The sequence below is a fragment of the Hevea brasiliensis genome, chromosome 14 (genome assembly GCF_030052815.1).
Source record: "Hevea brasiliensis isolate MT/VB/25A 57/8 chromosome 14, ASM3005281v1, whole genome shotgun sequence".
NCBI lineage: Eukaryota > Viridiplantae > Streptophyta > Magnoliopsida > Malpighiales > Euphorbiaceae > Hevea > Hevea brasiliensis.
This window is the reverse complement of record NC_079506.1, coordinates 10475480-10619658: the sequence shown is the minus strand read 5'-3', so window position 1 is coordinate 10619658 and position 144179 is coordinate 10475480. Positions and strand designations below refer to the sequence as shown.

General features: G+C 30.3%; 13 protein-coding genes and 4 long non-coding RNA genes across 31 annotated transcripts in view; 12 read left to right on the top strand and 5 right to left on the bottom strand.

Moving 5' to 3' along the window:
* Window positions 1-9186: 9186 nt before the first annotated feature.
* LOC110671000 (TMV resistance protein N) lies at window positions 9187-16001 on the top strand. 3 transcript variants are annotated; one of them, XR_009143556.1, is made up of 3 exons: window positions 9190-9778; window positions 14318-15565; window positions 15646-16001. XR_009143556.1 is itself a non-coding variant. In XM_058135435.1 (2 exons), exons 1-2 carry the CDS (start codon window positions 9297-9299, stop codon window positions 10208-10210), a joined length of 654 nt encoding a protein of 217 aa, XP_057991418.1. In that variant the 5' UTR covers window positions 9187-9296; the 3' UTR covers window positions 10211-10792. The 3 variants fall into 3 exon arrangements, 2 of the variants coding, with proteins under 2 accessions (XP_057991418.1, XP_057991419.1); XM_058135435.1 differs by lacking the exons at window positions 14318-15565; window positions 15646-16001 and adding an exon at window positions 10039-10792 and having other exon boundaries at window positions 9187-9778; XM_058135436.1 differs by lacking the exons at window positions 14318-15565; window positions 15646-16001 and adding an exon at window positions 11218-11523 and having other exon boundaries at window positions 9188-9778.
* Window positions 16002-20375: 4374 nt separating this feature from the next.
* On the top strand, window positions 20376-25937 carry LOC110670992 (disease resistance protein RML1A). The gene is made up of 4 exons (XM_058133624.1): window positions 20376-21119; window positions 22606-23659; window positions 23773-24072; window positions 24588-25937. Exons 1-4 carry the CDS (start codon window positions 20461-20463, stop codon window positions 25782-25784), a joined length of 3210 nt encoding a protein of 1069 aa, XP_057989607.1. The 5' UTR covers window positions 20376-20460; the 3' UTR covers window positions 25785-25937.
* Window positions 25938-26436: 499 nt separating this feature from the next.
* LOC131172558 (probable ion channel POLLUX) lies at window positions 26437-28048 on the top strand. The gene is made up of 2 exons (XM_058133640.1): window positions 26437-27131; window positions 27654-28048. The coding sequence occupies exons 1-2, from the start codon at window positions 26871-26873 to the stop codon at window positions 27834-27836; spliced, it is 444 nt and encodes a 147-aa protein (XP_057989623.1). The 5' UTR covers window positions 26437-26870; the 3' UTR covers window positions 27837-28048.
* Window positions 28049-29640: 1592 nt separating this feature from the next.
* LOC131172560 (uncharacterized) lies at window positions 29641-33221 on the top strand. The gene is made up of 2 exons (XR_009143087.1): window positions 29641-29775; window positions 31433-33221. It is a non-coding gene; the product is annotated as an uncharacterized LOC131172560 (long non-coding RNA).
* LOC110671001 (glyoxylase I 4) lies at window positions 32636-36918 on the bottom strand. The gene is made up of 3 exons (XM_058133637.1): window positions 36661-36918; window positions 33002-33333; window positions 32636-32919 (listed from the first exon to the last, which is right to left on the bottom strand). Exons 1-3 carry the CDS (start codon window positions 36855-36857, stop codon window positions 32828-32830), a joined length of 621 nt encoding a protein of 206 aa, XP_057989620.1. The 5' UTR covers window positions 36858-36918; the 3' UTR covers window positions 32636-32827.
* Window positions 36919-47133: 10215 nt separating this feature from the next.
* Window positions 47134-50895, bottom strand: LOC110654309 (protein WHAT'S THIS FACTOR 9, mitochondrial). 3 transcript variants are annotated; one of them, XM_021810264.2, is made up of 3 exons: window positions 49259-50895; window positions 47666-47767; window positions 47134-47492 (listed from the first exon to the last, which is right to left on the bottom strand). In XM_021810264.2, the coding sequence occupies exon 1, from the start codon at window positions 50793-50795 to the stop codon at window positions 49488-49490; it is 1308 nt and encodes a 435-aa protein (XP_021665956.2). In that variant the 5' UTR covers window positions 50796-50895; the 3' UTR covers window positions 47134-47492; window positions 47666-47767; window positions 49259-49487. The 3 variants fall into 3 exon arrangements, with proteins under 3 accessions (XP_021665956.2, XP_021665939.2, XP_021665965.2); XM_021810247.2 differs by having other exon boundaries at window positions 47666-50895; XM_021810273.2 differs by lacking the exon at window positions 47666-47767.
* Window positions 48125-121324, bottom strand: LOC131168840 (protein WHAT'S THIS FACTOR 9, mitochondrial-like). 9 transcript variants are annotated; one of them, XM_058133630.1, is made up of 3 exons: window positions 118801-121324; window positions 118114-118215; window positions 117504-117940 (listed from the first exon to the last, which is right to left on the bottom strand). In XM_058133630.1, the coding sequence occupies exon 1, from the start codon at window positions 121238-121240 to the stop codon at window positions 119933-119935; it is 1308 nt and encodes a 435-aa protein (XP_057989613.1). In that variant the 5' UTR covers window positions 121241-121324; the 3' UTR covers window positions 117504-117940; window positions 118114-118215; window positions 118801-119932. The 9 variants fall into 9 exon arrangements, with proteins under 9 accessions (XP_057989610.1, XP_057989613.1, XP_057989617.1 ...); XM_058133634.1 differs by having other exon boundaries at window positions 119703-121324; XM_058133627.1 differs by lacking the exons at window positions 117504-117940; window positions 118114-118215 and adding an exon at window positions 48125-48546 and having other exon boundaries at window positions 118976-121324.
* LOC110654359 (uncharacterized) lies at window positions 51288-64592 on the top strand. Its single transcript, XM_058133639.1, has 4 exons — window positions 51288-51650; window positions 51760-51849; window positions 51950-52011; window positions 64280-64592. Exons 1-4 carry the CDS (start codon window positions 51385-51387, stop codon window positions 64366-64368), a joined length of 507 nt encoding a protein of 168 aa, XP_057989622.1. The 5' UTR covers window positions 51288-51384; the 3' UTR covers window positions 64369-64592.
* On the top strand, window positions 67524-73669 carry LOC131169092 (disease resistance protein RPV1-like). Its single transcript, XM_058133623.1, has 6 exons — window positions 67524-68314; window positions 69802-70867; window positions 70981-71280; window positions 71796-72805; window positions 72839-73488; window positions 73601-73669. The coding sequence occupies exons 1-5, from the start codon at window positions 67734-67736 to the stop codon at window positions 73254-73256; spliced, it is 3375 nt and encodes a 1124-aa protein (XP_057989606.1). The 5' UTR covers window positions 67524-67733; the 3' UTR covers window positions 73257-73488; window positions 73601-73669.
* Window positions 77865-78949, bottom strand: LOC131172557 (uncharacterized). Its single transcript, XM_058133638.1, has 2 exons — window positions 78228-78949; window positions 77865-78145 (listed from the first exon to the last, which is right to left on the bottom strand). Exons 1-2 carry the CDS (start codon window positions 78682-78684, stop codon window positions 78054-78056), a joined length of 549 nt encoding a protein of 182 aa, XP_057989621.1. The 5' UTR covers window positions 78685-78949; the 3' UTR covers window positions 77865-78053.
* Window positions 93919-99454, top strand: LOC110670998 (TMV resistance protein N). Of its 2 annotated transcripts, none has more exons than XM_058133625.1 (4): window positions 93919-94644; window positions 96080-97155; window positions 97269-97565; window positions 98081-99419. In XM_058133625.1, the coding sequence occupies exons 2-4, from the start codon at window positions 96694-96696 to the stop codon at window positions 99272-99274; spliced, it is 1953 nt and encodes a 650-aa protein (XP_057989608.1). In that variant the 5' UTR covers window positions 93919-94644; window positions 96080-96693; the 3' UTR covers window positions 99275-99419. The 2 variants fall into 2 exon arrangements, with proteins under 2 accessions (XP_057989608.1, XP_057989609.1); XM_058133626.1 differs by lacking the exon at window positions 93919-94644 and having other exon boundaries at window positions 95024-97155; window positions 98081-98586; window positions 99317-99454.
* LOC110670993 (uncharacterized) lies at window positions 99514-100473 on the top strand. Its single transcript, XR_009143085.1, has 3 exons — window positions 99514-99737; window positions 99837-99905; window positions 100401-100473. It is a non-coding gene; the product is annotated as an uncharacterized LOC110670993 (long non-coding RNA).
* LOC131172559 (uncharacterized) lies at window positions 101955-103582 on the top strand. Its single transcript, XR_009143086.1, has 2 exons — window positions 101955-103166; window positions 103307-103582. It is a non-coding gene; the product is annotated as an uncharacterized LOC131172559 (long non-coding RNA).
* Window positions 104528-108151, bottom strand: LOC131172556 (glyoxylase I 4-like). Its single transcript, XM_058133636.1, has 3 exons — window positions 107895-108151; window positions 104891-105222; window positions 104528-104808 (listed from the first exon to the last, which is right to left on the bottom strand). The coding sequence occupies exons 1-3, from the start codon at window positions 108089-108091 to the stop codon at window positions 104717-104719; spliced, it is 621 nt and encodes a 206-aa protein (XP_057989619.1). The 5' UTR covers window positions 108092-108151; the 3' UTR covers window positions 104528-104716.
* Window positions 121325-121713: 389 nt separating the features above from the next.
* LOC110673372 (embryogenesis-associated protein EMB8-like) lies at window positions 121714-129986 on the top strand. Its single transcript, XM_058133621.1, has 13 exons — window positions 121714-122038; window positions 122148-122237; window positions 122335-122396; window positions 123081-123181; window positions 123698-123787; window positions 124335-124457; window positions 124969-125046; window positions 126282-126367; window positions 126534-126582; window positions 127354-127410; window positions 127498-127628; window positions 128584-128667; window positions 129817-129986. The coding sequence occupies exons 1-13, from the start codon at window positions 121773-121775 to the stop codon at window positions 129920-129922; spliced, it is 1323 nt and encodes a 440-aa protein (XP_057989604.1). The 5' UTR covers window positions 121714-121772; the 3' UTR covers window positions 129923-129986.
* Window positions 129987-137330: 7344 nt separating this feature from the next.
* Window positions 137331-143394, top strand: LOC110639790 (disease resistance protein RML1A). The gene is made up of 5 exons (XM_058133620.1): window positions 137331-138093; window positions 139585-140659; window positions 140773-141072; window positions 141569-143213; window positions 143326-143394. The coding sequence occupies exons 1-4, from the start codon at window positions 137513-137515 to the stop codon at window positions 142979-142981; spliced, it is 3369 nt and encodes a 1122-aa protein (XP_057989603.1). The 5' UTR covers window positions 137331-137512; the 3' UTR covers window positions 142982-143213; window positions 143326-143394.
* A 547-nt stretch (window positions 143395-143941) lies between these two features.
* LOC131169095 (uncharacterized) overlaps window positions 143942-144179 on the top strand; it is a 3440-nt gene continuing 3202 nt past the window's right edge. For both annotated transcript variants that reach the window (XR_009143084.1, XR_009143083.1), the window contains exon 1: window positions 143942-144090. This is a non-coding gene — a long non-coding RNA (uncharacterized LOC131169095). The remainder of the gene's footprint in view (window positions 144091-144179) is intronic.

The window sequence follows — 144179 nt, the reverse complement described above, 5'->3', positions numbered from 1 at the left end:
CCATGAGACTGGGTAGGAATCTTACAACTTTAAAATGCCCATTGTCTATAGCTACCCCACTTAGTGACAACATTGATGTGGCTATGGTTCTTCCGGGTAGCCCAGTAGTAGTGAATGGAAGAATCCTCCCAGCAGACTTGGTTCCTTTACTGGTAATGGATTTTGATGTGATTTTGGGAATGGATTAGCTGGCAACTCATTATGCCACTTTAGACTGCAGGAACAAAAAGGTTTATTTTCACATACCTGGTGTGGAAGAGTTTAGCTTTGATGGTGATAGGAGCGTGGCTCCGTATAACTTGGTGTCAACAATTAGTGCTAGAAAAATATTGAGACGTGGATGTCAATGGTATTTGGCATTGGTGAGAGATACATCTGTAGAAGGTGTTAACATAGAAAATATTCCTGTTGTCAGAGAATTTATGGATGTTTTCCCTGAGGAGCTTTCAGGGTTGCCACTCGGAAGAGAAATAGAGTTCTGCATTGATATTGTGCCGGGTACAAACCCCCTATCAATGCGACCTTACAGGATGGCACCAACAGAATTGAAAGAGCTAAAGGAGCAACCACAGGAGCTTTTGGACAAGGGTTTCATACGTTTGAGCACTTCACCTTGGGGCGCTCCTGTTCTATTTGTGAGAAAGAAAGATGGGTCCTTGAAGTTGTGTATTGATTATGGACAGCTAAACAAGGTGACTGTGAAGAACAAGTATCCACTTCCTCGGATCGATGATCTGTTTGATTAGCTCCAAGGGGCTAGACTCTTTTCCAAAATAGATCTACGATCAGGCTATCATCAGTTGAGAATCAGGAATGAAGATGTGTCCAAGACGACATTCAGAATAAGATATGGTCATTATGAGTTCTTGGTAATGTTTTTTGGACTTACTAATGCATCAGCGGCCTTCATAGACTTGATGAATAGGGTGTTCAAGCCATTCTTGGACTGTTTTGTCATCATATTCATAGATGACATTTTGGTATACTCTCGGACCAAGGAAGAACATGTGTGGCATTTGAGGATGGTGTTGCAAACTTTGAGGGAGCACCAGCTATATGCCAAATTTTCAAAATGTGAATTTTGGCTAGAAAGCATCTCATTCTTGGGACACATGGTTTCTAGTAAAGGCATTCAAGTGGATCCCAAGAAAATTGAGGCTGTAACTGATTGGCTTAGGCCTACAATAGTCACTGACGTGCGAAGTTTTCTAGGCCTAGCTGGCTACTATAGACACTTTGTATAAGATTTCTCCAGGATAACAGCTCCCCTAACTAAGTTAACTCGAAAGAATGTTTCGTTCATTTGGACAGATGATTGTGAGGAGAGCATCCAGAAGCTTAAGGAATGTCTAACTACCGCCCCTGTGTTGACATTACCGATGAGTGGTGAAGGATATACCATGTACTGTGATGCCTCCAGAGTTAGCTTAGGGTGTGTTTTGATGCAGAATGGAAAAGTAGTGGCTTATGCTTCAAGGCAGCTAAAGAGGTATGAGCAAAACTACCCCACCCATGATTTGGAAATAGCGGTTGTAGTCTTTGCACTAAAGATCTGGAAACACTACCTGTATGGTGAAATGTGTGAGATATACACTGACCACAAGAGTTTGAAGTACATCTTCCAACAGAGAGATTTAAATTTGAGACAGAGGAGATAGATAGAGCTTCTAAAGGACTATGATTGTACCATCTAGTACCACCCTGGGAAGGCCAATGTAGTAGTAGAATTGAGCAGAAAATCTTCTGGTAGCTTGGCGCACATATCAGCGGAAAAGAGACCATTAATTCAGGAAGTACATGAGTTGATGGATCAAGGTTTGATCTTAGATCTTTCAAATGAGGGAGTATTATTGGCCCATTTTTCGGTGAGACCAGACCTGCGAGACAAAATCAGAGTTTCCCAGCACAGAGACCCGCAATTGATGAAAATCATAGAAAGAGTACAGCAGGGTGAAGGTGGTGAGTTTGGATTTGCCAATGATGGCGCTCTTATGCAAGGTTCCAGAATATGTGTGCCCAACGTGGACAATCTCAGAAATGAAATCATACGAGAGGCACACTATACACTGTACAATGTCCACCCAGGCTCCACCAAGATGTACCATGATGTGAAAGATAGCTACTGGTGGAATAGCATGAAGAGAGACATAGCAGACTTTGTGTCCAAGTGCTTGACTTGTCAGAAGGTGAAGTTTGAACACCAGAGGCCATCAGGGAAGCTGCAAGAGCTCCCTATCCCAGAATGGAAGTGGGAAATGATCATTATGGATTTTGTAACTGGGTTGCCTCGTACCACGCAGGGATATGATTCGATATGGGTAATTGTAGATCGTCTGACTAAATTAGCTCATTTCTTGCTTGTGAAAACCACATATTCTATTGCACAGTACGCTTGACTCTATGTTCGAGAAATAGTCAGATTGCATGGAGTTTCTGCTTCCATAATATCTAATAGAGGGCCCCAGTTCACTTTTAGGTTTTGGAGAAAGCTGCAAGAGGCACTTGGCACGCAATTAAACTTTAGTACTGCCTTCCACCCTCAGACAGACGGGCAGTCCGAAAGGACAATCCAAACACTGGAAGACATGCTTCGCATGTGTGTTTTGGATTTTGGAGGCCAATGGGATGATCAGCTACCCTTGGTAGAGTTTGCCTACAACAACAGTTATCATTCCAGCATCGGGATGGCACCCTATGAGGCGCTATATGGCAGAAAGTGTAGGTCTCCTCTGTGTTGGACGGAAATGGGAGAAGCGAAGGTGCATGATGTAGACTTAGTACAGTACACTTCAGAGATAGTTCCTTTAATCAGGAAATGATTGAAAACAGCTTTCAGTAGGCAGAAGAGTTATATAGATCCCAAACGGAGGGATGTAGAGTTTGCAGTAGGCGATTACGTATTCCTGAAGGTTTCTCCGATGAAGGGAGTCATGAGATTTGGAAATAAGGGCAAGTTGGCACCTCGGTATATTAGAACTTTTAAGGTTACTGATAGAGTTGGAGCAGTTGCCTACCGGTTGGAGTTACCACCCAACCTTTCTCATGTTCATCCTGTATTTCACATCTCCATGCTCAGGAAATACATACCTAATCCTTCTCATATGTTACAGCTAGATGTAGTAGAGCTGAAAGAAGACTTGATGTTTGAGGAGTAAACTGTAACCATAGTGGACTACCAAGTGAGGCAGCTAAGATCAAAACAGATCCCTATGGTTAAGATTATGTGGAGGAGCCAGTCAGTGGAAGAATGCACCTGGGAGTCAGAGCGGAACATGCATAGCAAGTACCCTTTATTTATTCAATATGTAACTCTGTTCTTTTATTCTGCCTTGTGTAAAAATTAGAGGATGAATTTTTTGTAAGGGGGGAAGAATGTAACACTCTTAATTTTTAAATTAATTATTTTATGGGTAGATATTAATATTTTATTTTATTTGAATTTTGGAAAATTATTTGAAATTTTTTAGATTTTAGAAATCGGGTCCAATTTTCCAAAAATATAAAACTTTGATGATTTTTAAAAATTAATTTAAAGACCACGTGGCAAAACTAAAAATATATTTGGACTCTACGAATTTTTTTAAGTTTTTTAGAATTTTTTTCAAAATTTTTGGGCCTCGTTTTTTGTCCCAGGACAGAGTAAAAATTCAAATTTTGGTATCTTGAATCGAACTGGACCAGAATGGACCGGTCGAATCGGACTGTCCCATTTTCTTTTTTCCTTCTTCTCCTTCGCACGCCCCCGACACCCTCCCTCTCTCTCACGTTTTCTCTCTCCACCCTCCGCCTCTCGCCTCCCCAGCCTTCCCAGCTCACCGGCGCACCATCTTAGCCCTTCCCCCTCGCTAACCGATGCCTGTAGCACCAGAAAAATGCGCCAAAAGGCGCTTACCCGCGTAGCGCTCCGCTTCGTCTTCCCAGCCAAAATCTGGCCGATCCAGCCACCGATTGGATCGGGTCTTGTGCCAAAACCCATCTACACCTCGAGAGCTTTCCATAGACACCAAGAACACCAAAATCCATCTAACGGTTTGTCTAATTTTTGTCTGGGAAGTTTTAGCACATTTTGACTTTCGGGCTAGATTTCTTGAAAATCGTAAACCCCATAAAAAATCTAAGAGTACTGTAGTGCTCCACTCGTCGAGAGCTTCGCGGTAATACGCATTTCAAATTTTTTCGATACCATTTTTCGGTGGGTCCCGCAAGACTTTATAGTATTTTTCTGAGCATTAAATGAGCTTAGAAAATTTCGTAAAAATTATATACTAATCCTCGTGTTGTGGGCTTCGCGTAGGTAACTTCAATTCACAGAAATTCAACAGTTGCTCGGATTTACAATTTTGGGCTGGGCAGACAGGCTACTAAAAAAGTCTTCGAATTGGGTCGAGGTTATAGGCTACCCACCATTTTCAGATGTCCTGAACACATTTTCAGGGTCAGAATTGGCATAGGTAAACTCGAACCCTCATTTTTCTTAATTTACTAGTGCCTGATTTCGATTGAAAATCTATAAAATATTCGTGGTGGGTTAGAAAAATATAATTCCTTTTGCATTAGCTCTATAATATTGCTAAGAACCGCGGGGCAAAGTTTTAGAATTTTTAGAGCTCATTTGGATAGTTTTTGCAAAAGGAGTAAATGTAGGGACTAAATTATAATTTTTCAAATTGTGGTTGTTAACTGTTTGGATGGGCCCAGGAGGGGCCATGTGATGTGATTGAGTTATGGATGTGTGGCTTATGAATATAGAAGTGCAATTTAAACCCTTTTTAAGGTTGGGTAGGTCCTAGGTATAAGGGAGACTCTGCTGGATTTTCGACACAACCTAGGGTGTCTTTGATCTTTTCCAAGCTTGTATCGAGTCAATATATTAAATAATTGTAATCAAATTTGTCAGGTGAGCCAAGATAGCCTTCCTCCTCCGCTCAGCCACCGCAGTGACTTTGGTTTAAGTCTGTGAGTAAAATATTAATTTTAATTATAATTTCGATATTATTATATGTTCAAGCATGCCCATGCATCATTTATAAATATATATCTATGTAGTTAAACACTAGGCACATTTTATATTGCATTCATAATTGATGAAGTGCCATGGATGTTGTTTGTGGTAATTTGGAGTAGTGTGCGTGCGTTGGCGTGCGTATGGTATGGTATTGGATATGGACAGGACGGGTAGACATGGTTTGAGAGATACTCGCTGGGACCCGATATTTTATGGATAAGTCGGGGTAGACACGGCTTGAGAGACACTTGCTGGGACCCCGCACTTGGTTTATTAAGCGAAAGTTCGGCTTGAGAGACACTTGCTGGCAGAGGTTGGATTAAGAGAGCTGTATAGGGGATCAGCTCTCATATATGTACAGTTTGTGCAGTGTTGGGTGGGTGAGTGCTCCAAATTGCTTTTTTACTGCTATGATGTAGTTTGTATCAAAATTAATGATGATATTGCATTTCCATTCCTTAGGATGCATTAGCTTTAGTTAGCTATAGAAATTATAGTTAAAATTAGTATTTTATTCTCTAAGTAGAACGCTTACTCTTGTTCATCTATTTTTCCAGGCTACAAGATGATTATTTGCTGTGGCTAACTTACTCTTCTTCTTCGTAAGTCTATTAATAGTATTTAATGTATTTTGTTCAATTGAGTTAAATTTTAGATTCCGCATGTCTTAGAAGTACTTATTTTTATTTTGGGCCTGCATTATAAAAGTCATGTCGGAACTATGAAATTGTTAACTGTATGTATGACTTGATTGGATGAGGGAGCTGAGCTCCCATTGGATTTTTGATATTATGAGCATGTGGAGGGTGAGCTGAGCTTTCTAATTTATTTTATATTGTGTTTATAGGACAGGCGAGTTAAAAACTCTCCGTTGAATGATCCATTTTATAGCCGGACTCTGTCCAGTTGAATTTTTGAAATTGGGGCCAAATGGGCCTTAGGATTGAGTTGAGGAATAGTTAGACTTACTACGGGCCTCGGGGGCTTTAGGCTGGCCTAGGTTCTAGTGCCTGTCCAGCCCATAGGTTGGATCGTGACAATTTAGTTCCTCATGTTCGACAACTGGGTTTTGGAAGAATTGCAGTCTAGTTATTGATATTTAATAAAATCTATGATTTAGTCCCTATAATTGTAAAACTAAGTGATTTAGTCCTTGAGATTTGACAAAATAATTTAGTCTCTCTGTCTAATTGACTATTAATTATAGTAAAAATGACCAAAATGCCCTTAACTCTATATTTTCTAATTGAAACGATTTATTTGATAAAGTTTTATATTATAAACAAAAATTTCATTGATTTAAATTTTATAAATAAAATAGTACCTTGATTTAAACTATTTTGTTTGCAATACAAAATCTCAAAGGCTACACTGTTTAAATTAGAAAATAAATAGAGTTAAAGGTATATTTAGTCATTTTTTATATAATTAATAGTAAATTAGACAAAAGAGTTAAATTTTAGATTTTATTAAATTTTAAAAATTAAATTACTTAATTTTAAAAATACATAGATAAATAAGTTTTGTCAAACCTCAAATATTAAATTATAATTTATATTCTTTATAATCAGAGCAAATCACATTTACATATGGTGAGGTAGGATTGGTCATGCAAAGAAGAAACAAGCTGGAAGAAGTTGCACTTGCAATCATTTTTCCTACAAGGAAAGATCATATAGTAGAAAACCCTTTTTTAGATTCCATGATTATATGTTGCCTTCCACATTCAGTTTGGAATTGAAATTATATTTCTGATGACTTTTTAGCTTTAAATTTTTGCTTTTATTTTGCTAAATAAATCCTTTTTTTTAATAAGAGGATTAGAGGAATGGATGAGGATTGAACTTAATCTGTTAAGAGAGTAATATACTTTCATCAATTAAATCAACTCAGGTTAAGCTTGGTAAATAAATGTTAATCGTCCTTTTTTTAGTATAATTGGTTTTGACTGAAATTTTAATTCAAATCTTACAACTCTAAAAATAATTATACTACCACTCAACTAAAACTCATTGATAAATACTAATTATTGATTTAATTGTTCATTAGTAATTAATATGTTCCTTCCTACTTAAAAGCTCCTAAATTTTCCTTAAAATTATGTTCAAGTCAAGTCATCAACCGTCTTTTTTTCATTACGTAAGTGGGGAGGAAAGTTGAATTCAGGTCGCGCAGAATCAACATATATACAGTTATCACTAAATTATAATTGACGTTGTAGTCGTCAACTATATTTAATACAAAGTTTACAAAGTTAATTATATGAGAAATTATATATTAAAGTAATCTAGTAATAAGTAAACATATATGCATAAGTAGATCTCAAACAATTATAATAACTATGCAGTTTCTTTTCTTTTTCTTAAAAAAAAATAATTGAATTGTATTTATATATGTATTCAATTTTTATTAGCTAAATATTTCTTACAATATGCCTATATGGAATCACATAATTACTTTACTTTTCCATTCTTTAATATGCATTTTCTAATTATTTAAAATTTTTTTTGATAATTTACTTCATTAGTTATATATCTTACATATTAAAAATTAATTATTAGATTTTATCCTATATTTTGTGTATATTATATATCTATATATATGTATACCAATTTAATTAAATCAATAATTTGATAAAAAATAATTAGTTGAATAAAAGAAAAATGAAAGCGTAATTACGTACATATGTAAATATTAGAATAGATTAATGTCTTCCGAAAAAAAAAAAAAAGATTAATGTCTGCCATAAAGAGCAAAAGATTGGAAAGAGACCATTGACATGAAGAGCAAAAGATTTGATCTTTTGCTTTATCTCTACACAAATGGTTTCGTTCACGTCTTGGCGTGGCCTGTTTAAGGTCGGTAACTGAGTTGGACCTGCATAGGAGCTGATTCTCTAATATTTTATATCGAATATAAAAATCATTCACATCATGTCTACTGTTTTGCTTTTACTTTTGTTGACTAAACAGGGCTCTGCCTTCCTTCCAAGAAGACACATATGGTGTCGGCGAAGCTAGAATTTTTAAATAAAGGAGATAAAAATAATTTTTAAAATAATATATATATATATATATATATATATAATGATTAAAATACAATATTTATCATATTTAATATAGTATAATTAAATCTTAGATAATTTTTTTTCTTGAATTTTTGGTAATTTCCTTATAAAATATTGCCATTCATAAAAGTAATCAGAAAACCGAAATTGAGCATATTTAAGTATTCAATTTTTTTAAAAATAATTAATATTTAAATTATGTATAATGATGTCAATATGAGACGATAACAATTACTTAAGTTTTTATAAACAATATTTTTACATAATAATTTATAAATTATCAAAGGTAATTCATATATTAAATTAAAATTTTTTGTATTGACAATTAAATTTAGCAATCTCGACAATCTAAAACCATGCTAAGAGAATAAAATTATTCAAAAATTTAAATTAAGGTTTATAGTTATTTATGATTTCAATTAATATTTTAAATAATAATATTTAAATCTCAATTAACTTATAGTTTATGATTTTTTTTTATAATTAAGGATTATAAATTATTATCAAGATGAACAAACTAATTTTAGAAAATTGTAAAGAAAAATTCTTACTAATGTTTTTAAAACTAAATTGCATGTTTACCTTTTTTTTTTTTTTTTAGTTTCGAATAAAATTTAAATTTGAGACCTTATAAATTTAAATACGTCTTCAACTCCACATATTAAAATTTATTAATTTCACATATTTATCCATAATTTTATTAAAATCAAACTTGTATATTATGAAAATTTGATTTGATCATATGATATGGACCCACAATAATTAATATTCTTTATCAAATAACATTAGCTATAAAAATTTTATTGGGGCTAAAAATAACTAAAAAATTAGAAAAAAATGATGTAAATTTAGATTAAAGGTAAATAAGTGAGTTAATGATATGATTCGCATAATAAATGTTGCTTCCCAACAAAATGAATTTTTTTCTGTTTTTTAGTTTTATCATTTAAATTTTTATTGAAAGTAATAATAATAAAGGGGTGAACTTTTTTTATTGGAGGGCGCAATTGCCCTCCATTTCTTCAACGTGGCTTCGCCCCTGCATGGTGTTTTCCTCTTCTTTTTTGCTTTCTTCGTGTCCTTGTTCATTTCTAAATCTGGTTGTTCGTAAATTTCATGACGCAGAATAGTTTACACACGCTCACGAAATATTCATCTTTAGTAATTTGCTCTCTCTAACTTCTTCAAACTCAATTGCACAATATCCTTCTTTTATCACTTATCATGGCTTCTACTTCTTCATCAGCCCCTCCCCGCAAGTATGATGTTTTTATTAGTTTTAGAGGCAAAGAAATCCGCAAGCGTTTTCTATCCCATCTCTTTCATTCTTTGGTTCGAAAACAAATCAAAACCTTCTTGGATGAAAGCCTTGATAAAGGAGAAGAGATTTCACCCGCTCTCTTGAAAATAATCCAAGAATCAAGTCTCTCAATAGTCATTTTCTCTGAAAATTACGCAGATTCTCCATGGTATTTGGATGAGCTTGTGAAGATACTTGAATGCAAGGAAACTTTAGGACAAATAGTCCCACCAGTTTTTTATGAAGTAGATCCAACTGACGTTCAAGAGCCGAGAGGAAAATTTAAGGAGGCATTTGATATTGCTAAGCATGAAGAACAAGTTAAAGGCAGTCTACAAAAGGTGGATAAATGGAAGCATGCTTTGATAGAAGTAAGCAACTTTTCTGGATGGGATTCACGAGATAAGTAAGTTAATTACTCTTTTTAATTACTCTTTACTGTAGTTTCTCATCAATTTAAGGAAAGAGAATCAAAATATAGACACTTTTAATAGAGTACAATGATCTTGATAGACAACACTAATCCAAATATGGGCACTGCAATGTGGAAATCAATATTTGTTATGCCTTATTCTAAAATCAGAACGTATTAATTTTATATTATTATTTACATAGAAGTGTGAGTCTATCATTACTTACTAGTGTTTGTTGCTCATGTGTGATTAGGGATGAGTCCAAATTAGTTGAAGAAATCGTCAATGATGCTTTGAAGAAATTGAGTCATATGTCATCGAGTGATGATTATCACGATGACAACTTGATTGGAATTGAATCACGTGTAGAAAAAATGGAAAAGTTGTTAAATGATAAGCGAGTTGTAGGAATTTGGGGGATGTGAGGTATTAGTAAAACAACTATTGCACAATAAGTATTTTGTCGGAATATGACAAAATTCGATGATCATTGCTTTGTTGACCGGGAGACAATGACAAAGCAACAATCAATTCGTCAATTACTAAGGGAAAAAATATTGCCTAAAGACAACGCTTTTATTAGGAGAAGTCTCCAAAGTAAGAAGATATTTATTGTTTTTGATGATGCAGATGATTCAAACAATTTAAAAAGATTAGTAAGAGAGTGTGATTTGTATCATGAGGGAAGTAGAATTATTGTAACTAGCAAAGATCGGCAAGTACTTAAAAATGTTTGTTCAAATGAATGCATATATGAAGTTGAGAAATTAGATTATCATGAAGAACTTCAAGTCTTTGGATTGCATGCTTTCAAACAAGATTATCCCAAGAAAGGATATATGGAGCTATCGTTGAAGGCGATAACCTATGCCGGAGGCAATCCATTAGCTCTTACAGTTTTGGGATCTCGTTTATTTGAAATGGGGAAAGAAGAATGGAAAAGTGAATTGGAAAATTTGAAAGGGCAATCTCTTAGAAAAATTCAAGACATTTTGAGAATAAGGTATGATTGGCTAGAGAGAAAAAAAAAAGGAAATATTTCTTGATATTGCATGTTTCTTAAAAGGGGAATACATAGGTTGTGTCGAGAGAAAATTAGAAGCATGTGGTTTCTCACCAAAAAAGTGCAATACCTCGTCTAATTAATAAATGTCTCATAAATATTTTAGATGGTGTGGATGTGGTAAGTATGCATGATTTGCTGCAACAAATGGGCAAGGATATTGTTATTGAGGAATGCAAACAATTAGGAGGATGCAGTAGGTTGTGGAATCATGAAGATGTTCGTCATACACTGACAACAAATACGGTAAGGACCAAATTAATCAATGAAGTTTTTTCCATTTTCATATTTGAATTTTATAGGAACTGTAGCTCTCATGATGAATTAAGTACTAACAATTAATAATCCTTTTTACTGTTATTTTATTAGGGAACTGAAAATATTGAAGTCATATTACTTCACATGTATGGGAAGGATAATTTAGAGCTAAGCTCCACGGCCTTCAGGAAGATGTGTAATCTTAGATTCCTCGAAGTCAAAAATGGTTGGGCCTTCTATGAGATGCACAATATTAGATTCATCGGAGCCGAATATAATATGGGGAGAGAACGAGTTCTCCTTCCTAACAACCTTGAATTTCTTCCAGAACAGCTAAGGTACCTTTATTGGGAAGGTTTCCCTTTGACATCTTTGCCATTAAATTTTTGCCCAAGGAATCTTGTAGAACTTCATATGCCTTGTGTCATGACCCAACCTATGGGCCGGACCGGCACTAGGACCTGGGCCAGTCTAAAGCCCCCGAGGCCCGTAGTAAGTCTAACTATTGCTCAACCCAACTCTAAGGCCCATTTGGGCTCAATTTCAAGAAATCAACCGGACAGAGTCCGACCATAAAATGGACCTTTTAACGAAGAGTTTTTGACTCACTTGACCTGTAAACACAATATATAATCAATTGGAGAGCTCAGCTCACCCTCCACATACTCATAATAACATTAAGTCAAATGGGAGCTCAGCTCCCTCATCCAGTCCAACATACAAGCATATAATAAGTTTACAGGTCCAACATGGCAAATTATATTACAGAACCAAATCAAATAAATATTTCAAACACATGCGAAAATTCTAGGAGTTAGCAGAATTATACAAACATTAATAAACGATATGCGAAGAAGAAAAGTATGTTAACCACAACAATAATCCTCCTGTAGCCTGGAAAAATAATGAACAGGAGTGAGCGTTTGACTCAGAGAGTAAAATATCAATTTTAACCATAATCTCTATAGCTATCTAAAGCTAATGCACCCTGTAGAGTGAAATGCAATATCGTCAATATTTTCACATAATAACAGCAAAAAGGTAATTTGGAGCACTCACACACCCGGTAATGTCAAACCATAAATATATGAGAGCTGATCCCCTATACAGCTCTCATAATCAAACCTGTGCTAGCGAAGAACTCAAGCCGGACTTTCGCTTAATAAACCAAATCGGGGTCCCAGGGAAGAACTCAAGCCATGTCTACCCCGAAGGACCGAGTCCTAGCGAAGATCTCATGCCGTGTCTACCCGTCCTGTCCATAGCCAACACCATATCACACGCACGCCAACTCACGCACACTGCTCCAAATTACCACAACAACATCCATGGCACTTTAACAGTTGTGAATGCAATATAAAACGTGCCTAGAGTTTAACTACATAGATACATATTTATAAGTGATGCATGGGCATGCTTGAACATATAATAATATCGAAATTACAATTAAAATTAATATTTTACTCACAGACTTAACCGTAGTCACTGTAGCGGCTGGGCGGAGGAGGAAGGCTGTCTCGACTCACCTGATAATTTTATTACAATTATTCAGTACATTTGACTCAATACAAATTAAGAAAAAGACTAAAGATGTCCTAAGTCGTGCCGAAAATCCAGTAGAGTCTCCCCTATACTTAGGACCTACCCAACCTGCAAAAGGGCTTAAAACGCACTTCTATATTCACAAGTCATACACCCACAACTCAATCACATCACACAGCCCCTTCTGAGCCCATCCAAACAGTCATCAATCACAACATGTAAAATTACAGTTTAGTCCTTATAATTTAACCCTCTTGCAAAAACTACTCAAATGAGTTCTAAAAATTCTAAAACTTTGCCCTGCGGTCCTTAGCAACATTACTAAGCTAATGCAAAAGGAATCATAATTTTCTGAGCTACCACGAATATTTTATGGATTTTTAATCCTATTCAAGCACTAGAAAATTATGAAAAAGTAAGGTTCGGCTTTACCTATGCTGATTCCGACTCTGGGGATGCGCTCGGGACATTTGACAACGGTGGGGTAGCCAAAATCTTGATCCAATTCTAAGACTTTTTTGGTAGCCAGTCTGTCTGACCGGAAATTCACAAACCTGGGCAATTGTCGAATTTCCACGAATTGAAGGTACCTACACGAAGCCCACAACATGAGGGTTAGTATACAATTTTTACGAAATTTTCTAAGTTCGTTTAATGCTCAGAAAAACACTATGAAGTTTCGTGGGACCCACCGAAAAACGGTGTCAGAAAATTTTGAAATTTATATTGCCGTGAAGCTCTCGACTAGTGGAGCGCTCGGGTACCCTCTGTTTTCTCGTGGGGTTCACGGTTTGCGAGAAATCTAGCCCAAAAGTCGAAATGGGCTAAAACTTCCCAGACAAAAATTGGGCAAACCGCTCGATAGATTTTGGCGTTCTTGGTGTCTATGGAAAGCTCTTGAGGTGTAGATAGTGTTTGTCACAAGACTTGGCCCAATCGGTGGCCGGATCAGCCGGATTTCGACCGGGAAGCTGAAAAGGCACGCTGCGTGTCGCGCCTCTTTGCGCGTTGTTTTCGGCCGCCTGGAAGGCCGGTCGGCGGTGGGGGAAGGCTAGGCCGGCGCGCCGACGAGGTGGGGAGGGCTGGGTGGCGGCGGCCCGACTTGGGGAGAAGGGAGGAGAGAGAAAACGGGAAAGAGAGGAAGAGAGGTCGGGAACACGAGCGGACGAAGAAGAAGAAAAGAAAAGGCCTGTCCGATTTGACCGGTCCGATTCGATTCGGCCGGTCCGATTCGATTCGGCCAGTTCGATTCAAGATACAAAATTTTAAGTTTTTATTCTGTCTTGGGACCGAAAACGAGGCCCAAAAATTCTGAAAAAATTCTAGAAAACTCAGAAAAATTCGTAGAGTCCAAATATATTTTTAGTTTTGCCATGTGGTCTTTAAATTAATTTTTAAAAATCATCAAAGTTTCATAATTTCGGAAAATCAAACCGATTTCTAAAATCCGAAAAATTTCAAATAATTTCCTAAAATTTAAAATAAAATATTAATATTTACCCACAAAATAATAAATTTAAAAATTTGGGTGTTACACCTTTTAGCAAACTCATACAACTATGGCATGTAGATAAGGTACAATTCATTGTTCTACTTTATAAATTATAGTTACTGTTTGTGAAGTTAATTTGTATTGCCTAATTTATTGATATTTTCTATTTTATTACAGCCCCTTGGAAATTTGAAATTAATGGATCTTAGCTGCTCTGAGGACCTGATCAGGATTTCTGACTTGTCTAGTACTGCCCCAAATCTTGAGTTTTTATATTTGTGTAGATGTAGAAGTTTGGTTGAGATTCCATCATCTCTTCAATATCTAAGCAAGCTTACTGAGCTATATCTACATAGGTGTTATAAAATCACAGACTGTCCAAAGATTCCCTGTGATGTAAGGATTCTAATTTTAGATGAAACTGGAAAAGAACAACTGCCCTCTATTGGGTATTTGTCTAAACTTGTCAAATTGTCCTTGCGTGGGTGTACAAGACTAGCGAGTCTTCCAAGAAGCATTGGCAATTTGAAACATCTTGAAGAACTTGATCTCCGTGAATGCTTACCAAGTCTTCCAGAAAGCATCAAACAACTTTCGGAATTAAAACTGCTTTATTTAAATGGTTGCAAGAGACTTAAATGTTTACCAGAGCTTCCATCATGCTTAGAAGACTTAAATGCATCAGATTGCAGCTCTTTGGAATCTGCATCATCATTCCTTTTCCAAGATGATAATAAGTTTTACAATCTTGTGTTTGATAATTGCGTCAATCTTGAAAAGAATAAAGTCATGGAGGATGTTTTCGAAGCGCATCTGTTGGGTCAGACAGTTTTTTTACATATGGCAGGAGGTGAAGTACCAGAAAGGATGAGATATAAGAATCAAAGTGGATCCTTGCTTACATTCATACTTGACCTTCGTCACTTAATTGCCTTCTCTTTCTGCGCTGTTCTTCGTCCCACAAATTATTCTTATCGTCTTCCGAACGACATTATAAGTAGTGAGTTGTATTACAGAGATAAATCTGGACATTTGCATAGTCATAGATTCTTTTTCTTTGATTATCGGCAGGATTTTCAGTATTCATCAGAACACTTGTGGCTTTGGTTCAGTCATAATAATTTCAACTATTTTGATGAAGATGGTTTCGTTCTGGTCGCATTTCACTTCCACATTCAGGCCTTGGCATTATCTAGTGACGAGTGGATAATTAAGTGCGGGGTCCATCCTATATACGAACATGAGGATGGCGAAGAAGGCAAACCTCCTCTTGAAAGATTGGAACAAAATGACTTTCTGAATCATAGGAGGAGGACAAGGAAGAGGAACCAAACCTCCTCTATCAAATTCTAAATCTCTGTCTTATACCTCTTCCTCTTCATGGTTGCCTAAGCCTGACCAAAGCAAACGCAAAACCAAAAACAGGTAAAATTAATTTCTTATTTGCTGTTTTAGCTTGCATTCGTAATTGCTTTACTCTTACAAATACTTGCAATCTTTTGCAGCTCCACCAACACATTCTTCGGTTCTCCAGTACTCAAAAGCTCAGACAATATACAATTTGCTGCTCCATATTCTATTTGTTAAAGCTTAAATCTTCCAATTACACATTTATGGGTTTTATTACTTCACTTTCTCATTTCATGTATGCCATTATTACGTGACACGTAGGAATTGTTGTACATAAAACAATTATAATATAACCATTGACCATGGTGAATCCCATCATAATTTATTGTCAAAATCTATCCATTATATATACAACAATTGTATGGAATAATTTCTCATTGTGATATATATAGGGAAGAAAGTTCTGATAATGTCATAATGATTTGTATATATATTATGCAAGTGATGCCTGCTGTTTGTTGCCATATATCATTACAGCAATTCTTTCTCCTGGAAAAAATTTTGAATGAAAGATCGTTTTTTCCCCTTTCCTCTCCTTCCTGTCACCTGATGAGAATTGAAATTGGGGAACTGAGTGTCTGATTATTCATTGATGAGTCTTTATAACAAGTCTATGCAAGGCAGGAAAGGAAAGCGGGAAGGCTAACAAACTGAACAAACTAAAACAACCAAGGAGAAACATGTGTCTAAGAAGCTAGTGCTGAAACTAGCTAATTAAGTTAAGAAACTAGCTAGCTAATTTTAGAATAAATAGAATCAGCGATTGCTCTGTTTGCTAACTTCAGCTCAGTTCATCTCTCCTTCACAACCTTACTTGTATATGGTAATTTTGAGGGACAAATTATAAAATATCAAGTGCTTTTTTTCAGTCTTTGCAGTGCATATTTTACACAAAGTTAAATTTAAGATAAACTGACCTAATTTATTAAAATTTATATTTAATTGACTCAATTTTACAATTTTTGAGTTCAATTATTCCTAAACATAAATTTCAAGAAGCAAATTAACTTTCATCTCAAGCACAATTGCACTTGGCACTTCCTAAAAACATTTCTGTCTTATAATAACTCTTAAGTACATAGAATATGCTAGTCTCTAACTTCAACATAAATGCAGGGAGAGTGCAACAATGTTTCTCTTTTGCAATGTCCAACAACCTATTCATCAGGGAAATTCTTATAAGCATTTGAGCTATACATCCAGTCAATATGAAATTAATACATTATCTAAAATTATTGTAGACTCTATCTAAAAGTATGATAAGACGTACCTATAAATATAGGATTCTAATTTCTAATAAGTTGAACATATAAATTAATTTACACATTTTGGTGTGAGTAAAAAATTTTCTATTCAGCATCTCTAGGTACCATAGAGATGGAAATACTAATATGTAGAGAAGTAAAAATAGATAAAGAAAATAGCAATTCATAAAAAGATAGGAAATTGAAACGTGAGGAAACATGTAAATATTAAAAATATAAGGGTATGTTAATTAATTTTTACAAACGTAAGCAACACAATTATAGCTCTAGTTCTTTGTTTTTGGAAAGCAAGGAAATTAGGTAGTTAAATTCTCCTTAATCATGCCTTTGCAATTTCATGGGTTTGTGTAATTTTGCAGGATAGCAAGCAAATCTCCATATTCCAGTCCTAGTCCTAGGGCAGGACATAATAAGGAAACTAAGCCAACAGCAGATGATGAAAGCTCATCATAGCAGCATTTCTAGTCTTTCGCCTCTCCTTTTGCCTTTAGGCTACTTCTTCCATTTGTCGGCTAACAAAGAATGTTAATTAGGGAGATAATATTATATATTTTGTATTTATAATTAAGTATTTTTGGGTCATTTAGTTTTTGATAATTTACATCATTAGTTCTCTGATTTATATTTAGAGTTAATTATTGTAATAATGAAATTTTTTATCTAATGTAGATTTTATAATGTATATTATAGATAAATATAGATTTTATATGTCAATTTAATTATTAATTAAGTCAACAATTTGATAATAAAAAATTATAGTTAGATGAATAAACTTAATTACGTGCACTGTTTTTACCTGAAACTGAATGTAAATTTATTTTATATTCATTACTATATTGTTTGTCGGTTTATATATTTGTTAACTATTATAAATTTATAAGTTATAATATTTCTTTAAAAAATTTTATAAAAAAATTATGATATTTTAATTTTATTTTTTAGGGTAGTTTAAGAAATATGAACAAATGAATTTTAATTATAGAATTATAACAAACTTAAATTTTATGGAATTCAATTAAATTTTATATTTTAAATTGTATCATATCAATTAAATTCTATATTTGAAATTCATTTCCAATGAATTCTAATTAGATTTCCACAAAATTTTAAAGAAAGGAATTGAACCAAACTGATGGAAGCTTCATAGGCAAAAGTTTTCTGGGTTTCCTTGGAGCATCTAGTGGGCCGGATCCTTCAATCTGGGCTTAAAGTGTTTTTTGTTTCCATTGTTTTCTTATGAATGGATTTGGGCCTCCAGCCACCTCCTGTAATGTTTAAAATTTAATGAAATTTCATATTTCATGAAAAAAAAAAAATTATCCAACCAATTTGATAAACATGAGAAATTTTTTTATGGAGTAGAATTTGATTATGCTAGCTGAATACAAGAATAGTACTTTTAAATGTATTAAATAGACATAAAAAATTCATATTCATCTCTACAACTATTGAATTCCAATCAAAACCAAAATGTATCATATGTATAAACCAACTTGGTACCAGCATATATAGAAAAGGAATTGCTGGAAAATGAAAAGCTTGGCTTACAATGAAATAAGTCACATTTACAAGGAAAGGGCTTTGAAATTTCTAATGACTTTGTTTGCAGCATTAATTTTTGCATTTTCTTTGCTGACTAAGTGCTAGCCCTTAGCACTTGCTATGTTCCTTCCTAGAAGAAGAATATGTTGTTTCCACTCATCTTCCTTCTTTTATCACTAATTTATTATTACTCATTGATGTCGCCTGAAATTCTTGGGTCAGAATCTATTAGATAGTGCTTGAAATCAAGAGAAAAGATGAAGTCGGTGGCTTGAGTTATACCACTATAACATTCAAGTCAGTAAATACCAAAAAAGCAAATACCAATAAAAAAAAAAGTAGAAGGATTTTGTACCTTCAATATTGTCGTGACCCTTACTTATAGAGTAGAAAATAGTGTCTTTTTTGGATTAATCGGGACTTTATATCAGCCGATTTCACTTTTTATGAAAGTTCCAACTAATTCCCATCTTCAGCATAGGACATGCTTTTATCTTATTTCTCTCTTATCCAATCACTCCTTCCTTATCCGATCACATATTCATTCTGACCACCTTTGATATCTTGTTTTATCCAAACACCTCATTATTTGCTCGCACAGTTGGTGTCTTAACCGAACACCTCATGACATGTCCAGAAAAAATGTGGTCTGAGTTTCCAAGACTCGAACCCCATTCTATTTAGATCAGATTTTTATTCAAATTATATCACTTGTTTACTTGACTTTGCTCTAATAGGCCAAAGAGTAAGTATCTAAGTAATTACCAAACTGCGTGGGGAATGCATAGGTTGCCATGTCTGGTCTTTGTAGGGCGACGCATACTTTCTGGGATCCCAAATTGAATCAAAGAATTGTATCATATTGTATCAAAACTTTTTAAAAATAAAAATCATTATTGTAAGAATCGAATTGAATTTATATCGATTGTTTTGATTTGATTCTAGTTCTTTATTAAGAATCGAGCTGAAACCATACTAAAATGAGGAACAAATTTTATGCATATATATATATATATATATTTTTTTTTTTTATTAATAAGATTTTAATATGTGTGTGTATTTTAATTTTAAATACATTAAATTATCTTAGATCCTTAATTATATGACTAAATCACATGTTAGGCATATAATATTTTTTTTAAAATTTCTTCATTATATATGTATTTTTATATAATTAAGAAATATATAAAAGATAATATTATATTCTTATTAAAAAAATATATTCCTTATATTAATATTATTATTTTAATGTTAGTGTTATTATTTTTATTGTTGTTTTAATATTATAATTAGAAATTTAAGATTGCATTATAAAATTATAGTTAGTTGAAAAAAAAGAAAAATAAAAACTTAATTACGTACATGATTTTTACCTGAAATTTATTCAAAGCATCATAAATAGAACTAGAGAACACTGCCAAATACAAACAATGGGGGCAAAAAAATCAACTTTGTTATCATCATATATAGACAAGAGCATCAATAATCAATAATTGCTTGAATTTTAATTAAAAGCTTGGCCTGCAATGAATTAGTCAAATTTACATGTATGGGGTGGGGTAGGATTGCATATGCAAAGAAGACACAAGGAAAGAAATTGAAATTTCAGATGACTTTATTTATAGCTTTTTTTATTTACTTTGATCATCATATATAGACAAGAGCATCAATAATCAATAATTGCTTGAATTTTAATTAAAAGCTTGGCCTGCAATGAATTAGTCAAATTTACATGTATGGGGTGGGGTAGGATTGCATATGCATATACACAAGTAAATATATTAGATTAATGTCGGCCTAGCTACAAAGGATGTACATATCCAATAAATTAATGACTGTCATTTTAATTAAAATCATAATAAATTCTACATAAATAATATATGGTGATAATTTTTTATTGGTCAAATTAGGTAAGAGTTTTTCCATTAAAAACATACTTTGGACGTTCACACTAAATGATGTCTACTTGGACTAGATCTAAGTCTGTGTTCCTTCATAGAAGGTGAACGTGGTGTTTTCACCCATCTTCCTTTCCCCTTCATTTCTAAATCTAGCGTTTATAAATTTCTTGTCTTGGAATAGTCTACCACACGCTCACAAAATATGCATATCTTGTATTTTGCTCTCACTAATTACCTTGTTCAAACTCATTTGCACAAGTGTCGTCCCTTACCACTTATCATGGCTTCTGCTTCTTCATCAACCCTTCCCTGCAAATATGATGTTTTTATTAGTTTTAGAGGCAAAGATGTCCGTCTTGGTTTTCTCTCTCATCTCTGTACTGCTTTGCAGGAAAAACAAATCAATGCTTTCTTGGATGAAGAACTTCATAAAGGAGAAGAGATCTCATCAGCTCTCTTAAAAATAATTGAAGAATCCATTGTCTCAATTGTCATTTTCTCTGAAAATTATGCAAATTCTCCATGGTGCTTGGATGAGCTTGTGAAGATACTTGAATGCAAGGAAACTTTAGGACGATTAGTCCTACCAGTTTTTTACCATGTAAATCCAACTGATGTTCAAGACCTGACAGGGAATTTTGGGAAGGCATTTGCTATTGCTAAGCGTGGAGAACAAGTTAAAGGTTGTTTACACAAATGGAAGCATGCTTTGACGGAAGTGCTAAGAGCGAATTTTCATCACGCATTTGCTATTGTTGTGAATGAAGAACATGTTCAAGACTGTATACCCAAGGTTGACAGATGGAAGCGTGCTTTGATGGAAGTAAGCAAAGTGGCAGGCTGGGATTCACGGAATTTCAAGTAAGTTAATTACTTTTTAATTACTCTTTACCATAGTTTTTCTAAGTCTCAATTTTAAAAAAGTTCATCAAAATATAGACACTTTTAATTAGAGTTGTGCACGGCTCTCAATATTCCGAACTGAACCAAAAAATTATACTAGACTGATAAGAATCATATTGACTAAACTTATTTCAATATTTTGGTTAACTTATTTCAATATTTTAGTTCAATTTTGATTTTTCATTAAAAATCGTACCGGATTCATACTAAACTAAGAGTTGATTTTATATATATGTTTTTTCTATGATTTTTTTAGATATATTATATAAATTCGATGTAAATATATATTTATATGCATTTAAAATTGTTATATAGATAAACTTAACGTTATCTTTAATTTTTCTATATTTTCTTAATAATTTTAGTTATAAATAGGGATAAATACTATTCAGTTTAAATTAAATAAATTGAAACGAATCATCCTAATTCGGTAATTCTATTTGATTTAGTTTTCATTTTTTAAAAATTTCAATTATTTTGGTTCGATTCTATTTTAGAAAGAAAAAATTCGATTGAACTAAACAAAATTGAATATATAAAAATTTAGAAGTCTTGTAACATCTGGGTTATTTATAGCTTAGTGGTAGGGTGCTTGAATATCATCTAGTGGTTATGTGTTTGATATTGAACTCTACGTTTTTGTTTTCCTTTAACTTAAACTCCAATTAAATTCCAGTCATCGGTTGTAGATGAACTCAACCATTAATATTCTTGTATATATAGTCATCTTTAACAAAATCCTAGCCTCTTCCTCTTTTATCCTATACAGTTGCCTTCCCTCCTCACTCCTTCTCCTTCATCGTTGTTTATCATCTTGGAAACGTCACTTTTCATTCTCGTTTGAGAGGGATTTTTCATCTTGGTTAGTAGGCCTTCCTTCCCTTCATTGGCTTCGTCTCTCTTCTTCCTCACTCATTGTATCTCTGCCACTATTTGTTCTTCTTGATCTACCCATGAGCCATCTCACTCATGGTATAAGAACAAATAACTCATGATATTCCGCCTCCTTTCTTGTTGATCTACCCATGTCCTATCTCTCTTCTTCCTCAGGCTGAGAAATTAAGAAGGTGCAGACCAGCGTTGCTCTTGTTAAAGGCATGTGATATGGTGGAGCTCAAATGGTTTTGATTTATTTTTTATTTTGCTTCTGTGCTTATCTGAAAATTTTTGTGCTTCATTGCTTTTGGGATGTGATTTGTTCGAAGAGAATTGTTGTTAGCTTGCAATTGTTATTTTAAAATTTCAATTCATGTTGTGTTGTTCATTTGATACTAGAATTGATGTTCAATTCATTTTTTTTGTTAGGTTCCTACAATTTTTGTTTCTTTTGTTCTAAGCAATGTTGATTAACAGAGAAAATTTGTAGCATATAACCAATGATTCGAACCGAATTGAAGAAATTTCTATCATTACTTACTAGTGTTTGTTATTCATATGTGACTAGGCATGAGGCCAAATTAGTTGAGGAAATCGTCAATGATGTTTTGAAGAAATTTAGTGGTATGTCCTCAAGTGATGATTCTTACGATCGTAACTTGGTTGGAATTGAATCACGTGTGAAAAAAGTGGAACAATTGTTAAATGATAATAAAGTTGTAGGAATTTGGGGGATGCCAGGGATTGGTAAAACAACTATTGCACAAGTAGTATTTCGTCGAAACATGATCAAATTTGATGGTCATTGCTTTCTTGATAAGGTTAGGGAAACAACCACATTATTAAGAGAAAAAAAATTACTTGAAGACACATTGTTTTGGGCTCCTTTTATTAGAAGCAGGCTCAAGAGGAAGAAGATATTCATTGTTTTTGATGATGTAGATGATGCAGATCATTTAAAAAAATTAGTAGGAGAGGATGATTTGGACTGTGTGGGAGGTGTGGGAAGTAGAATCGTTGTAACTAGCAGAGATCAGCAAGTACTTGAAAATTTTTGTCCAAAGGAATGCATATATGAGGTTGAGAAATTAACTTATTCTGAAGATTTGAAACTCTTTAGCTTGCATGCCTTCAAGCAAAATCATCCAAAGGAAGGATACATGGAGCTATCACAGGAGGCAATAGCCTATGCTGGTGGCAATCCATTAGCTCTTAAAGTTTTGGGATCTCATTTATTTGGTATGGGGATAGAAGAATGGGAAGGTGAGTTGGAAAAATTGAAAGGCCAATCTTTGAAGAAAATTCAAGACGTTTTGAAAATAAGTTATGATGGGCTAGAGAGGAATGAAAAGGAAATATTTCTTTATATTGCATGTTTCTTCTATGTTGAAACAAGAGATCGTGTAGAGAGAATATTAGAAGCATGTGGTTTCCATCCAAAAGGTGCAATACATCGCCTAATTAAAAAATCTCTCTTAAGTATTTCACATAAGTTCATAAAAGTGCATGACTTGCTACGACAAATGGGCAAAGATATAATCATTGAGGAATGCAAACAGCCTGGAGGACGCAGTAGGTTGTGGAATTATGAAGATATTGATCATGTATTTGCAACAAATACGGTAAACTAAGCAATGAAACCTCTTTCATTATCATATTTGAATTTTATAAGAATTGTAGCTCTCATGACAAATAAACTATTAATCAATAGTCTTTTTTATTGTTTTTTTATTAGGGAACTGAAAGTGTTGAAGCCATATTTTTTGATTCGTTTTTTATAAAAGATAATTTGAAGCTAAGTCCCACGGCCTTCACGAAGATGTGCAAGCTTAGAATGCTCATATTCAGATGGTATGGAAATTTTACAGGACAAGTGCTCCTTCCTAACAACCTTGAATTTCTTCCACAAGAGCTAAGATATCTTGAATGGGAATCTTACCCTTCGACATTTTGGCCATCAAATTTTTGCCCAAAGAATCTCGTAGAACTTGATATGAACAAAAGCAAACTCAGGCAACTATGGAATGGAGATGAGGTACAATTTTTTGTGCTACTTTATAAAATTATAATTACAGTTTGTAAATTATCTTCTAATTTATTGATATTTTCTATTTGTTACAGCCCCTTGAAAATTTGATGATACTAGATTGGAATCATATCAAATATATGGTTCGATCTCATAGTGATTGTGTTTTTTATACAGTAAATTTGACTTCATATATAAAATCCAAGATTTCAAAACTATCATATTATACTGTGTTTTAGGGATTTCGTTATATGAAAATTTTGAAACATATATATAAAATTTGTGTTTTATTCAATAAATAAAACAATACAATTAATTTTAGTTCAATCATATTAAAATAGCCTTAAATTCTTGAAATTTCGAATTTCAATTTTAATTGTAATAGAATATATTTTTTAAAAAAAAATCATTTTATGAATATTAAAGATTCTTTAAATCCAATATACGGTAATATCATATATAGAATTTTTTGTGCTACTTTGTAAAGTATCTTCTAATTTATTGATATTTTCTATTTGTCACAGCATCTTGAAAATTTGATATCACTTGATCTCATCGGCTCTGAAGACCTGATCAGGATTCCAGACTTACCTAAAACTGCCCCAAATCTTGAGGTTTTAAGGTTGACTTGGTGTCGTAGTCTGACTGAGATCCCATCTCTTCAAAATCTGAGCAAGCTTACTCATCTATGGTTAGACGGGTGCTGTGAAGTCACATATTGTCCGGAGCTGCCTTGTAGTATAAAGTTTCTAACTTTAGAGGGAACTGGAATAGAACAACTGCCCTCGTCAATTGAGCATCTGACTCAACTTGACTATTTGTCCTTGCTAGGATGTAAAAGACTCGTTAGTATTCCAAGCGGCATAAGCGAGTTGAAATGTCTTATAAAACTCGATCTCGCTGGATGCTCAAATTTAACGAGTCTTCCAGAAAGCATCAAACAAGTATCGAAGTTGGAAACTCTTGATTTAAGTGGTTGCGAGAGACTTGAATGTTTACCAGACCTCCCATCATCCTTAAAAGAATTAATGGCATCAAATTGCACCTCTCTGAAATCAGCATCAACTTCATTCCTTCTCGAAGATCGTGATGGTGGATTTTGGAAATCGAAACTTCTTCAGTTTGCTAATTGCTTAAAATTGGTGGATGAGAAGAAAGTTATTGAGGATGTTATTAAAACGCATCTGTTGGGTCAGGATGTTGGATTATGTGTGGTGGGAGGTGAAGTACCAGAATGGATGAGATATAAGAATAAAATTGGATCCTCGCTTTCATTCAAACTTGACCTTCGTCACTTAATTGCCTTCTCTTTCTGCGCTATTGTTGATATCAAAAATTATATTCATCAATCTCTTACATGTAGAGTGGATTTCATAGACGAATCTGGACATAGGCATCGCTATGATTTCTCGCATAGCAATTTTTTATCGCACATAAATTTATTCCATCGATTTTACTTTTCATCAGAACACATGTCGCTTTGGCTCGATAATAAAAAATTCGAATCTGTTGATGAAAAGTGTATCGTTGAGGCCTCATTTCACTTCAAAGATGATAGCGTGGAGATAATTAAGTGTGGGATCCATCCTATATATAGTAGAAAGAGGAGCAGAAATGAAGAGCATCAGGATGACGAGGAACACCAACCAGCTTTTCAACGATTGGAAGAAGAAAAGGATAACAACATTAAGAGAAGAAGAATAAATTATGAGGAAAAATAAAAGGAAGAGGAGGTTTCCAATCAAACCCTACTCACTTCCCCGGCCGGATCTCTGCTGCGCTCCCTTTCCCTCCCCTCCGCTCTCCATTTCCCAATCTCTGCATCTCCTTCGGCAACGACGATGCGTCTTCAGCTCATAGTAGTGGTAGTAGCATTAGCGATAGTAGCTTCTCTGGTCGGGACTGGGTGTACCTTTCGTTTCTCGGACCTCATGTGGCGGGGACTCGGGTAACAGTGAAGGGTCGGCGTGGTAGTGATGGTAATAATAAGGATAAGCTGATGGAGGAGAAAAAGGGACCTGGAAGTGTCTCGAGTATTTCAGGGAAAGTGAAAGAGGAGAAACTAAAGGTAAAGAAGGAAGTGAAAACGGCGGCCAGTCAAGTTTTTGGTGACTCGGCCGAGTTCTGTGACTCAGTCTGGTTCCGGGACCGGTCGGAGATTGAGACATTCTTTGGTCTTTTATTTTGTACGTTCTAACATTTTTTTTTTTGCATGGTATATATAATGTAAGAATTGAATTGAATTGTTTGAATATATATTGTATTGCTAATGATTTTGTTGCTAATCTTCTGTTGCAGCTAACTTGCACTTGTATATCATCTGTATCTTATTCAAATCACCTGTGGAGTAAAGTAAGACAACTAGAGGTATGTTCTATAATTTACAAAGGTATTGGGGGTGCATTCAATTTGTGTTCAAATGCTTGAATCAATTTTATTCTGGTTGCTGGAATATAAATTAGAATTGAAAGGGAAAAGTTAATAAATGTCAATGCTGGAATACTTTGGAGGTTAGAAAGATCGGAGGAAGAAAATGTGAAAAAAGCTGTGTGCAATTGTTAAGCTGAGTTGAGCATTTACTTGGTCACAGTCAGCATGGTCACTAAACACAGATGTATGTGGCTTGTGTTCTAATTTTCATAAATATGGATTTTTAATTGAAGGGATACAATATTAACCTTCTTAAAACTTGTAGCTACAGAGATGATGTTGGTAATAACAGCATTGAAGTTTACATGTCCCTTTCTGTTCAATGGATTTGAAAGTGGCTTAATTGATGTGATTTTCATGACTAAGAAACAAAAGATATGGTTAAATATTACGTTACTGTAGACTATTTTTGTTTTTTTTCTGTCATTTCTCGGGTTCTAGAGGCATTCCTGGCTCCAGGTTCTGAACTCTGGATGTTTAATGAGGTCCCAGAAAAAAAAAAAAAGGAAAAGAGGCTTACTGATGGTGGACTTGATATTTGTGGATTGGAGAGCATAAAACTTGTTCACTGGGAGGAAAATGCTGTCATAAGACGACATTTGGAGAGTCTTCCTCTAGAGACTTTTACTTTTGATTCTGTAAGTGGCATCACCATCATTTCTTTACTTCAGTTCACCATGAGATTAAAGATGATCAAATTAAGATCTCAAACAACAGCTAGAATTTAGAAGGACTTGCCATATAAAGATTAAGACTCCAATAGATGTCACCGAATCCTATGTCAGGCTACATAAGGAAATAAGCTTTACTAGGTCCAGAGGTCAATTGACCCAACTGATTGTGCAGAAAAATCATTGGGTGCAAAATTTTGCATTATATAATTAGAGAACTGAAGAAATTTCTGTTCCAAGTCATGCGCATGCCTATTTTGAAACTGATGTACTTAGTGCGATAAGGTTTTATAAGCATGGAGGATATTTAGGCTTAAAATGTAAAAGTACCGATAGAATTTTGCATCTGCTTTTGCCAGGCACCTCTGTAATTGAGGTAGCAGTGAATTTTCTTTTAGATTTAGAATCAGTTCTATGGTCTGTGTATGTTTATAGTTTAGTAATCTGATTATTGATGAGAGCCTTTTCTTCCTATCTCATGGATTTCAGCCAGAGCATCTCCCTTGTAGAGATACAAAGTCAACATCTTTACATCTTTCTGGGTTCTGTAATAGCTCTTGGATTCGTGAAATGCAGCAAGCTTCTGACAAAACAATAATCATTAGTGAAAACCTGGATGCTAGGACTAGAAACCTGGTCTCTGTGTCCAGAATCAGTCAAATGAATTGGTGAGTATGGTACTGGCAATGGTTGCTGAAGAAAAGCAAATAAATCGTGATCTAGAGGGACTCTTTGCTGAGGAGGTACTGTTTATTCGTTCCTCCTGTCCACCTTTTTATTTCCCATTTTTCTGCCCCTTTCAGATCTTGCAGATCAACTGGTTTACTGTTTCAGATTCCAAGGCTTAATATTAGATTTTTTATGTGTATCTAATTGGCTGGCATTTGTAGGGAAATAGATGTGTATTAAACCTGCAAATTCTACCTATTTCACCCGGAAGAGCTTTTTTTTTTTTTATGAAATAATGATTAGGGGACATCAAAGAGATGAAATTGTGATTGGGTATCGCCTTGCAAATGCATATATTGCAATAATTAACCCTTCAGAGAAGTCAAAACCAAGAAAATGGTCCCTTGATGATGTTTTTATTGTCATCTCCTTAGGTGAATGATAATGGTATGCAGTATGCTGTTCTAATATTACCTTCAAGTCAATTTCTGTTCAATGGATTTGAAAGTGGCTTAATTGATGTCATTTGCATGATAGTGGTCTTAGAAAAAAAAAGACGAAAGAAGCTTACTGATAGTGGACTTGATGTTCGTGGATTGTAGAGCATAAAACTTCTTCAACGCAAGGAAAATGCTGTCATTAGATGACATTTGGAGAGTCTTTCTCTAGAGACTTTTAATTCTGTAAGTCTCACCACCATCATTTCTTTTACTTTAGTTTCCAATGAGATTAGAGATGATCAAATTAGGATCTCAAACAATAGCTACAATTTAGGAGGTCTTGCCAGATAAAGATTACTCTTCAATAGAAGTCACTGAATCCCATGTTAGGGCACAGAAAGTATTTGGAAGGAAATAAGCTTTAGTAGATACGGGGGTCAATTGACTGAACTGATTGTGGATAAAATTTGTGTGCCAGTTAAACAAGAATAATTCACTATCTCCCTTATAATACATTATCATTAGCAGTTTCTTCCAAACAAGAATCCCCTTAGCTCCCCCACTCTCTCTTTTCTTCCCCCAGACAAAGAAGAGCACTCCTTGTTTTACCATTTGAGAGTGCCTATTGGCAAAAGGGACACCAAATGAAAGTAGCATTGGCTAGGGCAGCCCAGAGGATGGACCTGAAATACTTTTTAATGCCAGTGTTCACTGGTTGGTAATTAGTTCAATAAAGCTCAAGGAATTTTGTTCAGAAGTATCCTTTCATGCCACTGTTCAAATAAAAGCTCTGACCATACCTCTTGTTTTAGAGTACTCACCTTAGTTGCAAACGGTCATATCTGAAATCCAAGCATTAAATGTGTAATGCTGAAGCTTCATTACAGAAAGCTACTTCCCTCTAGTATTCCATATGTTAACAATGTTGAAATGTCCGCTTAACCATGAAACACCTGCAACATCATAACTATTTTGAGCTGCTTATTTTGTCATGTGCACGCCTATGTTGAAACTGATGAAAGTACTTGCGATAAGGTGTCATAGGACACAGGGGATATTAAGGTTGGAAATGTACAAGTACCAAGAGAATTTTGTTTCTGTTTTTTGCCACGCATCTCCGTAACTGTGGCAAAAGTGAATTTGCTTTTAGATTTTAGAATCAGTTCTATTGCATGTGTATGTTTAGTAATCTGATTATTGATAAGAGCCTTCTCTTCCTACCTCATGGATTGCAGTCAAAGCGTCTCCTTTATAGAGATTATACAAAGTCAACATCTTTAAATCTTTCTGGGTTCTCTCATAGCTCTTGGATTGGTGAAATGCAGCAAGCTTCTGACAAATCAATAATCATTGGTGAAATCCTGGATTCTTGGACTGGAAACCTGGTCTCAGTGGCCAGAATCAATGATTGTGTTACCAAATGAACTGGTGAGTGTGGCACTGGCAATGTTGGCTGAAGACAAGCAAAAAAATCGTGTTCTATATAATTCGTTGCTGTGGAGGTACTGTTCATTCCTAGACTTGTTTTTCTTGCTCCTCCTGTCCACCTTTTTTCTCCCTGTTTTATGCCCCTTTCAGATCTCACACAACTAGGCATAACATTAAATTTTACATGTATACGTTATTGGTTTTTCATTTGCTGGGGAATGAGATGTGATGTCCCAAAATATGTCCAAGAGGGGGTGAATTGGACTTTAAAAAACAATTTTCAGTTCTTACTCAAAACCTTTGAAAATTGCTGCTAGGTTCAACTCAATTAACTAATGTGAAATATGAACAATACAGCTCTATTGACAAGTTGATTCAAAGTTAGGCTATATGCAATCAGTATACTGATCTAACAAATTATATCAGCATTCAGCAGAGATATCAGTAATCTGGATAAGTTTTTAACACAGCAACCAGAGCAGTATACCAGATATACTAACTGACAGCAGATCAAACAACAAGCAGATTAAATCAGATATCAGCAGATTTAGCAGTAAACTAATTTTCTCAGTTTGCAGCAAGGTTAACAGCAAACAATATCAACTTTCATATCAGCAAAAGCATATCAATCATAAAGTTAAAATGCATAAATGTAAAGAGCAAGGGTTGAGAAAATGAACACTGAAATTTTTATAGTGGTTCGGCTCAACTAGCCTACATCCACTCTCTCAAAGATCCCACTTTGAGTCTTCACTTCACTATTCTTCTCTTTTAAAGGCAAGAGACAAAAGCCCTTTACAAATCTTCTCACCAAAGCTTTTACAAGTAGCTTCACACTTCTACCAAGTGTTATCCCAAATACTTTTCACAATCAAGCTTTAATAGGTGTTTGAATGACCTCTCATAAATGATAACAATGTGTTTAAAACTCACTCTAACTCAATACAACAGAATCTATAAAGAATAGTCGAGTAAATAAGCCAATGATGAGCAATAAAACACTTTGAGCACTTTGAATGAAAGCTTTTATGATTTTGAACAATAGAGGGACTTTCATTAAGTGCAAAATGGCTAAAGGTAGGTGTATTTATAGCTTTGAAACGTTTTTTACCGTTGGAGAACTCATTTGAACGTTACAGATACGAATTTCAAGAAAATAGCTGTTATTTTGTCGTTTTCTGCGATGTTGTGCAGAGTTGAGACAGTTAGCATACTTGAGAAAATAGCAAACCAGTTAGCATACTAAAATAAGTAGCAAACCAGTTAGCATACCAAGAAAACTTTTCTGCATAACTTTCAAATCTATAAAACTTTACACCAAATCATAGTCAAATATTTTTAGGCCAATAAAGATATTTAAAAGAAAATCTTTTGAGGGATTGAAAATAAGTATTATTGACTTCTACTCCTCAATTCTTTTCACAAGCAATCCTAAAAAATAAAACTATCTCTTATACTATATGTACCTTCAAATCTAATTTTCAATGCAGCCTTGGAAGGTAACCTTTTCTTCTTTTATCTCCTTTGATTAGTCCTGTGTTATCTTTAGAATATCATCCTTTCTTCAGAAGCACGAATCCATCATGAAATCCTTGTGTCTTTTTCTTTTGTTCTTTTGAGAAGCACAACACTTAAAATAATGTTAGTTTGATTCTAGTTGAGTTTTGGTATCATCAAAATCTATGCTCCTTTGAGCTTGTGGGGTCAACAAGATGTGTATTAAACCTGCAGAATTCGATCTATTTGACTAGGAAGAGCTTTCTTTTTACGAAACAATAATCATGGGACGTCAAAGAAACGAAATTGTGATTTGGTATCGCCTTTCAAATGCAGATCATGTGATAATTAACCCTCCAGAGAAGTCAAAACCAAGAAAATGGCCCCTTGATGATGCTTTTTGTTGTTATCTCCTTGGGTGAATGACTGTAAACAATTGATGGTTTATGGTATCATAGCATCTATTAGTCTTTTCTTTATATTTTATCCAACTCTACAAAAATTCTCTCCCCATGCTTCAACCTCCCTTGTAGGTACATGGCCAGTTGTAACTGAAAAAAATATTCTGAAAATATTTTGACCAAAAGAGATGGTTACTTGTAGGGGTAAATTTCAATAACTATCCCTGAACTTATATAGTTGTAACACTACAGTTCTTAAACTTTAAAACGTAACATAAAACTCCCTAAACTTTCAAATTTTGCATAGTAAAATCCTTTAACTTTCAATTACTGATTTTTCGGTTGAACACTGATGTAAACAGCTCCCATATGGCTCTCAGTCAACATTTCTCTCTCCTCTCTTATTTTAATTGTAAAATTATTTTCTCTACACCTGAAAAATCATTCTGTTTACAGTGAGAAAAATGATTCAATTTGCACATAACTTGAGAGAGAAAAGAGAAATATTGATTAAACTCCACGTTAAAACTGTTTAGGTCAGCGTCTAACTGAAAAACCGACAATTAAATGTTAGAGAGATTTTACTGTGCAAAATTTGAAAGCTGAAGAGGTTTTATGTTACATTTTTAAGTTGAAGGACTATAATGTTATACTAGATAAGTTCAGAGACGGTTGTCAAAATTTATCCTTACTTGTAGATCACAAACTTTCAAATTTGACTCTGTAAAGTATGTTTTGTACAATTATAACATAGTACTGTGAACTGAAAAATGAGTTGATCATGTTCAAATGACAGACCTTTCAGTATTCCTCATTAGTTCCCCAATTGTTAATTCCCAAATAGAATTATCTTGCCATACTGCATTACAACTCTTCATCAATTCCATAATTTTATGTTTTCTTTTTCTTATAACTTGTATTCTCAAGTTCATTGTTCACAACACCGCAAAAGGGGATGGAAAAAATAAGAACAAAAAGGGTGGAAGAGATAGTGTGAGAGAAAGAGAGAGAGAGAGAGAGAGAGAGAGAGAGAGAGGAGTAGACACAGATCAAACAAATTTAAGAAGCATACTGTTTCAATGGAACTTGAGAAACTCCTTATCAAACAAAAGCAAAAGCTAACCCCACCACTTCAATTTTTCTCACATTATTTCTTTACACAAATGTATACAAAACAATTTTTTCAGAGTAGTGAATCAAAACTTGCATTGGTCACCCTTCCAATCCCTTAGATCGAAATGTCCATCATGTCCACCACCAAGTTATCCATCATCAGAGACGCAACACCTCCGGAACAAGCCATCTCCCAGCTTCTCTTCCCTGCATTTTCATTCAAAAATGTTATAATCCAGCTTTTGACAGTTTTAATTTAGACAAAATCTAGAATGAATTTAATACATACCATAATATGTTGGTGATGATGTAAGCTTTCCATTGGCTTTAGGTAGCTTGAAAGGGCATGAAGAAAGGGGAAGAACTGGGAGATTTTGACAATTACAGATCTCAACCATGTAGCCATCTGGATCATGGAAGAAGAGCTGATCAACTGTAATGCCACCTTCTTCCACAACTGCTGTCACATACTCAATGTTCTTCTCCTCTAGTTTTTTAACAACAAGATCCATGTCTGAGCATTGGAAGGAAATGTGGTTATCTTTTGGATTTATTTTACCTTTCTTTGATAGGACTCTATCTGATTCAAGCAAATGGATCCCAACACCATAGTTGAACAACCTGCAAAGCACCCATTTCAGTTGTAAACTTCTAATAGGCCATGAGGAGGACTGATATGAGGAATTGTACATTAGGGTAAAATGGGGTTGAAGTTGAGTTGCGTATGCAAAATTCATCAGAGACCGCATGTGACAAAGATCAAGTAGGTGAGGTCTCCTTTTCAAGTGACAACTACATTACTAATTTTTCCAATGAACCAATCCATAGAGAAGAAAATGATTGAGCTGACATTTTGTCCTATCATGAAAATTCTAATTTTTCAGAATTTTCACAATCACATGTGTCACCATTATGTGAATTACAACACATAAAACACATAAATCCTTATCAATGATAATCCAAATTGTACCATTATAAAAACTGCATTTTCTTGGTGAAAAACTTTTTTCTTTTTTTTATTTTTAAATTTGATCCACTGTAAATTTAATAAATAACAATATATGTTTAGACTCATTTAATAGAGAAATCTCATCATACATATTATGTTTTAAATTTATGTTAAATCGACTCTAAATAATAATTTCCTAAATAAAAAAGATTATAATTATGTTGAATTCATATATTTAATAGATAGACTCCATTGTATATCTTGTATCATTCATGATAAACCCGATGCAGCTAAGAAAAATCCCATAAAGCAAGCCACCCAACCAATAATCGTTTCTGGATGGGTGGTGGATGGTCAAACAGGGCAAGAGATAGTATAGTAATTATAAACCCCAGTCGGGTGATGGCATGGTCTGAGAAAAGGAAATAGTGAAATATTGTTCTATTCTGCCTGCACATTTTTAATCATTAAAATCTTTGTCCATTGATAATGCATCCTCTATATTATCTTATAAAAATGAGCTCTATTATTGTAATAGATAAATACAAATGGTCTTTTTTTTCTCCAAAATGTTAAAGAAATCAATTTAAAAAAAAAAAAGAAACATGTTTTTGAAAACTTTTAAAATTTTATTTTTAAAAAGATGACAGATTATCTCAAATATATATTTAAAATTTTAAAAATCTCTCATTATTTTATAAAATTTTTTTCAGAGGTTAAATATTTTTTTCATTTTTATAAAATGCATAATAAATAAAGATGAATCTCATGTAAAGGCAAGCCTCAGCAATAATTGAAATTGTAATACTAATTTCATCTATTTTTATCTCTCACATTTAGGTTTTGTATGATAATTAAAAAAATAACCGGATAATCTTATTTTTTTTATAAAAATATATTAATAATTAACTAAATTATTTTTTATCCAACTTAAAAATTTTTAAAATTTTTTATTATATTTAGTAAAGATAAAGAGTAAAATTGAAAAAAATAGTTAATATTTTTTAATTTTATAAATACGACATATAACTTTAAATAAAAGAAAAATGTAAATGCAACAAACATAAATAAATGGAAAGTTTAGTTTCTTAATTACAATTATGTGAATTTGTGGGGACCAATAAAAAAATCATAACTAATGAGATGGGCCAATAGCATAGCATGCATAGTTGCTATAAATTCAACAGCCTGTAGTTCCTCAACATAAGTTCTAATTTCCAAATTTGCCCTCGAAATGGATTGAGCAAAATATTAAAGAATTTAAATATTCCCTGCAAAATTAATGATGGAGATGGAAGGGAGAGAATTTTAAGTAAACTTCATAATATGTATTCAAGGTGTATTTTATGATTTTTTAATTTAAAATAAAATAAATATTATTTTATTAAAAAAAAGTGATTTAATAAAATTTTATAATTCACTTTATAAAATTTTTATAAAATCATATTTTTTTTATAAAATAATTTATTAACATAATAGAAAAAATAAAATTTCTACACATAAAAGAATATTTATATAATATTTATGTAATAATGCTAAAAATATCATAAATAAAATTATATAAGATATATTTATTTAATATTTTGTATTTAAGATTTATTATTTTAATTAAAATTTAAACTGATGTAAAAAATATAATTTAAAATATTAAAAAATTATTTAAAAAACTTATTTTTTTATTAAATTAATAAAATTTTCATTATTGACTACTTTACAAATAAAAATATATTATTTTATAAAAATTTAATGAAATAAATTATAAAATTTCGGTAAATCATTTTATTTTTCATAATAAAATAATTTTTTATTTTAAATTAAGTAATCATAAAATACATCTATATTAAAAATTAATATAAAATACGATTAGAGTGTACAAAATTTTATTTACATTTTTATAAGAGAAATAGCATTGAAAACCATGCGATATTTCCATTAATTCTTTTTAATTCCTTTGTTTCTTTTAATAATTTTAAAAATAAAATTAATATTATTTCAATAGTATTAAATTAAAATTAAATAAAAATATAATTTTTTATTTTTAAAAATCTAAAAATTTAAAATTAAGAGACTAAAAAGTTACTTGAAAATTTTAAATTTGTTTTAAAATGTTATTTCATTTGAGTAGTAAATAAATCGTAATTTTACTCAGCCAAAACCATTTCAATCACTTCTTGATTTTGGTTTTATAATTTACCTAATATTTTCCACATATCTGAAATAGGAAAATTTATAATTTGATCCTTAGATTTTACCTTATATTATAATTTAATTCTTAAATTTTAAAAAATTAATTATTTAATACTTAAATTTTACTCTATATTATATTATAGTCTTTAAATTTTAAATATTTATTTATTTAATCTCTAAATTTTACATTATAATATATTTTAATACTTATAATTTTAATATATAGAACAATTTAATTATTCTCAATGATGAAATTATTATAAATATTAAAATTATGAGAATTAAATTATTCTATTTACTAAAATTAAAGAAACTAAATACTTTATTTTTAAAATTCAAAAGTAAAGTGTAATATAATATAAAATATATGTAATAAATAATTAATTTTTTAAAATTTAAAAATTAAAATATAATATATGACAAAATTTAGAGACTAAATTGTAAATTTCACTCTAAAAAAAGAAGATTCAATTGTTATTTTTATGCTACTAGCCTAGAAAATTTTCTGAAGACCAACGTTTTGAGATGGTTTGATTATAGCTAAGGACACTGTGAAATAGCATTATAAATCTTGAAATTTGAAAATCTAATCTTGGAGTGAAGCTTTCTTCAGCGTGAAAACATGGATAAATTTCATGATTTCCCATGTTCATAAATGGGGTTTGAAGGGAAACAAAAAATTCCGAAGGAAAACCCAAAAAGAAACATGATGACAAAACATATTGGATACCCAACTATCCTTAAACCACAACAATGAAAATAGAGAGAGAGAGAAGAGAGAGAAAGAGAGCAAAAGGAAGAAATGGGCATACCAAGCTCCTTCAAAATTGAAAGAAGAAGGTCTTTTGATGAGAACAAATCCCAAAACATCTTGGTAGAACCTGACAGACTCAGGAACAGACTTGCAAACAAATGAGACGTGGTTTAATGACAGAATAGGCATTGTTCTTTTGGTTGCAGCTGGTGAAACCCACTTCTCTATTTCCTCAATTTCTCCTAAACTTCCCATCTCTCTCTCTCTCTCTCTCTCTAAAAGTCTCCTCCTTTCACCAAATATTGTTGTAAGTATGCACTCAAAGGTGAGGTTTTTATAAAGGCAAGCTATAGGGCGATGATCTTATCTAGCCACATAGACTACACGACAGGCAGATTCTTGGATATGTGCTCATGATTTTCCTTTATATTTTTTTTGTATTTTCACTTTTCAAAAAAATATCATTTTAAATATCATTGCAAAAACAGTTTTAAAAAATTTTTAAACTTTTTTTATGTCCTTTAATTACTAAAATATTTTTGTTTTCTTAACAATATTTTATAAAACAAACCCTAATTAGTATATATTTTTCTGGGCCCTTCAGTCCTTTTCTTTACGTAAATAAGGTGTTTGGTTTGTAAGAAACTACGGTAAAATTGAAAGGGGAAATTTTCGTTCACTATTCATGGTGTCCACATCACAAATTTAAATGTTGAATGGTTTTCCATTTGTTTAAACTATTAAGTTAAAGACTACACCTTCTAATTATAATAAACAATTAGCACAATTAGGTTTAACAAGAAAATGGAAAACCCTATTGAAGTTGCCCCAAATATTAAACAACATTACTCTCAAGTAATTAATTAGGTTCATAGAAGAAATTAGAAAATCATGGATGAAGTCTATTTTGGAATTGGAGATGAGTAAAATATTTGATTTAAAACAAAATGTGACTAAAAATAATTTAAAATAAATTTTAAAATTTTTATTTTAATTATAAAAGCTCTAGAACAAAATGCAATTAATAGACTATTGAGATTAACCAATTTATTAAAATAATCAAATTTCTAAATTAGATCAATTTTATTAATTTTTCTGTTAAATCGAATGCACTGACATGAGAAGAAAAAAATTATAATAAAGAAACAATTTAAATTTGTATTTTCAAATCACTTATATTGAAATTAAAAATTTTATAATTTTATGAAAAAAAAATTAATTAATAAAGTGAAAAGGGAAAAATTCATTTAATTTATTAATGAATATTAATTTAATAATATTAAAATATTTGTAAAATTATAAAATTTTAAATTTATATCTTAATTAAAAAAATAAATTAAAAATCGTTTAATAATTGTGCACTAACCCTTAGAATCTCACTGGTCATATATTTTAGTACATGAGAATTTATATATCTTATATGAAATTGCTAATAAACAAATCAATTAATTTGTTTAAAGAAAATAAAATTTAAAAACAAAATAGAAATATCTAAACATAAGTTGGAGGGGAAATTTGATTTATTATAAATTTAATATATAATATATAATAAAATCAATTTATTAAATAAATAAATGAATATATTTATATTTTAAATTCTACTATTAATTATATTTAGGCAAGATAAATTAAATTTAGATAAGTTGTAATTTGTAAAACTGAAACCCATTGGCTGGCTTTCATGATGAAAAGGCAACGTGTGCTTCCTCTTTTTTACTCTTTTTAATTATTATATATTTTTTTATTTGGGAAGATATTTTTTTATAATATTATTTTTTAAATAATATAAATTAGTTATTATATGTGAAGATTGTGATGCACATTTTATTTAAATAATTTTATTTGAGATTTAAATTAAGATATAAATTATATAACTTTCAAGCAAAGAATGGTAAATTTAATTATTTATATATTTAATAAAAACAATCTATCTCCGACTTGGCTTCAATCTCAGAAATGAAAATGGTAAATTTCATCATGTTAAGGAAACATATAATTGCTAATAACTCCAAAATTCGAATAAAATTTTAGAGGGTCAAATCTTCTATATTTGATTCAATAATTTCACTTAAAGAGATTAAACACAATGAATTCAGATAAGACCGAGCATAAGAAGTTTGGACAAGACCGAATAAAAAATATTAGAAAAGACATTTTAAAAATTTAATTCTAATTAAATTCGAATAAGTAAATTAATATCAGAAATCGAATAAAAGTCACTGATAACATATCACTAAGATATTATATTAAATAAATTTTATCTTACCAAATTTATTCTAATAACTAAAAGTATATTATTTACATGATAAAACAATGTTGGAATTTCACTTTATAAATTATCTATTAAAAATTATTAAATAAATTTTAATATTATAAATTTATAATTATATTATATTGATGAGTACTGAAAATAATGCACTCATAAAATAATGGTTATTTATTGATATGCCATTTTTTAATAATAAATTATTTGAATATTAAGGTTGACTTTGAGCCCAACTAATCACAAATTGGCATTAGCAGAAGCAACCCCCTTATTGCATCTTTCATCAAGATTCTATCATTTGTTGCAACCTTCATTCAATGGAATCCAATGCCTTTGTGCTATGATTTTTCAATCCAAATATATTATTTCTAAATTAAATTTTAATTTCACCCAAAAATTATTATATATAACATGCACAACATGCCCAAATAACATTAGGGTATTATTATTTTTTATTTAATATAAAAATTTATTTTTTTTATTTCTCATCTAAGTTTATGATTATTCATAATAATTTTTTTTTATTTCTCATCTAAGTTTCAAATGAGACTTGTTTATATCTCTCCAATTTGATTAAAAGCAGACTATTTATATTGGCATTAGAAGATTTGTTAACCAATAATAGTTTGAATTTGATATTTGGTGAATAATATTTAAAAATTATAAATCATGGTGTTCGATTTGCTATAATCCCCAAAAATCAAGGGGTTAGGTGTAATTATATTATAGAGTCAATTTCAGTTGTAGTTTTAATGTTAAAAAAATTACAAATTGAAACCTACAAAATTTAAAGATTTTAATCTAAGCCCATGATAGAGTGAAATTAATTAAATTAACACCTACAATACTCAATTCTTTGATGCACATTATGTGTGAAATTAATTTTATTTTATAAGTAATTAAAATTTCATGCCAATTATATAAAAAAAGTTCAAAAAATTTTTTTGTAAAATTTTAAATGATTAAATTGATTAAATTGAAATAGAATATTTTAAAATCTAAATATGATTTATAGGGCACGTAAAACGAAATCCTACAAAATATCTGACATTCATGGGACTTAAAATTACAAAGTGTTAACTATAAATAAAATGTAATTTTCAAATAAAAATTTAAAATAAAATGTAAATTAAATTAAGAAAATTTGAGATAAAAATATTTATTTTTATTTTATTTTTTATAATTTTATATATTTAAGTATTAATTAAAAAATAAATTTTCTCTATAAAATCTCTTTTTATTTGAAAAATTTTAAAATTACATAAATTTATAGCAAGACTTTTATATCTGTTCAAAACTCAATTATATTCCCATATTTAATAGAAAAGAACAATTTAATTCATTTTATACCTTTTTTTCAATTTAGTTTTAAAATTTTCAATAAGTTAAATTTAATCAAAAATTAAAAAAATATTAAATTAAATTTATTAATTTTTAAATTTAAATCTATAAATCAAAAAATTTAATCTTAAAATTAACATATTAAACTTTTTAATTTTTAATTTAAATTAAAAAAATTAAATTTATAAAATATTTAAAATAAATTAAAAATAAATGGTTGCATTAAAATTTTACTCTTGTATATCGCTATCAACAAGAAATTTTAACATAAAGAAATTTTTAATTAACAATTATTATTTGAAAAAAAAAAGGTTCATTTATTGATTAGAAAGAAATGTGTGGTTGAGGATCTAACACGTCATGTCTAGGAAAGAAGATTTTTCATTTTTTTAATATTATTTTTATATTTACTTCTGATTCAAGAAAAAAGCCACTTCATCACATTAATTATGACAAGAAATAAAAAAGGACGAAATACGGACAGTTACAGCCTCCACATCATCCATGCTCATTGGACAGCTGGAAAAACGTGTAAGAATTTATTTCACATGGATGGTTCCCACATCAAGTGGATCCCACAGCCACGTGAAACAATGTGACAGGACTTTATCAGGTGTGGAGATTCACACCTGCCAAACAAAGATATCGGACATATTATTGTTTTGACTTATCAGAAAAGGACATTTGGCATTTTCCTTTTGTTTTGTGATAAGATATCACTTTCGCTTCACATTGGCTTATCAAATTGAAATTCTAACGCTACTAACAATAATAATATATCAGGCTTTAATTTTATTTTTATAATTTTATTTTAATTTTAAATAATTATAATTTTGATATTTTCATTGAATATTGTAATTAACTTTAAATTAATTATTTTATACAAATATATATATTTTTTTATTATAAACTTTGAAATTTAGATATTCTTAATTTTTTACTATTTTATAGACATTACTATTTATAATTAAGGATTGTGCCCATTCAACTTACTTACGAAAGTAGTTAATCTAATACCTAAGGGTGTATAAATAAATCGATAAATCAATTAATTTGATTAATTTAAATAAATTTAAATCATAATTTTTTATATTTAAATATTAATTATAATTTGAAAATAATTACAAACGAAATTTTTTGTTTAAGTTTCAAATTGACACAATAAAATTAAACTCAAATCAAATATGTATATAAAATAATCTTATTTTATTTTTAGATTCTTATTTATTTTTAGTGAATAATATCTCTTAAATTAATATTTTATTTTTTAATTAATATATATAATATATATATATAATTTAATAATAGTTAAATTATAAAAATTAAAAAAATATTAAATAAATAAAAATTACCCAAACTAAGCATAATCATTTAATGATTTTATAATTTAATTTATTAATTTTAATTTAAATATTATTAAAATCGATTTTTTTTAATTTAATTTGATAAATTATATCGAACGACCCATGTATACCCCTACCAATACTCATGATGTAGCTTTGGAAAATTGGTCCCAAGAAATTTATTTTAAAATCTCACGAAGATGGAACCCTCCAAACTTCCATAGAGCCAACCACTTAATAAATTGGCATGCACTTATGGTGAAAACATATATTGCTAAATAGAATAGCCGACACTTTAAATTAACTAAAATTATTAATATCATATATTTAATATGTATATTTCATTCTTGCTATCATTTTTTTCCTATAATAAGAAACATAAATAGAAAATTTTAATAACTTTCAAATCGAATGCGTAAAAAAATTATAAAATTGAATAATAGTAAATTTTTTTGTTTTGTCGATAGATATATAGGGAGGAGAATTGAATCGGGGATATAGCACCAGATTTATTTTGCCTTTGCTATTAGACTAAAGCCAGGCGGATCAAATAATAATAAATTAATATAAAATAAAATATACTTTTTATTAAATAATTAATTTAAATACCCTGTTAAGATTAATTTTTTAAAATTAATATAAATATTATTATATTTTATGTGAGTGGTTTATGTTAAATTTTTTTTATATACCATATTACAAAACCATTGACGGGTAAAGGTCAACCAAATCTATCTGCATTGAATGTGTTGCAATTAATTGCTCTCTGCATAAGTCTCTCCAGCAAATACTTGAATCTGCTAGCAACTGGGGGTTATGATTTATAAACTTGCCTAGGGTCGTACTCCCCCATCTGTCTACTGTTTATATTATTTTTTTATTATCCTTATTTATAAAAATTAAACAATAATTAATTAAATATTTTAGGACTACAGTATTTTAATAATATTAAAAAATTGACGAGCTTTTTGCGAAGGTGGTAACTGGTGTATAAATTCTTTCCAAGACTTGTGCCGACGTTAGACTAGAAACTTAAACCATTAAAAATTAAGGGACAAGGATTAAGAATCTAATTAGTTTAATCGTTTAATATAATTAATAATTAATACTTGATAATTGATAGCTAACTGTAGTTAATATTATAAGAATTTAATAAAGTTATATTATTAATTTTTTAGAAAATTTTTAGTACTAAACTTCAGATATGGCCGAAGGTGAAGGCTTCATTGCTCAAAGCACTATGCACAATTAAACTTTAATTAATTGATTAAATAATTAATCAAATTTGATTAATATTGTTCTTAATCTTATTATTATTATTATTATTATTATTAGCACGTGGGATTTCCTAAATGAAGGCTCCAACATTGGCATGTTCCCATGTGATGGTTTCAAGTCAAATTGAGGGATGCTTCGGTTAAGGAAGTAGCCATCTCTTTTTAATGACTCTCATTAATTAAAAGCCCACGAATTAAAATGAATTATTTCATTTTATTAAATTTAAATTAAATAAACTAAATCAATCAAATACTCAAATTTATTTATAAATGAAGAACTTAAAATTGAATTTATTTTAAGACATTGTTTTTGATATAAATAAATTTCACAAAATTTTATGAAATTCACTTATAAATTTAATATTTAAATATTTGGTTTAAATAAAAAATTATTTGAAATTCTTAATAATCAATTATATGAAATTTATTATAATTAAATCAAATTCTATCAAAATTAATAGAATTTGTATATGAATTTTAAATTTTAAATTATATATATTTCAAGCGGTAAGATTATCTTATTATTATATATTATTTTGTTTATTTTAAATATAAAATTTATTTCATTTAAAATAAATTTTATATTTAATATAAAATTTATTTCATTTAAAATAAATTTTATATTTAATATAAAATATATCAAATAAAAAAATTCATTTATAAATAATTCTATTATAAAATTCATTTGTAAATAAAATAAATTTTACCATAAAATTAAACTAAACAAGTTATAACTTACTTTGCTCAAATTATGAAAGTCTTTCATTTAGAATATCAATATGAAAGTGTCACAAGCTGAACTTGCAAGTAGATTATTAGTTTAAAATTTATATTTCTCATTATTTAAATAAAATTTTCAACAATTTGAAATAAAATACGAATCATTGATTTTTTTTTAATTATAGACTTTAAATTTTTAAGTACAGGAAATAATCTTTTATTAATAAAATTTGATAATGTGGCTTATTTTTCATTGAAATTTGCTGATTTAATATCTACAGATCACGGAAGTAATAAATTTCTGAAATATCATTGTTGCATAAAATTTTTTTTATTATCCAAAATGAAAAAGTTACCCAGAAGATTATTTTGCTTTATTCAGATTTTTTTATTAGAAGGTTTAAATTGTCTACATTTATATATATATTTTCTCTCATGAAAAAAAATTATTCTGTACTTATTTTATGATTTTTATTAAAGAATTATGAAATTTTATTAGAAAAGGAAGAATAAAAAAATAAGGATTACAAAAAATTATTTAAATTTAATGATCTAATAAATATTAAAGATTAGTCTGTAATACTTTATATTTAAAATAATTTTCTTTATAAATGTCATATATTATTTTTTAAAAAAATTTCTCATAAAAAAAAAATTGCAACTATATTAGAACATTTTTTAATTATTGCAAAACGGATTCAATTGGTGGAACATGTAACTGGGGTTACTATTTTGTGTGTACTAAGATCTAATTTTGTCTGGATATTTTAATGTTCGACCAAGAAAACATGGAAATAGGCGTTTAATATTCCGAGACACAGAGAATGATGAACTCTAGTGGTGGATCCACAAATATAGACTTACTATATTGTGCTTTAATCAGTATCAATCCAATAATTTAATCACTTATTAATTAATTTACTTTTATTTTATTGGATACAATATCTGATGTTCAACAATCATTCTATAGAATATGATTTTGATCTCTATCTCACATGAATTATAATATGCCTCTTATGAATCCTACATGCTGGACCTAACCCACGGCCTATTTCTGAATCGGGTCTGGCCATTTCGAGTTATGGTTAGAATAAATTTGAATCGGATGATTGAATTTTAGTTCTCAACAATTATGATTCTAACTTTAAAAAATGATTTCAGTTTAATAATAGTTGAAATAATTTTTAAAATTTTTCCTTTTAGAGAAATTAACGAATTGAATTAGGATCTATTTAGTGTTGCTGTTTAATTCTGCTATTTTTATTTGAAATTACTGTTCTTAAAAAGTAAGTTACATGTTCACTAGTAAAATAAAAATTTATTGTTAATAAATAAAAGTTGTTTATTATGTATTTAGTTAAAATTCCTATTTAAAATATTGTTAAAGAAAAATAATAAAGAGGACTAAACTATAAATATATTATTTTAATTTTATTAATAATTAACCATTAATTTTATTTTTATTAATTTTTTTATCATTATATTTAATTTATTTAACTAAATAAATTTTTTAGTTATTTAATACCTATTATTTAATTAAATTATTTAATAAGATTATAAACTCAAAGAAAATGCCTGATAAATGGAGGAGGAGTATTTTAATACCTATTTTTAAAAATAAGGGAGACATACAGAGTTGCTCAAACTATAGGGGAATTAAATTCATGAGCCATACTATGAAGTTGTGGGAGAGAGTTGTGGAGCATCGACTATGTCATGATACTTCTATCTCTCTCAATCAAATTGGCTTCATGCCCGGTCGTTCAACTATGGAAGCGATCTTTCTCATTAGAAGTTTGATGGAGAAATATAGAGATGTGAAGAAAGATCTACACATGGTTTTTATTAATTCGGAGAAGACTTATGATAGTGTTCCAAGAGATGTCTTATGGAGTGTGTTAGAATAAAAGAGGGTATTTATTGAGTACATACAAGTGTTTAAAGATATATATGAAGGAACAAGTACTATTGTGCGCACAGTGGGAGGGGACACAATAAATTTTTCTATCTCAATTGGATTACACCAAGGATCAGCTATAAGCCCTTACCTTTTTACATTAGTTTTAGATGAATTGACGAAACATATACAAGAGAGTATTCCTTAGTGTATGATAGTTGCGGATGATATTATTCTGATAGATGAGACGCGAGAAGGAGTCAATAGAAAGCTAGAGTTTTGGAGAAGTACTATAGAGTCAAAGGGCTTTAAGTTAAGTAGAATGAAGACAGAATACATGCATTGTAAGTTCAGTGAAGGCCAAACTGGTGATAGGGAATGAGTTAATTTGGATGAAATGGTACTGTCCCCAAAGTAATCACTTAAAATATCTCGGCTCAGTCCTTCATGTAGACGTGGGGGATGTGAGGAGGATGTTAGTCATAGGATTAAAGCCGGATGGTTGAAGTAGAGACGTGCCACGGGAGTTTTATGTGATCGCAAGATTTCCAATAAGTTGAAAGGAAAATTTTACTGTACAGCCATACGATCGGCTGTGTTATATGGTAGTGAGTGTTAGGCACTGAAGGAGTCGTATGCGTCTAAGATAAGAGTTGCAGAGATGAGAATGTTAAGGTGGATGAGTGTCCATACTAGACTAGACAAGTCCGTAATGAGAGTATTATAGAAAAGGTAGGAGTGGTGTCAATTGAGGATAAGTTGAGAGAAGTGAGATTGAAGTGGTTTGGTCATGTGAAGAGTAGACATATGGAGGCTCCAGTTAGATAAATAGAGCACATTAAGTTAGAGGATAGAAAGAAAAAAAGGGGTAGACCTAAATTGACTTGGAGAATAGTAGTACAACATGACCTAAAAATATTACACATTTCTGAGGATTTAACCCAAAATCGTTTAGAGTGGAGAAAACGGATCAATATAGCTGACCCCAAATTTTTGGGATAAAAGTTTAGTTAAGTTGAGTTATTTAATTTATATAATGAAATATACTTTATCTAAAATTTTTATTATTTATTAACTATTAATAAACATCAATAAAATCTTTTATCTATATTTATAAAATAATTATCAAATTAATACTTTATTTACTTAATTATAAAGTATAAATATTTATCACAATAATAATAATAATAATTTAAAATTTTCATAATAAGTGCTAGGGACATCTTTGCATCGATACAATAGTAACTAATAGTAAATAACAACATTTGTTAGGAACATTTTTATTTAACAAAAAAATAAAACTGCTGTTTGTGTTTTTGTTTTACATTCACTTAGAACTTACTCACGTTCACGTGGCATCTACTCTCTTTAAATCATGAAATACCTATATAATTCTGCAGGATCCACTCTCCTTAAATCATGGAACACTTATATATTTTTGTGAATGAGGGAGCATTGCACCTTGTGCATTTGTTTACTTGCACTTCAGAAATATGACTAGAGAAGCTGCCCTCAAGGAAGAGAGCAAGCAATGGAGGCAAAGATCAAACAGAGACCCACCAAGGACAATTTTTGACCAAAGAAGTTATGGTATCTGTCATTATGTTGATTGTGTATTCACAAGAATTTCATGCTATAATGCACATCCTTGAAGTTCACATTTAACATCCGAAAGAACATCACCAACTTGTAAAACACAAAAAGGCCTGTAAAACACAGCATTTACTCTTTATGCCAGGCTACAATCATACAGAAAATAAACAAGGCTGTTCAATTCCAAAATGTACAGGTCAAAAAAGGTAAGATGAAGCGTGCAGCTCTGGAGCAAACAATGTAATATTCAAGCTGCATGCCTAAAGCCTAATGCATAATGCATATATTCCTTTTTGAGGTTTTCAAGTTTGTCATCTACGCATGCAAACATGCAAAAGTCATCCCTTGCTCATCTCTCAATCTGAGCTTCACAATAACTTTCCAAACCTCTGGTCACCAATAACAAGGATGAATTTCTTCATGTTCAAAGAAAATCTTCTTTGATTTAAAGACCTATATATCAAAGAAATTAAAATATATGACAATCATTTGATAAGAAATGAAGTTAGAAATTAAGCTGAAAATTAGGGAATACAATGCATATCATATCGGAAATTCAATGGTAAAGGAGTAAATCAACAGTGAAATTAAATGAGGTTATTCTTAGGAAAGGAGAAAACTTTTACCTTTCTTTGGCTTTAATGCTCTGTGTCATTAACCTTTAGCAATTTTCATAATTAAACCTGAGCCAATGGAAACTTGGGCCACATATGAGACTGACCTCCATGCTGCTTATGTTATGACAAGAAGAAGAAACCTTCATGTACTACTTTTAACACTCAATCTATGTCACATTAGATAACAGGAATGGAATAAACACCTCCATTATATAAGAAAATCAGAAACGACTAGAGTATTCAACTACAAACTGAGCATGTTGACGCAACATTATGATGCCTATAAACTTGGTTGCAATAATAAATTCATAATGCTTCCTTCAATACCAACAAAAATTCTACCCAGACTGCTAAAAAAGATCATAGATAAAATTTAATTCAAATTCCACCATAATTTTTCAAACAAGTCTGTTTTGCAAATGCCAAGAGGGCATGTCGAGAAATGATGGATCCAGTGAAATGATCCCGTTATCCAAAATCCAAAGTGAAATTCCTCCAAGTCCATTTTACAATAACATATTATATCAGTCATGCTTAACATGTGAACTTTGCACAGCATGATGCTGTCAAATATATCTCTTGTGCAAGGAAACTACATATGTATTTGTGGTTAAATGAACATCTCAAAAGGATGGCTCAATTGACAGGGTTGCCAAGATTAAAACAAATAAAAAGAAGAGGAAGAAGGTAATTCACCATCAAAGAAGCTTCAAGCAAAGAACCTGATCCCTTCAATGCATATTTCAAATAACAATCTGCCCTTTTCTATTTGATCCCCTGGATCTTCTTCTATCAATCTCTTAATTTCTTATGTCCCCAGAATTTTGTCAAAATGATTGTATCTTCCAATGGGGCCTTTTCGAACAGAATTCCAATTTTCTGATGTCAACCTTTTCCCTCCTTGTTCATTTGTTACCAATTCACAAATCCAATTTCACTGCCTCATCATTACCTGCATCCTCACTTCAGACTCTGAATAGTCCAAATCCTCAAATTCAGCATCACAAGAGCCTTTTGACTTATCTTCCTCCCTTTTACAACTTTGATCTCTTACTGTTCTTTCTTTCCCTTGATGAATGAGGCAACCCACCTTTTCGACCAAGAACCTAAAGCTCCACTAGCTGCTTTTCTTGGCCTTTCATTAGCTTTATTCATAAGATGAACATATATAAACCTCATACCCATCAAAGGATGTTTTATTACCAAGAAATCCTTCCTATATGCCTCCCTAAGCACTACAGTTTGGGTCCTAATCTTATTAGAAACATAAAAGAATTTGTCGATGATGCACCAAAGCCTTCTTAAACCTATTTCCAAACCTCAAATAATCTCCCCAAATTAACACATTCTCCTTCTCAGTCCTCTTTGACACTAACAACCATAAAAGCTCATGTAACACAGCCACAACCCACCTCTCAGATTAAAACAAATAAAAAGATGGCTCATATATCAATTACTATAAACATGCTGCTATCAAATATATCTCTTCCGCAAGGAAACTACTTATGCATTCATCGTTAAATAAACATCTCAAAAAGATGGCTCAATGGACAGGTTTTCCAGACTAAAACGAATAAAAAGCAGCAGAAGAAGTTAATTCACCATCCAATAAGCTGCAAGCAAAGAACCTGATCCCTTCACTGCATATTTCAATTAACAATCTGCCTTTTTTATTTCTCTGGTTAATCTTCTCTTATCAGTCCCTTAATTTCTTATTTCCCCAGAATTTTGTCAAACTGACAGTGTCTTCCAATAGGGCCTTTTCGAGCAGAATTCCAATGTTCTGTATCAACTTTTGCCTCCTTGTTCCATGTCACCAATTATTACCATATCAATTCACAAATCCAATTTCATTTGCCTCATCATTACTCGCATCCTCAACTTCAGACGCTGAATAGTCCAAATCCTCAAATTCAGAATCAGAAGAGCTACTTGACTTATCTTCCTCTCTTTTCCAACTTTTATCTCTTACAGTTCTTTCTTCCCCTTTATTGATGGATGATGCAGCCCGCCTTTTCGACCAAGAACGTAAAGCTCCACCAGCTGCTTTTCTTGGCTTTTCAATAGCTTTATTCATAAGATGAATATACCTAAACCTCATACCCATCAAAGGATGTTTTATTACCAAGAAATCCTTCCTATATGCCTCCCTAAGCATTACAGTTTGGGTCCTAATCTTATTAGAAACATAAAAGATTCCCGGATGATGCACCAAAGCCTTCTTAAACCTATTTCCAAACCCCAAATAATCTCCCAAAATTAACACATTCTCCTTCTCTGTCTTCTTCGACACTAGCAACCATAACAGCTCATGTAACACAGCCACAACCCACTTCTCAGCTTGATCACCATTGGGGTTTAAATGAAAGGCATTTTCATAAGGTGATATGTATGGTAAACCTTGCCATTCAAAAACCCAATCTTTCACCTCCTTCTTCAAATCAAAACCATTCGGGTAACTTAAAGAAAACCCAATACGCTCCCCTTTCTTGACGTTTGTCATATCCCCATGAGCCACTCTTTTCTCCATTTCAGACACAGCTAATTCATCTCTCCAAGACACCAGCTCTAAATGAAGCGTTTCTTTATCACTAAAACAATCTTGAGCCTCACAAACCTGAAAATATTCAGGATAATCTGATAAAAGAGCTGTGATATAATTATGTGGCAATCCCAGATCAAACTTCAGCCTGTCAATAATATGCAAAGGCAATCTGGTTGCCCTAGTGAGCATTAAAAGCTTAGCTAACCTTTTAACTGCATCATCTCTATGATTTGGAGAATTATGGATCTCTTGTTCTTCTTTGTGGATTGAGAGAGCCTGAGGGGTGAGCTTGACGTGGAGAGGGAGCGAAGCAGAGGGCTGGAACTGGGTAAAAAGAGTTGGGTATTTTTGGAAGAACTTAAGGGCTGTGGTGAGGAGGTTTAGAAGGGGTTTGAGGACGGAGATGGAGGAAAGAGGAAGAGATTTTGAAGGAGAGGAGAGGATTTGGTTCTTGACAGAAATGGCTTGTTTAAGGTCTTTTTCTTTGGAGACTGCTTTATCTAGATACGGGTCGCGGACCCATTTAACCTTGGCAGCTATGAAGGTACGGTGGTGATGGAGCTGGAGTGGGAATTTGGCCCCGTAGAGACGCATATGTGTCAATTGTCGCCGGCTGCTAAAGCCTTGAATTGAAGGCTGGCTGTGGTTCTCGGCAGCGGAGAAGTGCGGAAGAAGGGTAATTATTAAAGTTAGAACAATATATATTGAGTAGCTTAATTTTTAAAAGTAGCATTTTACTTATTTTAATTTCAAATAAAAAAAAATTATTTAAAATTATAATTCAGAACAAAATTTTGTAATATTAAATTTTTTATTAAATAAATTTTATATAAATTTTAAATCAAAATATAACTACTATTTTATTTAATAGCTAAATATCACATGATTAAAAAACATGAAAATTATTATAAAACCAGAAGAATAATTAAAAAATAAAAAATTATCAATTGAATGCCTATTGATAATTCACATTATATGACACTAAATATTTATTTTATTAATTTAAATATAAATATTTAATTTAATAAATGAAACGGCACCGTTTCTGGAAACCCAACCAACCAATGAAATTAGTCTTCCTTGTTCCTTCGCCACCACCACAACCACATCTGTCAATATTCTGTGGCCATTCTCTCCTAGAAACTCCCTCCTTCTGCGCCAAATTTCAAATTCGCTTTCTCCAATGGACGATTGCACAGTACTATCGCTAGACTCATCGCCGGTCTCTCCTTATGAGCTTATCTTCAAAGCTCTATCTCTTATTCCCATCTCTCACTTTCTCTTAGGCCTCCTATTGATACTTCTCCTTTTCCTCTACAATTTCCTCGAGATTCATTTCCTTCAAGATCTGGTTACTGGATTTAGAGGCGATCCTGTGTTACTCACTTGCAGTTCCTCCTCTGAGCTCTACCAGTCCGTCGCTTCCAAGTGTCGGATTCTTCACGGAAGGTTAAGCTTTTCATATAGATAATTTGATCATCAGTTAGTTTTCCAGAATTCTTGTTTTGGAATTGTCACTATAGCAATTCAAAGTTTGCTTCTTTTTCATTTTCTGAAGGTTTTCTCCTACACCATGGTTATCTAGTCCTCATCTCCAAACAGCTTTCTTGAGTCTTTTTGGGAATTCTCCTAATTTTTCCTATAGAAGGTTAGTACTATCATTTTACACTTGGCGTGGACCAATATTTACTTCTTCTTCTTCTTTTAATTTTTTTAATTAAGTGGGGTAATGCATCTGTTGGGCTCAGGCATATATTCCATGCTAATGATGGAGGAACAATTGCTTTGGATTGGCTAATGTCCACTGATGGTCAGTATCAGTAGTAACCCTTTTATCTGAATGCCTTACTTGCAATGAAAGTATGCCCTTTAGCTATCACTAGTTTTTATCACTGATAATTAACCGCGCCTGACAAATAATTAAGCATGGTATATCGAATACATGGCCTTAGCTTAAGATAAAAATTGAATAAAAGTTTATGCATTTACTGGAACTGTACATTCTCAAATTAGCTCAGTAGTAATAATGTATAATAATAATAATATGTTATAATTTTTAAAACATGGTAATTTTGTATTTTTTTAAATATAATAGTTTTATAAATTTAAAATATTAAAGTGTAAAATTGTAATTGTATTAAATTAACAAAAAATATGTACTATAATTTTTTTAGAAAATATGTTAGTTTTATAAAATAAAAATATTAAAGTATTATATTTGAATAAAAATTTAAATTGTAATTATTTTTATATACTTAAAGAAATTAAATGTTAAATGTAAAAAGGTATTGTACAATTTCAAATGACTAGAAATTTTATGTCCAAAAAATAAAAAAAATATATGTACTATAATTTTTTTAAAAAATATTTGAGTTTTATAAAATAAAAATATTATTTGAACTATATTTTTTGAATAAAAATTTAAATTGTAATTATTAAAAGAATAATTAATTTTATAGATTTAAAGAAATTAAATGTTGTTGTACAATTTAATGAAAAGTATTCTGTATGCAGCACGCTAGCTTAATTAGCATCTTGAGGCCATATTCGTACATGTAGACATAAAAATTTATAATAATTAATACACGTTAAAAAAATTAAAATTGTTTAAATATAATTTCACAAAATATTTGTAATATATAAAAAATAAGAAATTAAGTAAAAATCGTTGCTTTAATATTAATTTTTATTCTTATTATAATTAGGAATAATTTATTTTGTTGATAGCAATTAATAAATTTAAATTTTAAAAGAAATTAAATTATTATTTATTATGTGTTAGCATATATAACAATATAAGGAAGGCTAAGCAAGCTCCACCCCAACTGTATATCGCAGCTTCCTTCAAGTCTTCTAATAGAGGTAGGAACATCAAGTTCACACGTGAGTTTGTCTTGTCGGGAAATATCAAACCAATGAGTTGTAATATGAATGCTCTTGCATGCCATAACACTGTTAAATCATCAGCTTCATGTGGAATAGCTCCAAACTCATCAGTTAGCCATGTTAATTTTAATGTATGTCCTCGAATCATTTCCGGAGGTGGTCTAGCTTCCAACAAGAGCTCACAAACTTCTGGCTAGTTGACTCGTGACATTCCAGTTACTGCGGAACCATGTATTGGCAATCCGGTGATAATGACAACATCTTGAAGACTGATTGTGCACTCCCCAATTGGCATCATAAATGTATGAGTTTTCGGTCGCCATCGCTCTACAAAGGCACTAATAAGGTGCCAGTCAAGGGAAAAAAATCCTAATCTAGCAATTCCAATAAATCGAGAATCATGGAGATGAGAAACAATTCGGTCATCAATGTCAGCATGCAATATGTTCCCCTGCCTCCTACATGTAAGCACCTCATGCTCCATTGTGTCGGTCCAAATCCCTGCAGAACGATGTTGTGACTGGAGTCGTAGAAGCTCTGGATCAATTGGACCTGGCACAATGTAATATCTTCTTGTTTGTTGATTAGCCATACCTATTCATTATATGAAATGTACAATTTCATTTTGTATTTTGACAGGTAAAACAATGCACATATTTTCCTTATACAGTAAATAATACATTAATGGTAACAAAAATATTTAATACACGTATTAAATGGTATAAATAAAAATTTCTCATTCAATGCATTAATTAATAAGTCTACATTAAATAGTCAATGCAAAGATAGAAGTACAACATTGTTTACTACATCAACATTATTTATTACATCAACTAATTAGGTCAGTCTGACTATTTGATTTACAGGACATGATCTAATTAGCTCGTCATAAAGATCTTTCTCCAATGTGTAGTCGATTTTAGGTAAACAGGGCTTTACCAGAGTATGTTTGTTACTATCACGCATTTTTATACCACTCGCCCGACACATTGTCCTTATAGCGACCCAACTAGCATATTCTTTGACAAATCCTTTAAGAAGTAGTAAATATGATGGGGTACGGTTAGCTTCTAATTTTTGCCATACACAATCAAGTATACCTTTATCCTGGACACAACTAAAAGCTGGCTTTAAAGCCAAATATCTAGGTTTATCTGTTAATAGCTCTCCTTCCCATATGATTTGTTGAATTAGCCCATTCACCCTTGTCATATGCTTAACAATGCAGAGTAGGTAATCTCCTGTAGTTGAGGGTGTTACTTCCATAGATAGATTAATCAAATTCCTAATTAAACCATGTACTCTTGCCCGCTGATATTGACTGACAATTCTTTTTAAAGTGCGCATTATACGAGCCATTATTTTATCTAAGACATAAACAAAAGAAAGCATAAATAAATATATACAAAATAAATCATAATGCAGTAATTATATTAAATAATGCAATAATTTGAGCTAATTACCATTATATTAAATAATGCTAGGAGTATAACTTTTTTAATTTTTTTTAATGCAGACTTACGGTAATTAGCTCTAACAACTGTTACCATTATCAGTAAAAAACAAACACCTCAAAATGCAATAAGTAATATTTAAATGTATCTATTATGAATATCTTACAGTCACAATATTTATATAGATTAAGATAAAATTGAAAAGTACGTAACCTAACAACACGGGGGTAATAATACACATAAAATGAAAACATAATAATGAAAATCGTGTCCAACAATTTATGAGAATAATACAAAGTATTTGAAAATAGTGTCCTTCAATGGATTTTAGATGTATCCCCTCCTTTTTGAATCACCCTACAATCCATTTCATTCGTCTTCCTTAAAGAAGTTGGTCTTCCTTTAGACCTTTTCCGATTTGGGTCAGGTATAAGGATTGGATCATTGTCTGTTGGCCATTCATCATGATGTCCAAGTGCATGAAACTGCCACTCATAGTACTTAAGTGTTCGCTTCAATGTATAATAATTTGAAACGTATTGCTCATAATTGATTGACATTGATTGGCATGCTGCTATAACATGAGAACATGGAATACGTATCTCTTGAAACTTCCCGCATGTACATGTCCTCTCATCAAGTTTGACAATGTGCTTGTTCCCAGTTCTACCCTTTCGAACTTCAAATTCACCACAATCGCGATTAAACAATTGAACATTAAGTGAGTTTGCTTCATTCAAATTTTCAATCAAAATTTGATGACATGCCGGGGTTAAGTTGAAGCCCAACTGCAATTGTTCGCGGAAGGTCGTGCGGCGTGTGTCAAAATATTGGACACACTGGAAAAATATTTTCTCTAGCATTACAGTTATTGGTAGTGCACGAATCCCCTTAAGCATTCCATTAACTGACTCAACGGTATTGGTTGTCATGGAGCCATACCTTTTTCCTCCATCATGAGAACGTGTCCATTTCTCCAATGGTATATTTCTGGTCCATTCAAACATATCTGGATGCTCGCTCTTGATTGTGTCCATGGCATCATAAATTTTTTTTTTTTCTAAATTTGGTGAGCCGTTAATAAAAAAATGTCAATTTTTTTATTATATCACATTGAAAATGCAATTAATGTTTGCAAAAATACTATTCTTTGGCAAAAACTAACCTACCTTTCGGAGAGCTTCTTTCATGCCAGGATTTTTAAACTTCATGTTATAATTGCTCAGTATGTGTCTTAAGCAGTATCGATGATGACCATCAGGAGGCTGCCACCAATCTTGCTGCATTGCTTTTTTTTTTTTTATGGCAATATGCCTGTCTGATATAACACAAATATCAGAACGATCAGTCACAAACACCCGTAAACAAGACATGAACCAATCCCAATTCCTTGTATTTTCACAATCAACTATTGCCCATGCAATAGGAAAAACATGGCTATTGCCATCCAGTCCCGTAGCACAAAATAAACACCCTTTGTACTTTCCATATAAAAATGTGGAGTCTATGAAAATAATTGGCCGACAGTGCTTGAAACCTTCAATTATTTGTTTGAACGCCCAAAACATCCTATCGAAAACCCGATTCTCGGGTTTTAATTTATTATTAACAAATAGAGGGTCATCTTCAATCAAGAATGAAGAATCGGGGTTGTGTTTGCATAAAGCAAGCATGAATTGACGCAATCTTGTAAAAGATTCCTCCCAACCACCAAATATCTTAACAACTGCATCGTGTCTAGCCTTCCACATCTTCCGATAACTCGGCATATATCCAACCTTATCTTTGATTTCTGCTTGTAACGCAGATATCTTCACATTTGGCTATTCTCGTACAATTGCTAGGATGAAATCAGATATAAATTTGCTATCCAATTGCCTATGATCTTGTGAGATTGATGGATTAACACATCTATGGGGTTCGTTATATCAAGTAATTTTCCATATATTAGATCCTTCCTGACGAGACGCACGCATTCTCTACTTACAATTGTTGTTTCTATATTTGCACCTTACAGCATACGTTTTGCTCTTTGTCTCATCATAAGAAAACTCATGGTGCCTAAGTAAATGATATTCTTTGGCAGCTTTTTGGACAACCTCTCTAGACGGAAATGTCATTCCAACTTCAAACTCATTCGATGGATCCCACATTGAACTATATTGCGGTTTTGACCATGGATCAACTATTAGTAATGAAAAATCTAATTCACAGTACGGTGGAGGATGGATAATAGGCATTATTGGGTATGCAACATGAGTGTTATAGTTTGAAGGCAAGTTGACTACTACCTCATTATCATGCTCAACATCCTGATTGAAGTCTACCTCATCACTATCAATCCATTGTTCATCAGAATCCTCTTCATCGACACCATTATTGGGGCAATAATGACTATCAAAAAAGTTTGATTCGTTTGAATCGTACACCCATCGACGTTCACAAATGTCTTCAGATTCATTGATAACCCCCAAAACTTTGTCCTCAAACGTACTACTATCAAGTTGAGACGATTGATAGCATACAACTACCTCATCAGTTGCATCTGGGGAAGCATCTGCATCAGTAGTACCAACATTTGATGGTCCCGCTTCATCAACAACATTTGTAGATGCATCCGGTCGAAAAATATCAATATATAATTCTATCGATGACATACCTCCAATTTCATCAATAAAATTAAACATAATATTTACATCATCGTCGTTAGTCAAACCCATACAGTCTCATTTCACTGAACCATCTCCTTCAATGGGTTGTCTGAAAAAGATATTCGATATAAATTCACACCCAGCTTCAAGATCAATTGCATGTACTATTTTCATACCTAAAGTACTGAAATCCATGCGTCTACCAATGGTAATAACTGTTGATGAACCCCCACAATAGTCGTAGCCTTCACCATCAATAATAATTTCTCCATCCCAATATAAGGTAGCAAACGATGGAATTGACATTTTTTTAATTAAATAAGAATCCTAGTTATTTGAATGACGCATAAGAAAAATTATAATTAATAGTATTGACTAACTTTGTAAAAAAAAAAAAAGGAATTCAAATAAAGATCCAGTTTGGTTTTTCATTTCGGCCAAACCTATTAAATTTTAATTAAACTCTGAAAATTTTTTAAAAAATCAAACTTAATGCTGATGCGGTTTGATTCGGTTCACTTAAGAAATTCTATAAGTACTCGGATAAACAGCCTGGTTCACCTTATATATTCAACTATATGTGTTGAAAAAAAATAATAAAATGATTGTAACCAATTTGATTTTCTGGTTCGATTCATTTAATTATTTTCTGGTTTTCTGAATTCTCATAATCGATTGGGTTAACCACAAATATCCAATTATTTTAATTTCTTTTATTTTTTTTTATTTTTTTTGAACTATCAACTTAATAATATAAATTTATATTATATATTCTCTCATTCTTTATTATAAAATATTATAAACACTATTTTGCTTGAAATTTTTTCTTCTTTCTATAGTTTTTACATTAAATATTTCTAATCTACATATTCAACTACTATATTTTTTTAAAAAAAATATTTTTTAAGAACTTTATTTTACGTTTTAAAAAAAAATTCCGATTATTTTTTTTCTTTTTTCACTAACTTTTACAATTTTTCAAAGTATATATATATATATATATACACACACACACACGCATATATATACTCCTTTCGAATCTTAACCTAGTACTAAATTTTTTTTTTAAATTAAACCACTATTTTAGATTAAACTAACTTTACCTACTATCCTTAAATTTCTAATTTACATTAAATTTATTTTCTTCCATAATTAAACTTTTTATTAAGAATATACTATTATCTTATCTCTTTCATTTCATTCTTTTATATAATATATTATAAACTAAATTTCCTATTCATTTATTATTTTATATAAAATTTTATATTTTCAATAAATTTCACCATTTATCAAAATATTATACTATTACTGATTTATTTATATATATATATATATATATATATATATATATATATATATTGTTAAAAATATTTCCTTTAATTTTAAAAATTATAAAAATTAAATATATATTACACAAAAAAATTCATTTGAAAATATTAACAATAAATCACTCATTTTTCTTTTAATATATGACAATATCACCTTACACTTGTAAAATATCACTCAAAAACTACGTATTATCACATGCATGCACATTTAAACAAATATTTCATCAACTTTCTACAAACATAAATATATGAAGCACTCAAACATTTAAACATATTACATATTTATTTTCTTAAGAAAGTAAAATACATACCTATAAAAGGACAATATATCTTTAAAATCACAAAAGACAAGCACACTTTTTTTTTCTCACTGGTCCACCACTACAAATCCTTTTCTGCTTCTTGGTCCACCGAACATGTGACACCCCTTACCCGACTACAGTGTAGCCGAGCAAGTTATGCCACTCAGTGTGCCGGAGCACTCTATTTTATCTGATTTCATTACAGTTCTTGATTTATTTATTCAAAAACTTTATTGAAGATTTAGGCTATTTTTACTTTTATCAAAATCTAACTAAATTGGAAATTTCAAAAATTTTAACGACAATCCGACAAAGTGTCGGCTGTAATTTGGACTATGATTCTTCCGAACTGCCAAAGACAATTTCAATATATACTCAATTTCTCAAACTTAATAGTCTCAAAATTTTCAAACATAATGTATCTCAATACAAGATCCAGTTTCTCGAAATCTCATTAGATTTTCAACATCTCAATATTCACAAGTATAATCTCATTATAACTCAAATTCAATTCACATACTAAAATACTTACTTTGAATAGCTTCCATAATTCATAGGTTAATTACATGAGTTTATTTTGTACAAGATATACAAATAATTTACAATGTGCTAGGAATGAACAATATACATAACATGTATAAAATGAGCCCTATCTACATGCATTCTTGAGGAGGTGACAATCTTGAACTCTTACGACACTTCGCAGATCTGGACTCCAAAAATCTCGATCGATACCATCTGGTTTTACCTTGATACTGCGCGAGGAAGCAATTCCATCGCGCTAAGCATTTCTGCTTAGTGGTGCAATAATATAACCAGAAATAATATATACAAGTAAAGAAAGAAATAAATGATAATTCAGATACTCAAGAATCAATTTAATTTGGTATGGTATTTCTAGTATCAACGATCTTATATACTAGTTTGTTCCTCTTTGGAAGTGCTTAGTTTATAACTTTTCAGTAATACTAGCGGTATATAATTTATTCTATCGTATTGTATTTCAAGTGCATGCAGTTACGCAATTTATATTTTTGTTATGTTTCTTTTGCTAATCTCTTTTGCTTATTCATTCAATACTTAATTTAATTGTATCGATTTTCATTATACTTAACTTAACTTAGCTGCGAATTGAATAATACTTTAATTGATCGCCAAGTAACCTATACTAGACGATCGGATCGATAACGGGTCGTTGGCACTGGACACCGCGGTGCCTCGGGCCGTCATACCATGGGACGTATAACGTCAACCATGTATGCAGTCAGTATGGCTAAAAAGCCATGATATCACATAATCGGGCATAAAAGCCATGAATACGGGCATAAAAGCCATGAATACGGGTATAAAGCCATGAATACAGGCATAAAGCCTTTCGCAGTACTGCTAAAACAATACCCTATTGGCATGCCAAACTATCCAAACCAATCTTGTTAGGTATACTAGGGCATTTGATACTTTAAAATATTAATATATTGTGCTTTATGACTTCATTATTTCATGATAAATTTCAATCATAATTCATACATTCATTTGATCATTTATATGATCACAATTCACATCAATTATCCTTTTATACCATTGTACTCAAAATACTTCTCCTCTTTACAATAATGAGGACTAATGTCTCATTCATACATTAATATGGTTTATTTATCCATTCATTATGTTATTCATGTTGATCCCAATTCTAAACAATGGTTCACATGTACCATTGTATTCAAAACATTTTTCCTTTCTCATTTATACATTTAAGAATCTACTTATGTAGTCACAAATTTTATATTTCAAGTTGAGTTATTAATATTTTATGAATTCCATTTGTGATGGGCATATAAGCCCTAACTATCTATTCACATCAATTAGGTGACTTATTTTTCATGTTTCAAGTAATCCATGAAAATTTCATGGATTTCAAATTTATGCTCTTAATTCCCTTTTTAACAATTTGGACTAAGATGCATAGTCCACATTTGTCATACAATTCTAAGCATTTAAGCTTAGAATTGGTTCTAGGTCTTCATCTTAATTCACTAATCATTTTGATTACTATTCACCATACTAGTCAACCAAAATGTTGACCTTTTTATACTTAATGGATATATAAATTCTAATTACACCAAGATCCCACATTTTGAGTTTTATATTTGCTAGTATTAATTGCCAATTGCAATTTAAAGTCCCCTAGATGCATTTCTAATTTCAAATTTTGAATTTCAAGTTTTGGTGTCACTATTCACCTCTTTGGTCAACAAAAACGTTGACTTTTGCATAGACAATAGGTACATTGGTTTTAACACTCCCGATGTACCACATTTTGCATTTAAAACTTGTTGGAATCAAATACCAAATCCATTTCCAAGCTTATTTCAAGTTATCATGTCACTATTCACTTCATTAGTCAACTAAAATGTTGACTTTTGCATAGAAAATATGTACATTGACTTTGGTACTTCAAACATACTACATTTTTCATTTAAAACTTGTTGGTTTTGGTCACTTTCTCAAAGCTTAGGTCATTTTGGCAAAATTGCCAATTTTCGGTTTTGGTGCTCCGAAGTTGCACTGTTTCATTGGTCGATTTACTGTTGGAATTTGACAAAACTTCCTTCATAGAAAATGTTCCTTATTTTGTCTAGTTGAATTTCTTTTTTTGAATCACTCCATTTGGAGTTTTGTAGCTCAAGTTATGGCCAAAATAAGTTTCTTGCTCACGCAATCGCTCATGCTTCGCTATCATGGGTTCTGGCAGATTTTGATCCAACTTTGGTCACTAATTTGATCAAGTTAAGTTCCTAATTTGGTCTAACTTTCTTCATATGAAATGTTCTACTATGCCTTAGGTTTCCATCGGTTCAAGAATCGCCTAAATCCGAGTTTTCTAGAGAGAGTTATAGCCATCCAAACATTACTGCTCAAATGAAAATCTGCAGAGTTGCAGGTTAAAACAGTAACTGTGACAGCCATTTGGGTTAGGTTCTGGTCATAATTTGGGGTAGGTTTCTTCATGAAAGTTGTTTGTCTATGTCTTAACTTGTTGATGTAAAAATTTCAGGTCAATTGACCAAATCTACAGTGAGTTATGGCCAAATGAAAAGTTACTGTTCATTTGGTCATTTCTGCAGGTGCTGTTGCAGGGGATCCGGATTGGGGCCAAGTTTTGGTCCTCTTGCTTTGGTCTTTTGGGCATAGTTTCTTCAGCAAAAATGTGCCATTATAAGCCTAGTTTCATGTCCAATTGGCCAAACACCAATTGGACCAACACAGCCCAAGTTATGGCTGTGTAATTGGACTGAATTTTCAGTCCCTCTGCTGCTGTCCTAGGGCAGCCTACATCTCCACTTTGCAATCCTATTTTTCAGTCCAATTCATGGTCAACATACCTAAAATGGTCACTAATTGACCACTAAAATGTCCATTACTCAATTCAAATGCCAAGTCCAATTTTCACTCTTAAAACCCTAATTTCTCATTGCAATTCACCCATACACCTTAGTTACACACTTCCATTCATTATATATGTGTTTATACACTTTAAACATAAGCTCTAATTCATTCTAAGTCCATCATCAACACTCAATCCTATTCCTTCCTTAGGGCAGCTGAAATCCATGGTATGTATACACATGAATTTAGTCCATTTAACTTACAATTTCATACTAAATTCAAGTCCTTAACATGGATATAAAGGAATATTAGCATAAGTAAGCACTAACCTCTTGTAGGGCAAAATTTTCCAAGCTTAAACTTCCCTTTCCTTCACTTTCTAGGCTGCCAAACACCTTCCCAAGATGAGTGGACAAGTTTTAATGAAGAGAATTTAAGGTTTAGTGGTGAGAATTCAAGGTTTGGAAGAGAGAAAATGAAATGAATTTTAATGGAGGAAGAAAGGTTCACGTATGGAATTTGGGAAGAAGAAGAAAGCTGCATTTTTCTCTCATTTTCTGCCCATTTTATTGATTTTAAATGGGTTATAGCCATGTGTCACCATATAATTGGGTGAAGGTACACTAATGACATCATGTGATGTCATAAATTCCCATTTAATTCATTTTTTTTTCTTTTCTTTTCTACTCATTTTCAATTCAATTTTTAGTAATATTTATTCATATTTTATGTCATAATAATTATTTACTTAACTGGACAAGTCGGCCAAAAATCACCTCGGAAGGCGAAATGACCAAAATGCCCTCCGTTTGGCTTAACGGGCCAAAATTGTCTGTACCGATTGAAAAATTTTTCCAAATATTTTCTTGGTATTCTAATGCCATAGGAACCTCAATGACCCTTCTCTGGAGTCCCAAAAATTATTTTATGAATTTTTCCCGGGTCTAGGGCTCCTCGTTGCGAGAACCGCAACTTCCCTCGGGTTACCCATCGCTTGGGCACCGGCTCATTTGACTTAACTGTATTTTATTTCTAAAATTTTTACTAAATTTTTCTCATTAATATTTGAGTTAATTATGGTCCCTCACTTTGATTTGAATATTTTTCCGGACGTTCTAGCTGTCCGGACCGACACCGATCGCCGGAACAGTAGAATGTACGGAGTTGCTACCGGGAGGGTGTTACAGAACATAAACCGGCTCCACCACCTGCTTCAACAAGCAGTTCCACGAGAAGGGAGAAGGGAGGCAATGATGGATATGGAAAAAGAAGAAAGGGACGAGAGAGAGTGCTGTAAATGAGAGGGACGAGAAAGTGCTGTTGGTGGGGTTTAAATTGCACAGTTTGGACGCTGATGTAGAAGGCGTTCGGTGGAGCTCGGGACGCCAGTGAAAGAAGTGTCCTCTGTTCATTCTGGCTGACTTGATAGGTTGACTTGACGCAACGGGGCTGCATGACTGGGCTGCAGAGAATCTCTGCAAATAGTTGCTGCACACTATCTATGATAGTGTCCCGCCCATTTGGACGTTGTTCTTAATAGCATCCTGACTGCTTTGCCTCCGCACGCTATCATTGATAGCGTCCCAACTAAAGACGCTATTTGACTCGCGTCTGTATTTTCAACTCACCCCGCTCTCGTAATTTTTGGATTTTCAATCCTTTTTTCGTATTTTCCTTCCCATGGCACACTTGTACGGTAATTAACCCTTTCGTTCTAGTCTCATTTCACTTCCACATTCACGCCTTGGCATTATCTAGTGACGAGTGGATAATAAAGTAAGTGCGGGGTCCATCCTATATATGAACATGAGGATGGCGAAGAAGGCAAACCTCCTCTTGAAAGATTTGAACAAAATGACTTCTGAATCAAAGGAGGAGGACAAGGAAGGGGAACCAAACCTCCTCTATCAAATTCTAAATCTCTGTCTTATAGCTCTTCCTCTTCATGGTTGCCTAAGCCTAACCAAATCAAACTCAAAAACAAAAAGAGGTAAAATTAATTTCTTATTTGCTGTTTTAGCTTGCATTCGTAATTGCTTTACTCTTACAAATACTTGCAATCTTTTGCAGCTCTACCAACACATTCTTTGGTTCTTAAGCACTCAAAAGCTCAGACATTATACAATTTTCTGCTCCATATTCTATTTGTTAAAGCTTAAATCTTCCAATTACATATTTATGGGTTTTATTACTTCACTTGCTTATTTCATCTATGCCATTATTGGTGAAACGTAGGAATTGTTGTACATAAAACAATTGTAATATAACCATTGACATGGTGAATCCCATCATAATTTATAGTCAAAATCTATCCATTATATACACAACAATTGTATGCAATAATTTCTCATTGCGATATATACAGGGAAGAAATTTCTGATAATGTCATAAATAATTTGTATATATATTATGCAAGTGATGCCTGCTGTTTGCTGCCATATATCATTACAGCAATTCTTTCTCCTTGAAAAAATTTCGAATGAAAGATCGTTTTTTTTCCCCTTTCCTCTCCTTCCTGTCACCTGATAAGAATTGAAATTGGGGAACTGAGTGTCTGATTATTCATTGACGAGTCCTTATGACAAGTCTATACAAGCCAGGAAAGGAAAGCGGGAAGGCTAACAAACTCAACAAACTAAAACAACCAAAGAGAAACATGTGTCTAAGAAGCTAGTTACACAAAGTTAAATTTAAGATAAGCTGACCTAATTTATTAAAATTTATATTAGTATAAGATTTTTTTTTCCGATCATCATTATTTTAAGATATTTGTATTTGTTTTAACTTTTTAATATTTATGTTATTATATAAATATCTTATTATAAGACATGTAAATTTATTTTATATTTATTACTATATTATTTGTTAGTTTATATATTTGTTAACTATTAAAAATTTATAAGTTATAATATTTTTTTTAAAAATTCTATAGAAAATTATGTTATTTTAATTTTACTTTAGAGAGTAGTTTAAGAAATAAAAACGAATAAATTTTAATTATGGAATTATATCAAACTTGAATTTTATGAAATTCAATTAAATTTTTTCTTTTAAATTATATCATATAAAATAATAAAATTCATTTCAAATGAAGAATTCCACAAATTTTGAAAGAAAGGAATTGAACCAAACACTATATTAAACAAGTTGGTGGAAACTTCATCGGCAAAAGTTTTCTGGGTTTTCCTTGGAGCCATCTAGAGTGCCGGATCCATATGTAATTAAACACTATATTAAACAATTTCTGATGACTTTGTTTGCTGCTTTAATTTTCGCATTTTCTTTGCTGAGTAAGTGCTAGCCTTTATATAGTAATTACAATGTTCCTTCCTAGAAGAAGAATATGTTGTTTTCACTCTTCTTCCTTCTTTTATCCCTAATTAATTTATTATTACTCGTCAATGTTGCCCGAATTCCTTGGACCAGAATCTGATTAAATGGTGCTTGAAATCAAAGCAAAAAGATAAAATCTGTGGCTGAGTTAGGTCACTCCAACACCTCATTCAGTAAATGTCAAGAAATTAATAATAAATAAATAAATAAAATTATATATATATATATAGATTTATTTAATAATTAAATTGTAAAAATTAAAAATGAAATGGATACCCAAATTATTTAGGATACATATCCTTTATATTACGCTTCAATTATACTTTAATTAATTTTTTGGTAGAAAAAAATTATACATTGATTTTAAAACCACAAAAATTATATCTTCATGTTAAAAAATAAATAATCATAATTTCACGTTTTGCCCAGTCTTCGTGAATATAATTATTTAATTTTAAATAATTGATTTTAAAATTATAATTAAAGTAATAATAAAATTATAAATTGAATATATTTTAAATTTCAATATATCCTATAATCCTATTTTTACTTCAATAGTTAAATTGCAGAGTTTTTAAAATATAAAATATCATTCTTTTTTTTTTCTAAAATGCAATACATATAATAAATACTTAAAAAAATATAAAGCAATAGTAGGAAAGTAATAAGTTCCATGAAAGTGTAATTTCCAGAAACTTTCTAAGAAGTAGAGCATTTTGAATTAAATGAAGTCTAGATATTCTTCTAGGAAGGAACATAGTAGTTGCTAATGAACAATTAAAGGAATGGCTAGCATTTAGTCAGCAAAGTAAATGAAGAAAACTATAATCATAGAAACTAACATACATATGGTGGGGTAGGATTGCATATGCAAAGAAGAAACAAGTAAAGAAATTGAAATTTCTAATGACTTTCTTTGTAGCTTTTTGCGTTTACTTTGCTGACTGAATGGTAGCCATTCCTTTAACTATTCATTAGCAATATGTTCCTTCCTAGAAGAATATGAATAATTTGACATGTATTGATTTATATTATTTTTAAGTATTTATTACATATCTATTGCATTTTAGAAAAAAAAAATTAAAAACTGTGCATTATTCAAATTAAAATTTTATCATTATTATTTTAATTATAATTTTAAAATCAATTATTTAAAAATTAAATAATTATTCACAAAAGCGTGAAATTATGATTATTATTACTATTTAATTTAAAAAAAATGATTATTATTATTTTTCCTAACATGAAGGTATAACTTTTTGTAGTATTAATTAAAATCATGGTATAATTGAGGCATAATATAAAGGACATATTAATAATTTGGTAATCATTTTATTTTTATTTTTATGATTTAAATGTTAAATAAATTTATATATAAATAAACAATTTTTATTTCTTTATTTTCTTTTGAGATGATTTTTAAGTGTTTTAAAATAAATGAAATGGATTGTTGTAGTTTAGGAAAATCAGTCTTAAAAAAAAACTTGAAAAAATCAGAATAAGTGATTTTCATCGTTTCATAAATTTCTTTTTAAAATTGAACAATAAAAATATATAATATAAAATAGAATTATACTTAAAATTAAAGTTCTTAAATTTTCCTTGAAAATATGCATTCAAGTCAAGGGGTCAACTGTCTTTAATACAAAGTTACAAAGTTAATTACATACATGCTATTCTCTAGCTTTCTTTAATATGCATTTTCCAGTTATTTATGTAACAATTTAATTAAATCAATAATTTCTTAAAAAATCAAAATTAATTGAATAAAAGAAAAATTGAAACTTAATTACGTACACAAGTAAATATATTAGATTAATGTCGGCCTAGCTACAACGGATGTACATATCCAATAAATTAATGACTGTCATTTTAATTAAAATCATAATAATGGTGATAATTTTTTATTGGTCGAATTAGGTAAGAGATTTTCCATTAAAAACGTACTTTGGACGTTCACACTAAATGATGTCTACTTGGACTAGAGCTAAGTCTGTGTTCCTTCGTAGAAGGTGAACGTGGTGTTTCCACCCATCTTCCTTTCCCCTTCATTTCTAAATCTAGCGTTTATAAATTTCTTGTCTTGGAATAGTCTACCACACCCTCACAAAATATACATATCTTGTATTTTGCTCTCACTAATTACCTTGTTCAAACTCATTTGCACAAGTGTCGTCCCTTATCGCTTATCATGGCTTCTGCTTCTTCATCAACCCGTCCCTGCAAATATGATGTTTTTATTAGTTTTAGAGGCAAAGATGTCCGTCTTGGTTTTCTCTCTCATCTCTGTACTGCTTTGCAGCAAAAACAAATCAATGCTTTCTTGGATGAAGAACTTCATAAAGGAGAAGAGATCTCATCAGCTCTCTTAAAAATAATTGAAGAATCCATTGTCTCAATTGTCATTTTCTCTGAAAATTATGCAGATTCTCCATGGTGCTTGGATGAGCTTGTGAAGATACTTGAATGCAAGGAAACTTTAGGACAATTAGTCCTACCAGTTTTTTACCATGTAGATCCAACTGATGTTCAAGACCTGACAGGGAATTTTGGGAAGTCATTTGCTCTTGCTAAGCGTGGAGAACAAGTTAAAGGCTGTTCACACAAATGGAAGCATGCTTTGACGGAAGTGCTAAGAGTGAATTTTCAGCAGGCATTTGCTATTGTTGTGCATGGAGAACATGTTCAAGACTGTGTACCCAAGGTTGACAGATGGAAGCGTGCTTTGATGGAAGTAAGCAAAGTGGCAGGCTGGGATTCACGGAATATCATGTAAGTTAATTACTTTTTAATTACTCTTTACCATAGTTTTTCTAAGTCTCAATTTTAAAAAAGTTCATCAAAATATAGACACTTTTAATTAGAGTTGTGCACGGCTCTCAATATTCCAAACTGAACCAAAAAATTATACTAGACTGATAAGAACCATATTGACTAAACTTATTTCAATATTTTGGTTAACTTATTTCACTATTTTGGTTCAATTTTGATTTTTCATTAAAAATCATACCAGATTCATACTAAACTAAGAGTTGATTTTATATATATGTTTTTTCTATGATTTTTTTAGATATATTATATAAATTCGATGTAATTATATATTTATATGCATTTAAAATTGTTATATAGATAAACCTAACGTTATCTTTAATTTTTCTATATTTTCTTAATAATTTTAGTTATAAATAGGGATAAATACTATTCGGTTTAAATTAAATAAATTGAAACGAATCATTTTAATTCGATAATTCTATTTGATTTAGTTTTTATTTTTTAAAAATTTCAATTATTTTGGTTCGATTCTATTTTAGAAAGAAAAAATTCGATTGAACCAAATAAAATTGAATATATAAAAATTTAGAAGTCTTGTAACATCTGGGTTATTTATAGCTTAGTGGTAGGGTGCTTGAATATCATCTAGTGGTTATGTGTTTGATATTGACCTCTACGTTTTTGTTTTCTTTTAACTTAAACTCCAATTAAATTCCAGTCATCGGTTGTAGATGAACTCAACCATTAATATTCTTGTATATATAGTCATCTTTAACAAAATCCTAGCCTCTTCCTCTTTTATCCTATACAGTTGCCTTCCCTCCTCACTCCTTCTCCTTCATCGTTGTTTATCATCTTGGAAACGTCACTTTTCATTCTCGTTTGAGAGGGATTTTTCATCTTGGTTAGTAGGCCTTCCTTCCCTTTCATTGGCTTCGTCTCTCTTCTTCCTCACTCATAGTATCTCTGCCACTATTTGTTCTTGTTGATCTACCCATGAGCCACCTCACTCATGGTATAAGAACAAATAACTCATGATATTCCGCCTCCTTTCTTGTTGATCTACCCATGTCCTAACTCTCTTCTTGCTCAGGCTGAGAAATTAAGAAGGTGCAGACCAGCGTTGCTATTGTTAAAGGCATGTGATATGGTGGAGCTCGAATGGTTTTGATTTATTTTTTATTTTGCTTCTGTGCTTATCTGAAAATTTTTGTGCTTCATTGCTTTTGGGATGTGATTTGTTCGAAGAGAATTGTTGTTAGCTTGCAATTGTTATTTTAAAATTTCAATTCATGTTGTGTTGTTCATTTGATACTAGAATTAATGTTCAATTCATTTTTTTTGTTAGGTTCCTACAATTTTTGTTTCTTTTGTTCTAAGCAATGTTGATTAACAGAGAAAATTTATAGCATATAACCAATGATTCGAACCGAATTGAAGAAATTTCTATCATTACTTACTAGTGTTTGTTATTCATATGTGACTAGGCATGAGGCCAAATTAGTTGAGGAAATCGTCAATGATGTTTTGAAGAAATTTAGTGGTATGTCTTCAAGTGATGATTCTTACAATCGTAACTTGGTTGGAATTGAATCACGTGTGAAAAAAGTGGAACAATTGTTAAATGATAATAAAGTTGTAGGAATTTGGGGGATGCCAGGCATTGGTAAAACAACTATTGCACAAGTAGTATTTCGTCGAAACAAGATCAAATTTGATGGTCATTGCTTTCTTGATAAGGTTAGGGAAACAACCACATTATTAAGAGAAAAAAAATTACTTGAAGACACATTGTTTTGGGGTCCTTTTATTAGAAGCAGGCTCGGGATGAAGAAGATATTCATTGTTTTTGATGATGTAGATGATGCAGATCATTTAAAGGATCTTTTAAAAAAATTAATAGGAGAGTATGATTTGCACCGTGTGGGAGGTGTGGGAAGTAGAATCGTTATAACTAGCAGAGATCAGCAAGTACTTGAAAATTTTTGTCCAAAGGAATGCATATATAAGGTTGAGAAATTAACTTATTCTGAAGATTTGAAACTCTTTAGCTTGCATGCCTTCAAGCAAAATCATCCAAATGAAGGATACATGGAGCTATCACAGAAGGCAATAACCTATGCTGGTGGCAATCCATTAGCTCTTAAAGTTTTGGGATCTCATTTATTTGGTATGGGGATAGAAGAATGGAAAGGTGAATTGAAAAAATTGAACGGCCAATCTTTGAAGAAAATTCAAGACGTTTTGAAAATAAGTTATGATGGGCTAGAGAGGGATGAAAAGGAAATATTTCTTGATATTGCATGTTTTTTTAATCTGAAAAGAAGAGATCGTTTAGAGAGAATATTAGAAGCATGTGGTTTCCATCCAAAAGGTGCAATACATCGCCTAATTAAAAAATCTCTCATAAGTATTTCACGTGAGCGCATAGAAGTGCATGACTTGCTACGACAAATGGGCAAAGATATAATCATTGAGGAATGCAAACAGCCTGGAGGACGCAGTAGGTTGTGGAATTATGAAGATATTGATCATGTATTTACAACAAATACGGTAAACTAAGCAATGAAACCTCTTTCATTATCATATTTGAATTTTATAAGAATTGTAGCTCTCATGACAAATAAACTATTAATCAATAGTCTTTTTTATTGTTTTTTTATTAGGGAACTGAAAGTGTTGAAGCCATAGTTCTTGATGTGTATTCTACAATAGATGATTTGAAGCTAAGTCCCACGGCCTTCACGAAGATGTGCAAGCTTAGAATGCTCATAGTCAGATCGTCTGAATATTTGAAAGGACAAGTGCTCCTTCCTAACAACCTTGAATTTCTTCCACAAGAGCTAAGATATCTTGAATGGGATTATTACCCTTTGACATCTTTGCCATCAAATTTTTGCCCAAAGAATCTCGTAGAACTTCATATGACTGGTAGCAAACTCAGGCAACTATGGCATGGAGATAAGGTACAATTTTTTGCTCTACTTTATAAAATTATAATTACAGTTTGTAAATTATCTTCTAATTTATTGATATTTTCTATTTGTTATAGCCCTTTGAAAATTTGATGATACTAGATTGGAATCATATCAAATATATGGTTCGATCTCATAGTGATTGTGTTTTTTATACAGTAAATTTGACTTCATATATAAAATTCAAGATTTCAAAACCATCATATTATACTATGTTTTAGGGATTTCGTTATATGAAAATTTTGAAACATATATATAAAATTTGTGTTTTATTCAATAAATAAAACAATACAATTAATTTTAGTTCAATCATATTAAAATAGCCTTAAATTCTTGAAATTTCGAATTTCAATTTTAATTGTAATAAAATATATTTTTTTTAAAAAAATCATTTTATGAATATTTAAAATTCTTTAAATCCAATATACAGTAATATCATATATAGAATTTTTTGTGCTACTTTGTAAAGTATCTTCTAATTTATTGATATTTTCTATTTGTCACAGCATTTTGAAAATTTGATATCACTTGAACTCTTCGGCTCTAAAGACCTGATCAGGATTCCAGACTTATCTAATACTGCCCCAAATCTTGAGGTTTTAGATTTGAGTGGATGTCGTAGTCTGACTGAGATCCCATCTCTTCAAAATCTGAGCAAGCTTACTAAACTACAGTTAGACGGGTGCCATAAAGTCACATGTTGTCCGGAGATTCCTTGTAGTATAAGGTTTCTAAATTTAGGGGGAACTGGAATAGAACAACTGCCCTCGTCAATTGAGCATCGGACTCAACTTGAAGATTTGTCCTTGCGAGGATGTAAAAGACTCGTTAGTATTCCAAGCGGCATAAGCGAGTTGAAATGTCTTATAACACTCGATCTCCTTAGATGCTCAAATTTAACGAGTCTTCCAGAAAGCATCAAACAAGTATCGAAGTTGGAATCTCTTGATTTAAGTGGTTGCGAGAGACTTGAACGTTTACCAGACCTCCCATCATCCTTAAAAGAATTAAGGGCATCAGAGTGCACCTCTCTGAAGTCAGCATCAACTTCATTCCTTTTCGAAGATCATGCTCGTGGATTTTTGAAATCGAAACTTCTTCAGTTTGATAATTGCTTCAATTTGGAGGATAAGAAGAAAGTTATTGAGGATGTTATTGAAACGCATCTGTTGGGTCAGGATGTTGGATTATTTATGGTGGGAGGTGAAGTACCAGAATGGATGAGATATAAGAATAAAATTGGATCCTCGCTTTCATTCGAACTTGACCTTCGTCACTTAATTGCCTTCTCTTTCTGCGCTATTGTTCATCCCAAAAATGATATTCAGCAATCTTTTACATGTAGAGTGGATTTCATAGACGAATCTGGACATAGGCATCGCTATGATTTCTCGCATCGCTATCTTTTATCAACCATAAATTCATTGCATCGATTTGACTTTTCATCAGAACACATGTCGCTTTGGCTCGATAATAAAAAATTCGAATCTGTTGATGAAAAGTGTATAGTTGAGGCCTCATTTCACTACGGAGAAGATAGGGTGAAGACCTCATTTCACTACGGAGAATATAGGGTGAAGATAATTAAGTGTGGGATCCATCCTATATATAGTAGAAAGAGGAGCAGAAATGAAGAGCATCAGGATGACGAGGAACACCAACCGGCTTTTCAAAGATTGGAAGAAGAAAAGGATAACAACATTAAGAGAAGAAGGATAAATTATAAGGAAGAAGAAAAGGAAGAGGAGGCTTGCAACCAAACCCTACTCACTTCCCCGGCCGGATCTCTGCTGCGTTCCCTTTCCCTCCCCTCCGCTCTCCATTTCCCAATCTCTGCATCTTTGTCGGCAACGACGATGAGTCTTCAGCTCATATTAGTGGTAGTAGCATTAGCGATAGTAGCTTCTCTGGTCGGGACTGGGTGTACCGGTCGTTTCTCGGACCTTATGTGGCGGGGACTCGGGTAACAGTGAAGGGTCGGCGTGGTAGTGGCGGTAATAGTAAGGAGAAGCTGGTGGAGGAGAAGAAGGGACCTGGAAGTGTCTCGAGTATTTCAGTGAAAGTGAAAGAGGAGAAACTAAAGGTAGAGAAGGAAGTGAAAACGGCGGCGAGTCAAGTTTTGGTGACTGGCCGAGTTCTGTGACTCAGTCTGGTTCCGGGAGCAGTCGGAGATTGAGACATTCTTTGGGCTTTTATTTTGTACGTTCTAACAGTTTTTTTTTTTTTGGGTATATATAATGTAAGAATTGAATTGAATTGTTTGAATGTATATTGTGTTGCTAATGATTTTGTTGCTAATCTTCTGTTGCAGGTAATTTGCATTTGTATATCATCTGTATCTTATTCAAATCACCTGGGGAGTAAAGTCAGACAACTAGAGGTATGTTCTATAATTTACAAAGGTTTTAGGGTGCATTCAATTTGTGTTCAAATGCTTGAAACAATTTTATTCTGGTTGCTGGAATATAAATTAGAATTGAAATGGAAAAGTTAATAAATGTCAATGCTGGAATACTTTGAAGGTTAGAAAGATCGGAGGAAGAAAATGTGAAAAAAGCTGTGTGCAATTGTTTAGCTGAGTTGAGCATTTACTTGGTCACAGTCAGCATGGTCACTAAACACAGATATATGTAGTTTGTGTTCTAATTTTCGTAAATATGGATTTTTAATTGAAGGAATACAATATTAACCTTCATAAAACTTTGTAGCAACAGAGATGATGTTGGTAATAAAAGCATTGAAGTTTGCATGTCCCTTTCTGTTCAATGGATTTGAAAGTGGCTTAATTGATGTGATTTGCATGACTAAGAAACAAAAGAAATGGTTAAATATTACGTCACTATAGATTATTTTTGTTTTTTCTGTCATTTCTCAGGTTCTAGAGGCATTCCTTGGTCCAGGTTCTGAACTCTGGATGTTCAATGAGCTCCCAGAAAAAGAAAGGGAAAAGAAGCTTACTGATGGTGGACTTGATATTTGTGGATTGGAGAGCATAAAACTTGTTCACTGTGAGGAAAATGCTGTCATCAGACAACATTAGGAGAGTCTTCCTGTAGAGACTTTTACTTTTGATTCTGTAAGTGGCATCACCATCATTTCTTTACTTCAGTTCACCATGAGATTAAAGATGATCAAATTAAGATCTCAAACAACAGCTAGAATTTAGAAGGACTTGCCATATGAAGATTAAGACTCCAATAGATGTCACCGAATCCTATGTCAGGCTACATAAGGAAATAAGCTTTACTAGGTACAGAGGTCAATTGACCCAATTGATTGTGCAGAAAAATCATTGGGTGCAAAATTTTGCATTATATAATTAGAGAACTGAAGAAATTTCTGTTCCAAGTCATGCGCATGCCTATTTTGAAACTGATGCACTTAGTGGGATAAGGTTTTATAAGCATGGAGGATATTTAGGCTTAAAATGTACAAGTACCGATAGAATTTTGCATCTGCTTTTGCCATGCACCTCTGTAATTGGGGTAGCAGTGAATTTTCTTTTAGATTTAGAATCAGTTCTATGGTCTGTGTATGTTTATAGTTTAGTAATCTGATTATTGATGAGAGCCTTTTCTTCCTATCTCATGGATTTCAGCCAGAGCATCTCCCTTGTAGAGATACAAAGTCAACATCTTTACATCTTTCTGGGTTCTGTACTAGCTCTTGGATTCGTGAAATGCAGCAAGCTTCTGACAAACCAATAATCATTAGTGAAAACCTGGATGCTAGGACTAGAAACCTGGTCTCTGTGTCCAGAATCAGTCAAATGAATTGGTGAGTATGGTACTGGCAATGGTTGCTGAAGAAAAGCAAATAAATCGTGATCTAGAGGGACTCTTTGCTGAGGAGGTACTGTTTATTCGTTCCTCCTGTCCACCTTTTTATTTCCCATTTTTCTGCCCCTTTCAGATCTTGCAGATCAACTGGTTTATTGTTTCAGATTCCAAGGCTTAATATTAGATTTTTTATGTGTATCTAATTGGCTGGCATTTGTAGGGAAATAGATGTGTATTAAACCTGCAAATTCTACCTATTTCACCCGGAAGAGCTTTTGTTTTTATGAAATAATGATTAGGGGACATCAAAGAGATGAAATTGTGATTGGGTATCGTGTTGCAAATGCATATCTTGCAATAATTAACCCTTCAGAGAAGTCAAAACCAAGAAAATGGTCCCTTGATGATGTTTTTATTGTCATCTCCTTAGGTGAATGATAATGGTATGCAGTATGCTGTTCTAATATTACCTTCATGTCAATTTCTGTTCAATGGATTTGAAAGTGGCTAATTGATGTCATTTGCATGATAGTGGTCTTAGAAAAAGAAAGACGAAAGAAGCTTACTGATAGTGGACTTGATATGCATGGATTGTAGAGCATAAAACTTCTTCAACGCAAGGAAAATGCTGTCATCAGATGACATTTGGAGAGTCTTTCTCTAGAGACTTTTAATTCTGTAAGTCTCATCACCATCATTTCTTTTACTTTAGTTTACCATGAGATTAGAGATGATCAAATTAGGATCTCAAACAATAGCTACAATTTAGGAGGTCTTGCCAGATAAAGATTACTCTTCAATAGAAGTCACTGAATCCCATGTTAGGTCACAGGAAGTATTTGGAAGGAAATAAGCTTCAGTAGATACGGGGGTCAATTGACTGAACTGATTGTGGATAAAATTTGTGTGCCAGCTAAACAAGAATAATTCACTATCTCCCTTATAATACATTATCATTAGCACTTTCTTCCAAACAAGAATCCCCTTAGCTCCCCCACTCTCTCTTTTCTTCCCCCAGACAAAGAAGAGCACTCCTTGTTTTACCATTTGAGAGTACCTATTGGCAAAAGGGACACCAAATGAAAGTAGCATTGCCTAGGGCAGCCCAGAGGATGGACCTGAAATACTTTTTAATGCCAGTGGTCACTGGTTGGTAATTAGTTCAATAAAGCTCAAGGAATTTTGTTCAGAAGTATCCTTTCATGCCACTGTTCAAATAAAAGCTCTGACCATACCTCTTGTTTTAGAGTACTCACCTTAGTTGCAAACGGTCATATCTGAAATCCAAGCATTAAATGTGTAATGCTGAAGCTTCATTACAGAAAGCTACTTCCCTCCAGTATTCCATATGTTAACAATGTTGAAATGTTCGCTTAACCATGAAACACCTGCAACATCATAACTATTTTGAGCTACTTATTTTGTCATGTGCACGCCTATGTTGAAACTGATGAAAGTACTTGCGATAAGGTGTCATAGAACACGGGGGATATTAAGGTTGGAAATGTACAAGTACCAAAAGAATTTTGTTTCTGTTTTTGCCACACATCTCCGTAACTGTGGCAAAAGTGAATTTGCTTTTAGATTTAGAATCAGTTCTATTGCATGTGTATGTTTAGTAATCTGATTATTGATAAGAGCCTTCTCTTCCTACCTCATGGATTGCAGTCAAAGCGTCTCCCTTATAGAGATTATACAAAGTCAACATCTTTAAATCTTTCTGGGTTCTCTCATAGCTCTTGGATCGGTGAAATGGAGCAAGCTTCTGACAAATCAATAATCATTGGCGAAATCCTGGATTCTTGGACTGGAAACCTGGTCTCAGTGTCCAGAATCAATGATTGTGTTACCAAATCAACTGGTGAGTATGGCACTGGCAATGTTGGCTGAAGACAAGCAAAAAAATCGTGTTCTAGACAATTCGTTGCTGTGGAGGTACTGTTCATTCCCAGACTTGTTTTTCTTGCTCCTCCTGACCACCTTTTTTCTCCCTGTTTTATGCCCCTTTCAGATCTTACACAACTAGGCATAACATTAAATTTTACATGTATACGTTATTGGTTTTTCATTTGCAGGGGAATGAGATGTGTATTAAACCTGCAGAATTCGATCTATTTGACTAGGAAGAGCTTTCTTTTTACGAAACAATAATCAGGGGACGTCAAAGAAACGAAATTGTGATTTGGTATCGCCTTTCAAATGCAGATCATGTGATAATTAACCCTCCAGAGAAGTCAAAACCAAGAAAATGGCCCCTTGATGATGTTTTTGTTGTCATCTCCTTGGGTGAATGACTGTAAACAATTGATGGTTTCTGGTATCATAGCATCTATTAAGTCTTTTCTTTATATTCTATCCAACTCTACAAAAATTCTCTCCCAACCTCCCTTGTACGTACATGGCCAGTTGTAATTGAAAAAAAATATTCTGAAAATATTTTGACCAAAAGAGATGGTTACTTGTAGATCACAAACTTTCAAATTTGACTCTGTCAAGCATGTTTTGTACAATTGTAATATAGTACTGTGAACTGAAAAATGAGTTGATCATGTTCAAATGACAGGCCTTTGGCAGTATTCCTCATTAGTTCCCCAATTGTTAATTTCCCAAATAGAATTATCTTGCCATACTGCATTACAACTCTTCATCAATTCCATAATTTTATATTTTCTTTTTCTTGTAACTTGTATTCTCAAGTTCATTGTTCACAACACTGCAAAAGGGGATGAAAAAAATAAGAACAAAAAGGGTGGAAGAGATAGTGTGAGAGAAAAAGAGAGATAGAGAGAGATGGAGTAGACACAGATCAAACAAATTTAAGAAGCATACTGTTTCAATGGAACTTGAGAAACTCCTTAACAAACAAAACCAAAAGCTAACCCCACCACTTCAATTTTTCTCACATTATTTCTTTACACAAATGTATACAAAACAATTTTTTCAGAGTACTGAATCAAAACTTGCATTGGTCACCCTTCCAATCCCTTAGATCGAAATGTCCATCATGTCCACCACCAAGTTATCCATCATCAGAGACGCAACACCTCCGGAACAAGCCATCTCCCAGCTTCTCTTCCCTGCATTTTCATTCAAAAATGTTATAATCCAGTTTTTGACAGTTTTAATTTAGACAAAATCTAGAATGAATTTAATACATACCATAATATGTTGGTGATGATGTAAGGCTTCCATTGGCTTTAGGTAGCTTGAAAGGGCATGAAGAAAGGGGAAGAACTGGGAGATTTTGACAATTACAGATCTCAACCATGTAGCCATCTGGGTCATGGAAGAAGAGCTGATCAACTGTAATGCCACCTTCTTCCACAACTGCTGTCACATACTCAATGTTCTTCTCCTCTAGTTTTTTAACAACAAGATCCATGTCTGAGCATTGGAAGGAAATGTGGTTATCTTTTGGATTTATTTTACCTTTCTTTGATAAGACTCTATCTGATTCAAGCAAATGGATCCCAACACCATAGTTGAACAACCTGCAAAGCACCCATTTCAGTTGTAAACTTCTAACAGGCCATGAGGAGGACTGATAAGAGGAATTGTACATTAGGGTAAATGAGGTTGAAGTTGAGTTGCGTATGCAAAATTCATCATACAGCATGTGACAAAGATCAAGTAGGTGAGGTCTCCTTTTCAAGTGACAACTACATTACTAATTTTTCCAATGAACCAATCCATAGAGAAGAAAATGATTGAGCTGACATTTTGTCCTATCATGAAAATTCTAATTTTTCAGAATTTTCACAATCACATGTGTCACCATTATGTGAATTACAACACATAAAACACATAAATCCTTATCAATGATAATCCAAATTGTACCATTATAAAAACTGCATTTTCTTGGTGAAACCTCAGGGTGAAAAACTTTTTTGTTTTTTGTTTTTTTTAAATTTGATTCACTGTAAATTTAATAAACAACAATATATGTTTAGACTCATTTAATAGAGAAATCTCATCATACATATTATATTTTAAATTCATGATAAATCGATTTTAACCTAAATAAAAAAGATTATAACTATGTTGAATTCATATATTTAATAGATAGACTCCATTGTATATCTTGTATCATTCATGATAAACCCGATGCAGCTAAGAAAAATCCCATAAAGCAAGCCACCCAACCAATAATCGTTTTCTGGATGGGTGGTGGATGGTCAAAAAGGGCAAGAGATAGTATAGTAATTATAAACCCCAGTCGGGTGATGGCATGGTCTGAGAAAAGGAAATAGTGAAATATTGTTCTATTCTGCCTGCACATTTTTAATCATTAAAATCTTTGTCCATTGATAATGCATCCTCTATATTATCTTATAAAAATGAACTCTATTATTGTAATAGATAAATTTACATCACATTTGCAAAAATGATTAAAACTCAGTTCTCTTGTGACATTAAAATTCTCCGAACAAACAATGCCATGGAATATCGGGATTCTTCTTTACTTCAGTTTCTTAGTCAATAAGGCACCGTTATTCAACGTTTTTGTCCTCACACCTCTCAACAGAATGGGCGAGCTGAACGCAAGCATCGCCATATTCTTGATTCTGTACGTACTCTTCTTCTTTCTGCCTCATGTCCAGAAAAATTTTGGGGAGAAGCAGCTCTTCATGCTGTTTATATTATTAACGTTCTTCATAATTTATCTCCTTTTGAAAAGTTTTTGGACAACCTCCTGACTATTCCATCCTTAAACCTTTTGGATGTATTTCTTTTATTCTTTTACAACCTCATGAACATACCAAATTAGAACCCCGTGCTCGTCTATGTTGTTTTCTTGGTTATGGCATTGAACACAAAGGGTATCGTTGTTGGGATCCTGTTTCTAATAAGTTACGCATCTCTCATCATGTTACATTTTAGGACAATACTATGTTCTCTTCTCTTTCCAAATTTCATCACTCTGTCAATACTGACTCTCTATTTTTCACTGACTCCTCCAAAAAGTTGTTTCCAAGTCTTGATCTAGGTGATTGTGATGTGCTCAATATTAGCCCAACTCCACCTGCCCCTATTGAAAAATCGAATTGAACCGAATCGCTATATTTCGATTCATTTCGGTTTAAACCGATCGGTTTGATTTTTTATTGATTTTTTAATTTAGACATGATTTTCAAGTTATTTGGTATGATTTTAACTTTGGTTTGAACCTAATAACCATTAATCAATGAAATTAAACAATTAATATATATAAAATTAAATATAATTCCTAAATTTTCCATAAAAAATAAATCAATTCAAAAATCGATTCGGTTCGATTTAGTTTGATTTAAGTATATAAATTACAATTCGGTTCGATTCGGTTTTACCGATTTTTTTCTCTTTAAAATCAAACCGAACTGAAATAATCGAAATTTTTATAATATAAAACCGAACCGAACCGAACCGAACCGATTAAATTTTAAAATCAAACCAATTGAAACGAATTGACTCGGTTCGATTCGATTTTTCGGTTTGAATCAAATTATGCTCAGCCCTAATTATCTGTGCTAATGCACATAGTAATTAATAATTTTAATTATATATATTTTTTAATTTTAATATATAAAAATAATATAATATTTAAAATTTTTTATTAATATTTTATATTTTATTTTTATTACTTTTTAACTCTCAAACTTTTTAATAAAAATTTCATTATTGAAATAATTAAAATTTATCTATATATAATAAGATGTGAATATATGTAATACGTATAGATATTTTACCCTTTATATTTTACCCTTTCATTTTATATATTTTTTTATGTGGAACAAGAATTCTCAACAAAATTTCAATCACATATAAATAATTTATTTTATACGTCATGCAATAGTTGTAATTCTTGACTACATTTTTTAAACATTTATTTTAAAATTTGGTAATTTGTGAATTAAATAAATGTAATAATAAAAAATAATAAATAAATAAATAAATTGTGAAACCGTATAAAAATGATGACTTACACGATTCTAATTTGATCGCACAATGTATATATTTAATAAAAACAATCTATCTCCGACTTGGCTTCAATCTTAGAAATGAAAATGGTAAATTTCATCATGTTAAGGAAACATTTTTATATTATTTTCATGATTTCTTCTTATATACATATGCCATTTTTTAATAATAAATTATTTGAATATTAAGGTTGACTTTGAGCCCAACTAATCACAAATTGGCATTAGCAGAAGCAACCCCCTTATTGCATCTTTCATCAAGATTCTGTCATTTGTTGCAACCTTCATTCAATGGAATCCAATGCCTTTGTGCTATGATTTTTCAATACAGATATATTATTTTTAAATTAAATTTTAATTTCATCTAAAAATTATTATATATAACATGCACAACGTTGTAAATTTTAAAATAATCTTATTTTATTTTTAGATTTTTATTTATTTTTATTGAATAATATCTCTTAAATTAATATTTTATTTTTTAATTAATATATATATATATATAATATATATAATTTAATAATAGTTGAATTATAAAAATTAAAAAAATATTAAATTAAGTAAAAACTGTCTAAATTAAGCATAATCGGTTAATGTGAAAATTAAATATATGTGATTTTATAATTTAATTTATTAATTTTAATTTAAATATTATTAAAATTAATTTTTTTAATTTAATTTAATAAAATATATGAAACGACCCATCTATACCCCTACCCATACTCATGATGTAGCTTTGGAAAATTGGCCCCAAGAAATTTATTTTAAAATCTCACGAAGATCGAACCCTCCAAACTTCCATAGAGCCAACCAATTAATACATTGGCAATGCACTTATGGTGAAAACATATATTGCTAAATAGAATAGCCGACACTTTAAATTAACTAAAATTATTAATATCATATATTTAATATATATATTTCATCCTTGCTATTTTTTTTTTCTATAATGAGAAATATAAATAGAAAAATTTAATAACTTTCAAATCGAATATGTAGAAAAATTATAAAATCGAATAATAGTAAAATTTTTTGTTTTGTCGATAGGTATATGGAGAGGAGAATAGAATTGGGGATATAGCCCCAGATTTATTTTGTCTTTGCTATTGGATTAAAGCCAGCGGACCAAATAAAAATAAATTAATATAAAATAAAATATATTTTTTTATTAAATGATTCATTTAAATGCTTTCTTAAGATGACCGATTTTTTTAAATTAATATAAATATTATTATATCCTATGTGAGTGATTTATGGTGGATTTTTTTTTATATTCCATATTACAAAACCATTGACCAGTAAAGGTCAACCAAATCTATTTGCATTGAATGCGTTGCAATTAATTGCTCTCTACATAAGTCTCTCCAGCAAATACTTGAATCTGCTAGCAACTGGGGGTTATGATCTATAAACTTGCCTAGGGTCGTACTCCCCCATCTGTCTACTGTTTATATTATTTTTTATTATACATGTTTATAAAAATTAAAGAATAATTAATTAAATATTTGAGGACTGCAGCATTTTAATAATATTAAAAAATTGGCGAGCCTTTGGCGAAGGTGGTAACTGGAGTATAAATTCTTCCCAAGACTTGTGCCGACGTTAGACTAGAAACTTAAACCATTAAAGATTAAGGGATAGGGATTAAGAATCTAATTAGTTTAACCGTTGAATACAATTAATAGTTAATAATTGATAATTGATAGTTAACTGTAGTTAATAATAAGAATTTAATAAAGTTATATTATTAATTTTTTAGAAAATTTTTAGTGCCAAACTTCAGATATGGCCGAAGGTGCAGGCTTCATTACTCAAAGCACTATGCAAAATTAAATTTTAATTACAAAAATACTACACGGCTCAAATTGAGCAAGCTCAAAATGGTATATTAGTAATTAAATTAAAATTCATTATTGTTTTACCCTTTTAATAAATGAGCCATTTATGGTGACTTGTGAGCCATTTAGCTCATTTATAAGCCACTTGACTATAAAATCTCTTCATTTAATATCTACTCACCAAACAATATTTTCCAATGTCAAATTAAGATGCTAGTAGCTGTTGGAACTCTAAAAATTAATGCTATGGGAAACATACAAATTTAGAGATATTGTATACTATAAGTTATTACATATAATATATTTGTTATAAGATAAGATATATTGATTTTTAATGATAAGTTATCCTATAAGTTATATTTATTTTTTTTAACTTGAAATATGATATAAATTTGATATATATTAATTGAAATGAAGTAAATAGCATTTCAAAAATGAAATTAAATATTATAACAATAAATATTGATATTAAAGTAAGTATCATATATATTAAAATTGGTTTGAAATTTGATAGTGGTGTTACAGTGATAATGATGGCGGTGGTTGATTAGTGTAGGTAGGGTGACGGTCAACTATTTATATTTATATTTTTTCAGTATATAAAATATTAAAATATGATATAAATTTCACTATATATATTTTAAATCATATATACTCCATAAACACTCAAATCACCACGGTTTACAATCACCACTATTATCTATTATCGTTATTTAAATCATTTACTTACAAATTATATGGATATAGATAGATATAAATGTAAAAATAAATATTACTTGACATGATATACACTTTTAACAAATAATATTTATATTTTTGAAAAAAATATTATATATATATATACAAACACACACATTATAGCTTGTATAATATATATATTTAATGCAATAAAATGTTGGATGAGGACAAGTAGCCTGATTGGCATAGAAGCATGCATCTCAACGTTGTTCAAGGTTTGAGCCATCTCTATATTAGATATTATTTTTTTTTCCATTTATAAGCACACTTAACACAATACATTCTTTATATATGTATATATATATATTTTCGTTGATTTGAAAAGACGATGAGGGCTAATAGCCCGATTGCACATGCTCCAAAGCATAAGGTAGAGGGTTCAGGGTTTGAATATTTCCTTTGCCCTTTTTTTTTATTTATGATTCTTTATTATTCTTTTCATTAAAAAATATAATATTAAACTGTAATAATTGGAAGTATTTTTAAACTCTAATTAACACTTTTCCTTAAAATTATAATATAACAAATGTTTAGATTTAAAATTATAAGATACATATAAATCATTTACTTATATACATCTAGTTTTATAGTATTAACATCACTTCACTACTATTAGAATAATCACTTATACAACGATCAATAGTTAAATCAGTACCACCGCTATAATCACCAGGTGTACAATATTACCACAATTATTATCATTAAATCATTGTTTTTAATTTAAATATAGAGGGAGATAGTCAAAGATATTTAGAGAATGATAGAAATAAAATAAATTATAGATGGAGATATTAAGATTATCATATATATATATAAAGATAAATAGAGGGAAAGAGAGATAAAGATGTGGAGAGAGATATATAGAAATGCATAAATCAATATATGTGTTGATTTCAAAATCAACACATATATTGATTTATACATTCCTATATATCATATCTATAAAGATAAATAGAGGAAGAGAGAGATAAAGATGTAGAGAGAAATATATAGAAATGCATAAATTAATATGTGTTGATTTATTGATTTATGCATTTCTATATCTCTCTCTCCACATCTTTATCTCTCTCCCTCTATTTATTTTTATATATATGATAATCTTAATATATCTATCTAAAACCCATTTTATTTCTATCATTCTCTAAATATCTTTGACTATTTCCCTCTATATTTAAATTAAAAGCAATGATTTAATGATGATAATGGTGGTAATATTGTACACGTGGTGATTATAGCGGTGGTGCTGATTTAACTATTGATAGTTGTATATGTGACTATTCTAATAGTAGTGAAGTGTTGTCAATACTATAAAACTAGATGTATATAAGTAAATGATTTATATATATAAATATATCTTATAATTTTAAATTTAAATATTTGTTATATTATAATTTTAAGGAAATGTGTTAATTAGGGTTTAAAAATACTTACAATTATTATAGTTTAATATTATATTTTTTAATGAAAAGAATTATAAAGAATCACAAAAGAGAAAAAAAAAAAAGGGACAAATGGAGGGATTGAATCCTAAACCCTCTACCTTATGCTTGGGAGCATATGCCAATCGGACTATTAGCTCTCATCCGATAAATTTTTGTATACACACACACACACACACACACACAAGAGTTATTTCAAAATCAATACATATTGATTTATACATTTCAAAATCAACACATATTGATTTATACATTTATATATATCTCTCTCCCTTTATTTATCTTTATATATATGATAATCTTAATATCTCTGTCTATAGCTCTTTTTATTTCTATCATTCTCTAAATATCTTTAACTAGCTCCCTCTATATTTAAATTAAAAACAATGATTTAGTGATGATAATCGTGATAATATTGTATACGTGGTGATTGTAGCAGTGATGTTGATTTAACGATTGATCGTTGTATAGGTGATTATTCTAATAGTAGTGAAGTGGTGTTAATACTGTAAAACTAGGAATATATAAATAAATGATTTTTATATATCTTATAATTTTAAATCTAAAAATTTGTTATATTATAATTTTAAGGAAAAATGTTAATTAGGATTTAAAAATACTTACAATCATCATAATTTAATATTATATTTTGGAATGAAAATAATTATAAAGAATCACAAAAGAAAAAAAAAAGAGACAAATGGAGGGATCGAACCCTAAAACCTCTATCTTATGCTTGGGAGCATGTGCCAATCGGACTATTAGCCCTCATCCACTTTTTAAATCAACGAAAATATATATATACATATATAAAGAATCTATGCCAGTCGAGCTACTTACCCTCATTTAACATTTCATTGCATGAAATATATATATTATACAAGCTTTAACGTGTATATATATTATTTTTTTAAAAAATATAAATTTTATTTGTCAAAATTAACTCGGGGGCTTTAGGCTAGCCCAGGTCCTAGTGCCAGTCCGGCCCATAGGTTGGGTCGTGACAAGTATTATTATTTTTTATTATTGTTTTCATATTAGAAATTTAAGATTGCATTCTCGATTTTAAAATAAACAAAAAAATGTTATAATTTTTGGGATAAAACGGAAATTAGACTAGGAACCATACTGAAATTGCCTATAATAAAACTGAAACCAAAATTTTATATATCAATTTAATTGTTAATTAAGTCTATAATTTGATAATAAAAAAAAATTATAGGTAGTTGAATAAAAGAAAAATAAAAACTTAATTACGTACGCAGTTTTTACCTGAAATTTATTCAAAGCATCATAAATAGAACTAGAGAACACTGCCAAGTACAAACAATGATTAAAAAAAAATCAACTTTGTTATCATCATATATAGACAAGAGCATTAATAATCAAGAATTGCTTGAATTTAATTAAAGGCTTGGCCTACAGCGAAATAAGTCAAATTTACATGTATAGGGTGGGGTGGGGTTGCATATGCAAAGAAGACACAGGGAAAGAAATTGAAATTTCAGATGACTTTGTTTATAGCTTTTTGCTTTTATTTTGCTGACTAAGTCCTGTTTGAATTAGAATTATTATTAAAAATTTTATTTTTTTAAATATATTAATTAGTGAGTATTAAAAAATAATTTAAAATTAAATTTAATAAATTTTAGTAATAGAATACTAAAATAATAAAATAATTTTTTTTTCAATTATTTTTTTAATAGCATTTAAAATTATACAATTTAATACAATTTTAATCTCCAAACACAATGCCAAACAGATACTAAATGGCACCAATTTCTTTAATTTTTCATTAGTAATTAATATGTTCCTTCTAGAAGAATATGCATGCATAATTTCACATGTATTGCTTTATATTATTTTAGGTTTTTATTACATGTCGTGCATTTTAGAAAAAATTTAAAAACTGTGCGTTTATGTTATTGAAGATTAATTCTTATAGCATATATTAAATTTAAAATATATTCAAACTAAAATTTTATTATTATTTTAACTAATCGAATTTTCATGCAATGCGCGAATAATTATAAAAATTATATTGTTAGATTATTTAATAAATATTTAAGAATATAATAATTTTATTTTATATTTTAATGAATGTATATTTATTAATACTATGTTTGAGCATTCGGTTTAAATCGAATTAAATTGAACCGAATCATTAAAATTCAAATTAATCGAATTATTGTATTTTAGAAATCAAATCGAATCAAAATGAATGAAAAATAAAATTGAACCGAACCGCTCTATTTTAGTTCGATTTGATTCGAACTGGTTAGTTTTGAGTTTTTATTTTTTTTTTAATTTAGACTTCATTTTTAAATTATTTAGTCTGATTTTGACCTTAATTTGAACTTAATAATTATTAATCAATGAAATTAAACAATTTATATATATAAAATTATATATAATTCATAAATTTTTTATAAAAATAACTCAATTTAAAAATAATAAAACAATTCAGTTTGGTTCGGTCCAATCAATTTTTTCTCTTTAAAATCAAATTGAACTGAAATTCTTAAAATGTAAAACTAAACTGAACTAAATTATCTTAAAAATTAAACTAAATGATTGAATTAAAATATTTAATTTAATTTATTCGATTCAAATTTAATAGTGCTCACTCCTAATTAATACTGAATATAAATATAAAATAAGATCAGACATAAAGGATAGAGATAGTTAAATATTTCTGTTAAATAGGACATATAGTACATTTATTAAGTATTTTATTATCTTTTTCCACACTTTAAATGCTCAAAGAACTTTTTTAAAATGCACAAAGAACTTTTACTTTTTAATTTTACTTTTTTTTTTACTTATTTTAAATTTTATCTTTCATTTTTTTTTTTTAAATACAACTGCTTTGATATCAACAAACATTGTGCTTTATATGTTGTATTGCAATTCATTTTGTTTGTTAAAATTTAATTTTGAGAAACATTTGCAAACTTATATAATATCCAATAAATTTTTTTTTTTTTTTTTTACAATATATCCAACAGATTTTAATGGAACGCATTCATAATAACCTCCGATGAAAGAATTGCAATTATATAATAATCATTTTTAAGTGTTCATAAATAGTGCATGAATACAAAATCTCTTGTAATGCAATACTATAAATAAGATAATAATTAAAATTTTAAATATTAAAAATTATAAAATAAAAAAAATATAATATACAATAGATTTTCAATACTTAATGATATGATTACATTACTGATTTTCCAAAGTTGTAATTAATTATAATAAATATTAACTTTTAAACTTAAAAATATCTTAATTTATTCAATTAAAATATAAAAAATAAAGAAAAAACTCAGAAGTTTCAAAAAATAAAATAATGCAACAATTTATGAAATTTAATTTAGATATTAAAAATCACAGAATAGAAAAATAGTAATATATAATGAATTTTTAATAGTTAATAATATGGTTAAATATGATTAGATTTCCAAATTCATAGTTAATTATAACTAAATATTAACTTTTAAACTTAAAAAATATCTTTGATCCAATTAAAATAAAAGAACTAAAAATTTCTAAAGAATTTTTCTTTTTCATTGTAACTAATAATTAAAAATTTTAAATATTAAAGACTATAAAATAGAAAAATAATAATATATAGTGAATATAATCAATGTAGTTATATTTCTAATCTCATAATAAACCATTGTACAGAAATATTAATTTTAAATTCCTCAAAATTCACGAAAAAAATAAATAGAAACAAAAATTCATAAATCAATATTTCATTGTATTCAATAACTAGGAACCACAAAATACAAAAGTAGTAGTATACAAATATAATCAATATAGTTATATTTTTAATATCATAATTAATAATTATATTAAAATATTTATTTTAAATTTAAAAATATATTAATTAGTCTAATCAAAATGTAGAAAAATTATAAAAAAAAAACTCAAAATTCCTAAAAAAAGATAAATAAAAATACCAAACAAAAAGAGGGCCTCATTCTCTTTACTTTAGCTTTAATATAGATAAATATATGGATAGATTATAATCTTAAAATCAATTATTAAAAAAAATTAAATAATTATTCATGAACTCGAACAATAATTTGCTTCATTAGTTCTCTAATTTATATTAAGAATTAATTATTGTAATAACGAAATTTAATTTCTAAGGTAGATTTTATAATGTATATAAATATAGATTTTATATAGCAATTTAATTATTAATTAAGTCAATAATTTGATGATAAAAAATTACAGTCAGTTGAATGAAAGAAAAATAAAAACTTAATTACGTACACAGTTCTTAACCTGAAATTTAATGAAAGCATCTTAAACAGAACTAGACAACATGCCAAATACAAACAATGATTTAAAAAAAAAAAAATCAACTTTACACATAATTAACAGGTTTCAGTTTAGCATAAATTTATTTATTACACTTTAAAAATAACAATTTAATTGTTTGATCTACTTAATTTGATAAAGCACGAAATAATCTGTTTCTTTAATAGAATTAATAGGTTAACAAGTTTACTTTGACCTATTTAAATCTATTATGACCTGTGTCATTTACATATTAAAACTGGTAGTTTCATTCATAGGACACAAATATAAAGAGCTAAACAAAATCCTAATAATCTCATCTAATTTTATTTGGATGATTTGTGAATATTTAGGTGATTTTTATCTATTTTGATTTTGTCGCTTAATATTTGTCTTATTATATTAAACAAGTTAAACATGTCATATAGGTTAAACGTGTCATATCATATGAGATTTGTAATAACTTATTAATTTAAACAGGTTACACAAGTTATATTATGTAATCTATGTAATAAATATATTCTTATTAGGTTTAAGTATTTTGACACAATTAATTAAACAAGTTGTATTTAGATCAGTAATTTTTTCTATTATACATGTAAATTGACACGACCTGTTCTTGAACACAAATTACCAGCCAAGAAGAGCATTAATAATCAAGAATTGCTGTCAATTTAACTAAAAGCTTTTGTCAGTTTCTATGATTATACGTTGCCTTCCACATTAAGTTTGGAATTGAAATTATATTTCTGATGACTTTGTAGTTTTCTTCATTTAATTTGCTGACTAAATGCTAGCCATTCATTTAATTGTTCAATTGTAATTACTATGTTCCTTCCTAGAAGATTCAAAATGCTCTACTTCTTAGAAAGTTTCTGGAAATTACACTTTCATGGAACTTATTACTTTCCTAGTATTGTTTTATATTATTTTAAGTATTTATTATATGTATGCATTTTAGAAAAAAAAATGATATTTTGTATTTTAAAAACTGTGCAATTTTACTATTGAAGTAAAAATCCTTATTATATACATTGAAATTTAAAATATATTCAATTTATAATTTTATTATTACTTTAATTATAATTTTAAAATCAATTATTTAGAAATTAAATAATTATATTCACCAGGACTGGGCAAAGCGTGAAATTATGATTTTTTTTTTTAACATGAAGGTTTGATTTTTTTAGTGTTAAAATCAAGGTATAATTGTTCTATAAAAAAAAAAAAAAAACTAAAGTATAACTGAGACATAATATAAAAGACATGTATCCTAAATAATTCGGGTATCCATTTTATTTTTAACTTTTACAATTTAATTATTAAATAAATTTATATGTAAATAAACAATTTTATTTCTTTATTTTCTTTTGAGATATTTTTTTTAGTGCTTTAAAATAAAAGAAATCAATTCTTGTAACTTAGAAAAATCAGAAAAGTAATTTTCTCTTTTGATAAATTTCTTTTAAAATTAGACAATAAAAATAAAAAAAAAAAGAATTATACTTAAAATTAAAGTTTGTGCCTTTTGAATTTCAAGGGCTTGTGCAAATTATTTTTGCAAGATAACAAGCAAATCTCCATATTCTAGTCCCAGTCCTAGGGTATAACATTGATGCTATCACAGAAATTTTCATAAGTATGGATTTGCAAAGTAAGAAATCGCTTACCGCTCTGATGCTTCAGTTACTGTTTAGAATTTGAAGAACGAAAGTAGAATTGAGAGAATCAAGGTCCAAACCTGTATATCTCTTAAACTATTCTATTAATAAAATACATATTAGTATAGGAATTATTCTCTTATTAGTATTTAATTAGTCACGCGAGTATTTTGAAATCCTATCTTAGGAGAGAGAGATATTGCATGTCCAAACTCCCCTTGTAACACTTGGGTGATCATAGTTAAAGAGAATAACCATGGACAAACATTCGTACCTGTTGGGCAAACTTTCTATGGGCGAACGCCTCTTATATCTATTGGGTGAATGACCCAGAGGCGAACACCTCTTACATCTGTTGAGGGAATGACCCATGGATGAACGCCCTTCGCACAAGTGGGATAATGGTGAGTAGCATCAATCATGGGTTGGTTCATGATATATAAACTTTTATTTCTTTAGGAATTATTAAGTTCTCGAATATTTTTTTAGAATTATTTATGATTCGATATTAATTTAATAATACTTGAATTAGTTTTTTTTTTATTTTTTTATTATAATTATCCAAGCCTAATTAAAATGTATTTTAACATCAGGAAGTTGGATAAGGTGACTCTTATATAAAATTATATTGCTTTTAACTTTTATAGAGTACGAGATGTAGCTGATTGAATTTCAAAACTGCAAAATTACAAATTCAAATCATTCCAAATTCAATAAAACTAGCACTATATACTTTTCCTTTGTAATGTGTCAAGTTAAACTCAAAAGTCTCAACTACATTCTTTCATATAAGCCATTCAAGTGTTTTTTTTTTTTTTTCTATGATGATTGATTTCATTAGTTTTCTTTTATATTAAGAATTAATTATTGCAATAATGAAATTTAATTAAAAAAATCAACTTGATTATAGTCATATACAGGAAAGATCATTAATAATCAAGAACTGCTTGAAATTTAATTAAAAGCTTGGCCTACGATGAAATAAGTCACCTTTACATATATATGGTGGGGTAGGATTGCATATGCAAAGAAGAAACAAGGAAAGAAATTGAAATTTCTAATGACTTTGTTTTTAGCTTTTTGCATTTACTTTGTTGACTAAACGGTAGCCGTTCCTTTACTTGATCACTAGTAAGAATTATGTTCCTTCCAAGAAGATATGCATGCATAATTTGACATGTATTGCTTTATATTATTTTATAGTTTTTTTTTTAAATAAAAGATAAAGCTTTCATTAAATAAAAGAAAAAATATAGAATAATACCACACTATAATTTTGCATAAGAAAATTTAAGATAGATTACTACTTATATAAAATATAATAGTAATTATCTTAATTTGAAAGATCTTATCATGTTGATAAAACATTTGATTTATTTATTTGATGGGAAATACGCTCCACTCGATTGTAATTTACCATTGTTTGACTTTACAATTTTTTCTATGAACTTGATTTGAAACCATCAAATTTTGATATTCTCATAAAAAAAATTTATATTTTCTATCATTGCACTTGTATCTAAATAACAAAAGAAAACATATAATGTTTATAAAAAAAAAAAAAAAAAAACTAACAAATTCATGACAGAAATTTAATTAAAAGCTTGGCCTACAATGAAATAGGTCACCTTTACATATATATGGTGGGGTAGGATTGCATGTGCAAAGAAGAAACAAGGAAAAAAAATTGAAATTTCCAATGACTTTGTTTATGGCTATTTGCGTTTACTTTGCTGACTGAATGGTAGCCATTCGTTTAACTTTTCATTAGCAATATGTTCCTTCCTAGAAGAACATGAATAATTTGACATTTATTGATTTATATTATTTTAAGTATTTATTACATATGTATTGCATTTTAGCAAAAAAAATTAAAAACTGTGCATTTATACTATTGAAGTTTAATCTTTATTGTTTATAGTATGTTTTAAAATTTAAAATATATTCAAATTAAAATTTTATCATTATTATTTTAATTATAATTTTAAAATTAATTATTTAAAAATTAAATAATTATTTACAAAAGCGTGAAATTATGATTATTATTATTTAATATAAAAAAATTATTTTTTTTTTAACATGATGGTATAATTTTTTTGTAGTATCAATTAAAATGATGGTATAATTGAGGCATAATATAAAGGACATATAAATAATTTGGTAATCATTTTATTTTTATTTTTATGATTTAAATGTTAAATAAATTTATATATAAATAAACAATTTTTATTTCTTTATTTTCTTTTGAGATGATTTTTAAGTGTTTTAAAATAAATGAAATGGATTGTTGTAGTTTAGGAAAATCAGTCTTAAATAAAAACTTGAAAAATCAGAATAAGTGATTTTCATCTTTTCATAAATTTCTTTTTAAAATTGAACAATAAAAATATATAATACAAAATAGAATTATACTTAAAATTAAAGTTCTTAAATTTTCCTTGAAAATATGTATTCAAGTCAAGTGGTCAACTGTCTTTAATACAAAGTTACAAAGTTAATTACATACATGCTATTCTCTAGCTTTCTTTAATATGAATTTTCCAGTTATTTATGTAACAATTTAATTAAATCAATAATTTCATAAAAAATCAAAATTAATTGAACAAAAGAAAAATTGAAACTTAATTACGTACACAAGTAAATATATTAGATTAATGTCGGCCTAGCTACAACGGATGTACATATCCAATAAATTAATGACTGTCATTTTAATTAAAATAATAATAAATTCTACATAAATAATAAATGGTGATAATTTTTTATTGGTCGAATTAGGTAAGAGTTTTTCCATTAAAAACGTACTTTGGATGTTCACACTAAATGATGTCTACTTGGACTAGAGCTAAGTCTGTGTTCCTTCGTAGAAGGTGAACGTGGTGTTTCCACACATCTTCCTCCTTTTTCCCCTTCATTTCTAAATCTAGTGTTTATAAATTTCTTGTCTTAGAATAGTTTACCACACGCTCACAAAATATACATATCTTGTATTTTGCTCTCACTAATTACCTTGTTCAAACTCATTTGCACAAGTGTCGTCCCTTACCACTTATCATGGCTTCTGCTTCTTCATCAACCTCTCCCTGCAAATATGGTGTTTTTATTAGTTTTAGAGGCAAAGATATCCGTCATGGTTTTCTCTCTCATCTCTATAATGCTTTGCAGCAAAAACAAATCAATGCTTTCTTGGATGAAGAACTTCGTAAAGGAGAAGAGATCTCATCAGCTCTCTTAAAAATAATTGAAGAATCCATTGTCTCAATTGTCATTTTCTCTGAAAATTATGCAAATTCTCCATGGTGCTTGGATGAGCTTGTGAAGATACTTGAATGCAAGGAAACTTTAGGACGATTAGTCCTACCAGTTTTTTACCATGTAGATCCAACTGATGTTCAAGACCTGACAGGGAATTTTGGGAAGGCATTTGCTATTGCTAAGCGTGGAGAACAAGTTAAAGGCTGTTTACACAAATGGAAGCATGCTTTGACGGAAGTGCTAAGAGTGAATTTTCATCACGCATTTGCTATTGTTGTGAATGGAGAACATGTTCAAGACTGTATACCCAAGGTTGACAGATGGAAGCGTGCTTTGATGGAAGTAAGCAAAGTGGCAGGCTGGGATTCACGGACTATCATGTAAGTTCATTACTTTTTAATTACTCTTTACCATAGTTTTTCTAAGTATCAATTTTAAAAAAGTTCATCAAAATATAGACACTTTTAATTAGAGTTGTGAACAGCTCTCAATATTTCGAACTGAACCAAAAAACTATACTAGACTGATAAGAATTAATTTTGATTTTTCATTAAAAATCATACCGAATTCGTACTAAACTGAGAATTAATTTTATATATATGTTTTTTCTATGACTTTTTTAGATATATTATATAAATTCGATATAATTATATATTTATATGCATTTAAAATTGTTATATAGATAAACTTAACGTTATCTTTAATTTTTCTATATTTTCTTAATAATTTAAGTTATAAATAAGGATAAATACTATTCGGTTTAAATTAAATAAATTGAAATGAATCATCCTAATTTGGTAATTCTATTTGATTTAGTTTTCATTTTTTAAAAATTTCAATTATTTTGATTCGATTCTATTTTAAAAAGAAAAAATTCAATTGAACCAAACAAAATTGAATATATAAAAATTTAGAAGTCTTGTAACATCTGGGTTATTTATAGCTTAGTGGTAGGGTGCTTGAATATCATCTAGTGGTTATGTGTTTGATATTGACCTCTAGGTTTTTGTTTTCCTTTAACTTAAACTCCAATTAAATTCCAGTCATCGGTTGTAGATGAACTCAACCATTAATATTCTTGTATATACAGACATCTTTAACAAAATCCTAGCCTCTTCCACTTTTATCCTATACTGTTGCCTTCCCTCCTCACTCCTTGTCCTTCATCGTTGTTTATCATCTTGGAAACGTCACTTTTCATTCTCGTTTGAGAGGGATTTTTCATCTTGGTCAGTAGGCCTTCCTTCCCTTCATTGGCTTCGTCTCTCTTCTTCCTCACTCATAGTATCTCTGCCACTATTTGTTCTTGTTGATCTACCCATGAGCCATCTCACTCATGGTATAAGAACAAATAACTCATGATATTCCGCCTCCTTTCTTGTTGATCTACCCATGTCCTATCTCTCTTCTTCCTCAGGCTGAGAAATTAAGAAGGTGCAGACCAGCGTTGCTATTGTTAAAGGCATGTGATATGGTGGAGCTCGAATGGTTTTGATTTATTTTTTATTTTGCTTCTGTGCTTATCTGAAAATTTTTGTGCTTCATTGCTTTTGGGATGTGATTTGTTCGAAGAGAATTGTTGTTAGCTTGCAATTGTTATTTTAAAATTTCAATTCATGTTATGTTGTTCATTTGATACTGGAATTGATGTTCAATTCTTTTTTTCTTTTTGTTAGTTTCCTACAAATTTTTTTTCTTTTGTTCTAAGCAATGTTGATTAACAGAGAAAATTTCTAGCATATAACCAATGATTCGAACCAAATTGAAGAAATTTCTATCATTACTTACTAGTGTTTGTTATTCATATGTGACTAGGCCTGAGTCCAAATTAGTTGAGGAAATCGTCAATGATGTTTTGAAGAAATTTAGTGGTATGTTTTCAAGTGATGATTCTTATGATCGTAACTTGGTTGGAATTGAATCACGTGTGAAAAAAGTGGAACAATTGTTAAATGATAAGACAGTTGTGGGACTTTGGGGGATGGCAGGCATTGGTAAAACAACTATTGCACAAGAAGTATTTCATCGAAACATGATGAAATTTGACGGTCATTGCTTTCTTGATAAGGTTAGGGAAAAAACCATAAAACAACTGCAAAATATTATCATTTGTCAATTATTAAGAGAAAAAAAATTACTTGAAGACACATTGTTTTGGGGTCCTTTTATTAGGAGGAGGCTCAAGGGGAAGAAGATATTGATTTTTTTTTGATGATGTAGATGATGCAGATCAGTTAAAAAATTTAGTAGGAGAGCATGATTTGTACGGTGTGGGAAGTAGAATCGTTGTAACTAGCAGAGATCGGCAAGTACTTGAAAATTTTTGTCCAAAGGAATGCATATATGAGGTTGAGAAATTAACTTATCCTGAAGATTTGGAACTCTTTAGCTTGCATGCCTTCAAGCAAAATCATCCAAATGAAGGATACATGAAGCTATCACAGGAGGCAATAACCTATGCTGGTGGCAATCCATTAGCTCTTAAAGTTTTGGGATCTCATTTATTTGGTATGGGGATAGAAGAATGGGAAGGTGAGTTGGAAAAATTGAAAGGCCAATCTTTGAAGAAAATTCAAGACGTTTTGAAAATAAGTTATGATGGGCTAGAGAGGGATGAAAAGGAAATATTTCTTGATATTGCATGTTTCTTCGAGGGTAAAAGAAGAGATTGTGTAGAGAGAATATTAGAAGCATGTGGTTTCCATCCAAAAGGTGCAATACATCGCCTAATTAAAAAATCTCTCATAAGTATTTCACATGAGTGCATAGAAGTGCATGACTTGCTACGACAAATGGGCAAAGATATAATCATTGAGGAATGCAAACAGCCTGGAGGACGCAGTAGGTTGTGGAATTATGAAGATATTGATCATGTATTTACAACAAATACGGTAAACTAAGCAATGAAGCCTCTTTCATTATCATATTTGAATTTTATAAGAATTGTAGCTCTCATGACAAATAAACTATTAATCAATAGTCTTTTTTATTATTTTTTTATTAGGGAACTGAAAGTGTTGAAGCCATAGTTCTTGATCCGTATTCTACAATAGATTATTTCAAGCCAAGTCCCACGGCCTTCACGAAGATGTGCAAGCTTAGAATGCTCATAGTCAATTATGAAGATTTTGAAGGACAAGTGCCCCTTCCTAACAACCTTGAATTTCTTCCACAAGAGCTAAGATATCTTGAATGGGATTATTACCCTTGGACATTTTGGCCATCAAATTTTTGCCCAAAGAATCTCGTAGAACTTCAAATAAGCAGTAGCAAACTCAGGCAACTATGGAATGGAGATGAGGTACAATTTTTTGTGCTACTTTATAAAATTATAATTACAGTTTGTAAATTATCTTCTAATTTATTGATATTTTCTATTTGTTACAGCCCCTTGAAAATTTGATGATACTGGATTGGAATCATATCAAATATATGGTTCGATCTCATAGTGATTGTGTTTTTTATACAGTAAATTTGACTTCATATATAAAATCCAAGATTTCAAAATCATCATATTATACTGTGTTTCAGGGATTTCGTTATATGAAAATTTTGAAACATATATATAAAATTTGTGTTTTATTCAATAAATAAAACAATACAATTAATTTTAGTTCAATCATATTAAAATAGCCTTAAATTCTTGAAATTTCGAATTTCAATCTTAATTGTAATAAAATATATTTTTTTTAAAAAAATCATTTTATGAATATTTAAGATTCTTTAAATCCAATATACGGTAATATCATATATAGAAATTTTTGTGCTACTTTATAAAGTATCTTCTAATTTATTGATATTTTCTATTTGTCACAGCATCTTGAAAATTTGATATCACTTGATCTCTTCGGCTCTGAAGACCTGATCAGGATTCCAGACTTACCTAAAACTGCCCCAAATCTTGAGGTTTTAAAGTTGAGTTACTGTCGTAGTCTGACTGAGATCCCATCTCTTCAAAATCTGAGCAAGCTTACTCAACTATGGTTAAACGGGTGCTGTGAAGTCACATATTGTCCGGAGCTTCCTTGTAGTATAAAGTTTCTAACTTTAGAGGGAACTGGAATAGAACAACTGCCCTCGTCAATTGAGCATCTGACTCAACTTGACCATTTGCCCTTGGAAGGATGTAAAAGACTCGTTAGTATTCCAAGCGGCATAAGCGAGTTGAAATGTCTTATAACACTCGTTCTCGGTGAATGCTCAAATTTAACGAGTCTTCCAGAAAGCATCAAACAAGTATCGAAGTTGGAATCTCTTGATTTAAATGGTTGCGAGAGACTTAAACGTTTACCAGACCTCCCATCATCCTTAAAAACATTAAGCGCATCAAAGTGCACCTCTCTGAAGTCAGCATCAACTTCATTCCTTCTCGAAGATCATGCTCGTGGATTTTTTAATTCGAAACTTCTTCAGTTTGATAATTGCTTCACTTTGGAGGATAAGAAGAAAGTTATTGAGGATGTTATTGAAACGCATCTGTTGGGTCAGGATGTTGGATTATGTGTGGTGGGAGGTGAAGTACCAGAAAGGATGAGATATAAGAATAAAATTGGATCCTCGCTTTCATTCGAACTTGACCTTCGTCACTTAATTGCCTTCTCTTTCTGCGCTATTTTTCATATCCAAGATTATGTTCAGCAATCTTTTACATGTAGAGTGGATTTCATAGACGAATCTGGACATAGGCATCGCTATGATTTCTCGCATAGCTTATTTTTAACAACCATAGATTTATACCATCAAATTTGCTTTTCATCAGAACACATGTCGCTTTGGCTCGATAATAAAAAATTCGAATCGGTTGATGAAAAGTGTTTTGTTGAGGCCTCATTTTACTCCAAGGAAAGAGTGGAGATAATTAAGTGTGGGATCCATCCTATATATAGTAGAAAGAGGAGCAGAAATGAAGAGCATCAGGATGACGAGGAACACCAACCAGCTTTTCAAAGATTGGAAGAAGAAAAGGATAACAACATTAAGAGAAGAAGAATAAATTATGAGGAAAAATAAAAGGAAGAGGAGGTTTCCAATCAAACCCTACTCACTTCCCCGGCCGGATCTCTGCTGCGCTCCCTTTCCCTCCCCTCCGCTCTCCATTTCCCAATCTCTGCATCTCCTTCGGCAACGACGATGAGTCTTCAGCTCATAGTAGTGGTAGTAGCATTAGCGATAGTAGCTTCTCTGGTCGCGACTGGGTGTACCGGTCGTTTCTCGGACCTTATGTGGCGGGGACTTGGGTAACAGTGAAGGGTCAGCGTGGTAGTGGCGGTAACAGTAAGGAGAAGCTGGTGGAGGAGAAGAAGGGACCTGGAAGTGTCTCGAGTGTTTCAGTGAAAGTGAAAGAGGAGAAACTAAAGATAGAGAAGGAAGTGAAAACGGCGGCGAGTCAAGTTTTGGTGACTGGCCGAGTTCTGTGACTCAGTCTGGTTCCGGGAGCAGTCGGAGATTGAGACATTCTTTGGGCTTTTATTTTGTACGTTCTAGCAGTTTTTTTTTTTTTTTGGGTATATACAATGTAAGAATTGAATTGAATTGTTTGAATGTATATTGTGTTGCTAATCTTCTGTTGCAGGTAATTTGCATTTGTATATCATCTGTATCTTATTCAAATCACCTGGGGAGTAAAGTCAGACAACTAGAGGTATGTTCTATAATTTACAAAGGTTTTAGGGTGCATTCAATTTGTGTTCAAATGCTTGAAACAATTTTATTCTGGTTGCTGGAATATAAATTAGAATTGAAATGGAAAAGTTAATAAATGTCAATGCTGGAATACTTTGAAGGTTAGAAAGATCGGAGGAAGAAAATGTGAAAAAAGCTGTGTGCAATTGTTTAGCTGAGTTGAGCATTTACTTGGTCACAGTCAGCATGGTCACTAAACACAGATATATGTAGTTTGTGTTCTAATTTTCGTAAATATGGATTTTTAATTGAAGGAATACAATATTAACCTTCATAAAACTTTCTAGCAACAGAGATGATGTTGGTAATAAAAGCATTGAAGTTTGCATGTCCCTTTCTGTTCAATGGATTTGAAAGTGGCTTAATTGATGTGATTTGCATGACTAAGAAACAAAAGAAATGGTTAAATATTACGTCACTGTAGATTATTTTTGTTTTTTCTGTCATTTCTCAGGTTCTAGAGGCATTCCTTGGTCCAGGTTCTGAACTCTGGATGTTCAATGAGCTCCCAGAAAAAGAAAGGGAAAAGAAGCTTACTGATGGTGGACTTGATATTTGTGGATTGGAGAGCATAAAACTTGTTCACTGTGAGGAAAATGCTGTCATCAGACAACATTAGGAGAGTCTTCCTGTAGAGACTTTTACTTTTGATTCTGTAAGTGGCATCACCATCATTTCTTTACTTCAGTTCACCATGAGATTAAAGATGATCAAATTAAGATCTCAAACAACAGCTAGAATTTAGAAGGACTTGCCATATAAAGATTAAGACTCCAATAGATGTCACCGAATCCTATGTCAGGCTACATAAGGAAATAAGCTTTACTAGGTACAGAGGTCAATTGACCCAACTGATTGTGCAGAAAAATCATTGGGTGCAAAATTTTGCATTATATAATTTAGAGAACTGAAGAAATTTCTGTTCCAAGTCATGCGCATGCCTATTTTGAAACTGATGTACTTAGTGCGATAAGGTTTTATAAGCATGGAGGATATTTAGGCTTAAAATGTACAAGTACCGATAGAATTTTGCATCTGCTTTTGCCAGGCACCTCTGTAATTGAGGTAGCAGTGAATTTTCTTTTAGATTTAGAATCAGTTCTATGGTCTGTGTATGTTTATAGTTTAGTAATCTGATTATTGATGAGAGCCTTTTCTTCCTATCTCATGGATTTCAGCCAGAGCATCTCCCTTGTAGAGATACAAAGTCAACATCTTTACATCTTTCTGGGTTCTGTAATAGCTCTTGGATTCGTGAAATGCAGCAAGCTTCTGACAAACCAATAATCATTAGTGAAAACCTGGATGCTAGGACTAGAAACCTGGTCTCTGTGTCCAGAATCAGTCAAATGAATTGGTGAGTATGGTACTGGCAATGGTTGCTGAAGAAAAGCAAATAAATCATGATCTAGAGGTACTCTTTGCTGAGGAGGTACTGTTTATTCGTTCCTCCTGTCCACCTTTTTATTTCCCATTTTTCTGCCTCTTTCAGATCTTGCAGATCAACTGGTTTACTGTTTCAGATTCCAAGGCTTAATATTAGATTTTTTATGTGTATCTAATTGGCTGGCATTTGTAGGGAAATAGATGTGTATTAAACCTGCAAATTCTACCTATTTGACCCGGAAGAGCTTTTGTTTTTATGAAATAATGATTAGGGGACATCAAAGAAATGAAATTGTGATTGGGTATCGCCTTGCAAATGCATATCTTGCAATAATTAACCCTTCAGATAAGTCAAAACCAAGAAAATGGTCCCTTGATGATGTTTTTATTGTCATCTCCTTAGGTGAGTGATAATGGTATGCAGTATGCTGTTCTAATATTACCTTCATGTCAATTTCTGTGAAAGTGACTTAATTGATGTCATTTGCATGATAGTGGTCTTAGAAAAAGAAAGACGAAAGAAGCTTACTGATAGTGGACTTGATATTCGTGGATTGTAGAGCATAAAACTTCTTCAACGCAAGGAAAATGCTGTCATCAGATGACATTTGGAGAGTCTTTCTCTAGAGATGATCAAATTAGGATCTCAAACAATAGCTACAATTTAGGAGGTCTTGCCAGATGAAGATTACTCTTCAATAGAAGTCACTGAATCCCATGTTAGGTTACAGAAAGTATTTGGAAGGAAATAAGCTTTAGTAAATACGGGGGTCAATTGACTGAACTGATTGTGGATAAAATTTGTGTGGCAGCTAAACAAGAATAATTCACTATCTCCCTTATAATACATTATCATTAGCAGTTTCTTCCAAACAAGAATCCCCTTAGCTCCCCCACTCTCTCTTTTCTTCCCCCAGACAAAGAAGAGCACTCCTTGTTTTACCATTTGAGAGTACCTATTGGCAAAAGGGACACCAAATGACAGTAGCATTGGCTAGGGCAGCCCAGAGGATGGACCTGAAATACTTTTTAATGCCAGTGGTCACTGGTTGGTAATTAGTTCAATAAAGCTCAAGGAATTTTGTTGGGAAGTATCCTTTCATGCCATTGTTCAAATAAAAGCTCTGACCTTACCTCTTGTTTTAGAGTACTCATCTTAGTTGCAAACAGTCATATCTGAAATCCAAGCATTAAATGTGTAATGCTGAAGCTTCATTACAGAAAGCTACTTCCCTCTAGTATTCCATATGTTAACAATGTTGAAATGTCCGCTTAACCATGAAACACCTGCAACATCATAACTATTTTGAGCTACTTATTTTGTCATGTGCACGCCTATGTTGAAACTGATGAAAGTACTTGCGATAAGGTGTTATAGGACACGGGGGATATTAAGGTTGGAAATGTACAAGTACCAAGAGAATTTTGTTTCTGTTTTTGCCACGCATCTCCGTAACTGTGGCAAAAGTGAATTTGCTTTTAGATTTAGAATCAGTTCTATTGCATGTGTATGTTTAGTGATCTGATTATTGATAAGAGCCTTCTCTTCCTACCTCATGGATTGCAGTCAAAGCGTCTCCCTTATAGAGATTATACAAAGTCAACATCTTTAAATCTTTCTGGGTTCTCTCATAGCTCTTGGATCGGTGAAATGGAGCAAGCTTCTGACAAATCAATAATCATTGGTGAAATCCTGGATTCTTGGACTGGAAACCTGGTCTCAGTGTCCAGAATCAATGATTGTGTTACCAAATCAACTGGTGAGTATGGCACTGGCAATGTTGGCTGAAGGCAAGCAAGAAAATCGTGTTCTAGATAATTCGTTGCTGTGGAGGTACTGTTCATTCCTAGAATTGTTTTTCTTGCTCCTCCTGTCCACCTTTTTTCTCCCTGTTTTATGCCCCTTTCAGATCTCACACAACTAGGCATAACATTAAATTTTACATGTATACGTTATTGGTTTTTCATTTGCAGGGGAATGAGATGTGTATTAAACCTGCAGAATTCGATCTATTTGACTAGGAAGAGCTTTCTTTTTACGAAACAATAATCAGGGGACGTCAAAGAAACGAAATTGTGATTTGGTATCGCCTTTCAAATGCAAATCATGTGATAATTAACCCTCCAGAGAAGTCAAAACCAAGAAAATGGCCCCTTGATGATGTTTTTGTTGTCATCTCCTTGGGTGAATGACTGTAAACAATTGATGGTTTCTGGTATCATAGCATCTATTAGTCTTTTCTTTATATTTTATCCAACTCTACAAAAATTCTCTCCCCATGCTTCAACCTCCCTTGTAGGTACATGGCCAGTTGTAACTGAAAAAAATATTCTGAAAATATTTTGACCAAAAGAGATGGTTACTTGTAGGGGTAAATTTCAATAACTATCCTTGAACTTATATAGTTATAACACTACAGTTCTTAAACTTTAAAACGTAACATAAAACTCCCTAAACTTTCAAATTTTGCATAGTAAAATTCTCTAACTTTCAATTACTGATTTTTCGGTTGAATACTGATGTGAACAGCTCCCATATGGCTCTCAGTCAACATTTCTCTCTCCTCTCTTATTCTAATTGTAAAATTATTTTCTCTACATCTGAAAAATCATTCTGTTTACAGTGAGAAAAATGATTCAATTTGCACATAACTTGAGAGAGAAAAGAGAAATATTGATTAAACTCCACGCTAAAACTGTTCAGGTCAGCGTCTAACTGAAAAATCGACAATTAAATGTTAGAGTGATTTTACTGTGCAAAATTTGAAAGCTGAAGAGGTTTTATGTTACATTTTTAAGCTGAAGGACTATAATGTTATACTAGATAAGTTCAGAGACGGTTGTCAAAATTTATCTTTACTTGTAGATCACAAACTTTCAAATTTGACTCTGTAAAGTATGTTTTGTACAATTATAACATAGTACTGTGAACTGAAAAATGAGTTGATCATGTTCAAATGACAGACCTTTCAGTATTCCTCATTAGTTCCCCAATTGTTAATTCCCAAATAGAATTATCTTGCCATACTGCATTACAACTCTTCATCAATTCCATAATTTTATGTTTTCTTTTTCTTATAACTTGTATTCTCAAGTTCATTGTTCACAACACCGCAAAAGGGGATGGAAAAAATAAGAACAAAAAGGGTGGAAGAGATAGTGTGAGAGAAAGAGAGAGAGAGAGAAACAGAGGAGTAGACACAGATCAAACAAATTTAAGAAGCATACTGTTTCAATGGAACTTGAGAAACTCCTTATCAAACAAAAGCAAAAGCTAACCCCAGCACTTCAATTTTTCTCACATTATTTCTTTACACAAATGTATACAAAACAATTTTTTCAGAGTACTGAATCAAAACTTGCATTGGTCACCCTTCCAATCCCTTAGATCGAAATGTCCATCATGTCCATCACCAAGTTATCCATCATCAGAGACGCAACACCTCCGGAACAAGCCATCTCCCAGCTTCTCTTCCCTGTATTTTCATTCAAAAATGTTATAATCCAGCTTTTGACAGTTTTAATTTAGACAAAATCTAGAATGAATTTAATACATACCATAATATGTTGGTGATGATGTAAGGCTTCCATTGGCTTTAGGTAGCTTGAAAGGGCATGAAGAAAGGGGAAGAACTGGGAGATTTTGACAATTACAGATCTCAACCATGTAGCCATCTGGGTCATGGAAGAAGAGCTGATCAACTGTAATGCCACCTTCTTCCACAACTGCTGTCACATACTCAATGTTCTTCTCCTCTAGTTTTTTAACAACAAGATCCATGTCTGAGCATTGGAAGGAAATGTGGTTATCTTTTGGATTTATTTTACCTTTCTTTGATAGGACTCTATCTGATTCAAGCAAATGGATCCCAACACCATAGTTGAACAACCTGCAAAGCACCCATTTCAGTTGTAAACTTCTAACAGGCCATGAGGAGGACTGATAAGAGGAACTGTACATTAGGGTAAATGAGGTTGAAGTTGAGTTGCGTATGCAAAATTCATCATACAGCATGTGACAAAGATCAAGTAGGTGAGGTCTCCTTTTCAAGTGACAACTACATTACTAATTTTTCCAATGAACCAATCCATAGAGAAGAAAATGATTGAGCTGACATTTTGTCCTATCCTGAAAATTCTAATTTTTCAGAATTTTCACAATCACATGTGTCACCATTATGTGAATTACAACACATAAAACACATAAATCCTTATCAATGATAATCCAAATTGTACCATTATAAAAACTGCATTTTCTTTGTGAAACCTCAGGGTGAAAAACTTTTTTTTTTTTTTTTAAATTTGATTCACTGTAAATTTAATAAACAACTATATATGTTTAGACTCATTTAATAGAGAAATCTCATCATACATATTATGTTTTAAATTTATGATAAATCTACTCTAAATAATAATTTCCTAAATAAAAAAGATTATAACTATATTGAATTCATATATTTAATAGATAGACTCCATTATATATCTTGTATCATTCATGATAAACCCGATACCAATAATCGTTTCTGGATGGGTGGTGGATGGTCAAACAGGGCAAGAGATAGTATAATAATTATAAACCCCAGTCGGGTGATGGCATGGTCTGAGAAAAGGAAATGGTGAAATATTGTTCTATTCTGCCTGCACATTTTTAATCATTAAAATCTTTGTCCATTGATAATGCATCCTCTATATTATCTTATAAAAATGAGCTCTATTATTGTAATAGATAAATACAAATGGGTCAATAGCATAGCATGCATAATTGCTATAAATTCAACAGCCTATAGTTCTTTAACATGAGTTCTAATTTCCAAATTTGCCCTCGAAATGGATTGAGCAAAATATTAAAGAATTTAAATATTCCCTGCAAAATTAATGATGGAGATGGAAAAGAGAGAATCTTAAGTAAACTTCATAATATATATTCAGTGTGTATTTTTTGATTATTTAATTTAAAATAAAATAAATATTATTTTATTAAAAAAAGTGATTTAATAAAATTTTATAATTCACTTTATCAAATTTTTATAAAATGATATTTTTTTTATAAAATAATTTATTAACATAATAGAAAAAATAAAATTTCTACACATAAAAGAATATTTATATAATATTTATGTAATAATGCTAAAAATATCATAAATAAAATTACATAAGATATATTTATTTAATATTTTGTATTTAAGAATTATTATTTTAATTAAAATTTAAAATGATGTAAAAAAATATAATTTAAAATATTAAAAAATTATTTAAAAAACTTATTTTTTATTAAATTAATAAATTTTTCATTATCGACTATTTTACAAATAAAAATATACTATTTTATAAAATTTTAATAAAATAAATTATAAAATTTCGGAAAATTATTTTATTTTTCATAATAAAATAATTTTTTATTTTAAATTAAGTAATCATAAAATACATTTATATTAAAAAATAATATAAAATAAGATTAGAGCGTACAAAATTTTATTTACATTTTTATAACAGAAATAGCATTGAAAACCATGCGATATTTCCATTAATTATTTTTAATTCCTTTGTTCCTTTTAATAATTTTAAAAATAAAATTAATATTATTTCAATAGTATTAAATTAAAATTAAATGAAAAAAAATAATTTTTTATTTTTAAAAATCTAAAAATTTAAAATTGAGAGACCAAAAAGTTACTTGAAAATTTTAAATTTGTTTTAAAATGTTATTTCAGCGAAAACCATTTCAATCACTTCTGGATTTTGGTTTTATAATTTACCTAATATTTTTCACAAATCTGAAAGAGGAAAATTTATAATTTAATCACTAAATTTTACCTTATATTATAATTTAATTCTTAAATTTTAAAAAATTAATTATTTAATACTTAAATTTTACTCTGTATTATACTATAGTCCTTAGATTTTAAATATTTATTTATTTATTCTCTAAATTTTACGTTACAACACACTTTAATATCTATAATTTTAATATATAAAATAATTTAATTATTCTCAATAATAAAATTATTATAAATATTAAAATTATGAGAATTAAATTATTCTATTTATTAAAATTAAAGAAACTAAATACTTCATTCTCAAAATTGAAAAGTAAAGTATAATATAATATAAAACACATGCACTAAATAATTAATTTTTTAAAATTTAAAAATTAAAATATAATATTGGGTAAAATTTAGGGGCTAAATTGTAAATTTCACTCTCAAAAAGAAGATTCAATTGTTATTTTTATGCTAGTTGCCTAGAAAATTTTATGAAGACCAACGTTTTGAGATGGTTTGATTATAGCTAAGGCCACTGTGAAATAGCATTATAAATCTTGAAATTTGAAAATCTAATCTTGGAGTGAAGCTTTCTTCAGCGTGAAAACATGGATAAATTTCATGATTTCCCATGTTCATAAATGGGGTTTGAAGGGAACCAAAAAATTCCAAGGGAAAACCCAAAAAGAAACATGATGACAAAACATATTGGATACCCAACTATCCTTAAACCACAACAATGAAAATAGAGAGAGAGAGAGAAGAGAGAGAAAGAGAGCAAAAGGAAGAAATGGGCATACCAAGCTCCTTCAAAATTGAAAGAAGAAGGTCTTTTGATGAGAACAAATCCCAAAACATCTTGGTAGAACCTGACAGACTCAGGAACAGACTTGCAAACAAATGAGACGTGGTTTAATGACAGAATAGGCATTGTTCTTTTGGTTGCAGCTGGTGAAACCCACTTCTCTATTTCCTCAATTTCTCCTAAACTTCCCATCTCTCTCTCTCTCTCTCTCTCTAAAAGTCTCCTCCTTTCACCAAATATTGTTGTAAGTATGCACTCAAAGGTGAGGTTTTTATATAGACAAGCTATAGCGTGATGATCTTATCTAGCCACATAGACTACACGACAGGCTGATTCTTATATGTGCACATGATTTTCGTTTTCTTTTTTTTTTTTATTTATATTCTCCCTTTTTTGTTTTATTTACGATCTGAATACATGAATGTGGATCAATAATTATTACGGCTGATTATGTGATTCAAATCAAATTAGTTTGAATTAATGGGTTTGAGTTTTTAGTATTCTTGATTTAGGCTTGATTTTCATTTAATTTGATTCGATTTTATTATAATTTTCTATAAAATCAAATCAAGATAAAATAATCAAAAATTTTAAAAATTAAAACTGAATTGAATCACTTTATAAATTAAATTAATTTAATTAATTTATTCAACTCAAATCAAATAATACTCACCTATTACTAATGAATATCCTTTATATTTTTTTTGTATTTACACTTCCTATTTGGTATTACATTTCAAAGGAAAAAATTTTACTTTTCAAAAAAATATCATTTTAAATATCATTGCAAAAACAGTTTAAAAAATTTTTTAAATTTTCTTTATGTCCTTTAATTACTTAAATATTTTTTTTAAAAAAAATATTTTTCTTAACAATAGTTTATAGAACAAACCCTAATTAGTATATATTTTTCTGGGCCCTTCAGTCCTTTTCTTTACGTAAATAAGGTGTTTGGTTTGTAAGAAACTATGGTAAAATTGAAAGGGGAAATTTTCGTTCACTGTTCATGGTGTCCACATCACAAATTTAAATGTTGAATGGTTTTCCATTTGTTTAAACTATTAAGTTGAAGACTACACCTTCTCAATATAATAAACAATTAGCACAATTAGGTTTAACAAGAAAATGGAAAACCAAATTGAAGTTGCCCCAAATATTAAACAACATTAATCTCAAGTAATTAATTAGGTTCATAGAAGAAAGTAGAATATCATGGATGAAGTCTACTTTGGAATTGGAGATGAGTAAAATATTTGATTTAAAGCAAAATGTGATTAAAAATAATTTAAAATAAATTTCAAAATTTTTATTTTAATTATAAAAGCTCCAGAGCAAAATGCAATTAATAGAGTATTGAGATTAACCTTTAATATATCAATTTTTTTTTATTTAATTTAGTTTAATAATTAAAAATAATATACTTATCTGATAGATTTAGATTTAGGTATCACTTATAATAATATTTAAATTGAATTGAATGGGAAAGTGACCTCTAACATTGATGAGTTTAAAATATGTCATCATATATTCTAAAGTATGATAGACACATTTTCAACTGCACGATGTTAAGTATTTTCTTTTCCAAGATTTACTAATTATGATATTTTTTATTAAATATTATATATATATATATATATATATATATATAACTTAATTAATTTATTAAAATAATCAAATTTCTAAATTATATCAATTTTATTGATTTTTTTGTTTAAATCGAATTCTACTCACCGATTATTATAATAAAGAAACAATTAAAATTTGTATTTTCAAATCACTTATATTGAAATTAAAAATTTTATAATTTTATGAAAAAAAAAATAATTAATAAAGTGAAAAGGGAAAAATTCATTTAATTTATTAATGAATATTAATTTTGTAACGATCGGGCTCCAACCATTAGAGAAATTGTCCACTTTGGCCATTAGTCTCACGGTTTTGCCCTATAGGTGGAATTGAGAACTTACTGGTCATATATTTTAATACATGAGAATTTATATATCTTATATGAAATTGCTAATAAACAAATCAATTAATTTGTTTAAAGAAAATAAAATTTAAAAACAAAATAGAAATATCTAAACATAAGTTGGAGGGGAAATTATTTCTTAAATTTGATTTATCATTAATTTAATATATAATATATAATAAAATTAATTTATTAAATAAATAAATTAATATATGTGTATTTTAAATTTTACTATTAACTGAAACCCATTCGCTGGCTTTCACGATGAAAAGGTAACATATGCTTCCATTTTTTTTTTAATTATTATATTAATTTTTTTTATTTGGTAAGATATTTTTTTATAATATTATTTTTTAAATAATAAAAATTAGTTATTATATGTGAAGATTGTGATGCTCATTTTATTTAAATAATTTTATTTGATATTTAAATTAAGATATAAATTATATAACTTTCAAGCAAAGAATCGAATCTATGACTCATTTAAGATTAAATCTCAACAAATAGTTTACATTTTATTTTATTAATTAGAGTAAACTTCAAAAATAAACTTTTATAAAATAATTAAAAAAACACATAAATTAAATTTAGCATTCGCTCTTAAATTTATTTAAAGAAAAATACTATCTTTATTGACCAGTGAATATTGATTGAAAATATTCATAAATATAAAATTATTATTATTATTATTATTATTATTATTATTAGCATTTACTATGAGAAAAAAAAAACTTTCAATAATGAAAAATAATATATATATATATATATATATATATATATATATATAATTAATATTAAATATGCTTGATTTTATTTATTTATAATCTAAATTTATGAAACTTGAAGAGTGTTGGGTATATTAAAATTTAATTCATTTTTAATATGAGCTTGTATAAATAAGTTGACAATTAGGTACTAAACCAGACTCTAATACTATATATGTTAAATTAAAGAATTATTTGTGCTAAATTAATAATTTTAATTATATATATTTTTTAATTTTAATATATAAAAATAATATAATATTTAAAATTTTTTATTAATATTTTATATTTTATTTTTATTACTTTTTAACCCTCAAACTTTTTAATAAAAATTTCATCATTGAAATAATTAAAATTTATCTATATATAATAAGATGTAAATATATGTAATACGTATAGATATTTTACCCTTTATATATTACCTTTTTATTTTATATATTTTTTTATGTGGAACAAGAATTCTCAACAAAATTTCATTCACATATAAATAATTATCTTATACATCATGCAATAGTTGTAATTCTTGATTATATTTTTTAAATCTTACAAATGAAAATGGTAAATTTCATCATGTTAAGGAAACATTTTTATATTATTTTCATGATTTCTTCTTATATACATATGCCATTTTTTAATAATAAATTATTTGAATATTAAGGTTGACTTTGAGCCCCACTAATCACAAATTGTCATTAGCAGAAGCAACCCCCTTACTGCATCTTTCATCAAGATTCTATCATTTGTTGCAACCTTCATTCAATGGAATCCAATGCCTTTGTGCTATGATTTTTCAATCCAAATATATTTTTTCTAAATTAAATTTTAATTTCATCTAAAAATTATTATATATAACATGCACAACATGCCCAAATAACATTAGGGTATTATTAATTCTTATTTAATATAAAAAATTATTTTTGAATTAATATTATAAATATATATTTATATTAATTCATATGCATCAATATTAAATGCCCTCTCTAATCAATTTTAATAGGACACTTTCTCACATAAAATTGATTTGACAAATTCTGAATTTTAACCCTTTATTCACTTTTCTTTTAAAATTTACCTTATTTTAGTTTTGGATTAAGGAGGATTTAATGATAATTATTTCCACTTTTTCTAATTTTACTTTTATTATCATTATTATATGCTTTTAATTTTCGTTCTTCATGGACTCAATTTTTAAATTAATAATATATATATATATATATATATTTGTGATGTATATAACAGTGAGATTGTGGTTGATTGAAGATATAATCTTGTTGTTAGTTGCAACAAGCCAAATTGATTTGGTATTATATAATTGCTCAAATTGATTTATTTTATTATAGCAAGTGATATCACATTATCAATTTTCATATATTATATTAAGGTTATATTTTAAGTTATTATTAAAAAATGCATTATTAAACGTATTAATTAAAATTATTTTAAAAATAAATAAATTTTTTTAATATTTAAAATAGCACTTTTAAAAAATATTTTTTTTATTATAATAAACACACACTAAAAAAAACACTAGATTTATAAATTAAATATTTTATCTAAATTACACCGTAAATGTTTCAAATCAAACCATAATTCAAACTTATTAAAAAAATCTAAAATTCAAACCAGATGATGATTATTCATAATATATATATATTTTTTTATTTCTCATCTAAATTTCAAATGAGACTTGTTTATCTCTCTCCAATTTGATTAAAAGCAGACTATTTATATTGGCATTAGAAGATTTGTTAACCAATAATAGTTTTAATTTGATATTTGGTGAACAATATTTAAAAATTATAAATCATGGAGTTCGATTTGCTATAATCCCCAAAAATCAAGGGGTTAGGTGTAATTATATTGTAGAGTCAATTTCGGTTGTAGTTTTAATGTTAAAAAATTACAAATTGAAACCTACAAAATTTAAAGATTTTAATCTAAGCCCATGATAGAGTGAAATTAATTAAATTAAAACCTATAATACTCAATTCTTTGATGCACATTATGTGTGAAATTAAATTTATTTTTTAAGTAATTAAAATTTCATGCCAATTATATAAAAAAAGTAAAAAAAAAATATTGTAAAATTTTAAATAATTAAATTGATTAAATTGAAATATAATATTTTAAAATCTAAATATGATTTATAGGGCACGTGAAATGAAATCTTACATCACTTGAATATCTGACATTTACTAGATTTAAAATTATAAAATATTAGCTATAAATAAAATGTAATTTTCAAATAAAAACTTAAAATAAATTGTAAATTAAATTAAGAAAATTTGAGATAAAAATATGTATTTTTATTTTATTTTTTATAATTTTATATATTTAAATATTGATTAAAAAATAAATTTTCTTTATAAAATCTCTTTCTATTTAAAAAAATTTAAAATTACATAAATTTATAGCAAGACTTTTTTTTTCAATTTAGTTTTAAAATTTTCAATAAGTTAAATTTAATCAAAAATTAAAAAAATAATAAATTAAATTTATTAATTTTTAAATTTAAATCTATAAATCAAAAAATTTAATCTTAAAATTACCAGATTAAACTTTTTAATTTTTAATTTAAATTAAAAAAAATAAATTTATAAATTTTAATTGTTAAATTAAATTAAATTTAAAATAAAAATTTTAAATTATTTAAAAAAATTAAAAATATATTAAATTAAACGGTTGCATTAAAATTTTACTCTTGTATATCGTTATCAACAAGAAATTTTAACATAAATAAATTTTTAATTAACAATTATTATTTGAAAAAAAAAAAGTTCATTTATTGATTAGAAAGAAATGTGTGGTTGAGGATCTAACACGTCATGTATCGGAAAGAAGATTTTTCATTTTTTTAATATTATTTTTATATTTACTTCTGATTCAAGAAAAAAGCCACTTCATCACATTAATTATGAAAAGAAATAAAAAAGGAAGAAGTACGGACAGTTACAGCCTCCACATCATCCGTGCTCATTAGACAGCTGGAAAAACCTGTATGAATTTATTTCACATGGATGGTTCCCACATCAAGTGGATCCCACAGCCACGTGAAACAATGTGACAGGGCTTTATCAGGTGTGGAGATTCACACCTACCAAACAAAGATATCGGACATTTGGCATTTTCCTTTTGTTTTGTGATAAGATATCACTTTCGCTTCACACTGGCTTATCATATTGAAATTCCAAAACTGCTAACAATAATAATATATCAGGCCTTAATTTTATTTTTAAAATTTTATTTTAATTTTAAATAATTATAATTTTGATATTTTCATTGAATATTGTAATTAACTTTTAATTAATTATTTTATACAAATATATATTTTTTTTTATTATAAACTTTGAAATTTAGATATTCTTAATTTTTTACTATTTTATAGACATTACTATTTATAATTAAGGATTGTGCCCATTCAACTTACTTACGAAAGTAGTTAATCTAATACCTAAGGGTGTATAAATAAATCGATAAATCAATTAATTTGATTAATTTAAATAAATTTAAATCATAATTTTTTATATTTAAATATTAATTATAATTTGAAAATAATTACAAACGAAATTTTTTGTTTAAGTTTCAAATTGACACAATAAAATTAAACTCAAATCAAATATGTATATAAAATAATCTTATTTTATTTTTAGATTCTTATTTATTTTTAGTGAATAATATCTCTTAAATTAATATTTTATTTTTTAATTAATATATATAATATATATATAATTTAATAATAGTTGAATTATAAAAATTAAAAAAATATTAAATAAATAAAAATTACCCAAACGAAGCATAATTATTTAATATGAAAATTAAATATATGTAATTTTATAATTTAATTTATTAATTTTAATTTAAATATTATTAAAATCGACTTTTTTAATTTAATTTGATAAATTATATCGAACGACCCATGTATACCCCTACCAATACTCATGATGTAGCTTTGGAAAATTGGCCCCAAGAAATTTATTTTAAAATCTCACGAAGATCGAACCCTCCAAATTTCCATAGAGCCAACCACTTAATAAATTGGCAATGCACTTATGGTGAAAACATATATTGCTAAATAGGATAGCCGACACTTTAAATTAACTAAAATTATTAATATCATATATTTAATATGTATATTTCATCTTTTCTTTTCTTTTCTTTTTTCCTATAATGAGAAACATAAATAGAAAAATTTAATAACTTTTAAATTGAATACGTAGAAAAATTATAAAATCAAATAATAGTAATTTTTTTTATTGATAGTTACATGAGGAGGAGAATCGAATTGGGGATGTAGTCCTAGGTTCATTTTACCCTTGCTATTAGATTAAAGCCAGGCGAACTGAATAATAATAAATTAATATTAAATAAAATACACTTTTATTAAATAATTAATTTAAATGCTTTATTAAGATGATCAATTTTTTTAAATTAATATAAGTATTATTATATTTTATGTGAGTGATTTATATTAGATTTTTTTTTATGTTCCATATTACAAAACCATTGACCGGTTAGGTCAACCAAATCTATTTGCATTGAATGCGTTGCAATTAATTGCTCTCTACATAAGTCTCTCCCGCAAATACTTGAATCTGCTAGCAACTGGGGGTTATGATCTATAAACTTGCCTAGGGTCGTACTCCCCCGTCTGTCTACTGTTTATATTATTTTTTATTATACATGTTTATAAAAATTAAAGAATAATTAATTAAATATTTTAGGACTTCAATATTTTAATAATATTAAAATTATTTTTGAAATCATGAGATCATAACTATACTAAAATTGGCGAGCCTTTGGCGAAGGTGGTAACTGGTGTATAAATTCTTTCCAAGACTCGTGCCGACGTTAGACTAGAAACTTAAACCATTAAAGATTAAGGGATAGGGATTAAGAATTCAATTGATTTAACTGTTGAATATAATTAATAGTTAATACTTAATAATTGATAATTAATTGTAGTTAATATATTATAAGAATTTAATAAAGTTATATTATTAATTTTTTAGAAAATTTTTAGTGCTAAACTTCAGATATGGCCGAAGGTGAAGGCTTCATTCCTCAAAGCACTATGCAAAATTAAATTGTAATTAATTGATTAAATAATTAATCAAATTTGATTAATATTGTTCTTAATCTTATTATTATTATTATTATTAATATTAGCACGTGGGATTTCCTAAATGAAGGCTCCAACATTGGCATGTTCCCATGTGATGGTTTCAAGTCAAATTGAGGGATGCTTCAGTTAAGGAAGCAGCCATCTCTTTTTAATAACTCTCATTAATTAAAAGCCCCCGAATTAAAATGAATTATTTTATTTTATTAAATTTAAATTAAATAAACTAAATCAATAAAATACTCAAATTTATTTATAAATGAAGAACTTAAAATTGAATTTATTTTAAGATAGCGTTTGATATAAATAAATTTTACAAAATTTTACGAAATTCACTTATAAATCTAATATTTAAATATTTAATTTAAATGAAAATTTATTTAAAATTATTAATAATTAAATTTCATGAAATTTATTATAATTAAATTTATATTTCTCATTATTTAAATAAAATTTTTAATAATTTGAAATAAAATATGAATCATTGATTTTTTTTTGTTGTAGACTTTAAATTTTCAAGTACAAGTAATAATTTTTTATTAATAAAATTTGATAATGTGGCTTATTTTTCATTGAAATTTGCTGGTTTAATCTCATTTGCATATCACGAAAGTAACAAATTTCTGAAATGTCTGTATTGTAAAAAGTTTTTTTATTGTCCAAAATGAAAAAGTTACTCAGAAAATTATTTTGCTTTATCCAGATTTTTTTATTAGAAGGTTTAAATTGTCTACATTTATATATATTTTTTTCTCTTATGAAAAAAATTATTCTGTACTTATTTTATGATTTTTATTAAAGAATTATGATATTTTATTAGAAAAGGAAAAAAAAAAGGATTACAAAAAAATTATTTAAATTTAATGATCTAATAAATATTAAAGATTAGTCTGTAATACTTTAGATTTAAAATAATTTTCGTTATAAATGTTATATATTATTTTTTAAACAAATTTATCATAAAAAAAAATTGCAACTATATTAGAACATTTTTTTTTATTATTGCAAAACGGATTCAATTGGTGGAACATGTAACTGGGGTTACTATTTTGTGTGTACTAAGATCTAATTTTGTCTGGATATTTTTATGTTCGACCAAGAAAACATGGAAATAGGCGTTTAATATTCCAAGACACAGAGAATGATGAACTCTAGTGGTGGATCCACAAATATAGACTTACTATATTGTGCTTTAATCAGTATCAATCCAATAATTTAATCACTTATTAATTAATTTACTTTTATTTTATTTGATACAATATCTGATGTTCAACAATAATTCTATAGAATATGATTTTGATCTCTATCTCACATGAATTATAATATGCCTCTTATGAATCCTACATCCTGGACCTAACCCACGGCCTATTTCTGAATCGGGTCTGGCCATTTCGAGGTATGGTTAGGATAAATTTGAATCGGATAATAATAATAATTTAAAATTTTCATAATAAGTGCTAGGGACATCTTTGCATCGATACAATAGTAACTAATAGTAAGTTCTACTCTCTTTAAATCATGAAATACCTATATAATTCTGCAGGATCCACTCTCCTTAAATCATGGAACGCTTATATATTTTTGTGAATGAGGGAGCATTGCACCTTGTGCATTTGTTTACTTGCACTTCAGAAATATGACTAGAGAAGCTGCCCTCGAGGAAGAGAGCAAGCAATGGAGGCAAAGATCAAACAGAGACCCACCAAGGACAATTTTTTACCAAAGAAGTTATGGTACCTGTCATTATGTTGATTGTGTATTCACAAGAATTTCATGCTATAATGCACATCCTTTAAGTTCACATTTAACATCCGAAAGAACATCACCAACTTGTAAAACACAAAAAGGGCTGTAAAACACAGCATTTACTCTTTATGCCAAGCTACAATCATACAGAAAATAAACAAGGCTGTTCAATTCCAAAATGTACAGGTCAAAAAAGGTAAGATGAAGCGTGCAGCTCTGGAGCAAACAATGTAATATTCAAGCTGCATGCCTAAAGCCTAATGCATAATGCATATATTCCTTTTTGAGGTTTTTAAGTTTGTCATCTACGCATGCAAACATGCAAAAGTCATCCCTTGCTCATCTCTCAATCTGAGCTTCACAATAACTTTCCAAACCTCTGGTCACCAATAACAAGGATGAATTTCTTCATGTTCAAAGCAAATCTTCTTTGATTTAAAGACCTATATATCAAAGAAATTAAAATATATGACAATCATTTGATAAGAAATGAAGTTAGAAATTAAGCTGAAAATTAGGGAATACAATGCATATCATATCAGAAATTCAATGGTAAAGGAGTAAATCAACAGTGAAATTAAAAGAGGTTATTCTTAGGAAAGGAGAAAACTTTTACCTTTCTTTGGCTTTAATGCTCTGTGTCATTAACCTTTAGCAATTTTCATAATTAAACCTGAGCCAATGGAAACTTGGGCCACATATGAGACTGACCTCCATGCTGCTTATGTTATGACAAGAAGAAGAAACCTTCATGTACTACTTTTAACACTCAATCTATGTCACATTAGATAACAGGAATGGAATAAACACCTCCATTATATAAGAAAATCAGAAACGACTAGAGTATTCAACTACAAACTGAGCATGTTGACGCAACATTATGATGCCTATAAACCTGGTTGCAATAATAAATTCATAATGCTTCCTTCAATACCAACAAAAATTCTACCCAGACTGCTAAAAAAGATCATAGATAAAATTTAATTCAAATTCCACCATAATTTTTCAAACAAGTCTGTTTTGCAAATGCCAAGAGGGCATGTCGAGAAATGATGGATCCAGTGAAATGATCCCGTTATCCAAAATCCAAAGTGAAATTCCTCCAAGTCCATTTTACAATAACATATTATATCAGTCATGCTTAACATGTGAACTTTGCACAGCACGAAGCTGTCAAATATATCTCTTGTGCAAGGAAACTACATATGTATTTGTGGTTAAATGAACATCTCAAACGGATGGCTCAATTGACAGGGTTGCCAAGATTAAAACAAATAAAAAGCAGAGGAAGAAGGTAATTCACCATCAAAGAAGCTTCAAGCAAAGAACCTGATCCCTTCAATGCATATTTCAAATAACAATCTGCCCTTTTCTATTTGATCCCCTGGATCTTCTTCTATCAATCTCTTAATTTCTTATGTCCCCAGAATTTTGTCAAAGGGCCTTTTCGAACAAAATTCCAATTTTCTGATGTCAACCTTTTCCCTCCTTGTTCATTTGTCACCAATTATCATCATATCAATTCACAAATCCAATTTCACTGCCTCATCATTACCTGCATCCTCACTTCAGACTCTGAATAGTCCAAATCCTCAAATTCAGCATCACAAGAGCCTTTTGACTTATCTTCCTCCCTTTTACAACTTTTATCTCTTACTGTTCTTTCTTTCCCTTGATGGATGAGGCAACCCACCTTTTCGACCAAGAACCTAAAGCTCCACTAGCTGCTTTTCTTGGCCTTCATTAGCTTTTATTCATAAGATGAACATACATAAACCTCATACCCATCAAAGGATGTTTTATTACCAAGAAATCCTTCCTATATGCCTCTCTAAGCACTACAGTTTGGGTCCTAATCTTATTAGAAACATAAAAGAATTCGTCGATGATGCACCAAAGCCTTCTTAAACCTATTTCCAAACCCCAAATAATCTCCCCAAATTAACACATTCTCCTTCTCAGTCCTCTTTGACACTAACAACCATAAAAGCTCATGTAACACAGCCACAACCCACCTCTCAGATTAAAACAAATAAAAAGATGGCTCATGTATCAATTACTATAAACATGATGCTATCAAATATATCTCTTCTGTAAGGAAACTACTTATGCATTCATCGTTAAATAAACGTCTCAAAAAGATGGCTCAATGGACAGGTTTTCCAGATTAAAACGAATAAAAAACAGAGGAAGAAGTTAATTCACCATCCAATAAGCTGCAAGCAAAGAACCTGATCCCTTCACTGCATATTTCAATTAACAATCTGCCTTTTTTATTTCTCTGGTTAATCTTCTCTTATCAGTCCCTTAATTTCTTATTTCCCCAGAATTTTGTCAAACTGACTGTGTCTTCCAATAGGGCCTTTTCGAGCAGAATTCCAATGTTCTGTATCAACTTTTGCCTCCTTGTTCACATGTCACCAATTATTACCATATCAATTCACAAATCCAATTTCATTTGCCTCATCATTACTTGCATCCTCAACTTCAGACGCTGAATAGTCCAAATCCTCAAATTCAGAATCAGAAGAGCTACTTGACTTATCTTCCTCTCTTTTCCAACTTTTATCTCTTACAGTTCTTTCTTCCCCTTTATTGATGGATGATGCAGCCCGCCTTTTCGACCAAGAACGTAAAGCTCCACCAGCTGCTTTTCTTGGCTTTTCAATAGCTTTATTCATAAGATGAATATACCTAAACCTCATACCCATCAAAGGATGTTTTATTACCAAGAAATCCTTCCTATATGCCTCCCTAAGCATTACAGTTTGGGTCCTAATCTTATTAGAAACATAAAAGATTCCCGGATGATGCACCAAAGCCTTCTTAAACCTATTTCCAAACCCCAAATAATCTCCCAAAATTAACACGTTCTCCTTCTCTGTCTTCTTCGACACTAGCAACCATAACAGCTCATGTAACACAGCCACGACCCACTTCTCAGCTTGATCACCATTGGGGTTTAAATGCAAGGCATTTTCATAAGGTGATATGTATGGCAAACCTTGCCATTCAAAAACCCAATCTTTCACCTTCTTCTTCAAATCAAAACCATTCGGGTAACTTAAAGAAAACCCAATACGCTCCCCTTTCTTGACATTTGTCATATCCCCATGAGCCACTCTTTTCTCCATTTCAGACAAAGCTAATTCATCTCTCCAAGACACCAGCTCTAAATGAAGCGTTTCTTTATCACTAAAACAATCTTGAGCCTCACAAACCTGAAAATATTCAGGATAATCTGATAAAAGGGCTGTGATATAATTATGTGGCAATCCCAGATCAAACTTCAGCCTGTCAATAATATGCAAAGGCAATCTGGTTGCCCTAGTGAGCATTAAAAGCTTAGCTAACCTTTTAACTGCATCATCTCTATGATTTGGAGAATTATGGATCTCTTGTTCTTCTTTGTGGATTGAGAGAGCCTGAGGGGTGAGCTTGACGTGGAGAGGGAGCGAAGCAGAGGGCTGGAACTGGGTAAAAAGAGTTGGGTATTTTTGGAAGAACTTAAGGGCAGTGGTGGGAAGGTTTAGGAGGGGTTTGAGGACGGAGATGGAGGAAAGAGGAAGAGATTTTGAAGGAGAGGAGAGGATTTGGTTCTTGACAGAAATGGCTTGTTTAAGGTCTTTTTCTTTGGAGACTGCTTTATCTAGATACGGGTCGCGGACCCATTTAACCTTGGCAGCTATGAAGGTACGGTGGTGATGGAGCTGGAGTGGGAATTTGGCCCCGTAGAGACGCATATGTGTCAATTGTCGCCGGCGGCTAAAGCCTTGAATAGAAGGCTAGCTGTGGTTCTCGGCAGCGGAGAAGCGCGGAAGAAGGGTAATTATTAAAGTTAGAACAATATATATTGTGTACCTTAATTTTTAAAAGTAGCATTTTACTTATTGTAATTTCAAATAAAAAAATTATTTAAAATTATAATTCAGAACAAAATTTTGTAATATTAAATTTTTTATTAAATAAATTTTATATAAATTTTAAATCAAAATATAATTACTATTTTATTTAATAGCTAAATATCACATGATTAAAAAACATAAAAATTATTATAAAATTAGAAGAATAATTAAAAAATAAAAAATTATTTATTTTATTAATTTAAATATAAATATTTAATTTAATAAGTGAAACGGCACCGTTTCTGGAAAACCTAACCAACCAATGAAATTAGTCCTCCTTGTTCCTTCGCCACCACCACAGCCACATCTGTCACCATTCTCTCCTAGAAACTCCCTCCTTCTGCGCCAAATTTCAAACTCGCTTTCTCCAATGGACGATTTCACAGTACTATCGCTAGACTCATCGCCGGTCTCTCCTTATGAGCTTATCTTCAAAGCTCTATCTCTAATTCCCATCTCTCACTTTCTCTTAGGCCTCCTATTGATACTTCTCCTTTTCCTCTACAATTTCCTCGAGATTCATTTCCTTCAAGATCTGGTTACTGGATTTAGAGGCGATCCTGTGTTACTCACTTGCAGTTCCTCCTCTGAGCTCTACCAGTCCGTCGCTTCCAAGTGTCGGATTCTTCACGGAAGGTTAACCTTTTCATATAGATAATTTGATCATCAGTTAGTTTTCCAGAATTCTTGTTTTGGAATTGTCACTATAGCAATTCAAAGTTTGCTTCTTTTTCATTTTCTGAAGGTTTTCTCCTACACCATGGTTATCTAGTCCTCATCTCCAAACAGCTTTCTTGAGTCTTTTTGGGAATTCTCCTAATTTTTCCTATAGAAGGTTAGTACTATCATTTTACACTTGGCGTGGACCAATATTTACTTCTTCTTCTTTTAATTTTTTTAATTAAGTGGGGTAATGCATCTGTTGGGCTCAGGCATATATTCCATGCTAATGATGGAGGAACAATTGCTTTGGATTGGCTAATGTCCACTGATGGTCAGTATCAGTAGTAACCCTTTTATCTGAATGCCTTACTTGCAATGAAATTGATAAAAGTATGCCCTTTAGCTATCACTAGTTTTTATCACTGATAATTAACCGCGCCTGACAAATAATTAAGCATGGTATATAGAATACATGGCCTTAGCTTAAGATAAAAATTGAATAAAAGTTTATGCATTTACTGGAACTGTACATTCTCAAATTAGCTCAGTAGTTACTGAAATCAAAATATTATGCTTGCTCCACAATGGTATGCGTCTCAATCATATAATCAAGGACCGAGAAGAACATGCATAACATTAGATGAATAGCACCACATATATAGAAAAACCAAATAATGCTTGGTTAGTAGAGAGAAGAAGAAATTTTGCTTGGTGCAACATTGAATCCATGGATGTAGATGTGGTTTATTGTTGGCAACTTCAATTTGAAATGGCAGCTCCAGAAATAATGTTCATACTGCCATATTTATGTATATACACGCAGTGGCAGAAAAGGAATATTTTAGTACAAAATAGCAAAGAAAAATACTCTGCATGGAATAAATCATGGCAAATTGACATCATTCTTTTTGATTGACAACAATCCAGTAGAAAGTAAAAACTAATTTGAAGCCGTATGACCTTCCAGTGACATCCATTAATTAATTATTTGGCTCTGATCGCTGTGATTCTACAGTTGAACAAGGTGTCTGCTGCAATAATGATGCTGTTCTACGGGATGATAAAGCTCCAATTGTAATAGTGATTCCTGGCTTAACTAGTGACTCTGCCTCTGCTGTAAGTTCCTTTCATTTTCTGTAATGTCTGTGATGTATTCCAAGATTTATTGTTATTTATGTGTGCACTGCTCAAATGACATTGAATTGTCTTTTTATATCATATGGAGGTTCGTAGTCAGAGCAGATTATTCTGTTTTGTCTGCCCCACTCAAAATAATCTGAATGTGAAGTCTTCTTTTTGAGGACAATGTATTAAATGTTGATATTGACATGGATTGTAAAATTGTAAGGAGTGATTTCAACTATAGCAACATCCAGAGCAATGAATCCCTTATTATCTCCTTGCAACTGCATTTTATCAAGCAAATCCTTAAGAATTGTTAAAATCTCAAAGTTCTATTTATTAATTCTTATTTTGCTGTGTGAAATTTGAGGTTAAACTCAACTTCATGTTAATTTTCCTTATCACTTGACACAAAACATGTTCTTTTATGGTGATACTTACCTTTCATTAGTGGTAATTACACCATCTCTCTCTTCTTTTAGTATCTAATAGAAATGTGCTCTGCAACAGTATATCAAGCATCTTGCTCTCACGATGGCAAGGCAGGGTTGGAATGTTGTTGTATGCAATCATCGGGGATTGGGAGGCATGTCAATAACTGTGAGTATGAAATATTCACAACCAGCCTTTGATTTCTCATAAAGTAACATATTACTTTTCACTCTCCATGGAGCATATGTCTTTATTCTCTCTCTCTCTCTCTCTCTCTTTCTCTCTCTCTCAAATATTTTGCATAAGAATTCACATTAGTAGAAAAAGTCATCATAATAAACATGATAAGTAGTGTTTCATCATTGGATGTTGTTTGAACTTGTTGATTTATAGGCTTGCTCAATGCTTACACCATATATTGCCCTTTCTCTAGCCAGAGGTGATTTTATGCATGAATAAAATTTGTAGGGGATAATGTGCTTCATGAGCATCTTATCATCATTTTGAGCATATTCATTATTATCAAACTGTGCAATAAACTGTCTAACATTTTAAGTTGCTTGAAAAGATTTTTGTTTGTTTGTTTGTTAATTTAAAATTCTCTTTCATGGCTATTCATTTATACGTCCAATGATTTTCTGGAGTCTGGATTTTATTGGTGTATTGTCATAATTGTTGACTAACTAGGTGTCTTGTTATAAATAATTATGGTCAGTCTGATTGCTTCTATAATGCTGGGTGGACAGAGGACGTTCGGAGTATCATTGATCATATTCACCGTGAATATCCAGAAGCTCCTCTATATGCGGTTGGCACTAGCATTGGTGCCAATATTCTGGTAAATGAATTGCGCCATCTTTTTCTCTCTTCCTGTTTATTCAAACTTGTTAGTGTAATTTTGAGTATGAAAGTGCAAGTCACAATCATGAATCATCTCAATGAACTAACTTACTCTATGGTGCAAGGGATTTGAGGCATGCACTTGATTTGCATGACTGCTTTTTTCTCTTCATTTTACCATTTATTCCTAATTACAACCATTTACTTGAGTGCGTATGAGGGCCAATTTTCTAATCTATGATATAGCAAATAAGACTTGCAAGAAGGAAGCTTTCTAGCATCTTTTGTTAACAACAAAAATTTTTAAACATAATTTCTATGGCTTTTAAAGTTTAAAAATATAAAGGATCTGTTCAAGCCAAAATAGAAAGAGGAAATTGGAATCTGCCTTGTCATTCTTATGGTCTAAGTGATAACATTTCACTATTGCTTTATGTATGAGAGGAAATTTAAAGCACTTAATGTGTATATATTTTTACTTTCTTATTAAGATGGAGTACTTATTGTAGGTAAAATATCTTGGAGAACAAGGGGTTACTATTCCTCTTACTGGTGCTGCTGCTGTCTGCTCTCCTTGGGACCTTTTGGTTAGTATTTGCATCTGTATGATGTGATTGAATGCCAATCACCTTTATATTGAGCTATGTTATCACAAAATTACTTACGGCTTTTGCATCTATGTTCTGTCAGACAGAAATGGTTTGCACAACACTATTGTTGTTTTGATATGCATCTCTTGATTCTTTTCACTTTTTAAGGGCTGAAATCTTCCATATAAGCATAATAAGATCTTTTCATCTCGTACCCAAACAATAAAGTCATATATTGCAAGTTGAATATATGAAAGGCTGATTGTGATTTGTGATGTAGTAGGTTCCCATTCCCAATATCCATTTCAATGATTGTTAAAGGGAGTGGAAAAGGCTAGCCTTTCGCGCCAAGAAAAAAAAATATTTATCTGTGTTTTCTTCCCTTGGTCTCCTGCACAAAAATGCATGAGCATGATGAAAAATGTATGAGTTGGTAAGATGATTTGGCTTAGTTGTGGCTGTGAGCTCAAGCTTAGCAATGTCAAAAACATGGTTGAGCTTAAAGCAATGCATCACAAGTAGCATTCTAGGCAACTCCCTAACAATGCCTGAGCCTGATTGGCCTGGAATTATGTGAAGATGATCTGAGCTTTGTTATTTCTTTTTCTTAAATTATCAACTAAACTTATCTTTTTATTTTATTTTTTTATTATAATTTTATGTGAAGAGTATGCATAAGATCGTAAAACTTTATTTTGTTCTTATTAGGATTAGGCTTTCCTGTCTTTTTATTCTTTTAGTTCCTATCGGAAGTTTCCCTGATTAGGCTCTAGTTATTACGACACTATTGATTGATTAACAAGAATTAAGTTTTCAGAAAATTGGTTCTGTGTTTTTCTTTATCTTTACTTGGTTCTACATCACTGTTTTAGGGGAGTAACTGCTGTGAAAATGTTTAATCATAAGCAATCTAGATGAGCAAATCAGAAACTCAGCACATTCCTTCCTTATTGAGATAATGGGATCTTTCATTTTTGTTTTTTTTGAAGAAGGAAATTTGTGTAGGATAAGATATCCTCTGATATTTACAAAGAAAAGGAAAGAACAAAAAAAATGAAAACTAAAGAAGTAGCATTGTCCAATAATGGTAAATAAAAAAGTCAATAAAGTGTCAGTATCTTTGTTTTCAATTCTTTGGTTATTGGGAGTTTTAAGATTTTTGTCTATCACTAGAGTTGCAATCTCCGTGAGAATGGTATACCAATTTGAAAAATATATTGGTCACTTTACAGATATGTGACAGGTTCATCAACCGCCGGCTTGTGCAGAAGTTCTATAATAAAGTGCTAGCTATTGGCCTACAAGGTTATGCGCAATTGTATGTCTAAATTACTTCTGCTTTGTTTCTTGACATTGAATCTCTCATTATAGCGGTGGTGTATAGCACAGTGATTCTATAGAAAATTCACTTGATTTCTACTTTGTTTAGTTGTGTCAACTCTCTGTAGAGTTAATTTTTACAGTTAATTTGTACTTTCCTGCAGGCATCAATCTATCTTGTCTCGTCTAATAGAATGGGACAGTGTCAAACTGGTACTTTGATTCTCTTTATTTCTTGAACTCCACCAATTGTGTGACCACAAGTGAATATTAACCAAATCTCTGGGTTGTGAAAACAATTAAGACTATTTGTCAATGAGATAACTTATTGGAGGAGGGTGAAGAGACCACTTAGACGAGCTTTTGTACTGATCGAAATTCCTTTTTATTCTCTATAAAACATTAACATTTAATATACACCTCAATTGAAAACTGAGTAGCGTTTCATCCCAGTTTTATTATTATTATTATTATTATTTTTTCTAATCACTGGCATAAATAATTGTGATGGTTAGAGGCTTGATGTTATAAATGTAGGTGTGCAATGTTCTCCATGCTTAAATATGGTTTTAGGTTATATCGTGTTCTTTCTAGGCTTCTAAATTGCATGTTTCTAAAGCCTCCCATTAACCCGAAATGATCATGTACTCATGATTTTGTTGCTGGTTGATCAAATAGTGCAAATAGTGCAAAATAAATGTAAGATAGTGGATCATGGACACTATTGCTTTTGAAGTATGCCCATGTTGAAAACAGCATATATGCACAAGTAAACTATGGATCTCCTTTGTCTTTTAACATTTACATGTCATTTAGTTTACGTTGTCAACAAATTCCACAATCAGGTTTTACATCTTAAAATTCATATGTATTTGTTCATATGTATAGATGAAGATAATAAATTAAAGATTTTATAGACCGGTCAAATCTTCTGCTTCTAATCTGTATATTCCTTTAGATAAGATCTTATTTTCCCTTTGACAGTCACGTTCAGTTAGAGACTTCGACAAGCATGCTACCCGAGTTCTTGCGAAGTTTGAGGTAAAAGCTCTTTTTCTAATTCTCCACATAAAAAGTGGTCGATGTTTTCATCCCCTGATTAACTAAAAGGATTCTCCTGTTTTTCAGACTGTGGATACCTACTACAGGCGTTCTAGTTGTGTAAATTTGGTGGGAAATGTGTCACTGCCTCTTCTTTGTGTGAGTGCTCTTGATGATCCAGTTTGTACAAGGGAAGCCATCCTATGGGATGAATGTAGGTAAGGAGTCAGTAGTCAGCATCCTTACTGTTCGCCGCACCTCGTTCGGCTCTATGCGCTTTTTTCAATATGTGTGCCATTACTTGAAGAAAACTCGAAGTGCTTTATTCCACTACTTGGAGCTGTTAAAATGTGCCTTAGGCCCTATGCGTATCCAAGGCACAAGCATTAAGCTTTAGCACCAATAGCTTTTTAACTTTTGACTGAAAAATTCACCTGAGGCATACAAGTCACGCTCCCACACCAAAAGTTTTTAGGCACAAAAAGGCATGCCCCAGAAACCTTCTTTCCTAAACTTTAGTTCTAACCTGTGTCACTTGGACTTGGGTGCTAGGATTGGATAGGAACATATTTCTGGGAGCCAGACTTGCCTACTTTTTGAATGTTGATAATTGCTTCAACAAATTTGATGTGCCAAAGTGTCATATGAATGTTTGAGTACCGTTATGGGCTAAAGGGAAGGGTCCAAGTAAGAATGGTTTTAACCTGAAGTAAGTTTCAGCACAAGTAGAGATTTGCTCCACGGTCCAAGTTTTGTCCGCCAACATTATAATGTTACACCTGCTGACCTACACTTCTCGTGAGAAAGATCAATCAGCCTTGAGGGATATTTTTATATCTAAAGTAACATTTGGGTGTACTTGCTATCAAAACTTATGGATGTATCAGTTGATGAGCAACAGATGCCCTAGTACTAGCACTACAGCAGATCTTCGATGCTGATGCTTACCGCAATATTTTGGAGTATGCTGAGGCATGTTTATGCATGTTGAAAAATTTAAAAATACTCATACAATATCATGCCAAATTTATGTTTATATTTTCATTAATTGGCATAGTTTGTACCTTTTATGCCAAGTAATATTCCATATTTTGCAAAGCTGATAATATTACTACTTTACTTTCTACTACTTTTCAATTTTATATGAAACTGATTTTGTTTGATTTACTTTAGGGCAAATGAGAACATTATCCTTGCTACCACACGGCATGGAGGACACCTAGCTTATTATGAGGGGATCACTGCAAATAACTTGTGGTAATTTACTGTTTCTCGCTCATTCTAGTGTCCAAATTTGCTTCTGCAGCTTAGACATAATTATTGTGTCTTGCTTCTGGCAATCTTCTTTCACTAGCTAGTATTTCGCTAGATTAAGAGAATATTTTTATTTTTCTTTTCTAATTAAACAAGGAAGGGCATTTTGCGCGGGAAAAAAAAAAAAAAAACACATTAAAAGGACAGTAATCTAGGCCAGGAAACTCCAAGCTGATCATCCTTGATTATGCTAGCTGAATACAAGAATAGTACTTTTAAATGTATTAAATAGACATAAAAAATTCATATTCATCTCTACAACTATTGAATTCCAATCAAAACCAAAATGTATCATATGTATAAACCAACTTGGTACCAGCATATATAGAAAAGGAATTGCTGGAACATGAAAAGCTTAGCTTACAATGAAATAAGTCACATTTACAAGGGAAGGGCTTTGAAATTTCTAATGACTTTGTTTGCAGCTTTAATTTTTGCATTTTCTTTGCTGACTAAGTGCTAGCCTTTAGCACTTACTATGTTCCTTCCTAGAAGAAGAATATGTTGTTTCCACTCATCTTCCTTCTTTTATCACTAATTTATTATTACTCGTTGATGTTGCCTGAAATCCTTGGGTTAGAATCTATTAGATAGTGCTTGAAATTAAGAGAAAAGATGAAGTCGATGGCCTGAGTTATGCCACTCCAACGTTCAAGTCAGTAAATACCAAAAAAGCAAATACCATTAAAAAAAAAGTAGAAAGATTTTGTATCTTCAATATTGTCGTGACCCTTACTTATAGAGTAGAAAATAGCCTTTTTTGGATTAATCAGGATTTTATATTAGCCTATTTCACTTTTTATGAAAGTGCTAACTAATTCCCAGCTTCAGCATAGGACATGCTTTTATCTTATTTCTCTCTTATCCAATCACTCCTTCGTTATCCGATGACATATTCATTCTGACCACCCTTGATATCTTGTTTTATCCAAACACCTCATTATTTGCTCGCACAGTTGGTGTCTTAACCGAACACCTCATGACATGTCCAGACAAACCGTGGTCTTAGTTTCCAAGACTCGAACCCCATTCTATTTAGATCAGATTTTTATTCATATTATAACACTCGTTTACTTGACTTTGCTCTAATAGGCCAAAGAGTAAGTATCTAAGTAATTACCAAACTGCGTGGGGAATGTATAGGTTGCCATGTTTGTTATTTGTAGGGCAACGCTTACTTTCTGAGATCCCAAATTGAATCGAAGAACTGTATCAGATTGTATCAAAACTAAAAAATAAAAAATAAAAAAAAATAAAAAAAATCATTATTGTAAGAATCGAATCAAATTTATATCGATTGTTTTGGTTTGATTCTAGTTCTTTATTAAGAATTGAGCTGAAACCATACTAAAATGAGGAACAAATTTTATGCATACATTTTTTTAATTTTTTTTTATTAATAAGATTTTAATATGTGTGTGTATTTTAATTTTAAATACATTAAATTATCTTAGATCCTTAATTATATGACTAAATCACATGTTAGGAATATAATATTTTTTTTAAATTCTTCATTATATATGTATTTTTATATAATTAAGAAATATATAAAAGATAATATTATATTCTTATTAAAAAACATATTCCTTATATTAATATTATTATTTTAATGTTAGTGTCATTATTTTTATTGTTGTTTTAATATTATAATTAGAAATTTAAGATTGCATTATAAAATTATAGTTAGTTGAAAAAAAAGAAAAATAAAAACTTAATTACGTACATGATTTTTACCTGAAATTTATTCAAAGCATCATAAATAGAACTAGAGAACACTGCCAAATACAAACAATGTGGGCAAAAAAATCAACTTTGTTATCATCATATATAGACAAGAGCATCAATAATCAATAATTGCTTGAATTTTAATTAAAAGCTTGGCCTGCAATGAATTAGTCAAATTTACATGTATGGGTTGGGGTAGGATTGCATATGCAAAGAAGACACAAGGAAAGAAATTGAAATTTCAGATGACTTTATTTATAGCTTTTTTTATTTACTTTGATCATCATATATAGACAAGAGCATCAATAATCAATAATTGCTTGAATTTTAATTAAAAGCTTGGCCTGCAATGAATTAGTCAAATTTACATGTATGGGGTGGGGTAGGATTGCATATGCAAAGAAGACACAAGGAAAGAAATTGAAATTTCATATGACTTTATTTATAGCTTTTTGTATTTACTTTGAAGGGTCTGTTTAACATTGCTGTTAAGATTATTATTGAAAAAAATTACTTTTTTTAAATATAATAATTAGAGAATATTAAAAAAATAATTTAAATTTTAATTTGATAAATTTTAATCATAAAAATACTAAAAGTAATAAAATAAATTTTTTTCAATTACTTTTTTAATAGCATTTAAAATAATATTTTTATTTAAAAAAATAATTTCAACTTTTAAATACAATACCAAATAGGCACTAAATAGTAGTAGTTTCTTATATTGTTCATTAGTAATTATTATTGTTCCTTCCTAGAAGAATATGAATGCATAATTTGACATGTATTGCTTTATATTATTTTAAGTATTTATTAAATATGTATGCATTTTAGAAAAAATTTAAAAACCGTGCATTTATACTATTGAAGATTAATCCTTATAGCATATATTAAATTTAAAATATATTCAAATTAAAATTTTATCATTATTATTTTAATTATAATTTTAAAATCAATTATTTAAAAATTAAATAATTATTCACAAAAGCTTGAAATTATTATTATTATTATTATTATTATTATTATTAAAAAAATATTATTAATTGTTCATTAGTAATTGCTGTGTTCCTTCCTAGAAGAATATCCAGACTTCATTTAATTCAAAATGCTCTACTTCTTAGAAAGTTTCTGGAAATTACACTTTCATGGAACTTATCACTTTCCTAGTATTGCTTTATGTTATTTTAAGTATTTATTATATGTATTGCATTTTAGAAGAAAAAAAGTGATATTTTATATTTTAAAAACTGTGCAATTTTACTATTGAAGTAAAAATCCTTATAGGATACATTGAAATTTAAAACATATTCAATTTATAATTTTATTATTATAGTTTAATTGTAATTTTAAAATCAATTATTTAGAGATTAAACAATTATATTCACGAAGACTGGGCAAAGCGTGAAATTATGATTTTGTTTTTTTAACATGAAGGTTTGATTTTTGTAGTGTTAAAATCAAGGTATAATTGTTCTATCAAAAAAAAAAAAAAAACTAAAGTATAACTGAGGCATAATATGAAGGACATGTATCCTAAATAATTTGGGTATTCATTTTATTTTTAATTTTTACAATTTAATTATTAAATAAATTTATATGTAAATAAACAATTTTATTTATAATTATCCAAGCCTAATTAAAATGTATTTTAACATCAGGAAGTTGGATAAGGTGACTCTTACGTAAAATTATATCACTTTTAACTTTTATAAAATACGAGATGTAGCTGATTGAGTTTCAAAACTACAAAATTACAAATTCAAATAATTCCAAATTTAATAAAATCTAGCACTATATATTTTTCCTTTGTAATGTGTCAAGTTAAACTCAAAAGTCTCAACTACATTCTTTCATATAAGCCATTCAAGTGTTTTTTTTTTTTTTTCTATGATGATTGATTTCATTAGTTTTCTTTTATATTGAGACTTAATTATTGTAATAATGAAATTTAATTAAAAAAATCAACTTGATTATAGTCATATACAGGAAAGATCATTAATAATCAAGAACTGCTTGAAATTTAATTAAAAGCTTGGCCTACGATGAAATAAGTCACCTTTACATATATATGGTGGGGTAGGATTGCATATGCAAAGAAGAAACAAGGAAAGAAATTGAAATTTCTAATGACTTTGTTTTTAGCTTTTTGCATTTACTTTGTTGACTAAACGGTAGCCGTTCCTTTACTTGATCACTAGTAAGAATTATGTTCCTTCCTAGAAGATATGCATGCATAATTTGACATGTATTGCTTTATATTATTTCATAATTTTTTTTTTAAAATAAAAGATAAAGCTTTCATTAAATAAAAGAAAAAAGATAGAATAATAATACACTATAATTTTACATAAAAAAATTTAAGATAGATTACTACTTATATAAAATACAATAGTAATTATCTTAATTTAAAAGATCTTATCATGTTGATAAAACATTTGATTTATTTATTTGATAGGAAATACGCTCCACTCGATTGTAATTTACCATTGTTTGACTTTATAATTTTTTCTATGAACTTGAATTGAAACCATCAAATTTTGATATTCTCATGAAAAAAATTTTATATTTTCTATCATTGCACTCGTATCTAAATAACAAAAGAAAACATATAATGTTTATAAAAAAAAAAACTAACAAATTCACGAGAGAAATTTAATTAAAAGCTTGGCCTACAATGAAATAGGTCACCTTTACATATATATGGTGGGGTAGGATTGCATGTGCAAAGAAGAAACAAGGAAAAAATTTGAAATTTCTAATGACTTTGTTTATGGTCTTTGCGTTTACTTTGCTGACTGAATGGTAGCCATTCCTTTATTGATATGTTCCTTCCTAGAAGAATATGAATAATTTGACATGCATTGATTTATATTATTTTAAGTATTTATTACATATGTATTGCATTTTAGAAAAAAAAAAAATTTAAAAACTGTGCATTTATACTATTGAAGTTTAATCTCTATAGTTTATAGTATGTTTTGAAATTTAAAATATATTCAAATTAAAATTTTATCATTATTATTTTAATTATAATTTTAAAATCAATTATTTAAAAATTAAATAATTATTCACAAAAGCGTGAAATTATTATTATTATTATTATTATTATTATTAAAAAAATATTATTAATTGTTCATTAGTAATTGCTATGTTCCTTCCTAGAAGAATATCCAGACTTCATTTAATTCAAAATGCTCTACTTCTTAGAAAGTTTCTGGAAATTACATTTTCATGGAACTTATCACTTTCCTAGTATTGCTTTATATTATTTTAAGTATTTATTATATGTATTGCATTTTAGAAAAAAAAAATGATATTTTATATTTTAAAAACTGTGCAATTTTACTATTGAAGTAAAAATCCTTATAGGATACATTGAAATTTAAAACATATTCAATTTATAATTTTATTATTATAGTTTAATTGTAATTTTAAAATCAATTATTTAGAAATTAAATAATTATATTCACGAAGACTGGGCAAAACGTGAAATTATGATTTTGTTTTTTTAACATGAAGGTTTGATTTTTTTAGTGTTAAAATAAAGGTATAATTGTTCTATTAAAAAAAAAAAACTAAAGTATAACTGAGGCATAATTTAAAGGACATGTATCCTAAATAATTTGGGTATTCATTTTATTTTTAATTTTTACAATTTAATTATTAAATAAATTTATATGTAAATAAACAATTTTATTTCTTTATTTTCTTTTGAGATGATTTTTTTTAGTGCTTTAAAATAAAAGAAATCAATTCTTGTCACTTAGAAAAATCAGGAAAGTAATTTTCTCTTTTGATAAATTTCTTTTAAAATTAGACAATAAAAATTAAAAAAAATAGAATTATACTTAAAATTAAAGTTTGCGCCTTTTGAATTTAAGGGATTTGTGTAAATTATTTTTGCAAGATAACAAGCAAATCTCCATATTCTAGTCCCAGTCCTAGGGTATAACATTGATGCCATCATAGAAATTTCCACAAGTATGGATTTGCAAAGTAAGAAATCACAAGCTGATTGGTTGACTACCACTCTGATGCTTAAGTTACCATTGAGAATTTGAAGAACGAAAGTAGAGTTGAGAGAATCAAGATCCAAACCTGTGTATCTCTTGGACTATCCTGTTAATAAAATTCATGTTGGTATAGGAATCATTCTCTTTATTAGGATTCTAATTTGTCATGCAAGTATTTTGGAATCCTATCTTAGGAGGGAGAGATCTTGCATGTCCAAACTCCCCTTGTAATAATTGGGTGATCATAGTTCAAGAGAATAACCATGGACAAACATTCACACATGTTGGGCGAACTATCTAGGGGCGATAGCCTCTTATATCTATTGGGTGAGTTACCTAGGGGCGAACGCCTTCTGTTGGGGGAATGACCCATGGATGAACGCCCTTCGGACAAGTGGGATAATGGTAAGTAGCATCAATCATGGGTTGGTTCATGATTTATAAACTTTTATTTCCTTAGGAATTATTAAGTTCTCGAATATTTTTTTAGAATTATTTATGATTCGATTTTAATTTAATAATACTTGAATTAGTTTTTTTTTTATTTTTTTATTATAATTATCCAAGCCTAATTAAAATGTATTTTAACATCAGGAAGTTGGATAAGGTGACTCTTACATAAAATTATATCGCTTTTAACTTTTATAAAATACGAGATGTAGCTGATTGAGTTTCAAAACTACAAAATTACAAATTCAAATCATTCCAAATTTAATAAAAACTAGCACTATATATTTTTCCTTTGTAATGTGTCAAGTTAAACTCAAAAGTCTCAACTACATTCTTTCATATAAGCCATTCAAGTGTTTTTTTTTTTTTTTTTTTTTCTATGATGATTGATTTCATTAGTTTTCTTTTATATTGAGACTTAATTATTGTAATAATGAAATTTAATTAAAAAAATCAACTTGATTATCGTCATATATAGGAAAGATCATTAATAATCAAGAATTGCTTGAAATTTAATTAAAAGCTTGGCCTACAATGAAATAAGTCACCTTTACATATATATGGTGGGGTAGGATTGCATATGCAAAGAAGAAACAAGAAAAGAAATTGAAATTTCTAATGACTTTGTTTTTAGCTTTTTGCATTTACTTTGTTGACTAAACGGTAGCCGTTCCTTTAATTGATCACTAGTAAGAATTATGTTCCTTCCTAGAAGATATGCATGCATAATTTGACATGTATTGCTTTATATTATTTCATTATTTTTTTAAAAATAAAAGATAAAGCTTTCATTAAATAAAAGAAAAAAGATAGAATAATACTACATTATAATTTTACATTAAAAAATTTAAGATATATTACTACTTATATAAAATATAATAGTAATTATCTTAATTTGAAAGATCTTATCATGTTGATAAAACATTTGATTTATTTATTTGATGGGAAATACGCTCCACTCGATTGTAATTTACCATTGTTTGGCTTTGTAATTTTTTCTATGAACTTAATCTGAAACCATCAAATTTTGATATTCTCATAAAAAAAATTATATTTTCTATCATTGCACTCGTATCTAAATAACAATAGAAAACATATAATGTTTATAAAAAAAAAATAACAAATTCATGAGAGAAATTTAATTAAAAGCTTGGCCTACAATGAAATAGGTCACCTTTACATATATATGGTGGGGTAGGATTGCATGTGCAAAGAAGAAACAAGGAAAAAAAATTGAAATTTCCAATGACTTTGTTTATGGCTATTTGCGTTTACTTTGCTGATTGAATGGTAGCCATTCCTTTAACTTTTCATTAGCAATATGTTCCTTCCTAGAAAAACATGAATAATGTGACATTTATTGATTTATATTATTTTAAGTATTTATTACATATGTATTGCATTTTAGTTAAAAAAAATTAAAAACTGTTCATTTATACTATTGAAGTTTAATCTTTATTGTTTATAGTATGTTTTAAAATTTAAAATATATTCAAATTAAAATTTTATCATTATTATTTTAATTATAATTTTAAAATTAATTATTTAAAAATTAAATAATTATTTACAAAAGCGTGAAATTATGATTATTATTATTTAATTTAAAAAAATTATTATTTTTTTTAACATGATGGTATAATTTTTTTGTGGTATCAATTAAAATGATGGTATAATTGAGGCATAATATAAAGGACATATAAATAATTTGGTAATCATTTTATTTTTATTTTTATGATTTAAATGTTAAATAAATTTATATATAAATAAACAATTTTTATTTCTTTATTTTCTTTTGAGATGATTTTTAAGTGTTTTAAAATAAATGAAATGGATTGTTGTATTTTAGGAAAATCAGTCTTAAAAAAAAACTTGAAAAAAATCAGAATAAGTGATTTTCATCGTTTCATAAATTTCTTTTTAAAATTCAACAATAAAAATATATAATATAAAATAGAATTATACTTACAATTAAAGTTCTTAAATTTTCCTTGAAAATATGCATTCAAGTCAAGGGGTCAACTGTCTTTAATACAAAGTTACAAAGTTAATTACATACATGCTATTCTCTAGCTTTCTTTAATATGAATTTTCCAGTTATTTATGTAACAATTTAATTAAATCAATAATTTCATAAAAAATCAAAATTAATTGAACAAAAGAAAAATTGAAACTTAATTACGTACACAAGTAAATACATTAGATTAATGACGTCCTAGCTACAACGGATGTACACATCCAATAAATTAATGACTGTCATTTTAATTAAAATCATAATAAATTCTACATAAATATATATGGTGATAGCTTTTTATTGGTCGAATTAGGTAAGAATTTTTCCATTAAAAATGTACTTTGGACGTTCACACTAAATGATTTCTACTTGGACTAGAGCTAAGTCCGTGTTCCTTCGTAGAAGGTGAACGTGGTGTTTCCACCCATCTTCCTCCTTTTTCCCCTTCATTTCTAAATCTAGTGTTTATAAATTTCTTGTCTTAGAATAGTTTACCACACGCTCACAAAATATACATATCTTGTATTTTGCTCTCACTAATTACCTTGTTCAAACTCATTTGCACAAGTGTCGTCCCTTACCACTTATCATGGCTTCTGCTTCTTCATCAACCCCTCCCTGCAAATATGGTGTTTTTATTAGTTTTAGAGGCAAAGATATCCGTCATGGTTTTCTCTCTCATCTCTATAATGCTTTGCAGCAAAAACAAATCAATGCTTTCTTGGATGAAGAACTTCGTAAAGGAGAAGAGATCTCATCAGCTCTCTTAAAAATAATTGAAGAATCCATTGTCTCAATTGTCATTTTCTCTGAAAATTATGCAAATTCTCCATGGTGCTTGGATGAGCTTGTGAAGATACTTGAATGCAAGGAAACTTTAGGACGATTAGTCCTACCAGTTTTTTACCATGTAGATCCAACTGATGTTCAAGACCTGACAGGGAATTTTGGGAAGGCATTTGCTATTGCTAAGCGTGGAGAACAAGTTAAAGGCTGTTTACACAAATGGAAGCATGCTTTGACGGAAGTGCTAAGAGTGAATTTTCAGCAGGCATTTGCTACTGTTGTGCATGGAGAACACGTTCAAGACTGTATACCCAAGGTTGACAGATGGAAGCGTGCTTTGATGGAAGTAAGCAAAGTGGCAGGCTGGGATTCACGGAATATCATGTAAGTTAATTACTTTTTAATTACTCTTTACCATAGTTTTTCTAAGTCTCAATTTTAAAAAAGTTCATCAAAATATAGACACTTTTAATTAGAGTTGTGCACGGCTCTCAATATTCTGAACTGAACCAAAAAATTACACTAGACTGATAAGAACCATATTGACTAAACTTATTTCAATATTTTGGTTAACTTATTTCAATATTTTGGTTCAATTTTGATTTTTCATTAAAAATCGTACCAGATTCATACTAAACTAAGAGTTGATTTTATATATATGTTTTTTCTATGATTTTTTTAGATATATTATATAAATTCAATGTAATTATATATTTATATGCATTTAAAATTGTTATATAGATAAACCTAACGTTATCTTTAATTTTTCTATATTTTCTTAATAATTTTAGTTATAAATAGGGATAAATACTATTCGGTTTAAATTAAATAAATTGAAACGAATCATTTTAATTCGGTAATTCTATTTGATTTAGTTTTTATTTTTTAAAAATTTTAATTATTTTGGTTCGATTCTATTTTAGAAAGAAAAAATTCGATTGAACCAAATAAAATTGAATATATAAAAATTTAGAAGTCTTGTAACATCTAGGTTATTTATAGCTTAGTGGTAAGGTGCTTGAATAACATCTAGTGGTTATGTGTTTGATATTGACCTCTAGGTTTTTGTTTTCCTTTAACTTAAACTCCAATTAAATTCCAGTAATCGGTTGTAGATGAACTCAACCATTAATATTCTTGTATATATAGTCATCTTTAACAAAATCCTAGCCTCTTCCTCTTTTATCCTACACAGTTGCCTTCTCTCCTCACTCCTTCTCCTTCATCGTTGTTTATCATCTTGGAAACGTCACTTTTCATTCTCGTTTGAGAGGGATTTTTCATCATGGTTAGTAGGCCTTCCTTCCCTTTCATTGGCTTCGTCTCTCTTCTTCCTCACTCATAGTATCTCTGCCACTATTTGTTCTTGTTGATCTACCCATGAGCCATCTCACTCATGGCATAAGAACAAATAACTCATGATATTCCGCCTCCTTTCTTGTTGATCTACCCATGTCCTATCTCTCTTCTTCCTCAGGCTGAGAAATTAAGAAGGTGCAGACCAGCGTTGCTATTGTTAAAGGCATGTGATATGGTGGAGCTCGAATGTTTTTGATTTATTTTTTATTTTGCTTCTGTGCTTATCTGAAAATTTTTGTGCTTCATTGCTTTTGGGATGTGATTTGTTCGAAGAGAATTGTTGTTAGCTTGCAATTGTTATTTTAAAATTTCAATTCATGTTGTGTTGTTCATTTGATACTAGAATTGATGTTCAAATCTTTTTTTCTTTTTGTTAGTTTCCTACAAATTTTTTTTCTTTTGTTCTAAGCAATGTTGATTAAAAGAGAAAATTTCTAGTATATAACCAATGATTCGAACCAAATTGAAGAAATTTCTATCATTACTTACTAGCGTTTGTTATTCATATGTGACTAGGCCTGAGTCCAAATTAGTTGAGGAAATCGTCAATGATGTTTTGAAGAAATTTAGTGGTATGTTTTCAAGTGATGATTCTTACGATCGTAACTTGGTTGGAATTGAATCACGTGTGAAAAAAGTGGAACAATTGTTAAATGATAAGACAGTTGTAGGACTTTGGGGGATGGCAGGCATTGGTAAAACAACTATTGCACAAGAAGTATTTCGTCGAAACATGATGAAATTTGATGGTCATTGCTTTCTTGATAAGGTTAGGGAAAAAACCATAAAACAACTGCGAAAAATTATCATTCGTCAATTATTAAGAGTAAAAAAATTACTTGAAGACACATTGTTTTGGGGTCCTTTTATTAGGAGCAGGCTCAAGGGGAAGAAGATATTGATTGTTTTTGATGATGTAGATGATGCAGATCAGTTAAAAAATTTAGTAGGAGAGCATGATTTATACGGTGTGGGAAGTAGAATCGTTGTAACTAGCAGAGATCAGCAAGTACTTGAAAATTTTTGTCCAAAGGAATGCATATATGAGGTTGAGAAATTAACTTATCCCGAAGATTTGGAACTCTTTAGCTTGCATGCCTTCAAGCAAAATCATCCAAATGAAGAATTCATGGAGCTATCACAGGAGGCAATAACCTATGCTGATGGCAATCCATTAGCTCTTAAAGTTTTGGGATCTCATTTATTTGGTATGGGGATAGAAGAATGGAAAGGTGAATTGAAAAAATTGAACGGCCAATCTTTGAAGAAAATTCAAGACGTTTTGAAAATAAGTTATGATGGGCTAGAGAGGGATGAAAAGGAAATATTTCTTGATATTGCATGTTTCTTCAATCGTGAAAGAAGAGATCGTGTAGAGAGAATATTAGAAGCATGTGGTTTCCATCCAAAAGGTGCAATACATCGCCTAATTAAAAAATCTCTCATAAGTATTCCATATGGGGACATAGAAGTGCATGACTTGCTACAACAAATGGGCAAAGATATAATCATTGAGGAATGCAAACAGCCTGGAGGACGCAGTAGGTTGTGGAATAATGAAGATATTTATCATGTATTTGCAACAAATACGGTAAACTAGGCAATGAAACCTCTTTCATTATCATATTTGAATTTTATAAGAATTGTAGCTCTCATGACAAATAAACTATTAATCAATAGTCTTTTTTATTGTTTTTTTATTAGGGAACTGAAAGTGTTGAAGCCATAGTTCTTGATCCGTATTTTATAAAAGATGATTTGAAGCTAAGTCGCACGGCCTTCACGAAGATGTGCAAGCTTAGAATGCTCATATTCAGATCGTATGAAAATTTTACAGGACAAGTGCTCCTTCCTAACAACCTTGAATTTCTTCCACAAGAGCTAAGATATCTTGAATGGGATTTTTACCCTTCGACATTTTGGCCATCAAATTTTTGCCCAAAGAATCTCGTAGAACTTCAAATGAGCAATAGCAAACTCAGGCAACTATGGAATGGAGATGCGGTACAATTTTTTGTGCTACTTTATAAAATTATAATTACAGTTTGTAAATTATCTTCTAATTTATTGATATTTTCTATTTGTTACAGCCCCTTGAAAATTTGATGATACTAGATTAGAATCATATCAAATATATGGTTCGATCTCATAGTGATTGTGTTTTTTATACAGTAAATCCAAGATTTCAAAACCATCATATTATACTGTGTTTTAGGGATTTCGTTATATGAAAATTTTGAAACATATATATAAAATTTGTGTTTTATTCAATAAATAAAACAATACAATTAATTTTAGTTCAATCATATTAAAATAGCCTTAAATTCTTGAAATTTTGAATTTCAATTTTAATTGTAATATAATATATTTTTTTAAAAAAAATCATTTTATGAATATTTAAGATTCTTTAAATCCAATATACGGTAATATCGTATATAGAATTTTTCGTGCTACTTTATAAAGTATCTTCTGATTTATTGATATTTTCTATTTGTTACAGCATCTTGGAAATTTGGTATTACTTGAACTCGTCGGCTCTGAAGACCTGATCAGGATTCCAGACTTACCTAAAACTGCCCCAAATCTTGAGGTTTTAAGGTTGAGTGGATGTCGAAGGCTGACTGAGATTCCATCTCTTCAAAATCTGAGCAAGCTTACTAAACTATGGTTAGACTGGTGCTGGGAAGTCACATATTGTCCGGAGCTTCCTTGTAGTATAAAGTTTCTAACTTTAGAGGGAACTGGAATAGAACAACTGCCCTCGTCAATTGAGCATCTGACTCAACTTGACCGTTTGTCCTTGCAAGGATGTAAAAGACTCGTTAGTATTCCAAGCGGCATAAGCGAGTTGAAATGTCTTATAACACTCGATCTCGCTGGATGCTCAAATTTAACGAGTCTTCCAGAAAGCATCAAACAAGTATCGAAGTTGGAAACTCTTGATTTAAGTGGTTGCGAGAGACTTGAATGTTTACCAGACCTCCCATCATCCTTAAAAGAATTAATGGCATCAAATTGCACCTCTCTGAAATCAGCATCAACTTCATTCCTTCTCGAAGATCGTGATGGTGGATTTTGGAAATCGAAACTTCTTCAGTTTGCTAATTGCTTAAAATTGGTGGATGAGAAGAAAGTTATTGAGGATGTTATTAAAACGCATCTGTTGGGTCAGGATGTTGGATTATGTGTGGTGGGAGGTGAAGTACCAGAATGGATGAGATATAAGAATAAAATTGGATCCTCGCTTTCATTCAAACTCGACCTTCGTCACTTAATTGCCTTGTCTTTCTGCGCTATTCTTCCTCCCAAAAATTATTCTTGTCATCAATTTCTTACATGTAGAGTGGATTTCATAGACGAATCTGGACATAGGCATGGCTATGATTTCTTGCCCAGAAATTCATCACTCGATCGATTTAACATTTCATCAGAACACATGTGGCTTTGGCTCGATAATAAAAAATTCGAATCTGTTGATGAAAAGTGTTTTGTTGAGGCCTCATTTTACTCCATAGATAGCGTGGAGATAATTAAGTGTGGGATCCATCCTATATATAGTAGAAAGAGGAGCGGAAATGAAGAGCATCAGGATGACGAGGAACACCAACCAGCTTTTCAAAGATTGGAAGAAGAAAAGGATAACAACATTAAGAGAAGAAGAATAAATTATGAGGAAAAAGAAAAGGAAGAGGAGGTTTCCAATCAAACCCTACTCACTTCCCCGGCCGGATCTCTGCTGCGCTCCCTTTCCCTCCCCTCCGCTCTCCATTTCCCAATCTCTGCATCTCCTTCGGCAACGACGATGCGTCTTCAGCTCATAGTAATGGTAGTAGCATTAGCGATAGTAGCTTCTCTGGTCGGGACTGGGTGTACCTTTCGTTTCTGGGACCTCATGTGGCGGGGTCTAGGGTAACAGTGAAGGGTCAGCGTGGTAGTGGCGGTAACAGTAAGGAGAAGCTGGTGGAGGAGAAGAAGGGACCTGGAAGTGTCTCGAGTGTTTCAGTGAAAGTGAAAGAGGAGAAACTAAAGGTAGAGAAGGAAGTGAAAACGGCGGCGAGTCAAGTTTTGGTGACTGGCCGAGTTCTGTGACTCAGTCTGGTTCCGGGAGCAGTCGGAGATTGAGACATTCTTTGGGCTTTTATTTTGTACGTTCTAACAGTTTTTTTTTTTTTGGGTATATATAATGTAAGAATTGAATTGAATTGTTTGAATGTATATTGTGTTGCTAATGATTTTGTTGCTAATCTTCTGTTGCAGGTAATTTGCATTTGTATATCATCTGTATCTTATTCAAATCACCTGGGGAGTAGAGTCAGACAACTAGAGGTATGTTCTATAATTTACAAAGGTTTTAGGGTGCATTCAATTTGTGTTCAAATGCTTGAAACAATTTTATTCTGGTTGCTGGAATATAAATTAGAATTGAAATGGAAAAGTTAATAAATGTCAATGCTGGAATACTTTGAAGGTTAGAAAGATCGGAGGAAGAAAATGTGAAAAAAGCTGTGTGCAATTGTTTAGCTGAGTTGAGCATTTACTTGGTCACAGTCAGCATGGTCACTAAACACAGATATATGTAGTTTGTGTTCTAATTTTCGTAAATATGGATTTTTAATTGAAGGAATACAATATTAACCCTCATAAAACTTTGTAGCAACAGAGATGATGTTGGTAATAAAAGCATTGAAGTTTGCATGTCCCTTTCTGTTCAATGGATTTGAAAGTGGCTTAATTGATGTGATTTGCATGACTAAGAAACAAAAGAAATGGTTAAATATTACGTCACTGTAGATTATTTTTGTTTTTTCTGTCATTTCTCAGGTTCTAGAGGCATTCCTTGGTCCAGGTTCTGAACTCTGGATGTTCAATGAGCTCCCAGAAAAAGAAAGGGAAAAGAAGCTTACTGATGGTGGACTTGATATTTGTGGATTGGAGAGCATAAAACTTGTTCACTGTGAGGAAAATGCTGTCATCAGACAACATTAGGAGAGTCTTCCTGTAGAGACTTTTACTTTTGATTCTGTAAGTGGCATCACCATCATTTCTTTACTTCAGTTCACCATGAGATTAAAGATGATCAAATTAAGATCTCAAACAACAGCTAGAATTTA

Excerpts from the sequence above, each read along its gene's own strand:
- LOC110671001 (XM_058133637.1), bottom strand. The coding sequence starts at position 36,857 with ATGGGAAGTTTAGGAGAAATTGAGGAAATAGAGAAGTGGGTTTCACCA. Across the intron at positions 33,334-36,660 it reads TTCAATTTTGAAGGAGCTTG|GTTGTTCAACTATGGTGTTG; the intron begins GTATGCCCATTT and ends GGTGCTTTGCAG. Across the intron at positions 32,920-33,001 it reads ATCATCACCAACATATTATG|GGAAGAGAAGCTGGGAGATG; the intron begins GTATGTATTAAA and ends ATGAAAATGCAG.
- LOC131168840 (XM_058133627.1), bottom strand. The coding sequence starts at position 121,240 with ATGCGTCTCTACGGGGCCAAATTCCCACTCCAGCTCCATCACCACCGT.
- LOC131172558 (XM_058133640.1), top strand. The coding sequence starts at position 26,871 with ATGGTTAAATATTACGTTACTGTAGACTATTTTTGTTTTTTTTCTGTC. Across the intron at positions 27,132-27,653 it reads AGACTTTTACTTTTGATTCT|CCAGAGCATCTCCCTTGTAG; the intron begins GTAAGTGGCATC and ends CATGGATTTCAG.
- LOC131172557 (XM_058133638.1), bottom strand. The coding sequence starts at position 78,684 with ATGCTGTATGATGAATTTTGCATACGCAACTCAACTTCAACCTCATTT. Across the intron at positions 78,146-78,227 it reads ATCATCACCAACATATTATG|GGAAGAGAAGCTGGGAGATG; the intron begins GTATGTATTAAA and ends ATGAAAATGCAG.
- LOC110671000 (XM_058135435.1), top strand. The coding sequence starts at position 9,297 with ATGGCTTCTACTTCTTCATCAGCCCCTCCCCGCAAGTATGATGTTTTT. Across the intron at positions 9,779-10,038 it reads GGATGGGATTCACGAGATAA|GGATGAGTCCAAATTAGTTG; the intron begins GTAAGTTAATTA and ends ATGTGTGATTAG.
- LOC110673372 (XM_058133621.1), top strand. The coding sequence starts at position 121,773 with ATGGACGATTTCACAGTACTATCGCTAGACTCATCGCCGGTCTCTCCT. Across the intron at positions 125,047-126,281 it reads GCTCTCCTTGGGACCTTTTG|ATATGTGACAGGTTCATCAA; the intron begins GTTAGTATTTGC and ends GTCACTTTACAG. Across the intron at positions 128,668-129,816 it reads ATCACTGCAAATAACTTGTG|GCCAAAGAGTAAGTATCTAA; the intron begins GTAATTTACTGT and ends TTGCTCTAATAG.
- LOC110654309 (XM_021810247.2), bottom strand. The coding sequence starts at position 50,795 with ATGCGTCTCTACGGGGCCAAATTCCCACTCCAGCTCCATCACCACCGT.
- LOC110654359 (XM_058133639.1), top strand. The coding sequence starts at position 51,385 with ATGGACGATTGCACAGTACTATCGCTAGACTCATCGCCGGTCTCTCCT. Across the intron at positions 51,850-51,949 it reads CCTAATTTTTCCTATAGAAG|GCATATATTCCATGCTAATG; the intron begins GTTAGTACTATC and ends TGTTGGGCTCAG. Across the intron at positions 52,012-64,279 it reads TTGGCTAATGTCCACTGATG|CTCTACCAACACATTCTTTG; the intron begins GTCAGTATCAGT and ends AATCTTTTGCAG.
- LOC110670998 (XM_058133625.1), top strand. The coding sequence starts at position 96,694 with ATGAAGCTATCACAGGAGGCAATAACCTATGCTGGTGGCAATCCATTA. Across the intron at positions 97,156-97,268 it reads ATGTATTTACAACAAATACG|GGAACTGAAAGTGTTGAAGC; the intron begins GTAAACTAAGCA and ends TTTTTTTATTAG. Across the intron at positions 97,566-98,080 it reads AACTATGGAATGGAGATGAG|CATCTTGAAAATTTGATATC; the intron begins GTACAATTTTTT and ends TATTTGTCACAG.
- LOC110639790 (XM_058133620.1), top strand. The coding sequence starts at position 137,513 with ATGGCTTCTGCTTCTTCATCAACCCCTCCCTGCAAATATGGTGTTTTT. Across the intron at positions 140,660-140,772 it reads ATGTATTTGCAACAAATACG|GGAACTGAAAGTGTTGAAGC; the intron begins GTAAACTAGGCA and ends TTTTTTTATTAG. Across the intron at positions 141,073-141,568 it reads AACTATGGAATGGAGATGCG|CATCTTGGAAATTTGGTATT; the intron begins GTACAATTTTTT and ends TATTTGTTACAG.
- LOC131169092 (XM_058133623.1), top strand. The coding sequence starts at position 67,734 with ATGGCTTCTGCTTCTTCATCAACCCGTCCCTGCAAATATGATGTTTTT. Across the intron at positions 68,315-69,801 it reads TGGGATTCACGGAATATCAT|GCATGAGGCCAAATTAGTTG; the intron begins GTAAGTTAATTA and ends ATATGTGACTAG. Across the intron at positions 70,868-70,980 it reads ATGTATTTACAACAAATACG|GGAACTGAAAGTGTTGAAGC; the intron begins GTAAACTAAGCA and ends TTTTTTTATTAG.
- LOC110670992 (XM_058133624.1), top strand. The coding sequence starts at position 20,461 with ATGCATATCTTGTATTTTGCTCTCACTAATTACCTTGTTCAAACTCAT. Across the intron at positions 21,120-22,605 it reads TGGGATTCACGGAATTTCAA|GCATGAGGCCAAATTAGTTG; the intron begins GTAAGTTAATTA and ends ATATGTGACTAG. Across the intron at positions 24,073-24,587 it reads AACTATGGAATGGAGATGAG|CATCTTGAAAATTTGATATC; the intron begins GTACAATTTTTT and ends TATTTGTCACAG.
- LOC131172556 (XM_058133636.1), bottom strand. The coding sequence starts at position 108,091 with ATGGGAAGTTTAGGAGAAATTGAGGAAATAGAGAAGTGGGTTTCACCA. Across the intron at positions 105,223-107,894 it reads TTCAATTTTGAAGGAGCTTG|GTTGTTCAACTATGGTGTTG; the intron begins GTATGCCCATTT and ends GGTGCTTTGCAG. Across the intron at positions 104,809-104,890 it reads ATCATCACCAACATATTATG|GGAAGAGAAGCTGGGAGATG; the intron begins GTATGTATTAAA and ends ATGAAAATACAG.